Source organism: Pezoporus flaviventris, unplaced genomic scaffold, assembly GCF_033815535.1.
Source record: "Pezoporus flaviventris isolate CSIRO_AGI_PZ_B2104156 unplaced genomic scaffold, CSIRO_AGI_Pfla_v1 ptg000029l, whole genome shotgun sequence".
Taxonomy (NCBI): domain Eukaryota; kingdom Metazoa; phylum Chordata; class Aves; order Psittaciformes; family Psittacidae; genus Pezoporus; species Pezoporus flaviventris.
In genome coordinates this window covers 697,501-798,492 of record NW_026892577.1, presented here as the reverse complement: position 1 = coordinate 798,492, position 100,992 = coordinate 697,501, and the positions used below count along the sequence as shown (strand labels likewise).

The following is a 100,992-nucleotide window of genomic DNA, read 5'->3' as shown; positions in this document are numbered from 1 at the left end:
CTGGTCTGAAGGTCCAACAGACTGCAGACTGTTTCTCCTCCAGCGTACCAAGAGGCTGCATTGCAGCACAAGCCATACTTGCTTAAACATTTCAGTCATTTAGAAACCCAAATGTTTGTTTCCCAACCAACCTTCCCAAGATGAGTGTGCTTGAATGGAAGAAGGAGCTCAGGGTGGCTCATTGCAGTGATGGAGCTATTTCACTGCAAACAGCAGTTTGTGTTGGATTTCAGGCTGGGCAAGGAGGCAGGACAGACATTATACCCGTCCCCACCAGGTTTGCTTCTCAGACTGACTGTGACAGAGGTATTCATTCCATGGGCTGGCAGTGAAAATGACCTCACGTGTAGTCAAACACAACTTACCCAGCAGCAGAATGCTGATTTCCATGGGTTATATCAGTGCCAAGCCAAAATGCATGCTCTTTCAAAGGTGAGAGAGCCCTTACTTCATCATTAACCCTGAAGACTCCAAGGGGGAATAGAACTCCTGCTGGGATATGTGGACAGAGGTGTCCTGTGGCACTGAGCTTTTGCCTCTGTGCAGATACACCCAACATACACATGGTTTCCACCCACCCTCAAGAGCAGTGGAAATACCGCAGGCTGGTTTACCCAAATGCCAAGTTATGGGGTAAACTGCTGTAATGTAGCTGAACTGGGGATGTCGTTATACCAGGCCTAATTACACCTGAATGATGTTGCTTTGCTTTGTCCAGCTATGCTTTGCTCATCCAGGCTGTCTTCTCTTTGACAACCTGGACCAAGACCACAATAGATGGAACACCAGGTATTTATGTCTGGTCACTTTGTGAGCCGTGGTGAGCAGAACAGGAAGGACAGCAGGATCCCCAGCTCAAAACGGTGCCCCCAGGCTGAACTGAGGAATCCGCTGTCAAGCACTCACATTTTCAGTCTCAATATGGGTTTAGTGGACTATTGCCTTCCCAGCAAGGCAATGCTGGATGCCAAAGCTGTTCCCTGCCCAGCTGCATTATCCATTTCCCTGCACAAGCTCTGGGCTTCGCTGCAGGGTTTTCACAGCCATACGAAGTGATTCTCAGGCTATGTTCAGCCAAGGGCTTCCCAATCACCCACATGGCTTCATGTGATGTTGCAAGCAGAGGAGGTTGCTGCTATGGGTCTCAGGGCAAAAATGTGCATTTCAAATGTGGACAACGTTTAATTTCACATTTTCTTTCTCACTGTAGCAGTCTCTACTACTCCTGAACCAGATGTTAACACTTGTAAGTAATACAGCTTTATTCCCGCTTACATGCTTAGTTTCCTGCCTAAATTGTGTTCATGGATTGGCTGGCTCCCTATCGCCACTGTGTGTATAATCTCATGGATTTAACCATTAGCTTCAGGGGTAATCCCAACTGCTCTCCCTTGGCTTTCATACAGAGTAAAATGAGGGAAAGGGGATTGGTACTGGAGAAGGAAAAATCCTTGCACTGATAAAACCCCTCGGGAAGGGGAGCCGCTGGGGAAGACACATTGCACCCACATAAATTGAGATCTGCACTCAATCCTCCCACTGCAAAATAGCCTTCCTGCACTTCCCAAAGCTGCAGCCCCATCACTGCAAAGACCAGGCTGCGATTCCCAGGTGGCAGCTCAGACCTCACCGCTGTCTGTGGGAAACAAAACATTATCTCACCATTCCCCAGCACCCAAACTGCTCCTTATCAAACATCCCCCAGCTTTCCAGGGCCCTTCACGTGGCAGCTCAGAGGCTGCCACAGGCCCTGGCAGAAGCAGCCACCATGGGGATGTGCTTTCCTCCCTCCGAGGATGCTCACGCTCCTGGCAGACTTTGCTCATGCTCACCCTGGGAAGCAGCAGCACTTCCAGTGCTCTGCCTGATCACCACTCGGATGAGGTGGGAGGTCTCCTGCGGTTCGGGTACCTCAAGCCTTTCCAAACGGCTGACCTGCAGCTTTGTTTTCTCCCATGGCTCCCATCAGCTCCTGTAGAAGACATCACTCCTGAAGTAGAAGGTATGGATGGGTTTACCTTTAGTAGAATCCATCTAATGCTTGATCCTGGGAGTAAAGCGCTGATTCCCTCCCCATTAATAGCCCTTGCTTTGCTCACACAACAGTGGAACAGTCACTTTTACTTTCTCTTTGACAGCCCTCATTGGGACCACGAGAGTTGAAAATCCAGGTATTTATTTCTGGTCATTTCTTGAACCGGGGTGAGCAGTTCATTGGCTTTTCTGTGAGCCATGAGTGCATTTAAAACACAGACAGTGTTCCATTTCCTATTTCTCTTCTTGCAGCAACACACTCCCCCAGCCCATTGGGCTCCGTAGATTCTGGAGCGGAGGTCGTTACTACTTGTAAGTAATGCAGCATTACTCCAGTTCACATCCTTAGTTCCCTACCAAAGTGGCGATCTGATGATGTGGGCATGGCTCCCCATCTTCACTATGTGCATAATCCCATGGATCTGGTATTTATAACTTTGGGGGTAACTCCTTTGGCTTCCATACAAATCAAGGGATGGGAAATACTGTTGGTATTGATACGGAATAAATGCCTGCAGTGAGGAAAGCACTAGGGAAGGTGAATCTGCTGGAGCAGACTCACTACACCAATATAAATGGAGATTTGCTCTGGATCATCTCACTCCTAGGAAGTCCACCTCCCTGCTCCTCCAAAGTTGCATCCCCCCAGGAAGTGGAGTCAGTGGGAATCCTTCTGACACATTCCATGCTGTTTGGTTTGAAACTTAGTTTTCTACAACGGGATTTATCTTCTGAAATACGTGAATTGCAAGTTCTGCTCATTAATTGAACATGTTCTGATTCAGATGCTTACTTAGCAGATGAAGGTTGTCTTTTAAAGTCTGGCCCTGCCAGCTACACGGTCACAAAGGGCACTCAGTAAAACACACATACTTGTGTGTGCAGGAAACTGAACTCCAGATGCAAAGCATTTGAGCATGGGACTATCTGCCTACACAAAGGAATAAGCAGTATTAAATCTTGTTCCCATTAATGCTAGTAATACCATCACCTTTAGTAGTCAAGCCTCTACACTTTCTTAATACAGGTCCTTTGCCCATAACAACTCTATTCCTCAGAACTACTAGCTATTAGTAGTATATGCTACTAGCATTTCCTAGTCTTGATGCATTCAGCTGATTACAACATATATTGATTACATAGAAACATAGAATAGTTAGGGTTGGAAAGGACCTTAAGATCAAGTTCCAACCCCCCTGCCATGGGCAGGGACACCTCACACTAAACCATATCACCCAAGGCCTCACCCAACCAAGGATGGAGCATTCACAACCTCCCTGGGCAACCCATTCCAGTGCCTCACCACCCTAAAAGCACACATTTTCCTTATTCACATGAAAGCACATGTTTTCCTTATTCAGTCTCACTTGTTTTGTCTGTTTTCTTTTCTTTTGCCTTAAAAGCCCGCGCAGAAACTGACCCAGCACCTGACAGCCAAGGTAAGGTGTTCTCATTCTTTCTTAATGGCTTCCCTTCCTAAGGGTGGTATATGCTGTGTAAGAGATGTGAGCTGGGAAAGCCTGGCAGCTTAATCACCAAATCCTACAATGGCTTGGGTTGGGAGGGACCTCAAAGCTCACCCAGTTCCAACCACCTGCCATGGGCAGGGACACCTTCCACTGGAGCAGCTTGCTCCAAGCCCCTGTGTCCAACCTGGCCTTGAACACTTCCAAATGGCAGAGGGTATCTGAATGCAGAAGGAAGGGAAGTGGGAGAGGCCGGGAGCAAGCAGAGAGCTGGCGGATGCCACGGCTTACCCAGGGACCACACGCCACTGATGCAGGGGCTGGCAGCTGAACCATCCTTGATGATAAACATCAAGGGGATGAGCCAGCCTATGTTTGACCCATTTATGTAAAAACTATGTTTGAAACATCCTCCTATAGCCTGCCAGGCTGCTAGTCAGTCAGTGCCTGTATGCTCTAGGAGGCTCACAAGCCTTGTTATCAATGGTGAGCTACCCTTTTCCCACGAGAGAATGAACACACAGTACTAACTTGTGTCACCCCAGGGTTAGTTGTAGGATGAAGTAACAAGTTTTTAATGGTACACCATCAAAGGAGAATTTAATTTCCTCTCCACTCAGCTGCTATTTCCAGGTAGGGCAGCAAGGCCCACATTCACATGTGTAAATCATACTAGTATGTAATATGTGCTGCATTTTACCCTACGCTTACATATGGCTTATCAACATTCAATTTCTTCTTCTCCAGCAAACCCTATTTCTCTGCCTCAATACTTGCGGATGGAGCTGCTAGAATTCTTATCCAGCCTATGTGGACCGAGGAGGCCTGGGATGCAAAGTATACAATTACAACAGTAAGTATTTATGTGCACGGGGAGTCCCAGCTAAACTGGGGCACTTCAAATGTGGTTTTACACCGGGTTCTTACACACTTGAAACATTCAGATACAACATGATTTGACTGATCACTCAACCCACACAGAGTAAAACTCTGCAAAACAACTCTATTGGCAGCATTCTTGCTGCCTATTGATCCCTGGAGTCAGCCTTGCTGGAGTTAGTGACCTATGGCACCAGAGGATGCTTGTGAGGGTTTCAGAGACGTGTCAAAGGGGCTGGGATGCTGGGGTTATCTTGGCTATCCAGGGGAAGCTCCAAGCTTCCACAAAGCAAAGTCCTTCTTTCTCCCTTGAAGACCTTCCTCTCCATGTTGCTGTTTTCCCCCTTTGAGCCCTTGAGCTAGTAACTGAACCCAAACCAACAGTAACTGATTTGTCAGTAATTTCACCTCTCTTATCCCTTGTGGCTCTGCAGTCTGTCTCACAACCCAGTGTCCTCAGCTGGGACGTGAGGTTGGGCCCCCTTGGGTGGCCCAGGTTCCTCCCAGCATGGACAACAAGCCCCGTTACCCCTCAGCTCACCTGACTTTCTAAGGAAAAGGTTCCATCCATCCTTTGCAGCTATAAACTCATAGTCCCTCAAGCCATGACCCATTCCAACGCAGTGGGAGGATCCATTGCTGGCACCTTCTACAGCAGAAATGCAAATTCTCTTGCCAAACCTCAACTGCAAAACACACAGGAGTGTTAATGCCTAAATGGTAACCAGTGTTACAGTCTCCACACCAGAGAAACTCCACCTAGATGGTTAAATATCAAGCTTGTCTTTTATGATTCACCATCTTTTGTAAACTCAGTGAAGGCTTCATCATACTGTGTTCTGCACAACCAGGATTTGTTTGTTCCTGCTACCCTCTGCAGCACAGAGCCAAGTCTGATCCTAGTTATGGACACACGTGTGGTCCCTCCAAATCCTCATGACTTCACAGCACTGATATCTGATTTAGTCAAAAGAAAGGAAAATACCTCAATAACCATTTCAGAATTATTCCTTACATGTGACTGGCTTCATATGGACAATAATAAATAGATACACCAAAGATACACACTCCTGAAACACATCTAGGTTGCTCTCTTGCAAGCAGAGCAGGATTTTAAATGAAGCAGCTATCAGAACAAAGCCACACAGTTCTGTTAGTTGGCTTTTGATGTGTAATTCACCACAACATTCTGCTAGGGAAGAAGAAGAGGTATAAACTCTCAGAAGGTATTCCACAAATTATATTTAAAAAGAGAAGGATGAAGCACCTGATTGAAGGGGTTTTGGTTGATCTGGGATATGGAATTGTTCCTTCATAGCTCTTCAGATCAGGTTGAAATAAAAGATAGGTAACTTCAGAAAGTTTAACAGGCTTACACAGTAACTATTTCTCACATATTTATGATTCCACCATGTGCTTTACATGCATCCATTTACATATGTGTGATGTTTCCATATGTTGCATTACACGTTATACCAACACACATATTTAAATTCCATATAGTTCCATCTGTGTGCAGTTCTGTGTTGTGACTTGTGATTAACATCACAGCTAGAAACTTCCGAAGGAAGGTTTCTTGTTAGCAATGAAACAAATGGGCTCAGTGACCATGTCACCGTTTTTGTATATGGGTTATATATGGGTTGTTTCCTCTTTCTTTTCTCAGGTGTGTAATGCTCCCAACCTGTAGGAAATACCATTCACGAGACAAGAGGATCATCAAGTTTGACTTCAGAGGCCCCATACCCTCGAGAGTTTGCCTACACTGCAATGTATTATCCTGCAACAGATACAATTATCCTCCCCAGCACTACCAGGGCCATAGGACAAGAGATGGAGCAAGTGAAAGGGTCATTATTCGCATCATCCCCATATAATAACTGCCCAAATAATGCTTCTTCTAACCAGAACACGTTGATCATTCTATAAGTGATCAGTGTGTTGCACATCTACTACTGCTTTCTAAAACTGCATTTTACTAGGGGGTGTAAATCTAAAGGTATTTTAATCTTAGCTGTACTTGTGTTCTTTGCCTTCTGATCTTTCAGGTCTCTATTCCAGATCTGTAAAACCCCAAGCTTCAGTAAAACACTCTCAGTGACAAAGCTTTGGTGGATCAGCTGGTTTCTTTTTCTCATCAAGACTTTGTTTCCCTCTCACAATTCTTCCATTTTCCATACAACTCCCTGTTGTACCAGGTAACTCATACACTGAGCATTTAAGGAAGGTGAACCTGCCTTACAGATATGCACATCACAGTGCCGTCTTCTGAGCTCACAAAGAGACATAAATCAAAGGATAAGCATCCCTTGTAACCAGTAATGTCAGAGCAACTACCTTAAGTAGAATTTCAAATATATTTGGAAAATATATTGTACATGTACTGAGATACAATCTGCGATATCTATGAGTTATTATAATCATAGAATCATAGTGCAGTTTGGGTTGGAAAGGACCTTAAGATCACCCAGTTCCAACCCCCCTGCCACGGGCAGGGACACCTCACACTAAACCATGTCACCCAAGGCTCTGTCCAACCTGGCCTTGAACACTGTCAGGGATGGAGCATTCACAGCTTCCCTGGGCAACCCATTCCAGTGCCTCACCACCCTTACAGTAAAGAACTTCTTCCTTATAGCTAACCTGAACTTCCCCTATCAGGTTTTATTACTGGAGATTAGAACTACAACAAATTGTACATCTAAATTTACTGCATTATAAGCATTTGCTTCATTCTTTTCCTTACCGTATCTGCTCAAATGATATCACTTTGAGCCCAGAAAGTGTTTCTGCACTTCAACGTTAAACTGGAATGAAAAAGAAAAAAAAAAAAGGAAATTAATGATTTTCAGTTCATAATAGAGAAAAATATCTTGTCGACTGCAGAACTGCACAGCAGCACAGCAGCCAGCTCAGGCAAAGGGGTGGGTTACAGTCAGATAATCTACTGAACTTGGCCCGCTGTGAAAGGCATCTTTAAGGCCAATATTCAGTCTCCATACAGCAAGTATGTGCAGATTACTCAAACCTATAATGAGATACCCTACACTGAGTAAGGATGTCTAAAGGCTGTGCGACGCAACACAAAAACATCTGCTTTTTTCAGCAGCATCTCCTTTTATGCTTCACCCCTTCAAAATAGAGACTACAGCCCTGAAACTCAGCTTCTCCATGAATAACTCAACCAGCTCCAAAATGCCAGGGTCACACCAATATCCCAGGAGGGCTGAGATCTGATCTCTTACTGATGGTTAAGTCTTGGCACTGGTATTGCCAAAGTCCTCACCCTGCAGGACCGTAATGCCCACCCTAAGCCAGGGTGTCTCTTAATCATACTCTGTTCATACAAAACTCCATCACACTCATAACCCTGCTGCTCTGCTTCCAAGAGATAATGATGTAAAGTGCTTGAAATCACATTCTCCCTGCTGTTGCACTGCCGGGTGCAGGCAGTGAGAGAAAATGGCTGTAAATAACAGCAGCACAACAGCAGAATCCTCATTCCTTTGTACTAAAACACACACTAATTTGTTCTGAGCATCTGCTATCACAAAACACCTCCCTACAGTCATCCTCTTCTCATCTTAAAGGACTTTCATGAAGACTTGCTGGCCATTTTCTTTTGAGGTAGGAGATTCAAAGAGGGCCCTTAATATTTCAGCATCACCTGGTACCTGAGCACATCACCTTATCTGAAAACCATCTGAGGACTCAGATTTGTAGCATAATGTGTTGGGCTGATCCTGGCTGGACACCATGTGCCCAACCAAAGCTGCTCTATCACTCCCCTCCTCAACTGGACATGGGAGAGGAAATACAATGAAAGGCTCACGGGTTGGGATAAGGACAGGAAGAAATCACTCACCAGTTACCATCACGGGCAAAAGAGACTCAACTTGGGGAAAAATCAATTTCTTATCAATCAAATCAGAACAGGATAATAAAAAATAAAACCAAACCTTAAAAACACTTCCCCCCCCACCCCTCCCTTCTTCCCAGGCTTCCCAAATTCTCTACTCCCTCCTCCCCAGCAGTGCAGGGGGACAGGGAATGGAGTTTGTCATCAGTTCATTACACATTGTCTCTGCTGCTCCTTCCTCCTCAGAGGAGGGCTCCTCACTCCTCCCTTGCTCCAGCACGAGGTCCCTTCCACAGCAGTGTCCATGGACTTCTCCAATATGAGTCCTTCCCACAGGCTGCAGTTCTTCATGAACTGCTCCAGTGTGGGTCCCTTCCATAAGGTGCATCCTTCAGGAACAGATGGATCCAGCATGGGTCACAAGTCCTGCAGCAAACCCACTGCAGTGTTAGTGGGCTCCTCTCTCCATGGGCCACAGGTCCTGCCAAGGAGCCTGCTTCAGCACAGGCAGGGAGTCACAGCTTCCTTCATGTATCCCCCTGCTCTGACTTGGGGTTCTCCATTGGCTGCAGGTGGATATTTGTTCCACTGTGGATCTCCATGTGCTGCAGGGGCACAACCAACCTCACCATGGTCTGCACCACAGGCTGCAGGGGAATCTCTGCTCTGGCACCTGGAGCACCTCCTCAATCCTTCTGCACTGACCTGGGTGTCTGCAGAGCTGTTTCTATCACACATTCTCACTCCTCTCTCCAGCTGCAGTTACTGTTGTGCAGCAACTTTTCTCCTTCCTTAAATACATTACCCCAGAGATGCTACCACCGCTGCTGATGGGCTCAGCCGTGGCCAGCAGTGGGTCCATCTTGGAGCCAGCTGGCACTGGCTCCATCAGACACAAGGGAAGCTTTGAGCAGCTTCTCACAGAAGCCATCCCTGCAGCCCCCCACTACCAAAACCTTGCCACATGAGCCCAATACATGTGAGCACACAGAGCAGCAGCAGCACAGTTGCTTAGAGACTTGCCTGTGTAGAGAGAGCAGCTGCCAGCCAGCCTCAAGAGTACAGCCTCAGCCCTTAGAAACACTGGGCCACTGCTCAATATCCACCCCAGCGCAAGAAAACTTCCTGATCAGTCATACACAAGTAATTCCAAACAGTTTGACTACCAACCTGTAACTACCACTGTAAACCACCAGGGCATCGCAGCCATGGGCATTTTTACCTTGGTTCCGATGGTCACAGCATTGATTGGCAGGGCTCCACACACCAATTCACACTGGTTAAATGCATACAGAATGGATGCTAGCATTTGAAAACTCCTTGAAAGTATGTGTGTGGGTTTAAGAAATGAAAGGCTATACAGAGTAAATGCAAATTTAGCATTTCCAGAAGCTAAAGGGAATTCAAGTGCTGTGCAATGGCTTTATACATGTATTCAATGCCCCTGTGTTTAAGGGCATTGTGCGCATGTATGTTGGCACAATGAAGAGTGTTGCATTGCAAAATCCTTAAAGTGAGTCAAAATCAGAGAGAATTGTTTCAAGGAGTGAACAGGTCTGAGATTAAAAATGCAGGATTGTTACAGATGCATCATGTTGTGTTTGTTTATAAAAGAAAAGAAGGGGTTTTTACAAACAGAACTGTTTATGAAAGCAGAATACCTGGATGTGTTCCCAGCAGGTCTGCCTTGCAGCTTCACTTTACTAGTGAACCTGGGAGAACAGCTGTTTGCACAGCTGTGGGATACCTGCTCCCGTGTCGATAAGGATCACAGGGACAGGCTCGGTTCACAAATGACACAGGTATCGCGCCAAGGCCAGGGGAATGGCACATCTGTGGCACTCGCACAATCACAGCCTCTGGAAGCTTTAAGATTGGGTATGCGCTGCTGCAGGAAGAAATACTCTGGTTTTCAAGACAGCTTTGGTCCTTATGGAAGACAAAATAGGGTAAATATATTGGAAGAGATATTCACTAGTCTTGTGTTAGAAGGAACTGAGACTCTCAGGACTGTGCTTGTTTCCTTACCTTGACAAGGAAAGGCTGATTCCTTTGGGTTTTGTAGCTTCTACTATGCAACTAAGAAAGTTTTATCTGCAAAGTGGTTGCAGCGCAATCTCCTTTTAACTCTGTGACTGGCCTTGTTCATCCATGAATGTTTCAGCAATAGGAAATCATTACTCATGACAACTCTATTATAATAGTGGCACTTTACAACCCAAGGAATCCTTAGCAATGACAGGGAATGATTTGCCCAGCGTAACCTAAAGGGATAGGTGTCAAAATGAAGTTGGGAAAAAACAAGCTACTGCTGACCATGCTAAGAGCAAACTGCTGGATGTGTTTCCCAAGGGAATCTATCAATCCTTTCCAGAACATCCCTGCTCATGTCAACACACCCAAACAAACACTCAATGACATCAACAGAAAATGTGCTTTGAACCCATGAGAGCCGACAGAAGCACAGGTAAACTTACTCCACATAGTACACACTAAGAAAACAGGTACAGCTGTTACTTTCTCATTTATATCTGTTCAAAAGGAACAGGAACTGAGAGGTTAAGCCCTCCCTCCATGATACCACGTAATACAAGATGATTATGAGATAGCAGGAGGTATAAAAGTTAGAAGAGCCAAAACTCCCCAGCTGCCATCAAAATGCAGGCGCTGAGACAGCTCCTCCTCCTGCCTCTCTTTGCTGCTCTGGCTCTCGCTGAAAACAGCTCAGGTATGGAAATCTAGTCTGGTTGTTGTTTGTTAATCTCTGAAATGTGATGAATTTTTGCACAATAGGTATTTTATAAGCAACTGAAGGGAAATATGTTAAACATCTCTAAAACTCTTATTTTAACCTACTGGTGCACAATAGTAACACCCCAATGTGTCAGAAAGTGTTAAAAAAGGTTAAAAATATTTAAAAAATATATATATATATATATTATTCCCTAGGGCAAATTTTTATCTTAAGAATTTGCTATTGAAGAGATTTTACTCTGGAATCGAAAAATGTATTTATATATTAATATTATATTGAAGTAACATGAATAAAGTGACTTAACTGGGAAACAGTTGCTTCTTAAGAGATTTGTTCATTTTGCCTTTCGTCACTCAGAAGCAATAGTCATTCGTTGCTCAACTTGGGATCACCATTCTGTGCTCTGATCAGTGATTTCACTGATTTATGGTGGGTATCTACTGTGGGATAACAAAGCATTGCTGCAGAGCTGCTCTGCTCGTGCCTGGCTACAGAACAGTGCAGAGGGAGGATAGAGCTGACCTTACAACGCTGTTACAATTGGAGGTTTCATATGTGAAAAGAAATGCCTCTCCTAATCCTTTCTTTTCCCCCTGGAGTTCACCAGAAAGCCTGATCTCTTCATCTGGGACTGTATTTAATAGACTATATAATGCTGGTTCAGACCATTATTTTTAGCTTATTAAACTATAAAGATCTCATGCTCAAACTGGATTATAAACTTTCTCTAAAGTTTCTTATACAATTGCCATTACTGTAACTACTGCATAACTTATTAACATTGTGAGGCCAGTGATGTCAACCATGGTTGGTTTGGGGTTTTTTCCATACAAGAACTGGGGTGAACCCAGATAGCCCTGCATCCTAAACCCAGAAACAGCCAAGAGAGGATGCTGAGGCAAGAACATGGTCACAAGCCTGAAAGGACTTCCCCAAAATACTCTCCCAGTCATCAGCAACTGTAGATCAGGAATTGTGAAACATAGGAAATGCTGGTTTTGTATTTAATATTTTTCAAAGGCTTTTTCTTACATTGATTTGACCTGGTCTATGCTTTACTTTTGCCTCCTACATCACCCTGCAGCAAAGACCCACCTCCTTTTCCTTATTCAAAATCACAACTTCCAGGTTTCATTCCAAGCCACCGAGTTACTGTATTGGAAAATAATACCTCATATTAACCCTCTCCATGAATGTACAGATGTCTAGCACCTTCTTTTCCCCCTAGTTCTCCCTTTCCCAACCTGATTCAGTCATAGAATCACAGATTCTTGTGTTAGAAGGGACCTTACAGCTCATCCAGTTCCACCCCCTGCCATGGGCAGGGACACCTTCCACTAGAGCAGGTTGCTCTAAGCCCCTGTGTGCAGCCTGGCCTTGAACACTGCCAGGGATGTGAATTTACTTATTCCAGGCCATTCACTTGTTCCTTTTCTGGAACCTATTCTAAACTTCTGATCATTGCCTGGGTGTAGGTTCCAAAATGCTTTTAAGTCAAGTGCTGAACCTCAGAACAAGATATAATGATCTTTAGGAACTCAGTGTAGGGGAAGACCAGAGGCTTGAAGTGCTTGTGGTGACAAGGCCTTTCTGAAGAGAGTTGCTGACGTATCCTGTATCACTTGGCATTTCCAGTTTGGCCATTGGTTTCATCTGTGAGATGTGTTCCCCTAACTGCCTTTATCTCTGCTACTAGGAAAATGAGGATAAGAATACTTCTGCTCTTTTACTATTGATTCTTCAGCTTTCATAAACTGAAATTAGAAACAACCTACAACATTTTGCATGTCTGTTCCACGATGGATTGTCCCAGTCTCTGTGTAGTGGAGGATGAAATATTATGGTAAGAGAAAACTTGAGAGATCCTTGCAAGCTGGTTTTTGTTGTTGCTGTTCTTCAATAGGTGTACCTCGCTGCGGTGCTTCATTTCATGACCTCAACAAAACATTTAAGATTGATCTAAATGCAAATGCAAACTGTGTCTGGCAAATTCAGAGGAACGAAAATCAAACAATTAGGCTGATTTTCTCCTATTTTAAGTAAGTATTTATGTACTGTATTTGTGGTTGGTATTGCCCTGACCCAGGTGTAGGACCTTGCACGTGGCCTGTTGAACTTCATGAAGTTGGCACTGGCAACCTCTTAAGCCTGTCCAGGTCCCTCTGGATCCCATCCCTTCCCTCCAGTGTCAATCACACCACACAGCTTGGTGTCATAAGCAAACTGGCTGAGCATGCACCCAATCCCACTGTCAACGTCACCAACAGTGTTGAACAGGATCAGTCCAAATACTGATCCCTGAGGAACACCAATCACCCATGTATTGCTCTTTGAGCCTGTATTATCTATCAGAAAGCTGAGGTAGTTTCAACTGTGCTTTTTCAATAGATTTGCTCCTTCTTCAAGCTGTGAAACAGAAAGTATTAAGGTATATGATGGTCCCTCAACTGATTCACCTCTTCTTGGACGAGTATGTAACAACACTGATGCGGTCCCGGTATTTCAATCATCTTCAGACAGTTTAACTTTTGTCATAACAACAGACTCTGTGGATTTTGCAAGAAACTTCTTTGCCCATTACTATTTTTCAGCAAATACAAGTAAGTCATTAACAAACAGTTGATTTGCACCATTAAAAGAAAGTTTAAGACTATTAACAGAATCTTTAATTAGTGTCACTTAATTAGTTCTTCAGGCCTTAGAGAATGGTGTGGGAGAAAATCAGTGAAAGGAAAGAGGCAGTAAGACAACTGTGCACTTGCAGGGCCTACAAAGTTACTTTACTAAGAAAACATGACTGCAAAGGAGGCATTATAGGACTCTACTTTTACTTATAGGCTTCTACTAAATTTACTCAGTTTGTGAGAGCATTATAGCATTCGCCAGAAAGAGAATATGACTATCTAGTCAGAACTCCTGCAAGCACAGGTCACTGAAGTCAGTAAGGGTTCGCACTAAACAAGCTCCCTATTTTTAGCCTTCCTGAAAAGGTAAAATCAGTCTTAGCTTGGGACCAGTTACTTTGCTTCTGCTCATCTGAGTGGCATGGTATTAAGCTCCTAAAAGCAATTTGACATTGTAGTTACCACATCCTAGTTTATGCTGCTCTAGTGTTAAACGTTGCTGCTGAAAAATCGTGCCCTATTTTAGCCCGCATTTGTCCTTCTGAGGTAAAATCTCTCTCAGACTTGGAAGATTTTGCTCTTCCATATAGATCATGACCAAGGCCTAGGAGATTTCCCTAAAATAAAGTCTCCCAAGGTTTCTTTTGGTTGCTGGAGCATCTTCATTACTGGTTTTTCCAAAATGGCACGTAATTTACCCAAAATATAGGTAAAACTAAATTGCTCATGGTATCCAAGCTAACCCACCTACAGCCAGCTCAGATGTCATCACACTGTGCCTCACGGATATACCATTCAGACAAGAGGCTTCATTTTGTAACATCCGCCTGACCTGAGAAGTTCTACCTCTAATCATTTCCAAAGGAACAGAATCCTACAGAAACAGTCCTGCTACATAACTTTAGATCTTTATGGCTCATTATATAGCTTAGTATGTGACCAATATATCTACTCTTCTTCCAGAAACTGAAAATTGTGGAGGACAATTAACCGGTCCCAATGGGACACTGACCAGCCCCAACTACCCAGCACCTTACCCCGAATTTACATATTGTGTCTGGCACATACAAGCACCAAAAAACTCAAAGATACACTTGGAGTTCCAGGATTTCTTGTGAGTAAATGCCATATTAATACCCTAATAGGCTTTTATTTAGATGATGAGGTGATGATCTCTGCACAGTGTTCTCCCCACTCCTGGCCAGGGTCCCTCTGCTTCACACACTGAAGCATTTCTTTGCCTTTGAGGGTTTTCCATGTTTTATTTGGTCTTAATGATGTCTGTTTATGTATTCTTTTATTCTTCACTCTTCTATTTCAGTTGACTGCAATTCATCAGATGCCTCATCTGCTCTGGATTCTCCTTCCATTGTGAGCAGTTTACTCTATGCTCAGATTTCCCTGTAATTATTTTTCCTCTACCTGCAGCCTGGAACTAGACCTGAACTGCCGATTTGACTTCATAGCAGTCTATGACGGCCTCACCACTGACACTGGCTTGATAGGAAAAGCATGCGGTCGTTCTCAGCCCAAATTTGAATCTTCTTCAAATGTTATGACAGTTGTGCTGTCTACAGACTATGCCAACTCCTACAGAGGTTTTTCTGCTCATTATACCAGTTCTCCCCTTCCGAGCAGTCCTGTGGAGCCCAGCAGTAAGTACAATTGCCTTATGAATAGGATGATGGTTCTTGTTCTCATGTATATCATAGAATCCTGGAACAGTTTGCGTTGGAAAGGACCTTAAAGCTCACCCAGTTCCAACCCCTGCCACAGGCAGGGACCCCTTCCACTAGAGCAGCTTGCTCCAAGCCCCTGTGTCCAACCTGGCCTTGAACACTGCCAGGGATGGGGCAGCCACAGCTTCTCTGGGCACCCTGGGCCAGCGCCTCAGCACCCTCCCAGGGAAGAGCTTCTGCCTAAGAGCTCATCTCAGTCTCCCCTCTGGCACGTTAAAGCCATTCCCCTTGGCCTGTCCCTACAGGCCCTTGTCCCAAGCCCCTCTCCAGATTTTTTGTTGGCCCCTTTAGTTACTGGAAGACTGATTCTTCTCTTGCAAGTATCAAAAGGAACTGATGGCTGATACTAAGGATTTAAACCCTTTTACTGGTAGTCATTAACCCCCTTTACATTCAAAGATCCCACATTAGTCTCACCTACAAAGCAAAAGTTATTACTTGATCCACCTGCAGAAGAAAGCCTGTTCTTTCACTTCTGGGGCCTTTTTCTGGTGAGCACCAATCAAAATCTGCTTTTTCCCCTCTTTTAGACAAAGCAGGATTCTTACCATCCTAGAAACATAGACTCATAGAATAGTTAGGGTTGGAAAGGACCTTAAGATCATCCAGTTCCAACCCCCCTGACATGGGCAGAGACACCTCACACTAAACCATATCACCCAAGGCCTCGTCCAACCTGGTCTTGAACACTGCTAGGGATGGAGCATTCACAACCTCCCTGGGCAACCTATTCCAGTCTGACTGGTTAGTTTCAATGGTTTGGGGGTTTTTACCGGTGAGATACTCAGGAAATGGTCCACACTGGTTAGCCAAACAGGGTTTGAGTGCGTTGTAACTTCCTTTTCCCCAGAGCTGGACCATTTTCCTTATTGGCCCCTTACATTTGCATGCCCATCTTCTCATCAACTGAGGTGGAAAAGGAGCCTGTAAACCCTCAATGTCTGCCATAAATCAATTTCCTCACCCACCATCCTGCACTAGCACTGTGATTCCTTTTTCCTTTTATAAAGGCTGCAATTCATTTTCTGTTACAGGTTTTTAACCAAATTTTCAGCTGAGTTTTACATGGGTTTCCTTATTAAGCATTTTTGAAGTCGAGCATGAAATTTTGTTCCAACTTCTGCATGACCTCAAATGTGCATGAGCAGTTTCAGGCTGCCAAGTCAAGAACCATGCAACAGGTTCCAGGATCTAGACCAACTGAGAAATGACCACAACAGTTTGTGTGACCTGGTTTGTTTTGTTATTTCTCCTTCAATGGCAGCACTGCTCACATGCTCTTCGGATAGCATGAAAATTGTTCTGAACAGGTCTTACCTGGCCTCCCTTGGATATAATGAAACTCACATACAGGTGAATGATCCATCTTGCAGTCCAGTCATCACAGATGATTCAGTGATCTTCTCCTTCCCATTAGCCAGCTGTGGAACAACTAAAAAGGTAAAGCAGGAGATAAGTTATGTGATTAAGCTAAGAATGACTTACAGAATCACAGAATACTTAGGGTTGGAAAGGACCTTAAGATCATCTAGTTCCAACTCCCCTGCTATGGGCAGGGACACCTCACACTAAACCAACTCACCCAAGGCTCTGCCCAACCAGGCTTTGAACACTGCCAGGGATGGAGCAGTCACAACTTCCTTGCACAACCCATTCCAATGCCTCACCACCCTCACAGGAAAGAATTTTTTTCTTAGATCCAATCTAAACTTCCCCTGTTTAAGTTTTAACCCATTACCCCTTTTCCTATCACTACAGTTCCTAATGAAGAGTCCCTTCCCATCCCTATAGGCCCCCTTCAGATACTGGAAGGCTGCTATGACGTCTCCACGCAGCCTTCTCTTCTCCAGGCTGAACAGCCCCAACTTTCTCAGCCTATCTCCATATAGGAGGTGCTCCAGTCCCCTGAGCATCCTCGTGGCCTCCTCTGGACTTGTTCCAACACTTCCATGTCTTTTTTATGTTGAGGACACCAGAACTGCACACAATACTCCAAGTGAGGTCTCACAAGAGCAGAGGGGCAGGATCACCTCCTTTGACCTGCTGGTCACGCTCCTTTTGAATGGTAATGAATGGTAAGAGCTTGTAAAGGCAGTTTCTGAATAGCACATTTTAAAAAGCTGATTTACTTTTACTTAGCTCATCCCGTTGCATGCTCCCAGTCTTGAAGCAGAGACAACACTTTTCCTCTTTAAGAGCCCGACGATGAATGAGCCTTTCAAAGGACATCCAGGAGAATCCACACAAATTAACCACAAATGTTAAATTCCCTCTCGAACCCAGGTTATCAAGAGTAGCACACTGTTAGATATGTAATTTAAACATTCTCTGCAAGTGATAGGGCTGGCACTAACCCTGGGAACAACAAGGGAGCTAACAAGGGAAAGGGAAAAAATTCAACACGTGAAGATTCCCAGGAGCTAGTGCCCGGCACAGCTTTGGTACTTCCCACACTCCACACAGCATTCTTTAACCTTTTTGCCTCATGGGTTGGTTCAGTGTTTTGGAAAAACAAGAGCATTGATAATGGTTTTTCAGTTAGAACTTGGTTTACCTTTTGAAGGTATCTTGAGCCTCTGACAAGGACAGCTGGGGACTTCGTAACTTACAATTGCTTTCAACTGCACTGCTCATATCTCATATAATCCCAACCAAGCACTTGATATGATTCCTTTTACAGGATGACGGTCACAGCATCACTTACACCAACATCATATCTCTCTCTGCAACTGGCAACATCATCACCCGTCAGAAGAGCGTACTGATCATTGTAAAATGCAAACTGGAAAACAATTCAACCTTGGAAGTCGTTTACATAACGGAAGATAACATAATCCAAAACACAACTGCTGTGGGAAGATACAATGTTAGCATGTCATTCTATGATTCAGGTTCATTCTCTGAGCCAATACATCAGTCCCCGTATTACGTAGACTTGAACCAAACTCTTTTTGCTCAAGTCAGTCTTCACTCCACTGACCCGAACCTTCTAGTGTTTATTGATACCTGCGTAGCATCACCAGAGGCTGATTTTGGATCACTAACATATGACTTAATCAGAAGTGGGTAAGTAATTAAAGGGGGCAAGTAATAGATTTTATTACTGCCTCCTAATATGTGAGGAACTAGAATCTAAATGTCAACTGTATTTCCATTATTTTTGTCTCTTACACTGAACTTTTTCACCATACTCTGGCTGGAATATAAGTTTCATGGAAACTTAAAGGCTTTACATCAACAGAGCTGGGAAACACAACCACCACATTGCAGCACATCACTGTATACCCACATGTGAAAACAACACCTTAGTTAAATGCTGTACTTAAGAGTTAACAGTACTTAGAATGATCAGTCTTTGGACTGCTTTAACAGATGTTTAAATTCTGTTGCAGCTGCAACAAAGATGACACTGTGGTAACCTACCCACCAGTGGAACACTATGCGAGATTCAAATTTAATGCCTTCAAGTTCCTGCAGAGCTTTGCATCCGTTTATCTCCAGTGTGACATTCTGATTTGTGACTCCAACAACACCAACACCCGCTGCACCCAAGGCTGCATCTCCAGACAAAAAAGAGACATTTCTTCATACCTGTGGAAAACCAGCACTGTAGCAGGTCCCATCCGCGTGAAGAGAGAGCTCAGGTCTGCCGATCACTCAGGTAAGAGGAATGTGTAAATGAAGAATCTGATTAAGTTATTCTTTGCTGCAAACCCATTACCTTTGTAATGAAATAAGGGGGTTACTCTAGTTCAAAACTAACACAGCATCAGAGCAACTGGTTCAAAGTTTGTGCTTTTTGAGATCACAGAAGTACTTTTCACATGGACAGACTGGTGGCCTTTGGATCAAGGTGTGCTCTTTGGAGCAGCAAAAGCAGCAGCTGCTCCTAGCTACAGGAGTGGTGTGTGTAGGATCTGCATTCAGAAAGAGTTATGAATGGCAAGAGAAGATTTCAGATTACCAAGCATGACATTAGTTGATGAAGCAGACACAGTGACCAGGGCCCCTTGCCCAAGCCAGACCACTTAAAAAGCACATTGTGAATCAGCCTTTTTAGAATCTGTGTATCTTCTAACAATGACTTTTGGTACTGCAGAAAAGCTACACCAGATGCTAAATATAAATGACTTCTTCCACCATAGTTTGAATCCTCACACTATATGTATTGCCTAGTAGAACAAAACTATGACAACGACAGCCGCTCGGGCAGAAATCAAAAGCACCAGGCTTTCAATTAGAGCTGCAAAGCTGTTTATGAGATAGATAAGCTTTAGTGCCCCAATCTGACAAACTCTTCAGCACAATTTGCTGTGGTCAATACGGAAAAGTTATTTTAAACAGCTTGTGTTGTTACTCCCACTATGCTCACTGTTCTCACTTTTATTGAGCCCAAAGCTTCATCTATGAAAAGCACCGTGCGTCACATGCTTTAAGGTGTCACGGCTAAGAAATAATTAATCATGCTCCTAATAGCAATAAAAATATTTTCTTCCTTTTAAATAATTCTTAACTTCTCTCAACTCTAACAGCATTTTAAACATGTTCCCATTTATGTCAATAGTGAAAGATTTTTGCATCCATATGCTAGAAACTGGACACATGTACAATGTGAAAAGGACTCAAATACAAACAGGTCACACTAGAAATCAGAGATTAATTCTCACCATATCCCTCTTGGTTTACAAAAAAAGTGAGTTTTACTGAGGACCAGTTGTAAACCATGAGCAGACACTGGGCAAGAACCACGAGTTTCTTTGGCCCAGCTTTGCTTAAGAACGATGTCTCCATCTGGCCAGTTCTAAAGCTAATGACTCAGCTTGGCAGAAACTTGCGGCAGCATTACCAAAGAATCTGTCACATTGTGATGCTCTTCTGCACTAATGTTTTATTACAGAATTTTACAACTCTTCAGTACTAGAGTCAGAATTTGTAATTTCTGTGGGCCAACTCCTCAGAGCCAAAATAAGTGAGAAAATAGCTTATTTCATTTCCACTGCAATAACATGGTATTCAAGACTGTAACCATCCCACTTTCTTTTTTCCCTACACAGAATCCCTCACTAAAGCAGATGCTGAAGAATCCCCAAACCTCCAATACAGCTTCTACACTCTTTCAGTGGTGGTTTTGATTTCAAATATCATCATTGCAGTAGTGGTGATACTGAAATACCACAAACACCAAGCAGAACACAGCTACCAAAAACTCCAAAGCTCCTATTAACTGCTTCAGGATATGTTGGATTCGTGTCAACTTCTGTTCAGATTTGTCATCCAGAGAGGGGAGAGGGGAAAATCCCAAACCAGCTCAAAATCAATAAACCAACAGCACCGGAACGATGCTTGGAAACACATCTCAACTACTTTTTGTAATTAAAAAACCTCTCAACTGAGTATTCTTCCCTTGAATCACTGAGCTGAAGAATGTGTCAACTTCAGGGTGTTTAGAAAGCATCTGAAAACATAACAGGTATAAAGGGAATGTAAAGTACAAGGTAATTCAGGTCTTTTTCTTAGAACAGCACATTTCTGTCTTTTCAAATCACTATGAAACTGCTGTTGGCACAAGTTAAGCTAAGGGAGAACTGTAGGATACCTGTTCAAAACAAATTATCCTGTCTGCACACTCTACTCCTGGCAAGAGGAGATGCGATAGTCTTTAAAACACATCAGTCTTCCTGGAGAAGAAAATACAAGGTAGACCAGATAAGGATACTGGACTCTGCGTGCCTGTGAAGCCAACACTTGTTTTCCCATCAATAGCTTTTGCTCAAAGCATTTCAAGACACCGAATAAAATCGGTGTCTGTGCACTCAACTCCCAGTAAGTCCCTGTCCAGTCTAAGTCAGATGATGCACTCCAGAATTAAAAAGCAATAAACAGAATGAAGTATGAAGCTTGACATGCCACAAAAGGACTCTGAGTCACATTTCCACCACTCCAAATGACAGAACTGATCCCAGGCAGTTAAAGTAAATATGATGCAACAAGGCAGCTTCACCAGCCTAAGGTTGGTGACATGCAGCAGACCCTACCCAATCCAGCACGTCCTAGGTGGCAATGAAGTCCCCTTGAGAGCAACCATAAATGAAGTAATTATGTTTCTTAGGATAATGAAACATTGATAACTCCAAGTCTGCTGAGTGTACATTCACTCCAGTTATTCCTGCATGGCTCAACTAATGCAGGAGTTAAAAGTTTAGTATCAGTCTGGGTTTAGGCATCACCTGAGGAACAAGAATGTTAACTGAGGTGCCTGCACAGCCAGTGAGGCTTTCAAAAAACCCAGGCTGGAGTTCAGCATAGCCCATCTTTCTAAACCCAACTCCTTCAATAGATCAAGCAAGGCAATGCCAGTACTACCCTACCTCCTACAGATGGAATAGAAAAGATCTTTACGAGAAATGCCACTAAATTAAACCAAAAGCACAAACTACATCCTGTTCTACCCATTACACATCAAGACAACACAACAGTGAAGGGATGACATGTGGGTAGAAAGAAAAGCTGTAACTCAGTTTATTTTGATTACTTCTCCATTGTTAAAACTGAAAATGGGAAACTGGGGGTTTCATACAGCTTTTCGTAATGCTCGTTAAATAAATAAGCCACAAAGGGCATACAAAATTCTCATGTTTAGGAAAAAACACGCATTCTTAAGATCTCTCATAAAACTGTGTGCAACAGCGGATAGAATTACAGTAACAAAATGCAAGTCAACAACACTGAAGATCGGTACAGTTCTAACTCCACAAATACTGAGCTTTGTAAGGTATAACTGCCCTGACAGTCCTTCTCTTGAAGTCCCCCATCTACACACATCTATCTCTCTCCATTAGAGAACCCTCCATTAGAATCATAGTGTGCTTGTGAAATTTTGTTTGGCTGCGAGTTCTGAACCAGGTCCATTAAGAGAACCATTTTATTATCTATATGTGTCTGAAGAGCCTGCATTTGGTGATCAATATAGTCCATTAGTTTTTTCTCCATCAGATCCATATTTTTGGAGATGATCTTTTCCAAATAGGAGCAAATAGGCTGTTGTTCCACTCTGTGGAAAGAGCAAACAGAAAAGTCAGTATAACCTATCTCTTAATGACAAGGGGCATGACAGATACCTTGGCAGCTGAACTACTTCTATATGCAAAATATCGGTGATTAGACACATTAGAAGGTATTAGGGATTTAGCACACAGGAAAACCTTCCTTGCCCGCTGCCACATTTTACATCTCAGAATTCTTCTATAAACACACAGGGTACACAGTCTTCTTCTCTAAACCTCATTTTGTGTTTCAAAGGCTCAGTGACGAATCAAATGTTTAGTTATGTGTTAACAAACCACTCATACACAGAGCTCCCATTCTGTCAGTGTGGCAGACTGCTCTTCTCACCTGAAGTGTTTCAAGAGTTACACAAACTGTGCAATTCTCAATTCCTGCATCTGCATTCTTTAAAAGAACAATGCAGGAGCTGGAGATGGACAGTATCTATGAGAAGAACCCTGATCCCTACATCTCACCATTACCACTGTTGTTCCTCAGGTATCAAACTGGGTGCAGTACCAATTCCACTTAGGTGTCTGCACAGTAAATACCAACAAATGAAGAGGGACAGGAAAGACCAGGAGATGATACACCAGATACAGCAGAAATATCATGGCACAAGGTGTGGGAAAAATTCGATGTAAGAATGTAGGAGGCAGAAGCAGTCAAATGAAACTGTAGCAACAGACAAGAAGCATAAGCCAAATGTATATGGAATTGCAGAAAGGTCACACTTTCTTAAAAGTTGAAATGGAGGCAAAAGACAAACAACTCTGTAACAACAAATGATGTTTTGATTTCTTCTGAAAAAGCCTCCTCTATGCAAGCAACTCATTTGAAAGATTAACTGTAAACATGCTCATTGCCACACTGCCTCTAAACCCATATCTGAAGATTGACTATTGCTGTGAGAATAAAATTCTTTCATTACATATTTTACTTCTTAAACTCGCCAATACAAACTACTACTGTTAAGAAGTGTACCGAACTGCACTTACCCCACACACTGAATGCCCTTCTCCTTAGCCACTGCATGTTTACTAGAGCGCCTGTTGCCATCCTTAAGCCGAAGGTGATTTACTTGAGTGCACAAGTTCTGAAGGAAAGGAAGCAGCACCTGTGGAGTAGCTACATTTGGGGTTCCACTCTCTTGTTCCTGCATATGCAAAGATCCCACCACTTTAAAATCATCTCCGAGGTCAACTGTACTTTGCTGGGTAGTAAGTCTTTCTGAATCAGAAGCATTCTCTCTTTCAGGCACCTGCGTGTTTAGATCATGGCTTATTTTTAAGTCTTCATGTTCTGTGTCACTTGTTAAATGATTTTTAACAGGCAAAGGTTCACTGGCTGATGGATCCAGTGATGGCTGAAGAGCTGCACTGTGCAATCCATCTACTGCACGGTCACCCCCACAGTCTGCATTTTTCCCCAAGACAATCCAATTCAGTTTGTCTCCAAAAGGGGAACTGTTCTGATGGGAAGAGAAACAACAGGATTAATATTGCAGTATTCAAATATACTGGCAATTAGACAACAAGAACAACATACTTTATTAACTCAGCATTCTACTACTATGATAGAAAGATTTTAAAAGTAGCTCTGAATTACAGTCTTAGAGAAAAGCACAGGGAAAGATTTTCCCTGGACATATTATGCGTTAATTCTCTCATCACTCTCCCAGTCACAAAACAGTTTTAATGACTTAGTTTTTACCACACGGCGTCCCCAGGAGTGACCATTATTAACATCAAATGGATTCAGGATTCTGTTGGAATAGCCTCCTTTGCAGGATTAGGATCGACATCAAATGCTTTGTAAGAGCACATTCCCTTTAGTTGAATGTGACGTACTTTTAACAACCACAAATAAGACAAACCAGCCCACCTACCTATACCCCAAACACTACAGGGAACACGCCACTGACAAGCAGCAAGAATGGAACCGAGCAAAAGGGGAATTGGCTGGCAAGGAAGGTTAAAATTAACCAGAGTCCTTCACTCTAGACTTGGTGAACAGACAGCAAATCCCTGAGTACACAGCCTGTATTCATTGCACTCATCTAAGGGCAGCAACAGCTAAACCAGGATTAAAATCCCCCCTCTGGAGCCCTCAACACAGCAGGGACAAGGAGCTGCTGGAGTAAGACCCAAAGAGGGCCACAGAGATGCTGCGAGGACTGAAGCAGCTCTGCTCTGGAGCCAGGCTGAGAGAGATGGGCTGGGTCAGCCTGGAGAAGAGAAGGTTCCTTAAGGGGAGACCTTAGAGCAGGTCCAGCACCTAAAGGGGCTAGAGGAAACCTGGAGAGCGGCTTTAGACAAGGGCCGGTAGGGACAGGACAAGGGGGAATGGCTTTAACCTGCCAGAGGGGAGATTGAGATGAGCTCTTAGACAGAAGCTCTTCCCTGGGAGGGTGCTGAGGCGCTGGCACAGGGTGCCCAGAGAAGCTGTGGCTGCCCCATCCCTGGCAGTGCTCAAGGCCAGGCTGGATGGGGCTTGGAGCAACCTGCTCTAGTGGAAGGTGCGCTGGCACTGGATGAGCTTTAAGGTCCCTTCCAACACAAACCATTCCAGGATACTCTGAAAATGGCAGAAAGTGTGGGGTACAGAAAATAGTAATCATAAAACCTTTACACCAGATCAGTTTAGCACATGCTTAACTGTTACAGAAGGCAAGGTCACATATTAGTAGCGCTTGTGGAAAACATAGCCACTTACCTTCTGCTGACATCGGACCAAGTCCATGAGCTGCTGAGCACCTGGAGACAACTTAGATCCCATTGACTCCATTATAGTTTGCACTCTGCCTAGATCTATGCTCGAGCCTAGTGAAGGAAAATCAGTTGGTAGTTTTGCAGACACCGTTTTCACTTGTACAATTATTTTACTGATGAGTACTCTTTGTTTCTCACCAATGGAAAGCAGCTGGTGCAAGAAGGGAAAGAGATATTTTGGTTAGGAAACAAACAGCTTAATGTTTTCCTTGTGTGTATGGGACAATGCATTCTTTGAGTCTTTGGAAAAACAACACTAGACTCTTTTCAAGGGAAATTATGCCTATTTCTCCTTTGTATTAACTCTTTGGAAAAGTCTGAATGGAACAAAGGTGCCTGCAAGACCAGAGACAAATCAGGCCTTGATCTTCTAAGCATTTAAGATCAGTGGCCATACAAATTTGCATCATCTTAACCACATCAGAGTTAACAGTTTCAATTACAAAGCAACTGTTGATCTGCAGTTTATCTGGTTTATGAAGCTGTTTTCCTCTAAGACTGTATTATCTCTCCCATAAACAGTCTTCATAATGAGAAAACTGTGACACAAATTGAAAAGAACTTTGCTACTACTAGAGCAAAATACAATTTTAACAGATACTCAAGTGGTTTTCTGAAGTGATTACGTGTAGAAACCCCTTAATTTGACTAAGAGTAATGCAATTCAGTCAAGTGATTAAAAAGACAAACAAAAATACAACAGTTCTGTTCAACTCCCTACCTTAATTCTACAGGAAGCTGCAGGGCATTCAAACTTAAGGTACTTTTTGTATAAAGTAATCTCTTCAGTTTCACTAGAAAATAAAATAAAAGAGCTGTGACATCACTTTATAAACTTTTTTTTAGTATAAATACTCTGTATCAGGAAATATTTAAATAAGAAACAAGTGACTGAAATGACAGTGATTCTCATAGGGTTTGGAAGTTTTAAGGCTCATATGCAGCTTGCATTGAATCTCACTGAATATGTATGTAATAAAAGGATTTGGATGTGCACGTACATTATCTTCCAGAGCACATTATTTACACATCTCTGCTGATGTTTTTCGCCCGTTTTTATTTAGCTCATTGAATAGCTGATGTGCCATGTAATGACTTAAAAACAACAGAGAAGCCATTGCTTGAATCCCGCTGGCAAAGCACGGAACAAATTATTGAAGGGAGAAACAAATCCTTCTTTATTTTCTCTTTTATTCCTAAAAGTGTGAGATGACTACGCATCAAAGAGAGGTCCTTTGGTAAAGATCAGCTAAAAGAGACCTGCTGCAAAGAGGAGCAGATCTGATGGCCGGAAAGATTAAAGGACACAGAAGTTACCCCTGTCCTAACCCCTTCTGTCGCCTTGCACAACAGCATTTCACTGTAGCACAACTTACTGAATTATACGTTTCACTAAACAGAAGAGATTAAAGAGGTGACTGGCATAACTGCACGCTTGTATCTTTATCAGAGGCAGCACTTGTGCAAGCCACCGGTGACTGCGAGGTTGTAGCAGGCAACCGCAGACCCTGTGCCCATTCACCAGTTTTGCACAGAGGGACCAAACTGAGTGGCTGCCGTAGTGCAGGCACTGAACACCGTACAGATACACACACAACGGTGCTGTCAGCACGAGAAGGGCCAAACGGTGTCGGGGACCCAGCGCAAACACCCCTACCCCGACACCCACCACCTCCGGCCCATGCCCTCCTCAGTGCCCACTCACCCCGGGGGCCGGGCAGCACCCATGCTCTCGCCCCGGCCGGTGCCGCAGTACTCCTCTCCCACGTACACCTCCATGTTCCGGGCCTCGCTCACGATACCGACGGACACTATCTCCCCGGCGCCGGCCGGCCGGCACTCCAGCTGCAGCACGCAGGGCGCCGCACTCCCGCTGCCCGTCCGCCGCTCCACCACCACGGCCTCGGTGCTGCGGGGGGAAGCGCCACGGCCGCGTTGCCCCGCCAGGCCCGTTCCTGCCCCACCGCCCGCACTCCCACCCAGGCCCCAGCCCGGTACCCCCTCACGCCGCCCGCGTGAGGGGAACCAGCGGGGCTCCACCGCCCTCACCCGGCCTCGCCGCCTCCCGCGTCCCGCCTCAAGCACAGCGCCCGGGCCAGGCCGTCCGGCGGCGCGCAGAGCCAGGAGCACGCCGCCACCACACAGCACGGCTCCCGGGGGCCGCCGCACGGACCGGCCGCCATGGCAGCGCCGCGGAGGAGCCGAGCAGCGGCTGAAGCGGAGCTACAACCGTCACAAGAGACGCCGGCCAGAAAGCGCCTGCGCGTGCTGGCGGGCAGGGCTCGGAGCATGCGCGGTGCGGGCGGTGTCAAGCTGAGTGGCGGGAACCCCTAGGATGCGGTGGGAGCGGGTGTCGTGGGATGAGGGAATGGTTTGAGTTGGAAGGGACCTTAAAGCTCATCCAGCTCCAACCCCTGCCACGGGCAGGGACACCTTCCACTAGAGCAGCTTGCTCCAAGCCCCTGTGTCCAACCTGGCCTTGAACACTGCCAGGGATGGGGCAGCCACAGCTTCTCTGGGCACCCTGTGCCAGCGCCTCAGCACCCTCACAGGGAAAAGCTTCTGCCTAAGAGCTCATCTCAGTCTCCCCTCTGGCAGGTTAAAGCCATTCCCCTTGGCCTGTCCCTACAGGCCCTTGTCAAAAGCCCCTCTCCAGGTTTCCTGTAGCAGTTTGATACCTGGGGAACATCAGTGGAAATGGTGATATGTAGAGATCAGAGTTCTCATAGATACTGTCCATCTCCAGCTCCTGCATTGTTCTTTTAAAGAATGCAGATGCAGGAATTGAGAGTTGCACAGTTTGTGTAAATCTTGAAACTCTTCAGGTGAGAAGAGCAGTCTGCCACACTGACAGAATGGGAGCTCTGTGTATGAGTGGCTTGTTAACACATAACTAAACATCTGATTCGTCACTGAGCCTTTGAAACACAAAATGAGGTTTAGAGAAGAAGACTCTGTACCCTGTGTGTTTATAGAAGAATTCTGAGATGTAAAATGTGGCAGCGGGCAAGGAAGGTTTTCGTGTGTGCTAAATCCCTCATACCTTCTAAAGTTCGTTGTCTAATCACCGATATTTTGCATATAGAAGTAGTTCAGCTGCCAAGGTATCTGTCATGCCCCTTGTCATTAAGAGATAGGTTATACTGACTTTTCTGTTTGCTCTTTCCACAGAGTGGAACAACAGCCTATTTGCTCCTATTTGGAAAAGATCATCTCCAAAAATATGGATCTGATGGAGAAAAAACTAATGGACTATATTGATCACCAAATGCAGGCTCTTCAGACACATATAGATAATAAAATGGTTCTCTTAATGGACCTGGTTCAGAACTCGCAGCCAAACAAAATTTCACAAGCACACTATGATTCTAATGGAGGGTTCTCTAATGGAGAGAGATAGATGTGTGTAGATAGAGGACTTCAAGAGAAGGACTGTCAGGGCAGTTATACCTTACAAAGCTCAGTATTTGTGGAGTTAGAACTGTACCGATCTTCAGTGTTGTTGACTTGCATTTTGTTACTGTAATTCTATCCACTGTTGCACACAGTTTTATGAAAGATCTTAAGAATGGGTTTTTTTTCCTAAACATGAGAATTTTGTATGCCCTTTGTGGCTTATTTGTTTAACGAGCATTACTAAAAGCTGTATGAAACCCCCAGTTTCCCATTTTCAGTTTTAACAATGGAGAAGTAATCAAAATAAACTGAGTTACAGCTTTTCTTTCTACCCACATGTCATCCCTTCACTGTTCTGTTGTCTTGATGTGTAATGGGTGAAACAGGATGTAGTTTCTTTGTGCTTTTGATTTATTTTAGTGGTATTTCTTTTAAAGAGCTTTATTATTCCATCCATTAGAGGAAGTACTGGCAGTGCCTGACTTGAACTGCTTTTATTCAGTGTCTTGAAATGCACTGAGTAAAAGCTGTTGATAGGGAAGCAAGTGTTGGCTTCACAGGTAGCACAGGCATGCAGAGTCCAGTATTTTTATCTGGTCTACCTCATATTTTCATTGCCAGGAAAACCAATGTGTTTTGAAGACTCTCAGATGTTGATGGTGGCAACTCTCAGGAGCAGAGTTTGCGGACAGGATAATTTGATTTGAACAAATATCTCACAGTTCTCCCTTAGCTTAACTTGTGCCAACAGCAGTTTCATAGTGATTTGAAAAGACAGACATGTGCTCTTCTAAGAAAAAGACCTGAATTATCTTGTCCTTTACATTCCCTTTATACCTGTTATGTTTTCAGATGCTTTCTAAACACCCTGAAGTAGACACTTACATTCTTCAGCTCAGTGATTCACAGTTGAGAGGTTTTTTAATTACAAAAAATAGTTGAGATGTGTTTCCAAGCATCATTCCGGTGCTGTTGGTTTATTGATTTTGAGCTGGTTTGGGATTTTCCCCTCTCCCCTCTCTGGATGACAAAACTGAACAGAAGTTGACATGAATCCAACATATCCTGAAGCAGTTAATAGGAGCTCTGGAGTTTTTGGTAGCCGTGTTCTGCTTGGTGTTTGTGGTATTTCAGTATCACCACTACTGCAATGATGATATTTGAAATCAAAACCACCACTGAAAGAGTGTAGAAGCTGTATTGGAGGTTTGGGGATTCTTCAGCATCTGCTTTAGTGAGGGATTCTGTGTAGAGAGAAACATCCCCTTCCTCAACCTGCTGCTCACGCTCTGGGGGTACAGCCCAGCACACTGGGGGGTTCTGGGCTCAAGCACACACTGAAGCCAGGTCATGGGGAGCTCCTCCTCACCCAACACCTGCAAGTCCTTCTCCTCAGGGCTTCTCCATGCAGTCTCTGCCCAGCCTATGTTTGTGCTTGGGATTGCCCTGTCCCAGGTGCAGGACCTTGCACTTGGCCTTGTTGAAGTGCATGAGGTTCACACCATCCTCAGTCCTTTTTCTATTAAAATAAAGTGTTCTTGGAGAGGTGGGAAATCCTTAAAATCATGTCCATGCTACGGGACCTCATAAACTAGCAACATCTGGAGCAATAGAATTCTCTCTTTGAGTTACATGCTAATAGGGCACCACATAGGAGACAGACTATAAATAAAAGATTGGATTCATCTAATTTTCAGTAGGATCCCAGCTTCTGGAGTCAGGGAAAGCTGCTGTGCTACAGACATAAACCCAGGGAACGTGGCTATCGAGTTCTAACTCCTTGTGCTCGGCTGAGGAACATTAGTTACAGATGTAAAAATAGGGAGATGGACTTCAGCAGGCATTGTATAAGCTGACATTACAAACACATCAGCATCTCTTTCTCTTTCACTTAAGTCATTGTTTCATGTGATTTGCTAGCAATGGAAAATATGTTTGCTCTGGTTTAATTAATGAATTCATTAAAATTAATTAATGTAAATGTTTTAGCTTGAAAACTGTGCTGCCTCAGTCTCCTTTTTCAGGTTCTAAATGTGCTTGATGCTTCTGGAATGTGTTTCAAATTTATCCAGTTTTAAAAGCATTTGGTCACTGCTTTTGGTGGCAATGTGGTTGTATGATGCCTCGGAAGATTATTCTGAACCTAGAAGAGGGATGAGCTGCATCAGGTCACAGACCTTTGGTGAGAAGAATTATTTTTAATATAGAAGAGTTGGGTACAACCCTTGTTTTGGGGGTTTCCATGAGTTTGTGGGGTTTCCATGTGTTCATATACACTGTATTTTGGTTATTTTTAAAGTAAAGGTGAAAAAAAAAAAGGAAAAGAACATGTTGAAATTTCTAATTGCTCTATGCTAGTTTTTTCACTGAGCTGACAATCACCATTCTAAACAACCTGTTTTATCCATCGGTAGCGTGTTTCTAATCTCATATGATCTCACTGGGGCAGTAAAGTCCTTTGGAATAAACCAGTTTGATCCTGGCATGGGTTGGTGCTCTTTCTGCAATCAGCATTTAAACCTGTGCTGCTTTTTATTTGCATTAAGCTGTCTAACCAGTTTTTTTTTGAAAGCCTAATGGATTAAATTTTACTTCCCGTTTCCTTAGCAGAGATGAAGCATCCAAGTGCTTTTTCTGCTGTTTACCTTCGGAGCAGACGGTTCTTGTTCTTCTAGTTCTCCTGCATAGAGCCAGGTACACAGTGTCTGCTGGGTTACTGTAGTAGTTTCTCCAGGAAATGTTAAAACACAGCCTATTTTTGTTCACTTTTGGACTAACTTTAACTGGAAAACCTTTTGGGATGAAAGGTAAGATTCATTTCAGTTTTTCTCATGTATTCAGAAAGTTTCTCCTAGTCTTCTCATATTCTCTGGTCCTGATCATAATGTTGCACAGCTTTGAAATCAAGCCCTGGCTCTCCCCAGGCATTAGGCTATTAGCTGACCTGCTAATTGAGAAAATAAAGAAAGAGGTGAAGGGAAAAGAATCCAGGTTGGAAGCTTTTTATAGCTGAGCTCTTTGTGGTTTCTCCTCCAGGATGTAGTAGGTACGTAAATACACCCCCTTCTGCACAGGACACTGATTGTGAGAACTGCGCTTTACTCTCATCAGTAGTAAAGACTGTAGAAAAGGATTTCTTCTCAGTAATGCAAGGGAAATCCCTGCAGTTTTGTTTTAGCTCCTCATTAACTCGTTGCCATTTATGATTTGGCTGCAGATATGAATTTAGATGGATTTTGTGATTTAGTAGTAAAATTGCTGAAGATTAAGAACAAAGAAGTAAATGTCGAGAGACGATCATTCGACCGAGACCCGTTTGCCAATAGCAACTTCCACATTTTAGTTGCAGTGGCAGCCTTTAATGTTAAATATATGCTACCTGCACCTACCTTTTTGAAATCCTGATGTTATCTAATGGGTAGAGATCACCATTACACTGACGAATCCTCCTCTCCACTTTGAATCAGTGATTCTGTGGCTCCTTTGCCATTATAAATTCCTTTCACAGACATGTGGGAGGCTGAGGGTGACTTTGGACTGCCATAAATGAGAAGAAATCTCTTTGTTTCCTTATGCAAGGACAATTTAAGAAGGAAGAAACTGCTTCCATTGTTAAAACCCATGTTATTACTGTTTAAAAGCAATGGGTTTGCCTCTGTTGATCGCACTCAAACCAGACTGATGAGCAGACAGGAAAAGGGAAGATGAATTCAAGTTCACACAGTTATAAATAAAGTCACTAGAGATTGTTTTTGTCTTTATAAACTATTCACCTAAAACCAGATACTCAGCAGCCTTCTTACCTGTAGCTTTCCACATTAGCATGATGTTCTGGAGATAATCCTGATAACAGTGTAAAAGGCCAAAAAGCTTTTGCAAGGGTTTGGCTGTGGTTGGAACAAACAAAATGCAGCAATGTCAGGCAGTGGCTGGAGGCAACGCTGTGAGCCAGGATTATAGACACAGCAAGTGGCAGAATTACATCCAGAGGACAACTCTGAAGTATTCCTCATTTCGGGCAATAGGGAAGGGAATATGAGTAAAGTGATTTAAATGGAAATAGAGGACTGAAAGGAGAGTTTGTTTACTCAAGTAAAGGGCAAAAGGAAGTGGAGACATGAGCAAGAGGGAGAAGTGAACAAGTGCAGGACATAACAGTAACTAGGAGGCAATAGCACAGCAAATAGCTCTGTACACAGTAAAAAAAAATCCACACTTTATTTGGGGGTTGAATATATGCTAATGGAGATACAGTTTTCTCCAATTCTCTATAAATTCTGAAATATCCTGGCAAAGTTGGATCTATCATTCAAAGCAATAGTACTATATGTCTATATAGAACCATGCTATGGATTCACAGATCAGCACAGGCTTCCTGGCACTGACAAAGTGATTTCACAAAGCTTGAAGGAACTTAATTCTATCTGAGATGTTAGCATCCTTTGTACAGGTGGTTTTCACTTCAGAAATTACCGTGAGGGGACAGATGGGTGGACAGAGAGGGTACCTGCATGGGTTTTCTGTGGTACATCAGGTTAGAAGTGCAGATCATGGAAGAAGAAAAACTGTTTCAAAACTGAAAGACAAAGTTAATAATCCAGGATATGTGAGAATGAAGAAAAACTGTGTTTAAATCATTCAATAGTTTCTCTTGAGCTCTCCAGACCTCAGCTGTTTCTTCATCACTATCGAAGTACGCACTGAATACAGGAAAGAATTTTTTATCATTACTCTTTTTTTCTTGTTCATGAGATTCTCTATTAAGTTCCTATCATATCAGTTGAGGGATTTATGTTTTTTTCAGTCAAAAAATAATTTGGTTTGATATTGGCTCTATGAAGGAATGAGAAAAAATGGAGCTAATACCCAGTTTATAATGTAAGTAACTAAGACCAAGAGGTAAAGCTAAGATTGCAGCCAGTTTGGGACACGCTGTTTAAGAAAACTTTTGCTTAAATTCACAGGTTTTAACACTTTACATCAGTTGTGTTTGGAATGCTGCAGTCATTAGCCTTAAATACAGTCAAAACAGCATTGCTATAGGGAATGAGGCCGCATACATCTAGTTTCAACACTCAGAAACCAAGAGTAACTTGGCCATGAATGAAAACATTGATTTCTGTGACTTTCCCAGCATAATCCAAAAGTTCTTTATTTTCAGGTGTATTTTCTGAACAAACATCCAGACTTTCTACATTAGAAATAATTATTCCTCGTCTGACAGGAAGAGAGAAACATCACCCATTTTATCACGAGGTTGGTTATTCTGTTTTTTTCTTCTGATGTTGCTGTTTTGCACAATGCTAGTGTTACACACATAGTGTATGGTGTATATAGATTATTTTTGTGATGGATCGTGCCCTGCACTATGTCTTCAGATTCTTTGTGTTTTCAACTAGTTCTGGGTAAATTTGTTCCCACAAAGGTCTGCAACTGCCCTTTAAGTTAGAGCCTTTCAAACTTCTAGTGCTTTTAACAGCCTTGTCAGATAAAAGGGAGAAGGAATATGAAGAATATTTCCATTTCCCCCAGGTCTGATTAGATCTTGAACTAATGTCCATGCTGTGTGTGTCCTTTTGCTCATTGTATCTGGTCTTTGGATAACCAAAGGATTTCAACCATGTAGCACCTAAGGGGCTGATCCTCGCTTAGTAGAAATGGTGCCACAGAGTTGCAAAGATGAATGAGTTAAAAGAGAATAATCTGAGCCTTTCTTCTTCAGTCTGAGGTCATCTACCTTTGTGCTAGATATCGAGTTCAATTACTGCAGTAACTGGTAATGAAATAGCATTAGTCATCTTCATGCAAAGCTATTAGGGAAGGAAGAATCTGTGAGTCATTTACATAAGGTGTCACGAAACACAATGTGGTAGTTGGGTAAAAGGTGCATTCATGTGCTGTGCCCTTCTGTCTTCTCAATGAAAATGTATAGATTAATAGAATTTAAACTTTCCATAGGGAAAAATATACAGTGTGCTGCTGAGACTGACATATAGAAGGCACAAGGGTTAGGAATCTGTGTTTTGGTAGATACTTCAAATGCACATAGTAGTTGGATGTCTCTTCTCAAAGCTTGGATAAAATAACCAAGTAGAAACTCTCCTAATCAAGTGATATCTTTTGTTCTGTTTTCAGGAGCATTCTGATGACAATGTTTCTTACTCAGTTAAAACCAGAAATGGAACATATCTCCTAAAACTGAAGAGAAACAAGTATGCAGTAGAGTGTTCTAAGGAATCACACCATCTTGGGAGTTAGCTGCATATAGACAAGTATTTTTATACTGAAAAAAATCCAGAAGAAACCATTTAAATGGGAGATTATGCTAATTACAATATGACTGTTAAATAGTGTCTCTGCTATGATCCAAGCTTGCAAATGCAAGGGAATAATATTTTTTCTGTCTGTGAAGAAATGTATTTCAATTAATTATTTATTAGCAGCACAAGATAGTACAATTCAGAAAATCCTTATGGAACATTAGAATTCATCTCAGTATTAGCTTCTTACTAGTGAAGGGAGGGTTGTTAGCCATGTTGTATGTAAGAAATGTGTCTGTTACTGTTGTTCCTCATTCCTGAGCTTGTAATAGCCCAGGCCCTGATGCAATGTAGTCTGCTCAGAGACTTTTCTACAGATACTTTAGTTAAAGGATTTCAAAATAACTTATTTTCCAAGTAATTCAGCTCATTTTCAGGTATTTTGTTTCACATCCATGGATTTTAATATCAATTAGCATGAGTGTGCTGCTAACTGTGTATTTCTTACTAGGGTTCTTGATTTACTTCTTGCTTTCTAGAAGTAAATCTTCTCTGTTAAAAAGAGCAGTAGCTTATTTTTGTTTCCAGAAAGCTTGTTAGCGAAGACTTTATGCTCTACACATACGGGGAAAATGGGAAACTGGAGGCCACACAATCAAAAAATGAGGTATTGTATTAATAACATTCCCCTTTTGTGTCAGAGTTTCTTCAAAATGGGGAAGCCAAGCTTTATGAATTGAAGGAGATATTACCAGTTTAATAGAACTGAGGGCAAGAAGGATGTGTGTGCATCTAAATGTATTGGCAAAGCAAAAGCGAATGCACAACCATTAATTCTGAGTGCCTTCGTATCTCTATAACAGCACAGTGAAAATAGGTTACATTTTTATCAATGAAAGGGAAATAAAAGTGATGCACATAAAAGCATCTACAAAAGGAAAATACATTTGTCTGGAAAGAGGTTTTTGTGAGTCTTCGCATTTGTAGCATTTCTGTTTAATGGTTACCATTGATACAAAACATGAGGTTTGGTGTTTTATGAGGGAGTGGGCTGTTTATGGTGATATACATCACTGTTTTCCAAGGTGTGAAAGGAGATGCCAGGAGATTGTGCCAAGACTGAATTTGAGCTGCCTGATAAGGTCGCCTTTGCATAAGTATGCTATTAAAGATACAACAGCAGCATCAAAGCTTTGTAGTTTTTTGGTGCCAAACAAGCCTTATAAATACTTCTGTATTTCATTTCAACTTTAAACTGTATGTGAACTCAGCAGGACTTCATGGGGTGCTTTGTGGACGGGAGATCTCATATCAGCCTTTGAGAACAGTCTGTTAAAGAACAGGGTGAGCAATGTAGGTGAAAAGATTCTGCTAAAAGATGGTGATGGTTAAACTAAAAAGCTGGTTGTGAGAAGCAAGGGACCTGTTGCAGGTACTCATGTCAAGTCATATTTTACTCCGAGAAGGCTGGGATTACTTCTAGAACAATGAACTCTCTAAATCCGTAACAGCCAGACTTAATGTCATGCAAATACAAAGGTTAGTTAGAAAATGACTTTGCATTTGAAGGCAACAACTTTATTTTGTCATTAATCACATGGTTTTGTTGCATTTCAGACACACTGTTATTACCATGGCACTGTTGAAGGAATTGCTGACTCGGTGCTTGCTCTTAGCACATGCGATGGCCTTAGGTATTAACTTTTGCTTGTTACTTCAGGGTAATTCATTGTGCAGTACCAATGTAAAACAGTAAAATTCATCATACAGCTGAAAAACACCATCCTATCTTGCAAATCTTTTAAAATACTTTCAATATTTCACCTTTTGATGAAGCTGAAGCTCTTTACAGGTTTTATAGTTTCCCTCAGCTACACCTTTTTTCCCTTTTCCCAAAATTCCTTCACAGAGAAAGGATAAAGTGAGAGAGCATAATCTAAACATAAGCAAAACACAGGCATGAGCTGAAGCCTCTATTACGTGATGCAAATGTCTTGACGAGAGACACCTTTGTAGAAGAAAAACAATCTGATGGAGCTTTCACTGAACTTAAGACACTCGATCATACCATAGAATCCCAGGTTGGAAGGGATGTTAGGAATCATCTGGTCCAACATTTCTTGGCATGAGCATGACCTAGACTAGATGTCCCAGCACCCTGTCCAGCTGAATCTTAAGTGTCCAATGTTGGTGAATCCACCACTTCCCTGGGGAGATTATTCCAATGGCTGGTTGTTCTCATGGTGAAGAACTTTGCTCTCTTGTCCAGTCAGAAGCTCCCCCGGAGTAACTTGTGCCCATCACCTCTTGTCTTTTCCATGTGACTTCTTGTAACAAAGGAGTCTCCATCTTTTTTGTAGCCACCCTTTACATACTGGAACATGGTGACAAGGTCTCCCCTGAGGCCTCTTTTCTGGAGGCTGAACAAACCCAGCTCTCTCAGCCTTTCCTCAGTTTGTGTTTCAAAACCAATAAAATTACATTAATTGGAGAAACATACAGGGACCAGATTAATGCATAAAGGGCAATCGTTTCTCCCTGCAGAATCAGTCCACGAGTTGATAAAATGAGATGGCACACACACCACATGGTGCAGATACTCAGAATGTGCTTAGAGTGTGTCCATGCTCCCTGGTGTTCACTGAGCTGGGCTTTTTAGCTGGACTTTGGATATACCTGTTGCATGTAGTAGCCTTGTTCAGTTTGATATCTTTTTGACAAGGAGAAAGAGGAAAACAGGATAAAGATCACCCACATATCTTTCATTGATAATATCACAGTGAGATGCCACTCACAACAAATAATGACACTTCTGGCATTCCTTTAACTGAAGAATAAAATGGCCAACATACTGGTGTTTCAGGTAATGCCGGATCTAAGTAAGCAGAACAGATACTCCATTTTGACTGTTCTGCAAAACTTAATCAGACTCAAATCCTTTGACTACTTCGTACTCACATTTTTGAAGATCTTCTTTCACAAGATATTAACTAGAGAATTCTTGTTCTAAATATAGTTTGAGATTGTGGAAAGCAAGATAATAGGCTCTAAAAGAACAGCAAATGGGCACAGACCGGGTGTTTATGAGCCATGGACAAATGCACTCAGCAGTGCAATACTGCTGTTGCCCTCACAAACACCCTGGTGATTGCTTTTAGCCTCTCTCTGTGTCTTAGAAAATATCTTTTTCTAAAATACTAGGTTACTTTAGCTGCATGGGGCTAGGAGTGAGACTAGAGATAAGGACTAAAAGAGACCCTTTCAGTCGTTTGAACTTACACCCTATATTAAGATAATGTAAGATAATAATTCATTTCAACCAAGTGGTATGAACAGTTCTAGTTTCTAAGTATCCAGCTGTCATTCAATCATCTAGTCATAACCACGAGGGAACACCTGTGGAATAATTATTCATTCTTTTATCATTATTAGAGGAATTCTCTACATTGGTGGTAAATGGTATGGAATGGAGCCACTCAACGCATCCAGCACTTTTGAGCATGTGTTTTACCAGTCAGAAGATATGCAGGATATCCCCTTCCGGTGTGGTGTGCTGAACAGCAGCCTTCATCACGAGGAGTCGTTTGTGAAGCAGGCTGTGAAATACACCTTTGTTTCAAACAGTACCTCTAGCAGGGAGAAGCTTTTGAGGGTAAATACATTTCTGTTTCTCTCTTGAGAGCTTCAGTCCAAGCCACCTCCTCAGTCCATCCCAGCAGCCAAGGGTCTCCAGAGCTCTTGCTTGGGCATGGTGTCACAGCAGGTGGGTTTTGCCTTCATGTTCATGGCCCTCAAACTGGTGGGAGTATCACTAAGGACATCCTGAAACAGAAGAACAGCACAATTTAACACAGCTTGAAGCAATCCTTTAGCAGAAGAGCAGAGGTCTGCCCAAGGCAGTCATGGGTATGACATGAAAGGCATGAAGCTGCCACCCAGCTCATGCATCCCAGTGTCTGACCAGATGTGAATTACTGATATACAGGTATTAGTGTGGAAAAACAGAGCAAATTGACCTTTGAGACCATGTTAAAAAATGCATCACTGCTTTATAAGCACCTGAAAAGAAAATCATGAGAAAGATAAGTAAAGAACCTTGAACTTGTTAATTCTTATATTAACTTCCTGTGCTTTCTAATTTGCAGATGAAGCGAGCTGTCCTGCCACAGAAAAGCTATGTGGAATTATTTGTGGTTGTGGATAACAACAGGGTAATGCTATCATCCAATGCTAAATACATTTTAATACTCTATTAATTTCTTTCTTTGACATTCTTACATGGTATTTTACAGTTTTTGATGAAGAAATCTGACGCTGCTGCAGTGCAAAAGGAAACAGTTGAGCTGATTAACTATGTTGATGGGGTAGGTCAGATACATTGCCTAGATTCAGTAGTTTCTACTACTGATCTGTTCCCAGTTTCTCCTTAAGACAGCTAAGAAAATGAATGAACATCATCTTTCCAACTTCTCCAAATGAGAGGTATGTTAGGTACCTTCATGAAGTAGACTGACTTCAGTCATATGTTATTTAGTTTTATATTATAAACACATATATTTAGTTTATATTTCATAAATATATTTTATAGAATCATGGAACAGTTAGGGTTGGAAAGGACCTTAAGATCATCTAGTTCCAACCCCCCTGCCATGGGCAGGGACACCTCACACTAAACCATGGCACCCACGGCTCTGTCCAAACTGGCCTTGAACACTGCCAAGGATGGTGCATTCACAACCTCCCTGGGCAACCCATTCCAGTGCCTCACCACCCTTACAGTAAAGAACTTCTTCCTTAGATCCAATCTAAACTTCCCCTGTTTAAGTTTTAACCTATTACCCCTTCAGTCCCTAATGAAGAGTCCCTCCCCAGCATCCCTATACCCCCCGTTCAGATACTGGAAGGCTGCTATGAGGTCTCCACGCAGCCTTCTCTTCTCCAGGCTGAACAGCCCCAACTTTCTCAGCCTGTCTTCATACAGGAGGTGCTCCAGTCCCCTGAGCATCCTCATGGCCTCCTCTGGACTTGTTCCAACAGTTCCATGTCCTTTTATGTTGAGGACACCAGAACTGCACACAATACTCCAAGTGAGGTCTCATAAGAGCAGAGTAGAGGGGCAAGATCACCTCCTTCGACCTGCTGGTCACGCTCCTTTTGATGCAGCCCAGGATACAGTTGGTTTTCTGGGCTGCGAGCGCATACTGAAGCCGGCTCATGTTCATTTTCTCATCGACCAACACCCTCAAGTCCTTCTCCTTGGGCTGCTCTGAATCTCTTCTTTGCCCAACCTGTAGCTGTTTTAATTTATAAATACTAATATTTTATATTTAATTTCAAAGAAAGTTATGTCTCATCACTGTGTTGAACTTACTGTTTACTCAGTAGCAGTGATGTAATGTCATAACTCATTTGAAACAGACTGATGTATAGCAATTATCACTGTGTTTTTTCCAGATGTATGCAGCATTAAACATCCAGATTGTTCTGGTTGGATTAGAGATCTGGACAGACACAAACCACATATCTGTGATGGAAGGGTCAGCTGGAGATGTGCTCAGCAGATTTGTCTCTTGGAGACAGAAAGATCTTCTTAAACGATCAAGAAATGATGTTGGCCACCTCATCATGTAAGTTTTCATGCAGTGGAAGAACTACCCACACTGCCAGTGTTGCTGATGTGTATGGTTTAGGGGTTGTGTATGAATGAAAATACAACTGGAGTAAAATTCATTCAGCTTTCAACATTTATAGACAAGAAACTATAATGAATTATTTATAGATAATCAATTTGAGGTGGCTGTACTTAAGCAGGGGGGGAGTTGGACCAAATGACCTCCAGAGGCCCCTTCCAACCTCAACCATTCTGTGGTTCTGTGAACTCAGAAACACTGTCACAGCAGGCTTGGGTGACTTATCATTGTTTTCAAGCTAATTTATTCAGGTATTCATTGTTAATTATAGTGAAACCCTGATATGGTGATGTATTTCTTCTTGACTTCAAGACCAAAATTTGCCTTGCAATTTTTGTTTCAAACTCATCACTGTCTTTTAGTAGAACTTTTAAACATTCAGCCCCTCTTTCAACACCACCTTTAAACTGCTTTTGTTGCAGAGGGAGAAGCTCTTACAGTGGATCCATTGGAATGGCTTTTGTGGGTACCGTCTGCTCACAAGTCCAGGGAGGGTCAATCAGCACTGTAAGTACACAATGTTGTGGTTAATGGAAGAAACTAGCACTGGAGCTGCTAAACCATCACAGATATCCTGCTAGTGGGACACCTGAAGGCTTTCCCCTGTGCATTTACAATACACATGGTTGTAGGTACTGCTATTGGCAGACGTTGTCTCCATAGAAGTACAGCCTAATAAGTAACATGCCCTTTGCTGATCTATTTGATCAAGTCACCCCAGTCTCAGAGACGAGGCTTGGAGTTGTACAGTTCCTTTCATGGGGTTTCTTATGTAAAGACTTGTGCATATTTAAAACTTTTGGCGTATTTCCCAATTTCCCTCATCTCCCTTCATCACATTCCAGTCCATTTGGCTGATTTAGTCCTGAAATAACTTTTTGATCACCTTTTGTAATTCATCTAACTCAAGGTTGCATAAGAAAAAGCCATCCTCATACCATTAAAGTTCATAACCACAGTGTTCTGGGGATGCAGCTACAAAACTGTGTATTTTTCTACTCTTTACATGGATAGAAAGTGAACATAACACACTATATTCTCAAGTGTCAGGATTTCCCCACAGTAAGGCTGTAAATAGGCAAAAATTTTAAAGATGACAAAATTAGTAAGAACGTATTTTTTCCTCCATCACTCTTGCGGCAGAATTGTATCTCCAGAGCTCCCTGTCCTTACAGTATGAACGCCACAATGCCATGGACAATCTCAGAAGCAGATTCTGTTCTTTAACAGAACAGCTGTTCTTTAACAGTACATTTGTCATTGAAGACTCCATTGAAATCAGTGTCATGAGCAATTAACTGTGTTAGAATAGAACAGAATAGAATTATTTCAGTTGGAAACAACTTACAATGATTGCAGAATCACAGAATCCCAGACTGGTTTGTGTTGGATGGGATCTTAAAGCTCACCCAGTTCCAACCCCCTGCCACAGGCAGGGACACCTTCCACTAGAGCAGCTTGCTCCAAGCCCTGTCCAAGCTGGCCTTGAACACTGCCACACACAGGGCATGATCCTCTGGTCCAGCTGCCAACTGTTAATATTCAGAACATGATCCTAATGGAAGGAATACAAAGAGTGGCAGAATTTGGCCCTACCTGAAAATAAAGTGGTAAATTGTTAGTTCTTGCTGCTTCTGCTCTGCAAAACAATTCCGTATTCTGTCTTCACAGCCTCTGAGAGCTCTGGGGCTTGAATAAATCAATAATAACACAGTATTTTCTTTAGTGTCACATTTTTTTTAACACTGATTCTCTCTATTAGTTGAATCATGACAATGTGTTGCGTCATGCTACAGTAGTTGCTCATGAACTGGGACATAATCTTGGAATGAAACATGATGACACAAGGTGTCCTGCATCCTATATTATGCACAGCACAGATAAGTAAGATTTCCAGTTGTTTTATTTCAATAATTGTAATTTATCTGCAGTGACTATGCCTTAGAAGCTGTGAATCTCCCATGGATATTGAAGAACTTTTGTGAATGGGGATTTTGAAAGGTTTAATCACAGAGGTGAATTCACTGAGTTAGGACTTAACCATTTTAACTTTTTGAAACTTTGTATTTTTTTTTTTTTCCAATCCAGTATTTTTTTATTTGTAGCATTCCTAAAAACTGGATTTTCTTTATTATTTATTTTAATGATAGTGTGTTGCTGGTTTTTTTACCCTGCTGAGAACTGAGAAACCTTTATGTATATTCACTGGATTCATGCAAATGTGTATCCTTCACACACATTCTTAACAGTTAATTTAAACCAAACCTCTCAGCTGATGCTTCTTTCAGTTCACTTGTTCTTTGGCTTCCCCTTATGAGAAAAAGATCGTATTATTTTATCTATCATCTTAATTTGTATTAATAAATCAGTAACTGAACACTGGACAAAACTACTACAATAAGATGTATTCATGAGTTCTTAGGGACTCAAAGTAAGGTGGATGCCTTTCTGGAAAGTATTTTTGAATCAAGCATATTCAGACTCATTACACAAAAGGGATTTCTAAGGCCTGTTTTATATAGGGTGCCAGAGTGGATAATCTGATGATCTCTTTGACTTCTGAAAGTACTTCATTTGTGTTATAAATATTATTTTAAACTTTTAGTACTATACTGTATTGCAAAATAGTCAAAATAAACTATCTTGTGCTCTCCCAGCATTATAAAACACGCTATTTATTATAGATGAACAATATTTTAAGGGCTTGAGTTGTATTATTCCCTGTAAGCAAAATGCTTATAATAAAAAAGTAATATTATGCTTTCCAGTGGATCCAGGAATTTCAGCACCTGCAGTGCTGATGATTTTGAGAACCTTATTCTCAGTGGAGGAGGAAACTGCCTTAGAAATCCTCCCAAAACAAGTAATGTTTACAAGGAACCTGTCTGTGGCAATAACGTGGTCGATAGTAATGAAGAATGTGACTGTGGCAAACCAGAGGTAATGAATTAAATTCAATTGGATACTTGCTGTATATTGTGTTATGATATTTGTTGCTATATTTATTGTATAATGCTGGCCTTTCAGTATTTTCATTAATATCTGAGGAGTTTTCCTTGTAATGTTACATCTTGGCAAGCAATATGAAGATAAATGTTAGTAAAAGCCTAAAATCACTGCTAGTGTAGTGGAAAAATAAGACAAGAGAAGGAATGATAAGGAGTAACCCCCATGTGTTCTGCTTCTTTTAGTGTCCATTTAAAGTGTAAACACATCCTATGCCCCTGTGCCACAACACATCAAAACACAGATGTTTTTCTGATGACTTGTAGTAAGAAAATACAGCCAAACTGTGCTGGTTCCTGTTAGAGCAGAAAGCTGTCAAGCTCAGAACACACAAAAGAGACAGTGTGTTTAAAGTCTGGTTTGTCCATGCACTTGGTTTGATCATGTCGTTTCCTAGCTGTAGAGCAAAGTAAAAACGTTGTGTCCCCTTGTCCATGGTTGTTCTTCAGGAATGTACTAACCCTTGCTGTGATGCTGCAACCTGCAAACTCACGCCTGGATCGCAATGCGCTCTAGGACTGTGCTGCAAGAACTGCAAGGTAGACTGTTGTATTAAGCTAAATTAATACTATTTACTAGTGTTTTTTAATGTTCGAAAAGAGCTATCATAGCACTCAGTATACTTTCCCATTATCAAGCTATATTCACCAGTAGGAAGCATGTAAGCAGTGACTTTGTGTCCAACAACTCTCAGGCACTAGCTTAGAAATGGAATATCATCTCTGTGTCACCCCTTGTAGGAGGCAGGAGCAACCAGGTGACTCAGTAGTAGTGATCTCCATTATGCAGCACCAAGGCTCTCCCAAATCTGTGACAGCTGGCTGCTTTTAAATTGATACTTGTGTACATATTTGTATGATCTACCCAAGTCCTGTGTAGGCTCAGCTCATAAACTGTAGCTACAACATATGAAACTGAGGGAAGTTCTGGATATTCGTTAGATAACTGATCCCCAAAACTGCTTTGTCTTCCTTAAAATCCCCAAAGGCTCCCAGTTGTCATTGTTTTGTGTCAGCACTTCTGCTGTTGCAAAATAAAAGTAGGGTGGCATTCCTCTCTGCTTCCAGTTTAAAGTGGCAGGAACAGAGTGCAGATCAAAAATGGACTTCTGTGACCTACCCGAGTACTGCAATGGAAGCGATGCCTACTGCCCAGAGGATGTTTATATCATGAATGGTTACCCATGCAGCAACATGAAGGCTTATTGCTACTATGGAGTATGCCAGAGTTTTGATTCACAATGTGAATCTATATACGGAAAAGGTATGTTGATAATTTAATGTGAAAAGACTTGCAGTCTCCTAATAGATATTCCTAATATCTCTTTTTGTTTCTCCTATTTTTAAGACTAGTAGCTTACTAAGATTCACTGCTTTTTGTACAGGGGCACGAAAAGCACCTGATGCATGCTTTGAAAGAGCAAATATTAAAGGAGACAGGTTTGGAAACTGTGGAATGAAAGGTGGAGTGTACAAGAAATGTCCTGTTCAGTAAGTCACCAACAAATAAAAGCTAACTCTAAAATCTACAATGGAAAAAACATATATTCTGTTACAAACTCCTAAAGCATAAGATTTAAAAGAGGATTTCCTTGAAATGCAAGCTAAAAGGTTTGACTGGATGGTGTATTTGCACTGAAACTGTGAGGTTTTTTCCCTGTTCACCTTGTTTCTGAGTGTCTTTCATTCAATACAGGCATAGTCTGTGTGGCAAGCTCCAGTGCACATCTGTTAGTCTTCAAAACCTTCCTGCCTGGAGCGTTGTCAATAACGCATCTGGGGTTTTATGCTGGTCTTCTGACTTTGACTTAGGATCAGATGTCCCTGATCCTGCTCAAGTTCATGATGGAACAGCCTGTGGAGAAAAGAAGGTAGGATGAATCACAGCAGCATTAAAGAATGTATTTCACCAACTGGGAAGTTCAGAACTTTCAGAATCATTACACAGCTCTCTTATTTGTATGCCATAAGGAAAAAAATCTCCTTTTTGAGATACACACACACAATTAGCTCGTCAAAAACTGGGATGCTACAAACCAAGGAGCTATATTATCAGTTTTCCAAATTACTCATCAAAATGCATCCACAGACTTCTCTGCAACAAATCCAACTATAAAATTGTGAAGTACTGAATGTTCTACCAGCCCTTTTTCTGGACATCTAAGTAAAAGTTGCAGAATTCTAAGCACATACATTTACCTATTTCTAAAAGGACAGGATTTTTTGAAGTTTGGAGTTTGAAAGACACCAATTACTTTTTCCAGGCCTGTTTGGATTTTGAATGTGTTGATGCAAGTAATCTGGGCTATAGCTGTGATGTAAAGCAGAAGTGTAACGACAATGGGGTGAGTAGATGGTGTCTTCATGCCCTGTTTCTAGAAGACAAAGAGAGGTGCAAAATCCCTGCATAAAAGCAATAACCAGACAGATGGCTTTGGGGTTTTCTCACCTGTATTAAAAGTTAAGTCCACCTTTTTATCTGTAATTCATGTGTCAGTACACTGTAAACTGCTTAGCACTGACATTGAAAGGCATTTTTTCTGAATATCCCTAGGGAATTTTCTATTACTAGTGAGCTGTGGAATTATAAAAGGAAAATATTCCTTTGACAAGGACAAGTGATTCCTCACTTACAAATGTTTCCATGAAAGATCAAAATGGAGTCCAAAGGTTTTAAATCTGAGTTCTCTGGACTATAATCTATTGCAGGCAAATAAAACCCCAAAGTTTAATGTCTATAGAGAATTAACTTGCAGTATCAGTATCACTCAGTGTTTTGGGATGGAGGGGGAGAGCTTATTCCTGGTTATTACTTTGTGTATTTCTATACAATATTATGCCATATTTCTTGTTTCCACATGCACTCTTCCATGTGGAACTCCAAATATACACTGGAGATTGAGAGCAGCCACTTCCAAAAGGCATTTGCTTGACTAATCCCTGTTGTATCGACCGTAGGTGTGTAACAACAACGGGAACTGCCACTGCAACTCTGGATGGGCTCCTCCATTCTGTAACCGGTCAGGCTATGGGGGCAGCATTGACAGTGGTCCAGCTCACATAGGTAAGATTGTGAAACTGGCCTTCATTCTGCTCCCCATGGCTGATGATCTACTAATAACAGGGGGCTTCAGTCACTTTTCGACTGTTTTTTTCTACTACATGGAACACTTAATCATGGACTAAGTTGAAGAGCAGATGTTATTACCAGAGCTGTATGTCTGCAGACATCAAGGGAGGTGGTCCAAGGGAGAATCTGAGCTGTTTTGTCTGAGCTAAAAAGCAATACGTTAGTTGCTCAGGATTACTGTTACATTGTTAAGTTGTTAAATATTTAGATATTTACTTAGGTATTTAAAACAGTTCTGATACAATGGATTTAACAGAGGAAGACTATAGCTTGAGCAATAGAAATGGTAAATGCTCCTCCGTGGCAGTGTCCCAAGGCCACGTCGGACAGAGCCTTGGGCAACATGGTCTGGTGTGAGGCATCCCTACCCATAGCAAGGAGCTGGACCTAGATGATCTTAAGGTCCCTTCCAACCCAAATCAGCCTATGATTTATGAAAACATCAGCCTTTATATGTGGAAAGGGTCTCACAGAAATGAGAGGGGTTAAGGAGGTACATGCAGCGAACAGCAGTTGTAAGCAGCTTGTGTAAGAGCCTTTACACTGAGACCACACAAAATGTTTTCCCTCTCTCTGTTTACAAGCTAAGTTCATCATCATCTGTAGCTTTGTGAGGCAAAGAACATTAATATTTTATCAAGCTTTTCTAAATTCATTATTTTAGGAAAGGGAAAAAATGTTTTCTATTTATTAGAGGCTTAGGAAGGCCGAGAAGAGGTGCAGATCAGTTGCTGGTAAGGAAATACAAAATGAGTTTGTTTGCTTTAGAATTCCTGACAAAATATATGGAAAAGAAAAAGGTTTGTGTATTCAAACAATATGGGGTGGGTAAGGCAGAAAGGACTTGTAATAACATAAGGCCAAATCCTATGTTTCTGACCATAGAATCTATACATTTCAGTGAAGTTACTAGTTTTTATCTATGATAATTTGAAGACTGTAGTTTTTACAACAGAAAGGTGGTTTTTAGCAGAAAAAAATTCTCAATATGAGGTTAAATAAGATTACTACCTTACATTATTCCAATTCTTTTTCTCTAGATACATCACTTCGGGATGGTCTCCTTATTTTTTTCCTCCTTGTGCTGCCACTTGTAACTGTCGCTGTAGTAGCAGTCATTAAACGTGACGCAATAAGGAGGAAGTTTTGCAGGAAAAGCCGAAGACAACACAGGTATTTCACTTACTACAAATGCCTATTTCAACACCTGGGAGCATGCTCCAGATTCATTTAGCAAGCTGGGTAGATGCTTGATCTATACAAAGAATTCCAGCCCACCAAAAAGAAAACATCATCCCAGCTAACAGTACGTTGCATAGGAGCCAGTCCTCTGCTACTAGGTAGTTTAATCCAGATACTCCAGTTGTCAGTTCTCAATCATTTTTCTCCCAGATACAGTGCACTTCCCTAGTTATTACTGATAGTTGTATTATATGGACAGAGGGGCACACACATGGAAGTCACCTGTCAAAGCTGGAAAGGGCTGGAGTCGGACATGGAATCCTGATCTCACCACTACAGCCTCATCCCTGAAGGTGGTTAAACCACACGGGGATTTTCCTGATGACATGTTTTTTATTTCAGGGATAACAATGTGGAACAACCAAAGCAAAATAACACACCAAGTCATAACACAAGAAGTAATCAGGTAAGATAGATGCATGCCTGCATTATTTCATGTTTAGTAATCCAAATTATACCATGCCTGTTCTCTAATATAGTTACTGGTGACTTTGTGTCCTTCCGATACACTGAAACCAAGTATTTAAAATCACTTATAAATCATTAGATAAGATTTCAGCTTGGGTAAGCATAAGCTTTATTGTCTGTCTTGTCAATACAGGCTGTGAGTAGTATGGGATGGAACGGGTTGCTACTTAGCAGAGCAGCCAAAGACTGAACTTTGAATTCTGCAGCCACATACTAGAGAAGCTGCTCAGCCAGGCTGTGGATCCAATGCTGATAAAGCAAAATAAAAAGTATCAGACCAAAATGTTGCAAGAGAATATGAAGAATATTACAGAAAATGAAAAACAGTTCTAAAATACCATTAGCTTAATATTCAATATTAGCTACAGTTCAAAATCTGTTTTCTATTAACCTGATTTTCTGCAATATCTTTTCCAGCCTGCCACATCAACTCCTGATTTCTTTACTGTACCACATTTTCCTGTTTCAAGGTTTGTAGTGTTTAAAACCAAGCAAATAGGGATAGTATAAGGGGTAAACTGGCAGAGGGGAGATTTATATTAGATTTTAGAAAAGAATCCTGATGGCTGCCCCATCCCTGGCAGTGTTCAAAGCCAGGTTGGATGGGGCTTGGAGCAAGCTGCTCTAGTGGAAGGTGTCCCTGCCCGCGGCAGGGGGTTGGAACTGGATGAGCGTTAAGGTCCCTTCCAACACAAACCAGTCTGGGGTTTTTAACTTCATGTTTGCTGTGTTTACATTGCTGTATCCTTGTGAAGTTCCTAATGTCTCATATCCTGTTTAGGAGAATTTTCCATGCAGCCTCATATCAGATATAGTAGACTAAATGCTTGTATGGAAAACAGCACAATGGCAACGTAAATGCTACTAGGGAGAGGGGCAGGCAGAGAGATAAAGATATCTATAAATCCTAGCAACTGTTTAAAGATGCTAAAGAAGCAGTTGTCTCAAGTCATGAACTACTTCACAAAATGTGGTTTTGACTTCAGGCAGCCAGTGCAAACCCAGTTTCCAGCAGCTCCTTCAGGACCTCAGCGACCTGCAGTCCCACCTAGACCAGCTGCCTGAAAAGCTCCTTGGGAACCCTCATCCAGTTCTGACAAGGAATTACAGCTGTCCTCCATTCCTCTCCTTGTGCAGCCAAAATGCTTCCTGAAAGCACATACCTCTGGAAAAGACTTGATGCTACCAGGCACTGAACATAGATTTTGTCACATCCATTATTCTCCTAGTCACTGCTGGCTGCATTTGTACCTCTTCTACCTCACTTCCTATTTTTGTTTTAAATCAGAAATCTGAAGTTCAGCTCCTGTTAGATGAAATCTGGAAGAGCATCACAGAACAGGACTCTTCTAAGCACAGCCTTAATTGCCAGGCAAACAGGAGTGAATTCAGTTATTTAGGCATCATTTACACACCTCTAGTCATACACTGCTGTGAAAATTAGAACACAGACGGACCCCATGGGAAGTCTGCAGCCTGTCTACCTCCTGGGTCATCCTCTTGGCTGTACATTGCCAGCGATGCAGCCATTCCCTGTTCTCCACAGGCGAAGCTTTTCCTGTGTGTTGCTCCAAGCTTCAGCTTCCATGCAGTACTATCAGAGCTGGGATCTGTATACCACCTCTCACTACCTGTCACCTGCATACCTTCCACTTCAGTTAGTTGAGCAAGCTGCTCTAGTGGAAGGTGTCCCTGCCTGTGGCAGGGGGTTGGAACTATATGAGCTTTAAGATCCCTTCCAACCCAACTATAAAAGTAACATCACATTGGCCACCAGCAATGGAAAAAACCTCTGTAGATAATGGATCTGAGTCTTGAAGGAATAAGCCATTCCTGTTGTAACAGAAAATGTGGTGTACCAGGGATAACATTATAAACTCAATAGTGGTTTAATGTCTGCTGGTTATCATGGTATGAGATTTGTTCTAGGATCTGACTCCACTACAGAAGCAACAGGTAACTTTCATCACTCTAAAGGGGACAATTGGGAAGTGGTACTTATTCGATATGAACATACACAGGTTGTCAAAATGACAGCTCATGGAAAAGCAGCTGCTCCAAGGAGAAAAAAAATCGCTGGCCAGGAGGAAGCTGTGGATGCCGGTCAGTGTGTACATCAGAGAGCAAACCACACTGACTGCGCTCACCTGTGAGCCCTGGGAATAGGAACCAGCAAAAAGAAGGAATAAATTCCAGGATCACCTCACCAAGGTGGTATTTCCAGCTCCCTTAATGGCCATTTCACTGAAGAACTGGATGGAACAACCCAAAATATGCTGCAGGCACCAACAGCACTGGCAAAGAGGGTCTTCCGAAGAAGTGTCCTTAGCATCTGCAATTGCTATTATTAAACATTATTATCATTTATACCTTCTAACAAGCATATAACGTTATTATGACTTAAATGATCACGCTCAGAACACCCAATGGTATCTTATGATAACAAAAGCCACCGCTGGGTATAGCCGGGACCGCTCATTATCCTCACGCCTCCGGGGTCACTAAACCCTATTATTCAGTTTATTATCAAATTAAAGGTGACTAAAACCGATTCCTCCCGCTCGGGCCCACGCCGACCCCTTCGCCCCGCCCGCCCCGCGCATGCGCGCAGCAGACCCGGGCAGCGGGAGCCGGCGGCTGTGGCGGCGCTGGAGGCGGCAGCGGAGGATGACGATGAGCGGGGCGGCGGCGGCGGCGGCCGGGTGGGCCTGTGCGTGCTCTGCGGGCTGCCGGCGGCCGGTAAATCCAGCCTGGCCCGCGGCCTGCGCCGCCGCCTGCTGCAGCGCCAGGGCTGGGCCTGCGCGCTCCTCACCTACGACGAGCTGATCCCACCGGAGGCCTTCCGCCCACGGGAGCCAGGGGCGGAACCAAACCCCTCGGTCAGTGCCGTGCGCTGCTCTCATTGGCCAGCCGGGAACAGCGTGGCACGGCCATTGGCCAGCTCGAGAGCGTCACTGCCCGCGCGGCGGCCGTTGCCAGGCAACGCGGCGCTTCCTTCATGGCGGGCGGGAGCTCTGTGGTGGTGGCTGTGGTAATGGCGATGATGTGGGGCCGGGGCGAGCTTTCACCCCTGTGCTGCTCCCTCCACAGCTGCCCGACTGGAAGCAGAGCCGGCGGGCGCTGCTGCAGTGCTTGGAGTGCCTCCTGCGGGCGCTGCTCACCGGGGACCCGCTGGCAGCCCCCAGCCCCTCCAGCCAGCCCACCTGGGAGCGCTTCATGGCCTGCTGCCAGCGGCAAGGGCTGCTCCGCTCTATGGAGGGCGGAGGTGGCCGTTACTGCGCGCACACAGCCGAATCCGGGCCGCTCTACATCATCCTGGATGACAACTTCTATTACCAGAGCATGAGATACGAGGTGTTCCAGCTGGCTCGCAAATGTAACTGCTGTTTGTGCCTATGTGTGAGAACGTGTTGTGTAGGAAACTCGATGTGCTTTCAGTGCCTTTCTTTAAGTGCTCTAGCAGAACATGAGTTACTCTTTATTGCTAGATTCCTGCAGTATAGCAAGCAACAGCTTTATTACAGCGTTGTTAGGAATTACTGCATCACTTAAAGCCTTTCGTACGTTGATCTCTAGATGAGCAGCCTTGAAGATAAAATTGTTTTATATCAGCCTCCCAGTACCTAAAAGGGCCAGCAAGAAAGCCAGGGGAGGACTTTGGACAAGGGCCTGTAGGGACAGGACAAGGGGAATGGCTTTAACCTGCCAGAGGGGAGTCTGAGATGAGCTCTTAGGCAGAAGCTCTTCCCTGGGAGGGTGCTGAGGCCCTGGCACAGGGTGCCCAGAGAAGCTGCGGCTGCCCCATCCCTGGCAGTGTTCAAGGCCAAGTTGGACACAGGGGCTTGGAGCAAGTTGCTCTAGTGGAAGGTGTCCCTGCCCGTGGCAGGGGTTGGAACTGGATGAGCTTTAAGGTCCCTTCCAACACAAACCACGCTAGGATTCTGTGATTCTGTTATTTTCAGGCTCAGAACTAGTTGTAGAAGTTCCTCATTCATGTAAAGCCTTTCCTGTGCGTGTTGCTTTTGGAAATCTTTACTTGAACAGTTTAAAGGTAAAATTGTCTATTGATGTTCTTTTAGATTCCTTGAGCTACTGCCAGATATTTTTAGAGTCTTCACTTGAATGCTGCTTGCAGAGAAATCAGCTGAGGAGTCATCCCTTACCTGACCAGACAATACATTTAATGGCAAGCAAAATAGAAATGCCAGATCTGAAGAAAAATGCTTGGGAACAGAACAGCCTCATCCTGCAAAGTTCTGACTGCACTTCAGAGAAGTATGCTCAGTGCAGGGATCCTGCTTTCATAGATGTGTGGGCAGAAGCTTTCTACCGTATCTAAATGGTTTTATGGTGATTTTCCGAAGCCAATCAGTGATGCACAGTACCTGCCAATGGCTCTGACCTCACAGCCATCACTCTTTGTAGAGTTACCTCCAAAACAAACCACAGTTCTAAACTGAGGTTAAAAATATATGTAAATTGTCTGAAACATTCAGCCTGGAAATAATTGGCTGTAGGTTTAATTATAATTGGTTTTCATCTAACTTTCCTTGTAAAGATAATTTCATTGATTGCCTCATACATTTAAACTGAAAACTTGGGGGTTTCTTCCTGTGCTGAGGTGTCATTACAAAATGAAAGAAGAATCTTCAGTGAAACTTTGTTTAATGTGGTTCATCCTTGTTTTCTCAGTGAGCAGATCATCGCTTTGCTGGCTGCTGCCTTGGAAAATCCAGTGAAGCAAAATGAGGAAAACGCTGAGCAAAAGGTAGCGCTGCTTTACTCCGGTCATGGGTCTGCCAGGTGGTGGGGAATGAGTGAGTTATACCTGAATTGTATTCACAATAGAAACTAAGAAATAGCTCTTTGACAGGTTGAGAGAAATGGGCTGGTTCAGCCTGGAGAAGAGAAGGCTCCTTAAGGGAAGACTTTAGAGCAGCTCCAGTGCCTAAACGGGCTACAGAAAACCTGGAGAGGGGCTTTGGACAAGGGCCTGTAGGGACAGGACAAGGGGAATGGCTTTAACCTGCCAGAGGGGAGACTGAGATGAGCTCTTAGGAAGAAGTTCTAGCAGGGGGTTGGAACTGGATGGGCTTTATTGTCCCCTCCAACCCAAACCAGTCTAGGATTCTATTTCTTAAGTACAAAAGCATGCACAGAAAAGTTACTCCCATTTGAAGTGGGTACAGCTGTCACCCTTGCTAAGTTAAACCATTGAAATACCTTGAAGAAAACTGTTAAATGTTCTGTAGTAGCAAAGGGACTTTGGAGCTGTCACACCCTGACGAAAATAATTTTCACTTCTTATGATTCGGAGAAAACTCCAGGAACAAACTTGCCAACAGGGTTTCAAGTTGACAAGCAGGTATTCGCCGGGAGACACGGGGGATAGTTCCTCCTAACGTGTGTCTCCGATTTGCTATACAGGTCATCCTTATATGGTTACTGAGCATATTACATCATTTTCCAAAAGGTTTCCGGCATGCCTACAAAAGTGTGGTGGTCTTTAAGGGTCGTTTACTTTTCCCAGCAAGCTTAATTAACATTACAGACATAGCAGTCATCCTGGCCTTCTACTTATCTTTAACTGCTCTCATCCTGGACATCTGCTAGTCCCAGTTACTCCCCATCCCCAGGTCCTGTCCTTCTATTCTGCTTTTCTCACACCTTTTGTACTGAAGGCCTGAGGGCCTGAAACTATGTCAACTACCTCTAAGCACAGCAGTTATTTTCCATTACAAAGCTATCAAACTTAACATTACTTAGAACTGATTACATTTTGTACTTTTGTGCCTCCTTGTCTCACTTAACATCACACATACCCATCTGTGGTAGTCACCCTGATGCACACACCTGCCCCCAACTCACAGGAGTAGCCTGCACTGCACCAGCCACTGCTAATGCGTTACATGTTTTCCAAGAGAGCTTTAAAAGCTTATGAGTCTGAACCAAACATCATGTGTCTGCACGTGTCCCTCCTTCCTGTGTCACCCCGGCAGGAAGCCGATCGGGCCATCTGTGCAGCCAGTGCTGTCCATCAGGCTGACCAGACCTGCAGACGACTCGTCTCTCAGGCCATGAAGGAGGCCAGAGGTAAGTGCAGTCTGTTCTGGGGGATAGCTCATGAGGTGGGACTCAGCCGGTGACATTCCCTTGGGATAAACCCCAGCCCTGTAGGGGTGATGGAAGCAATCGCATTCAGTTGGCTGGACAGAGTTAGTGAAAGTCGGTAAACCTTCTCTTAAAGCATGAAGTTAAAAGTTTGGCTTTATTTTCTTTCAGATAAAAACATCCAGCCAAGTGAGCTGAAGAGCCTGGCAGAAGAACTCAACAAACTCAAAGCAGAGTTTTTGGAAGACATGAGGCAAGGAAATCATTTGAAAAGCCAGCTTTCTGTACAAAATCAATGTTCTGACCCTGATACATCTGTAATTTCTTTGTTCCAACTAGAGGCAGCCAATATAGTTAATAAATATATTTTAAAATAATGACATAAGGAATAGTGGCATATTTTAGGGGCCCAAAGTGTTTAAAATGCAGTACTGCCTCAGCATTGCAGCTGAAAACATCTGACACAGCTTCCTTCTCTAGAGCATTGTGCTATCTTTAACTCATCTGCCTGTTGGGAGAGCAACACAGCTGTTGTGACCCAAAAGGAGTCATTCAGGACCACCCTTCTTTTGGGACCTATGACCAAGTTCATGGTACCCTTGCGCTGAATTAAGGTGAAATGACACCAGCCAACCAGTTTCATTTCTTAATACAATTCACAAGGCATGTGGTTATATATAACTCAACAATGGTGACTTTAACTGAATCAGCAAGTCCCATTCCATGTGTTTTTGTTTAGATGTAGTCAATATTAAATGAAAGAGTAGAGGAGAAGCATACAGCAACATCTTGGTCCTCTTCACCAAGGGTATCTCACCCTCTGACCTGAGCCCTGCATTTTTGTGTTCACATTGAACATTTTGAGACCCCACTTGGAGCACTGTGTGGAGTTCTGGTGTGCTCTATATAAGAAGGCCATGAACCTGTTGGAGCAAGTCCAGAGGAGGCCACAGATATGCTGTGGAGCTCTGCTCTGGAGCCAGGCTGAGAGAGCTGGGCTGGGTCAGCCTGGAGAAGAGAAGGCTCCTGAAGGGGGGACCTTAGAGCAGCTCCAGGAAACCTGGAGAGGGGCTTTGGACAAGGGCCTGTAGGGACAGGCCAAGGGGAATGGCTTTAACCTGCCAGAGGGGAGACTGAGATGAGCTCTTAGGCAGAAGCTCTTCCCTGGGAGGGTGCTGAGGCACTGGCACAGGGTGCCCAGAGAAGCTGTGGCTGCCCCATCCCTGGCAGTGTTTAAGGCCAGGTTAGATAGAGCCTTGGGTGATATATCTAGTGTGGGGTATCCCTGCCCATGGCAGGAGGTTGGAACTGAATGAGCTTGAAGCTCCTTTCCAACCCAAACCATTTTGTGATTCTATGGGCATAATTAAGTGAGCTCATGAGCAGTTCCAAAGCTGAGGCTCCCCAAGGGTCCCTCTGTCGTCTTTATTCTGGTGTCTGCTCTCTGACTGCACCTAAGAGTCAGCTCATCCTTGAGTCATCCTTTCATATTCCTACGGAGGTTTATCAGCTTCGAACAAGGGGTCAGAACAACCCTACTTTCACGCTATGGAGAGCCAACATCCTTGTTATTTGCTTCATTTATGCTCAAAGCCTCCTGTGGTCAAATGCAAATGGTGCCTAAGACAAGCTTAGTCTCCTGTGTGTGATTTGCACTATGGAATGTAAGAGGTGTTTGAGAAAAGCTCAATGTCCAGGTTCTCACAAGGACTAAAAGAGCAGCCTGGTTTCAGCACCAAAATGAAACACCTTAAGCAAGGAACAGCGCATTTATGCTTCAGCCTGTTCATCTTTTGGGTCAGCTTATCCTCCTTACCACAGCTATTCATAAGCAGCTCACCAGTCCCACCTGCTGAAGCAGACACAAGAATTACCGTAAGATTTAATTAGAAAGTGTTATTTTATTCATATCTTAGAAAAGCAAAGCTTCACAACATGAACTACACCAGATATAGGCAAGTCATTTCCAAATTAACCTCGTCCTCTGAAAACATTCACTACACGAGAAAATTGATTTTACAGTTCTAACAGGTTCCATTTGTTGCAATACAAAATATGCTCGTTACACTGTAATAGGTTATGAACAGAGCTGGGACTCAGAAGCACATACACAAAGATTGCTTGATGAGAACGGCTCCAGCAGGGGATAGGTTTCCTGCAGAACAACATCCATTTGCTGTAGATTTTCAAAGAAGTTTCAAATGAACAGAAAACTTGCCAGTGAAGACTCCTACATTACATTCCTTTCATCAGAAAGAAACAAAGAGCAACATCCCCCCCAAACATTCTGCACTAAACCAAATGGTATCCACTCATTTGGCTGGGAAACACCATTGGAAGGAGTTTTCCAGCACTGAGTTTTATGTTAAAATGCCAAACAATGTCTTATGTCCAAATCCTCTTCCACTGAACGTCTATCTGTGAAAAAACAACTCCTGTCCCTACCAGCAGCATCACAGTTTTAATATTAACCCAGATAATCTACTGAGATGCTTCAGTCTAGTATGTGTGTGTTCATTGGAATACTGGGTCTCACTAAGTCTGTATTAGGCGTATGATAAATAGTGCACATTTAAAAGGTCAACAAATCTATTAAATGATCTATCACAATAAATACAAACCCCCTCAAAGTTCATGTTTTGCACGTACAGGATTTACCAGAGTCAAGCTGTGGAAAAAATTCAGCTCATTCCCAAACTTCCCTGTTAATACAAGCTAAAATGCCAATTGCCACTTTATAATGTAAAGATTTGGGGGTTTAAAACAAAATGAGTTTAGTGCAGAGAAGAACTCAGTATGAAAAGTCCCTCAACCACAGACTTGATCCCACAGTTCCTGACAATTATCCCTCACTGACTCCATATAAGGCCTTCTTGTGCACAGGAATCGTTGGGATCACAGTCTAAAACAATTTTCCAGTACTAATTCTGGTCTTTCAAGGAAACAGTATGTACAAAATGATGAGAAACTGATGTGACAATACACCTTCCAAAGCTACTCGGTGGGCAGAAGGCAGCAGACTCAGTCAGGATCCTGTTTGGCACCACGAACAGGCAGGGTGAGGTTGAAAAATGAAGAGCCCACATGCACAGGGTGGCCCTCCCTCTGTCTGTGAAGGCCATGGCAGGGTCCACACCACATGGATGTGGTTGTAGAATAAAGGGATGGACACTGAAACCTGCCTCTGCCCAAGGTCCCCCCTGCAAACAGGAGCTCATGCAAGGAAAGAAGGAAGAATACTTTATCACTGTTCAACAGTTCAGAGATGTTCAAGCTCCTTGAATCCTGTGTTCAGCTCTGGGTTCCCCACTACAAGAGAGGCATTGAGGTGCTGCAGCGGGGCCAGAGAAGAACAATGAAGCTGGTGCAGGGCCTGGAGCACAAGTGTGATGGGGAATGGCTGAAGGCCCTGGGGGGGTTTAGTATGGAGAAGGTTCAAGGGGACCTTATCACTCCCTACAACTGCCCGACAGGATGGAGCCATGAGGGGGCATGGAGACAGGATGAGGAAACGGCCTCAGGCTGCACCAGGGGAGGTTTAGATGGAGCTGGGGAACAATTCCTTCCCCAGAGGGTGCTCAGGCATTGGAACAGGTTGCCCGGGGCAGTGCTGGAGTCACCATCCCTGCAAGTGTTCACAAACCATGTACACAAGGCCCTTAGTGACATTGTTTAAAGGTGGCCCTTGGCAGTGCTGGGGGAACAGCTGGTCTTAAAAGATCTTTTTCAACCCAGCTGATTCCATGATTGCTAATGTTCTTTCCTTAGGTACTTGAAAGCAGAAGCAATGGTATTAAGTCCGTGCTATTAAAATCCTTCTAAACAATTTGCAAGGTTTGGAGTTGGATTTTTCCCCCCCATACTGAGTTCTATTATTAGGAACTCACCAGAGGATCCCCTCCTAAACAAGGGCCCCTCACTAAGATGATGCCAGGCTCCTCCTACTACCAGCTACCTCTGTTACCATTCTCCTACCTGCAATTCTGCTCAGGAGCATCCTTGTTCAGAAGCTGTTTCTTTAAATCACCAATCATTAGCCAACACAATAAGAAGTATCTAATATCTTTACACTGCCAACATCATTCCCAATGGATCACAAATAGCTCAAACAGAATGGAAGGATGGAATCCCAAACATTTGTGCAGAGCTGATCTCCCTACTGATACCAAGAGGGAGAAGTGCTGGAGAGGCAAACCAAGGACAACTGGGCTGTTGACATCAGCACCATTCAGTACTGGAAGGAGCTCCTCAGAGCATCATGGAAAAGGAATGGAAACACCATTTCGGAAGTTTCCTTGGAGTTCTAGAGCTTAGGAAGAGAAGTTTGCATCCAAAAGCAAGGAAAACAACCTCTATAAATTACTAATTGTAATGGCCTTCATCAGTAAGGTCTGGTGTTTTAGTATTATAGCCAAATTTAGGTTTTAGAAGGCACACTAAGGGCTTTTAGTAGTTTTGCTGGGATGTTCTACGTAGGTTTACATTAAAGTGCCTGTCCATTAGCCTGGGTGTTTCTAAAGTAAGATGTGCAGTATAAAAACCCCAACAAAATAAACATGTGGCATGGACTTCATATCCACCTTTAGTCACCATTTGCTACCTACAGTTATTAATCCCAATGACTTCAGCCGCAGGATGATGTATTCCTCTGCCTACTACAGGAACAGCTCAGAAAACCCAGAAACCTTTCTCCTTATTCCCAGTACACAGAAAGGACAACAAATTCAGGAGAGGGACAAGACAAACTGACTTAAAAGCGAGCTGAAATTTGCAATGAACTACATCATAGAGCTTTCAAACCTACCAGTCATAGCTTGGCCCGAGATAACACTGAACACGATTCTCTTCCCCATTTGTAAACCTCTTGTTTCTTTCTGTTAGAACTTCCATCAGCCAGACAGAAGTTTAACTGTGCAAATCTTAAATATCTGTACACATTAAGTTTAAGGCAGTTAAAAATCTCTGAATATATATTAGATCTACAAGCTCTTTAATATGACTGTGGAAAAACTACCTCCTTTTCAAAGGAGCCACACATAAAAGTTTGTTTAGTATAAATAAGGTCTCCTTTTTCTTTAGTATAACTCATGAATGACAAGCTTTTAACTTTTTTCCTATCAGAACTTCATTCCCAATAACCTGTCACCTTCTACTTTCAGGATGAGTTTTAAAACTAAAAGTTAAATTAGTGTTTGTGCTCTAGAATGAAGAGTTTAGACCACACTAAGGAAAAACTTACTATTAACCTTCACTAGATAAAAGCAAGTTTGACATCAAATTGAACTTGTATGTGAAAGTTGCTTCTGTTTGGTTTTCCAGTTTGGAATAGCTAAGTTTTTAAGGATAAATATGTCTCCAAAGAAACAAGATATGTCATTGCAATAACCTTGTGTCTCTTACAGTTAATACATTTTGTCTTGCCCCGTAAATAGCCTGATGTTTCAGAACACAAGCTCTGCTTCAACATACGTACAGTGTTTATTGGGATGAAGTACAAGCAACTCAAATATAGCAGCCAAAGCATGGAAACACATTCCAATTCCTATTCCAGCCGAATATAAAACAACCACCCCATCCTATACAAAATTTCCCTGGCAAGTTTTGTGACAACACAGAAAGAAATTTGCCTCCTTGGTCAAATTGCTTCATGTGAAGATTCCTTATGCAACGTGCAAGCTTTTCCTTCAGCAAGTATGAAAAATAGACTGTAATATGTTAAAAAACTAAATGAAAGCACGTTCTCAGTCAATGCTGATTATGTTGGCCTCTTGCAAAATGGCAAGCAAAGTCATACTTATTCTTACACTTACAGCCACATATGTTGCACTGAAAAGGATTTTCAAATCCATGACATCCCATGTGAATAGTATAAAGGATATTGTCCGCAAAGTACATGTCACAGTGTTGGCAGTGATGCAGGAGCTGAGGGTCCTGAACTGGAAGGGTTGGTGCTGGAGTACTCGGTTGACTATTACTTATGCTGGGAGTACTGGTATGGGCGCTGCGATCACTGCTGGGACCCGCCACGGGGCTGTAGTTCCTTTGATTGTGTGTAGGCCGAGGATCTGGGCTAGCTGGAGATGAGCTTTGAGGAATATTTGCTGACACAGCTGAAACTACTGCAGGTGCAGTAGGCTGCTGTATCATGAAAGGCTTCTCATCTTGACAGGAAACTTCATCAGGCGAGCCTGGGTTTTGGTTTTCGGGTGGCAAACTGGATAACTGTCCTGCTAAAGTAGAGAGCTGGTTTAAAGGATTATCTACCATAAGGTCCTGTGGATCTCTTGGCAACCCACTGCTCTGGGTTGGTTTTGTCATGCTCTCATACGCTTCCGTCTGGATATTTGGAATTTCATGAGTGAAATCATTAAGGTAGTCTGGTTTCTGCACCACCATGGAAGGTGGACTCAAATTAATTAATGCTCTTCTGCTGTAGCCCAAATTGCTGGTTTTCTTCTGCAAAACCCCCCATATCTTCTTGCTGCTTAGGGAGGACCTTGTACCCTTGATAGGCACCATTTTATGCTTGCGCCTGCGGTGGTGGGATAAGTTGCTCCTGTCGCTGCAGCGGAAGGAACACAACTCACATTTGTATGGTTTCTCACCTGTGTGTGAGCGCATGTGAGCTTCCAGGTGACGTTCATAAGCTGATGCAAAGGGACACAAGTGGCATCTGTGCGGCTTCTCACCTGGAAAATTCAGAGAGATCATACTAGAGCATCTCTGAGTCCTTGAAAAAGGCTTTTCATGGAACAGAAAGTAGCTAACAGGGAGCTTCAGTCACTGCTAGTCTTGAGTTTAGCTGTGTATTTGGTGGAAAAGCAAATGTAGACATCTCTGCCTCAACGAAGTGATAATAATCCCAGGAATAAACTGTGAACACAATGAGCATAACATAACCTGACCAGGAACTGCAGCACGATGCCAAGGGTTGAACGCAATGGTGTCTGGATTCAGTTAAGAGCATCACACAAACCGTACCTCAGCTATAAAGCACATAAGCAGTGTACCACCACCATGTAACCATTCTTACTGATAACTGGGTTGAAACACTGAGGGAGGGTATCCTTCCAGCATCTTCCAGACGTTCCTACCTTTAAACATCGTGGAACTGTTCTCTAAATAACACATGCATTCAAGAACTGAATGCTGAAAAAGGATCCTATGGTTAAAGAGGTATTAAAGAAAATAAAATCCCTGGGGAGCTGTGTGCTCTCAGACATGACAATCAGGTATTCTCCTTCCAGAGAGATACAACTTTGCTCTTCTACTAAATGATACTGAAGAGATATTCACATTAACACTTCAGAAAGTACTTAGAAAGCTGTCAAACGTAAATACAAGCCAACACATTGGTAACATCATACTTCGGGACTTAATTTTCCTTTCAGACTGATCCTCTAGGAGATTTTAGATCCAGATCTGCAACGTTAGAAAAGCCCAGAGGATTAGGTTCATGTTCAAGTGCCGAAATGAAACATCATCTTATCTTCCTATCTAGGACACCAGGTCAATTTCCAAATCTCAGTTGTGCAACTGTCTTGCCACACAGCACATCAGGCTCCAGAAAACTGGGAGTCAGCGCCTGCTCTTCAGCATTCACAGGGGTTTTTAGAAGCATTTTCTACTATTTTACATACACATTTGATTTCTGGCTTTTAAAATCCATCTAGAACAACTGTAAAAGCCAGACGTCTGAACACAGAGAGGGCCACTAATACACTGCAAGCACTCTACAGGTCCTCAAAGATGTAATGTGACTGACAAGAGAAAGCCCTTCCCATATTCAGCATCCCACAGTCTGGAATCACAACCTGGGATGCTAAACAGAAGATTTTTTTCGTTCCTCCCTATGTCACTGTCTCTTCAAGAGGGTAAAAAAGAAAAAGCCATTTTTGTGCTACCTCTAAGTACTTTATTCACAACAACTGAAACCAGTTTCTTCATAAGCATATATATGTATTTTCAAATATACATATATATACACACACACATAACGATGTGGAGATGTGGTACACAGATGGATGGAAGAAGACTGACAAGCTTCCTGCATTCACAAAGAACTTGTCAGTCTCAATGGTCTTCTTTCATTCCAAACTGGTTACACAGAGATGATTTGCATCGCACATTGCACACCCTTAACACAACACAGCTGCTGAGCTACTAATTACACTGCCGCCAGACTCAGCATGGAGTAATCCTGTGGTAAGTTGCACTTAATGATTGTTGCCTGATGGTGTCTGGGTCCTAATTACTCTGGCAGATCCCTTGCTGCACTTGCATGTTACCCAGAACACAGCATCTGTTTACTTGCAGTGCTCTAAGGCTACAGAGTAAGCTCTCACTTCTCTATTTTAATGCTGATTCAGTCACTCAGTCTTCACAGTCCATGCAATCCATCTCTGGGCCTTTTGCCACGCTTCTGAGCAAAACAACACTCAGGCCTTGGATCTCCTTGCTCTTGCATGGAAAAAATAAACCCAGGAAAGCAAACCAAATAAAACACTCCTTCCTTATTCTGGAGTCCTTCTGTACAAAGAAACAAAGCAGGGCTCTATGAAGAGCCACTGAGGTAATGGCAAAATGGTGCTACCATCAGGACATCAGGCAATGCTGTATTAAAATTAGGGATGTGAAATATATTGCAAAAAGGTGAAGGGGAAACTATAAAGAGAAAGAAAAATATTCTTGTCTATGGTATAAAAACTGGTTGGAGTGGTATAGGGAAATGGGCTTACCATTGTACAGTTACTGGTATTACATTAGCATCAGATGTGTCAGATCCAGTAACGTGCCATCCCACAGGCAAAGCTCCATTTCTGAGGTGTAATACTAACAATATCATGTACTACAACCACAAGCAACAACTCAAAATATTAGCTAAAGGACAAACACCAAGTATTAAGCTTTGCCCTAAGTAATGAATTGCTGTGGCTCTTGGGGTATTTCCTTCCAAGTAATGACCACTGAGTCAGATTTATGAGGACATTTCTCAGCATCTCAGTTCTTGGTTGGAATCTTTCTTGCTTTTGCATGTATTACGCTGCAACTATGCTGAAATAATCATGACCTGCAGCAGGTATTGTCCTACTACTTCTAGCCACACAGTGACACCTACTCCCTTGAAGTAGCAGAAGGGTAAGAAAGCATTCTGAAAACACAAAATCATAGAATGGCTTGGGTTGGAGGGACCTTAAAGCTCACCCAGTTCCAACCCCTGCCATGGGCAGGGACATCTTCCACTGGAGCAGCTTGCTCCAAGCCCCTGTGTCCAACCTGGCCTTGAACACTGCCAGGGATGGGGCAGCCACAGCTTCTCTGGGCACCCTGTGCCAGTGCCTCAGCACCCTCCCAGGGAAGAGCTTCTGCCTAAGAGCTCATCTCAGTCTCCCCTCTGGCAGGTTAAAGCCATTCCCCTTGGCCTGTCCCTACAGGCCCTTGTAAAAAGTCTCTCTCCAGCTTTCCTGCAGCCCCTTTAGGCACTGGAGCTGCTCTCAGGTCTCCCCTTCAGGAGCCTTCTCTTCTCCAGGCTGCCCCAGCCCAGCTCTCTCAGCCTGGCTCCAGGGCAGAGCTGCTCCAGCTCTCGCAACATCTCTGTTACCTCCTCTGGACTCACTCCAAGAGCTCCACATCCCTTTTGTGTTGGGGGCCCCCACACTGGACACAGGACTGCAGAGAATGTCCCACAGAAACAGAGTAGAGGGGGAGAATCCCCTCCTTCAACAAAAGGACTGTTAGCCTAATATCTGCAAGCATAAAAAAGGGTAGACATTTTCCTAGAGTATGAGAAGGAATGCTTACAGTATACCAATACCCACATTTTGATACCTAAAGAAGGAAGATTTGATTTTTTTTGCTAATATGGCTAAAATTGATATTAAGTAACACCATATTATTTCAGTCATTCTGTTTGAGAAACCCCATGCACACCAAGGCCATCAAAAACATCTCAAGAACCAGCAAACACACAACAGCAACATCTTCTAGCAGCCATTTATGTCTCCATCACAGCTCTAGCAGTCCATCTGCTCATGTTGATAACTGAGCTGTACTAACTGTGGGCTTGAGGATGCAAGATTTTAGATGGGAATAGCTATATGTCACCAAAAAGACATGAAACTTTAAGGTTGATGTTACCCCTGCACCTTTAAGCACTATTTAAAAAACAAACTGCTAAGTCTGCAGTAGTTTCTCCCACTACATGACCCTTCTTTCACAAGCTCAGAAATAGCACTGCACAGAGTAAAGCTGCTAGATTTCTCCTTATCCACATACCATAAGGGGCAAATGGTAAGTGAAGATGTAGCTGTTTTATGAAAAACTAGATGGAAAAAGTGCTCCAGAACTCAGTGCTGCTCTGCAGGTCTGCAGCAAGCCATGGCATCAACACTGTGTAAAATGCAGGTACAGAAGCCATGGTATTCTATCCGCTATTGGATAATACACAAAATTTCCACTGGGAATCTGAAAACAGCAACAGCTACAGACAGAGGTAGCTCACAGTAGCACAAGAGGAGAATTTAGATGATGTTTAGAGTCTGAACCTCAGAACTTTGATTTCTAGCCGGCTGCCATTTTCCATCCCATTATGCCTTGTTAAAATAAGCCAACACTGCAAGACCAGCACAAGGAGCACTGACTTGCCAAAATACATCCTCTAAATGACTGTGTAGACACAGTGGTTCACAGCAAAGTGAGAATCTGACTAACAATAACCATACCTAAAGAGAGCTACGATTACACCCAAGTGACAACAAAACATTTCCTTCGAAGAGAATCCCCAAATGCCACCTACCCAAGACCACTGAAGTGAGACACGTAAGTTTTTACAGGTTTCAAGTCTGGTTCCAAAACTTGTACATTTTTTCCAGAATACTTCTTTTATTTTAATTATTACTTTAGTGACAAGCCATAAAGTCTTCTGAATTGGTAACTGTATTCTGTAATAACTGGGCAGGCACCAAAGTCAGACTTCACAAGGAGCTTTTGTGTGTTTCCTCTCACTTGCCAGAAGGTCAGAGCTGACTTCACAGTTTAGGATATTCTAACCTAACTCAAGAGATTTGCATTTCAGCTTTATAAACCCAACAGTGGGAAATGCCACAGAAAATACTTTTTTTTCATTACTATTATTAGTAATGATCACTTTTTGATGCCATGTGGTCACATTTGAATAAAGCTTTATTCTTATTACTGTGTTTTGTACTTCCACATCTAGAATGTGGCATGAAACAGGAATATCTTCATAGCTAATTAAGAGAGGAAAAAAAGCCCCTATAACCTCCAAGGAAAGAGCTATGTTACCTTTAGGGCCTTCCAATTTACACTGATGCTTTCACACTAAACTTTACTCCCATATATCAAATTCAGTAGCCTGCTATAATAAATCTAATTGCTGAGTAACTCTAGAACAAACATCTTCAAGCAGTGTGATAACTCCCCATGTGCAAGTCATACCACTGAGTTCAAGGCACAGTGTTTAATGTACAGGAAAGCACAGCAGAGTATTTCATACCTGTATGAATTCGGATGTGCTCTATGAGCCGTGCTGTGCCTTTGCTGGCGTAGTTGCAGTACCGACACTTTAACTTCCCATCAAACGTCCGTTCAAAGCCATCCACCAACATTCCTGAGTTTTCATCCAGTGAAACTTCAACTGAAGGATGATCCAGTCCATTCTGATCACCTTCTGTCCCAGCTGTAAATCATACAACACAGATGTCAATCAAGAATCGGTGGGATACTACTGAGAACATGCTACACATCTTTAGCTTCCCTATGCCCTTGGTCTTTCTATTTAAAGCACCGTAAGAACATCCCCTTATCGTAACAAGGGTACAGCCACATCTTTTCTGATGAGAAAAAAAAACTATCAGAAATACTTCTGTATGGTTATAGGCCTCTGCTTAATTATCTGGAACATCAACAGCGCAGTCATTGTCTAAGAGACTAAAATTTGATAGCACTGCAATTTGCTTACCTCCCTGGAGAGTCTCTGCTTCCTTGTCTCCACAAACTGATCCAGAAATCATATTTACATGGTGAGTCTGCTGTGTAAGATATTCCTGAAAATCCTTTACAAAGTCCAAAGTTTCTGGCTTCTTCTCACCCATATTCAGTCTTTTAAGTTTACAACCTCTTGTGCCTAGAAGGAAAAATATTGTCATAGAAATCACAGAACTGTTTGGGTTGGAGAAGACCTTTCAAAATCATCAGTGCAACTGTTAATTCAGCACAGCCAAGGCCACCACTAAACCATGCCCCTAAGTTCCACATTTACAGGTATTTTAAATACCTTCAGGGACAGCAACTGCACCACTTCCCTGGGCAGCCTATTCAGTGCTTGACAACCCCTTTAGGGAAAAATGTTTCCCAATATCCAATCTAAACCTCCCCTGGTACAACACGATGATGTTTCTTCTTGTCCTGTTGTTACCTGGGAGTAAACCAGCCACCACCTGGCTCCATCCTCCTTTCAGGTAGTTAAGAGTGATAAGGATCCCCCCTGAACTGAACACGGGATTCAAGGTGTGGCCTCACCAGTGTTGAGTAGAGGAGGACCATCACTGACTGCCCTGGCCCTGCTGGCCACACCAGTACTGGCTCAGACCAGGATGCTCTTGGCTTCCTTGGCTGCTGGGGCACACAGGCATTTTTTTTTTTTACCCAGCAAAGAGTACACCCATCCAAGCCCTGAACAGCAGTTTCTCCAAAGAGAATGCTGTGGGCATTAAAGGCTTTACTGAGGTCCAGGTCAACAACATCCAACATCTAGTAAGTGCTTCATCTTGTCATAGAACATGAGGTAACTCAAGCAGGATCTGCATTTCATAAAGCCATGCTGACCGGGCCTGATCTACTCCATCACCTTCCCTGCCACCAAGGTCAGGCTGACAGACCTGTAGTTCTCTGGATCCTCCTTCCAGCCCTTCTTGTAGATGGGTGTCACACTTGCTAACCTCCAGTCAAACTGAGACCTCACCAGTGAGCGAAGACTGCTGGTAAATGGTGGGAAATGGCTTGGTGAGCACTTCAGCTAGCTCCCTCAGTAGCCTTGGGTGGATCCCATCTGGCCACATAGACTTGTGTGTGTCTAAGTGATATAGCATATTGCTGACCAGTTCCACTTGGATTACATGGGCTCCATTCTGCTCCCTGTCCCCGTCTCACAGTTCAGTTTCAAAATGCAAATGTCACTGAATTTGAATGCATTCATACAAACAAGTTTAGGTTTGGATTTCTTTTTAAGCAAAGGATTGCTTTTATCATACAGCATGACTCAATGCAAAGTGACAACCATACAAATATTTTTTTTTAGAGCTTTTAACTCATTAAAAACTCATCACCAAATATATATTACTTGGGAAACTGGGTTTTAGCAACAATATAAAAATGAATAAAATGAAGTAATAATCAAAATCAACTAACTCTTTTTAATTGATCATACCTGAATTTTAGTTCCCTGCTAAGCAGCAAACATGGTCCCAGAGGTACTCTCAACAGGTTAGATATAAAGCACAGGGCACAGCTTCTCCACTTTCCCTGGAAGAAAAACAAGGAAATGTAAGTGCATTATTCTCCTCAAGAGTCGTAAGAAAGGAACTTGAAAAGACAGCTGTTTTGAAAGCCAGGCTCTAACACTGTACTGCTGTTAGTTTTAGAGAAACAATTCCACTTCCAGCAGAAACTTCTCAAAGACTGCATCCACTCCTACATACATCCCACTGAAAGACACTTCTATCCCACTGATTATCTGAAGAGTTTCCCTGGTGAAGACATAGCTCCAGAAAATCCCAGAGGTGGGTAAATTCGTTATAGCAACTGTGATGCTGGGAAACCAACTGGATGTCACTGATTAGCAAGAAAGAACAGAAAGCAGTGTTTCACACTGTCCTGGGTTCAGCTGTAGCAGTTATTTTTCTCCTTCCTAGTAGCTCGTGCAGTGCTGGCTGGGCTTAAACCACAACACAGACTTCTTCCGTAATTCCAGTTTCCTACCCTGCATAACAGCCATAATCCAGTTCATTATTTCACATTGAAATAGTAACAGTATTCACTAGAAGTCACTGGTCATGCTCTTTTCTGGAGCATGACAAACCCCTAGAGTCTCCATTTGCAATGTATTTATGAGGACAGAATTTAGGATTCAATTGGGAAGAGGGTGGTGAGTCAGTCATATTATTATTCCTACAGATTATAATCACAAGTAATTTAGAATGCTACAGTTTCACTAAGAATATCTTTTTGCTTTCCAACAGCTACTAAACAAAGAATCAGTGACCTACAAAAACTCAAGTATTGAGTTCAAGACCACATTTAACCACATTCTCCTGTATTTTCAAAGTTATTTACAAGCATTAGTTCTTTTCTGGCAAGCAGATGAGTATGGTCTTCACACACAGTTGAGTGTGCTCAACTACCATGGCTATTCTCACCATTAAGCTAATCCTGAACACAACTTTACGTATCAATTTTGCCTACCCTCCTTCAGGTGTTACCCGGCTTCCGTAGGCTGAAGTTAATTTATGTTCTTTTTGTTGGTGTCTCCTGTAATAAAACAAAGATATCAGGATATGAATTAAAGGTATGGAAGAGAAAAAAGCAGGATGAGTCCTGACCAACTCTCACCAGATTAGAATAGTAAGAAATAACCATTTAAAGTTAAATCATCATTTTAAATGTGGAATGTTTCAACATGAAACAATGTTAAAGGTCTTTCACAAAAAGACTATATATCCCTTCGTACTGGGGGCAAAAAACACACTTTAATACAATTAACTGTATCCTTACACTGAATTTTAGAAGAAAATTACACAAAGAAAAAAAAACTGATTGAGGAAAAGACTTATTTTGGTTATCAACTCCATTAAACTTCCTTTCTTCACCTCATCAATTTAATTTGAAAACATTCATCCTTTTTTCTTACATCAACGTAGGTAAATTGCTGCCATTCAGCACCGCCTCAAACCTCTATACACATGCACAAAAGAACCCTTTGTGATTTTAGGTGGTATTTCTTATGGCTATCCAACCAGCAGTTCTCCTTTTCAGGAATGAATGATACAGATCAGACACTCGCTCTGCCACTACTGCAACCTAATAAATGCAATTCTCACTATCAGCAACCTGAGCACACCAGCTCGTGTTTCACGCACTCCAACAGGGCTGATCATGCCACGTGCTCCTCAGGTCCTGCTAACACAGAACATCATCTTCGCAGACAAAACTGAACCTTCTCCAGCTTTACACACTGACGGGTGGCACACCAGTTACTCACCGTCCACTCAGGTACTAGTCTAACACTAGTTACAGTGATGATCTGTACTAAGATTATTGGCTCCGAAGCACCAGAAGGATGAAAGGTGGTGTAAGTATTTTGCCTGAAGAATTCTGCTAAAGAAAATAACTCAGACGCATAAAACCAGTGGTTTAACACACACAGCAAGAACTCATACTGCGTAATTACGAGACTAAAATAATATGACTATGAGCACATGCATCCTGGTTTCCTTTATGGAATTAAGGGGGGGGGATTCTCTACCTCAGCCTCATCTCTTCCAGAGTAAATGATTTAAAACTAAAGGAGATAAGCTCCCAGGCTCTCTCCAAGCCCTCCCTGCTCCTATACCAGTGTAACTATAAGAGAATCAAATGACTATGAGAACATGTACCCTGTTTTCTTGAAAGGAATTAAGGGGGAATTCTCTGCCTCAGCCTCATCTTTTCCAGAGGAAAAGATTTAGAGCTAAAATAAGGAAGGGGGAAGGATCCCAGCCTCTCTCCAAGCCCTCTCTTCTCCTTCTGAAGGACTTTTACGCGTGGGAAGGAGAATCACAGAAAGCTTTGGGTTGGAAAGTACTTTAAGATCACCTATTTCCACCCCCATCGCAGCGCCGGCCGAGCCCCGCCACCCGCCACAGTAGCCGCCGCAGACAGCGGCTCGCTCCGCCGCCCCCGATCCACACCTCACGGTGCAACAGCAACTCTGCGCGTCCTCCACCCTCCTCCGACCCACAGTCGCCTCCACACTGGGGCAGGAAGCGACACGGCCACGGGAGTCCTCCACTTAAACCCAGCTCCCACACAAGGGAGACGCTGAGGGGCTACACCGGTGGACCTCGGCCCCCGCTCCCAATGGACGAGCACAGCTCTGCCTGTCTGCTTGCTTGCTTGCCCGCTCCACACAGCGAGCGGAGAGCAGCCGCATCCCCTCCACCCGGCCTCAAAGCTGGACGACAACGAGGGGACCCCGAGCATGAGGAGAAGAGATGAAAGCTACTCACCACCGCGACCGCCGCCATGTTTGTTGTGCCTTCGGCAGCTGTGCCCGGCCCACCGTAACCTCGCGAGACCTTGTCGGGGGGGGGGCGTGGCCCGCCGGGCTGCGCGCGCACGTGGGGAGGTGGGGAGGGGGGGCGGGTCGGTGGTCGTGGTGTGGTTGGGGGCGGGCGGGAGGCGGAAACAATATGGCGGCGGCGGCGGCGGGAGGTTGGCTGAGGGGATGCGCGAAGGTGAAGCGGGTGTTTGAGGGCAGCGGGGGTGTGACGGGACCGGGGAAGGGGAGCTGCGTTAGCCTGCAGGCCGCTAAGGGTGAGAGTGGCTCCGGGAGCTGTGCAGGGGTGAGGGTGCGTGTGTAAAGCGCTTTTCTCCCTGTCTTGCCCTGGACAGGGGCTGTGGGGTAACTCTGCGTTAAGAAAAGGCCTCGTGAAATGGTGTGGTGGGGGGAGCAGCCCGCGGCTGGGGTGTCTGTGAGGTGACAGCAGAGGTGCTTTGGTGTCCCCTGATCTAAACAGGGTTGTGGTACTGCAGGGGTAATCTAAGGCAAAGGGAACAAGAAAAAAACGCTGGGTCTGCCCTTTTACTGTGCAGAGGGAAGGAACGTGCTGGAGAGCTGTATTTCAGGCCATATGGCAGAGTGTTGTGGTGTTGTGATGACTGAAATACAGAAAACTGACCCATAAATGAGAGCAGGCAAGTTTGCTGTGGTGCGACTTCTCTGCTGAGGAATAAGGGCTGTCAGGAAGCGAGATAGAGGAATGAAAGTCATCAAAGAAAGAAGGCCAGGTTGGACAGGGCTTGGAGCAAGCTGCTCCAGTGGAAGGTGTCCCTGCCCGTGGCAGGGGTTGGAACTGGATGAGCTTTAAGGTCCCTTCCAACCCAAACCAGTCTGTGAATATTCTATGAATTGTAGGAATAAAAGTGTAAAGAATAATAAAATCTAAATTAAAATTTAAATCTAAATGTTGAAATCACCATTTCTGTGCTATGCTGTAACTCTGGCATACGCATGGGTTGCTGCTCTATGTGGGAGTGGTGGTGGTGTTGTGGTCTGCAAGGTTTGTACTTCTAACTTTGCCTGGAGCAGAGTCCTCTGCATTGATCTAGTGATGTGTTCACCCACGATAATCCCACATCTTAGTGTCAGGTGCCATCAAACAGAAGTAGAGGTAATCCCAGTTTACTGCCAGTTGTTGCTTCAACAGTACTGGCTTGTTGCCTGCTGAGCTCACCTCCTCACAGCTTTCCAAATAGGTTTGTATTCTCAAGAAGGCATTTTCCCTACAGCTCTTGGTCAGTGCTGGTGAAATATTCTCAGTGAGGTGTCTTTGGTTATGCCATCATGAAGGAAAAATGTTCTTTTCTTTGTGTTTGGAAATAAAGGAGTGGAAGAAGCAGGATGTATGTGAGATTTGTAGTCCTCTACGACTTAAACAGGTGAATGTTTGCACTCCTAGGTGTTGAGTGACCCTATGTCACTACCCAAAAGGAGTAGTTTAGGATGACCTCCCTCCCCTTGGGACCAACAACCAAGTTCGTGATACACTTGCACTGAATTAAGGTGAAATAACACCAGCCAATCAGTTTTATGATGTATTAATACAAAATACAAGGCATGTGGTTAGATATAACTCACCAATGATTATTTTAACTGGATCAGAGAGTCCCATGCCATGTGTTTTTACTTTGATCTAGTCAATATTAAATGAAAAAGAGAGAAGAGGAGAAGAAAAGAAGGAGAAAGGGAGAGGGAGAAGCATCACCACCCATGGATCCAGCAACATCTCATTGGTCCTCTTCACCCAGGGTATTGTTGCTGGTGGGAGCTCTGACCTGAGCCCTGCACTTTCATGTTCACGTTCTTCTGGGTGCAAAGCAGCATAGAGAGCTGTTACTATGATAATGATGGGCATAGTTTAGTGAGCACATGCCTGATTCCACAGCTGGGTTTCCTTAAGGTCATCCAGGTGGTCAGTGTCCCTCTGTTGTCCCTGTTACCCTGGTGTCTGCTTTTTGACTTCATCCTCTAAGTCAGCTCATCCTTGAGTCATCCTTTCATATTTCTGTGGAGGCTTATCAGCTTCGAACAAAAGGATCAGAACAATCCTAGCTGTTATTCCGTATTGAGAGTATTGACAGCTAACATCCTTGTTATTTGCTTAATTTATGCTTAAGGCCTCTCATGGTCAAATGCATGGACGTGGAGCTGTTGGAGTGAGCCCAGAGGAGGCCACAGAGATGCTGCGAGGGCTGGAGCAGCTCTGCTCTGGAGCCAGGCTGAGAGAGCTGGGCTGGGTCAGCCTGGAGAAGAGAAGGCTCCTGAAGGGGAGACCTGAGAGCAGCTCCAGTGCCTAAAGGGGCTGCAGGAAACCTGGAGAGGGGCTTTGGACAAGGGCCTGTAGGGACAGGCCAAGGGGAATGGCTTGAACCTGCCAGAGGGGAGACTGAGATGAGCTCTTAGGCAGAAGCTCTTCCCTGTGAGGGTGCTGAGGCGCTGGCACAGGGTGCCCAGAGAAGCTGTGGCTGCCCCATCCCTGGCAGTGTTCACGGCAAGGCTGGACGGGGCTTGGAGCAGCCTGTTCTAATGGAAGGTGTTCCTGCCTGTGGCAGGGCTTGGAACTGGATGAGCTTTAAGGTCCCTTCCAACACAAATGATTCTAGGATTCTAAATAATCCACTCCTGACTGACAACTTCTGGAACACAGTTGCTTTGAATTTCATTTCTATCAAGTCAACTCTTTGTTTTCTGCGAAGACCTAACTCCAATAACAGAATCTTAATATGAAAGTGTTGCAGCTCTTGCTGATCATCCAAACTTTGTATTCGTGAATCAGCCCCACTAGTCAGTATATGTGACATGGGGTGTTGAATGTGAACAAACATTGAATGTTCACAGAAATATTTGTTTTCTGTATTACCACTTCTTGCTGGTTTTAGTTGTCAAGCATGACTAGTTGGAGTTTCCTTACTATAATAGACTTACACATCAGACAGGAGTCTGTAGATCTGCTTTGCATCAGTTCTTCAGCCAGGGAGATGACAAGCGTTGAAAGCCAACATAAAAGAGAGTGAATTATTAGAAGGATCAAAGGAATTTTTACTTCCTGACCCCAAAGTTTCTGCTGGTTTTTGAGGAATGCTGCTATCAGTGTGCATTGTGATATTGTCTTGCGATCAGAGAGCTGAATAGCAGTCTGGTTACAGCACACTCTGTCGGTCTGCTCACTGTGGGGTTAAGAATGTGTGCTGGCAAAAATGTGTGTTAGCAGGCATATGTTCACATATACATTATTTTTATGGCACAGCTATGTCTCTACTGGGAGTTTCTGTCAGCAGTTGTCTTGGGAAGACATTAATATATCCACACTTTAGACTGACATAGCAGAAGTGACAGAAGTCTGTGGCGAAGATCTGATCTGTAGATGCTAGCCACAGCATAAATGGGGTTTGGGGACCTATGAGAGTAAAGCCATGTTTCTGTCATGCCCCCTTTGAGATCAAAAGCTCAGTTTATCATTAAAGTTGACTGGCCTTCTGTAAAAACCATTTGTAAGTCTATTTCACATTTACTCTTACCCTGTTTATTAATGAAGATACTAAATCTATCAAAACATACACTTAGTACTATGAATATTGCAACAGACTTGGAAAATCATCTATAAAAATAAATACTATTATCAGTGTGCTTGTATATATACAGTATATTGACTAAAATTAATGTTTGTAAATCCGTTGTAGAATAGGATTATGTTAGCAAACTTCCACGAAGAAAACTGTTTGAGGTTAAAAGGAGAGTAATTAAAGGATATTTTCTCTTAGGGCACTGGGAGTGGGGAGGTTTGTATCATCTCAAAAACTTTCAAACTAGACATTGAATGTAAATGATAGTTCCTCATCATTTACTGAATCAAAACACTGAATAAAATGGTGTATTGCTGTGTGTACACAAATACAAGTTCTAGTAACTGTTTGCATGTTCTGTGTTTATTGTCAACAGCTGAAAAGAAATATGCCAGTGTATTTGGCTCCTTGGAGGGCTTCTCCATGTGCCTTTCGATCCTCCAGATCTGAACCCATGCCAAATCTAGCCAGTGATGGAGTTGTCTGTGCTCCACTTCAGACATTCACTCAAGAGGAGACAATGCTGAAAAATATGGGTACCTATTGTCTGTGCAGTTAAAATTCAGAGATGTCTTAATTAGAAGGGGAATCTTAGCTTTAAAAATTCATTGTTTAATTCTAGGTAAATATTGAGATTGGGGGGGGGGGGAGGGGGTTGTGCTTAATTTTATAAGTGATTTAGCTCACAAGAGAGAAGTGTAGTGTTCTTTTTCCATGTTACCATAGCACAGTTCCATGTACCACAGTGAGGTTACATAAATAAATAAATAGTAAGTGGTTAAAACTGTTGCTGTCACAAAAGTGAAGTTGCCTGGCTCTGACTCATGCTGCTTCTGAAATGTTTAGGTCAGCTATAGGTAACTGCTCCAGTTGGTTTTCAGACCTTTCCAGTATATCCAGAATGGTGATGGATGTGATGTGTCTATAATGCAGCCAGTCCTGCACGAAGATGATAGTGTTTCAGAAGGGATCCTCAAAGCAAACGTGAAAGGATAAGAACCTGCACATCCAAGAGGGAGCTTGTAAAAGGCTCCAGTTAAACAGAAATAGTCTCGCAGGATTTTGTGCACACATAATAACACACGTTAAAGCCTGAGACCATCTTCCTAAACTGCAGGTTTAATTTATAAAGAAATAGGATACGGCTAACCAAGTAAGGGATGTATTTGAATTATTTTCTGTATTTTTTTTCAGTGACCCAGTGTTGCATAAATGTTGCTGAGATGCTTTCAAAGTTCTTGGATTTATAGGATGTTTCCGTTTAGAGAGTTGTAGCTTAGCACAGAAAACAGTTATAATTGAACCTTATAGCACATCACCTTGTTTCAGTTGGGCGACTTTCTGTCCTTTTATTCACTTGTCTGGAAGAGTCAGGGGATATATGCATAACCTGCCCAAAGTACCACGTTACTGTGATACTGATCTTTAAGGAGACTGTTGGAATACTTACATGCTTGCTTTATTCTCTTCATTACAGTGACAAAGTTTGCTCAGGAACGAGTTGCACCTTTGGTACAGAAAATGGATGAGAATTCAAAAATGGAAGACTCTGTAATACAAGGATTGTTTGAACAAGGGGTCTGCATGCTTTTACTTAATCCTTTATTCAGAAGGTGGTGATTTTAGGAATCTCTAGCTGTGCACTTGTCAGATTTTTAGATTAAAAGTTTGAGAGATATAATTCAAATTAACCAGTGCATCATTAAAAATTCTAGATTTATCAACAGCAATGCAACTTTCTCTCAATTTTTAAGCACTCTCCATCTTTTACTGTAGTGTTCTTTCCATGCCTCCCTCTCCCACACCATTGTTTGCCTTACCTTTTAGTTCCTTGTTTCCCCCCCCCGTGCCTTTTTGTTTTGTTTTGTTTTTTCAGTTGGATAAACATAATTGTGTAGAGTGCTTGAACTGCCATGACTCTGATAAGTTTTGCTGGAGTATCAGGAGTCCTCCATGCCTTTACTGGCCAACCACAAGGATTTGTGTTGCAGAAACCTTGGTGTTCGTTCCTGGATCCAATTTTAGCTTTTTCTGCCATCCGGCCTCTCACTGCAAGAGAGATATTGAGGTGCTAAAGCAAGTCCATAGAAGGGCAGTGGAGCTGGTGAAGGGTCTGGAGCACAAGTGTGATGGGGAATGACTGAGGGACCTGGGGGGTCCAGTCTGGAGAAGAGAAGGCTCAGGGGGGACCTCCTTGTTCTCTGCAGCTACCTGCAAGGAGGTTGTAGTGAGGTGGGGTCTGTCTCTTCTCCCAAGTAATGAGCAATAGAACAAGAGAAAACAGCCTCAAGTTGCACAAAGGAAGGTTGAGACTGGATATTAGGAAACATTTCTTTCCTCAAAGGGTTGACAAGCACTGGAACAGGCTGCCCAGGGAAGTGGTTGAGTCACTGTGGCTGGAGGTGTTTAAAAGATGTGTAGATGTGGCACTTAGGGACATGGTTTAGTGGTGGACTCGGCCATGCTGAGTTAACAGTTGAACTCGATGATCTTAAAGGTCTTTTCCAGCCTAAATGGTTCTATGATTCTGTGAGGAATTGTTAGTTTGTTAAGGGTATTGAAGGAAAACAGTTATCTGGAGAAAGATCTGGAAATACATTCTGTGTCTGTTATTTTAATACATTAAGTATCAGGTTGGACTAACAAGTTGCTGACAGGAACTAAGATTAATTTATTTGCATCTTTTCTATTTTAGCTGATGAGTATTGAGCTTGGGGAAGAATATGGAGGAACTGGAGCTTCATTTTTTTCCATCATATTGGTGGTGGAAGAATTAGCCAAAGTCGACCCAGCTGTATCTCTTCTATGTGAACTCCAAAATACACTAACAAATAAGTTGTTTACCACATATGGAACAGAAGAACAAAAAAGAACTTACTTGCCCAGAGTGGCTAAAGATACGGTGAGTCAAAGTCTCACTTTACTGAACTGGAATATGGTTCTTGACAGGGATATTAGTGGGGCTTTTTCTTTCAGTGACAGCAGCATTGGAAAATAATCTTTATGTGTGAGCTTTGAAGCACTGGGTAGAACTGAGATCTGTGGTGCTATAGATACATCCTGTCACCAGTAGCTGAGAGGTAAAAGTGGAAAGGCAGTTACTAGTTTCATTAAAATTTAATTTACTGTGGAAAAGAATGTTAAAGCAGTTGACTTTGAGAGATGTGTAATTACATAGCGTTTCTATTCTTAATCTCCATATCTGAAACTTAATTACTTTGATGCAGTAGGTTAAAATGTTTGAATTTAAGAGACTTGTGCTTGTTCATAACTATTTTAATTGCAGACATGTACCTATATGTTCAGTAAAAACTAAGACTACTTTTTCCCTTGACAGATAGGCAGTTTCTGCCTTTCGGAGGCTGGATCTGGCAGTGATGCTTTCTCTTTGAAGACTCGGGCTGAAAAGAGAGGAGACTACTACGTCATCAATGGCTCAAAGATGTGGATTAGTTTAGCAGAACATGCAGGAGTTTTCTTCGTGATGGCAAATACAGATCCATCCTTAGTAAGTTGCTAAAGAATAGTCACATTTCGGTGACAGCTCATGATATATGAAACTAGGGATTTGATATTAATAATCCGATGGTAAAGGTTAATATTCCTTGCACCTTTTGCTGGCTGACAGCAAACCTTTAAAAATGTTTTCCAACAAAACTTGAAAACTTGCTGAGCAATTTAATAAATTCGTCCCACCAGGGAAAATAAAAATGTCAGGAACATAATTGCTTAGATGAAGAGCACAGCGTGCATTGGGATTATTCTGAGTAAGGGGAGAACAACAGATAGTCTGTGTCTTTCCAGTGCTTCTGACTTAACTGACAAAGTTGCTGTTATTAAAAGGCAAAAGAGAGCTTAGGCTACATGCACTGGAAACCTAACAAGGATATACTACAGAAAGGAGTGTTCAGGTAAAAAAAACAAAGCTGAATATACACATTTCAAGTTCTGCCACCAATTTGGATGTAGGTTGTAGATTCAGAAAAGTCAACTACTGAACTATACCAGTAGAGTAGAGTAATAATAAAATATAAATCTAAGTTATTTAAAACTTTTAGTTATTATTTAACTTCTTTCAGTATCTCTTTCTTAAAATTTTAACTTAAATATATTTATTTTTTATATTAAATTTCCTGTTTTGACTAAGTAAGAAGAAGGGTCTTTCTTTCATTGTACTGAACACAAGAGGGACATGGAGCTGTTGGAGCAAGTCCAAAGGAGGCCATGGAGATGCTGCAAGGGCTGGAGCAGCTCTGCTCTGGAGCCAGGCTGAGAGAGCTGGGCTGGGGCAGCCTGGAGAAGAGAAGGCTCCTGAAGGGGAGACCTGAGAGCAGCTCCAGTGCCTAAAGGGGCTGCAGGAAACCTGGAGAGGGGCTTGGGACAAGGGATGTAGGGACAGGCCAAGGGGAATGGCTTTAACCTGCCAGAGGGGAGACTGAGATGAGCTCTTAGGCAGAAGCTTTTCCCTGGGAGGGTGCTGAGGCGCTGGCACAGGGTGCCCAGAGAAGCTGTGGCTGCCCCATCCCTGGCAGTGTTCAAGGGCAGGTTGGACACAGGGGCTTGGAGCAAGCTGCTCTAGTGGAAGGTGTCCCTGCCTCTGGCAGGGGTTGGAACTGAGTGAGCTTTAAGGTCCCTTCCGACACAAACCATTCTAGGATTCTATGGGTTTAGAGCCATTATTTGATTGACCACTTCACAGTAAAGATACCCAATGTCTTCTTACAACCCACTGTTTGTGACATATGTTCTGATGGCAAGGACTGACTTCACTGCACAGCAATAACTTGCTTTCCCAGTGATTTCCAGTATAGACAGACATCAGAGTCCTATTTGTTTCATTTACATAAAACCAGTTCCTTCTATCCTCAAGAGAACTTACGAGGTTCTTCTGATCATGTTTTCCACATGGAATATTTTAATAGAAAGGCATCCCTGGCCTATGTAAACCATAGTTAGCAGACATAGAGGGATCAAATGATGGTACCAGTGTTTTATTTGGTAATATAGTATTAAGCATGTGTAAAATTTCCGTATTGGAATGAGATGTTTTGATACCATTTGGTGATATTAGTGTCACAGTTTAACCTACTAAGCACCACACAACCAAAACCAGCACAATTAGTATAAAAAGAAAGCAGTTCTTAATTACTTTTTAATTCATCCTAGGGATACAGGGGAATTACATGCTTCATAGTAGATCGTGACACAGAGGGGCTACATGTGGGGAAGAAGGAGGACAAGCTTGGAATCAGAGCGTCTTCTACCTGTCCAGTAACGTTTGAAAACGTTAAGGTATTGTAGGTTGTTTAGCTATTGCAGCATAATTTGCATGTAATTGGAACTTGACCACATACAAGGATGTTAACTAAGTCCCCTAATTATATTTTTTCCTCAGACATACTGGTTAATTGGCATATTTTAACTTTTTCCTCCCTGTTCTTTCACAGAAGTCTTGAGGGAGGTTGGTTTACTTAAGTTTTAATACAGTTTTTCTCAAACACCGGTTTATAATTGCTAAAAAAAGTGGTAAATGCCCCATCCCTGGCAGTGTTTAAAGCTGTGTTGGACAGTCTTGGGCAGTATGGTCTGTGGTGAGGTGTCCCTGCCTATGGCAGGAGGGTTGGGACTAGATGATCTTAAGGTCCTTTCCAACCCTAACTGTTCTGTGATTCGATGATAACCACATGAGGAAACGTTCTAATCAGATATTCTAGAATCAAATGACTAATTTAGAATCATAGAATAGTTAGGGGTTTATAGTTAATGTTTTATGTTTCACTGGGGAGGACTATTAAATAAACCTTGTAGACTGATTCACCTCTGAACCTTTCTACTAGAAGCTGCAAAGCAGAATAGAACAGGAATAACGGTGGTATTTTATTTTTTTAGGTTCCTGAGACCAATATCCTGGGGCAGGTTGGACAAGGCTATAAGTATGCAATTGGAATGCTAAACACTGGCAGAATAGGTATTGCTGCACAGGTGGGTAATTCTGTTTAATACTGAATACAGCCAGTACAGAACTGGATTGAGATTTACAAAATACCTAAAGCTAACAAGAAGAAACTATTTAGAAAATACTATATTAAAACCTCAGTTGCCAGTAGATGTCACTGTTCCTGTAGCTAAGTTACAGTCAAATACTGAAACAACTGTAAATGGTAAAATTCTCCTTTGGTGACATAAGCAATAGATTTAGAAAACATTAAATAGCAATTAGTTTGTCTTTGAGGGTTAACGTATTGCTTCTGAGGTAGAGCAACATCTTTCATTATGCAAATCTATTTTACAAAGAAAACTCCCATTAGAAAATATTACTCACTGAGATGTGTAATATTAATGCTTCCAACTGGGCTTATGTAGGATTACCAAATGTGACTTTATTCTATATGATGTTTTCCCAACAACTTCTTTTTAAAAGTCTACTTATTTTTAAAATAAATACTTTTCTTTATAGCAGAGGTATCCTAGTTCATTGTATTTGAAACTTGCACATTATGGCATCTTAGGGGGAAATATTTACTGACCTTGGAGTTTAAAATGTTTTTTGTTGTAAACTCAGTTTCGGTCTCAGATTACTGCTGATTTCCATGGAAATCAGGTTCAGCCCTATAATAAAATGACATAGGACAAGTATTTATGTTTTTAGCTTACTTCTGAAAGTAATGCTTTCTCTGTTTCTACTGTGTTGTGGATGTAGTTGTGTTGTATAGGATATAATATGTCTGTGCTACCAGTCTCCCTTATCTTTTGCCCTAGTTTACAGACAGACCAGGAGTGTTCCTCATGAAATTTAGACTTTCCACGTGGGAGTATACTATGCTGCTAAATGGGTTGGCTTTTCCATCATTTATAAAGCTTATCTGTGATTAAACTTAGTTTGATACGGCATTTAAAAACCAGGGGTATAAATAATATAAAGGTTCTGGCAGTAAAATAAATGGCCTTATTTTACGCTTAATTACTCCAAGTTACATTTACAACCTAACTAAAAGTTAAGGTCAGGTAGTTGTTATATCTTAAGTTACTACTTTCTTGGCACCTCTCAAATTAAGAGAAGTACACTTGAACGGACAAGAACAGCAGTTCTAAAGCCCTGTAGAATTGAATATAGTTTGGCAGTAGAAATAGTTTTAGAAGGTAATTAACATCTTATAAAATGTAATTGTGGCTGTGAAAAGGTGAATGCGAGGTAACTCCATACATTGTTACAGCTACTGAGGTGGATATACTTGGTTCATCTATATGAGTTTATAGCAGAAGGCAGCAAATCTGGTGATACAGTAACATTGCTTTATGTTCTTTTCCCAGATCCCCATTTTCCTATATATTGTGGGTTTTTTTCTAGAACCTTAAATGATGAAGGTGTAGATGTCTGAACCCAGGCAAGGCCATGGTTTTATCTTCTTGGGGCCTTGGCTTTCAGCTTAATATGTGGGTCTATCCAAAAATACCCGTACAGTATTGTACATCACTGAAAGTAGTTTGACTAAGCTCCTGAGTGTGGCAGCTGACTGCCACATTATAATACCCTGTCTTGAAGTAGAAAAGTTTTATGAGATTCCAATTTTACTATATCCCTCACTTTTTGATAGTTCTTCATGCCCTTAATTTCCCTCTTTTTTTAACTTTTTTCCCTTTGTTTGATGCTTCCCCTAATCTGATTTCCTATCTTTGTTTTTTTCTAGGAATAAAACTAGGTAGACAGAATGCACTCAGACGGATAGTAGTTACATAATAAAACCAACTGATCTTATTTACTAATAGCTATATATCCCAAGATATATGAAAAGCAGGATCCTTTCTTTACTATCTTTTTTGGAATGGAGAACACTTCTCAAAATCTGATAGTTAAAAAACCATAAAACTAGTTTACTTTCATAATGTTTCTTCAGGCTAACAAATCAGACACTAGGAGACTCCAGTGACAGTGATGGGTTCAAACTGAAACAGGGGAAATTCAGATTATGAAGACAGGCTGAGAAAGTTGGGGCTGTTCAGCCTGGAGAAGAGAAGGCTGCATGGAGACCTCAGAGCAGCTTCCAGTGTCTGAAGGGGGCCTACAAAGATGATGGAGAGGGACTCTTCATAAGGGACTGGAGTGATAGGGATGATGGGTTCAGTCTGAAGCAGGGGAAGTTCAGGCTGGATATAAGGAAGTTCTTCCCTGTGAGGGTGGTGAGGCACTGGAATGGGTTGCCCAGGGAAGTTGTGAATGCTCCATCCCTGGCAGTGTTCAAGGCCAGGTTGAACAGAGCCTTGGGTGACATGGTGTAGTGTGAGGCATCCCTGCCCATGGCAGGGGGTTGAAACTGGATGAGCTTTAAGGTCCTTTCCAACCCAAACCATTCTATGGTGAGAGTTACTTCCTTATGAATGTTGGTGTGTAGTTTTCCCAGATGTTATTCTCCAAGGTACCACTTGTGTTTTGTTGTCTTCCCTGCTGAGTGAACAAGGTGTGAACAGACAGTGGGTCTTCTAAAACTGTTCTCTGAGGTTGTTTTTTTCCTAGAAAATGCTGGAAGAAATGTTCTCTCTCCTTCCACTACCTTGATATTCTAACTTCTGAAATAAATAGCTAATTCTGACAGTCCGGTGTCTTCTGTAAAATGAGAAATTATTTTGATGATGCAGATAGCTTTGAATAATGTTTCACATTATTTTTCCTTTAATGTTGTAATGTAGATCTATAGAACTTTAGTTAGTCATTTTCCTGTGTAATTAAGAATTTTCCAAGAAACACTTAATATTTGTGCAACCACAGTTTTGTTCAAAAAGTAGAGATAATGTTTTCACAAATCTTTTCCTATAGTAAGAAAGTTTCTTTCAGGAATGGAGTAGTGTGGAGTAGGCTTAACTCCTCAGACTTTATTTTTTGTCATAACTCACCGCAGTAGGTCTAACAGCTGTAAAATTCTGGCTCTTGAGATTCTATACAGAACCTTCATTATGTTTTGGCTTTGTGGAAGTTGTAGCAATCCCTAGGTATGAAGAATACTTTTCTCCTGAGTACTAAGCTTTTTACAGAGGTAAAGTGCCTGACCAGAAGAACATCAAATGTTATCACCTGAATTAGGTAAAATCAGTTAACCAGTCTTTCCTGAACATATGCTTTATTTCTTACAGATGTTAGGACTGGCACAGGGCTGTTTTGACCACACAATTCCCTATACAAAGGAGAGAGTCCAGTTTGGGAAAAGTGTATTCGACTTCCAGGTACTTGTTAATGAGCACATGGGAAGTGTCCTCCAAGAGAGTAGTTGTTAACACAGTAGTTGAAGTCAGTAAAATGAGTAATCTGTTTTGTGTAAGTTGTGCTCCACCTCGTGTCATGTCTCCCCTTAATATTTGAGAAGAATTTCAGCTGAGCCACATAAAGTGTGTCAGTTCAGTGCTAAGTGCCTTTGCAAGTGCCATGTAAATACTTTAAAACTTCAAAGCATTGTTGGCATAAGTCCTTGTGCTTGATAGCATATTGACAGCCTTGGAAAATAATACACATGGAGCAGCTTTCTCTTCTGATTTTAATATCACAGTATGTTGAATGCGTGCCTAGTTTTGATACCCTTTCAGGAGGTGTAGGGGAAGGCCTTTTTCTGGACACTAGAAATAATAAAAAGATGAGGAAACTGATTGAATTATTAGATTTCCTGTGTTATATAAAGGCATTTTCATGATAATACCTGTGTCTTAAAACGAAAAGAACTCTTCGTTGCAAAAATGATGTATAGTTTAATAAGAAAGATATATAATTGTAATTACTATAGTAATTTTCTTGTTAAAAGAAACCTACATCTTGGCTGAAGGAACATTAGTACTACTCACAATTCATACAGGTTTTAGGAAGCGCCCACAGAGATCTAGGAAATGATCAGAACTGCGTCTTTTGAATGGAAAATGGAATTTCTAATTGCCAAATCATTTTGTTATTTTGACCTGCATATATATTTTTGCAGATTTTAGGGTGCAGTGTTAATGTTCTAATAAGATGAAAGATTTCATTGTGTTTTGGGTAAAAGTTAGACTAGTAAATGTTCGTTTTCAATCATAATAGTGTTAGGGGCCTCTTAAATAAACCCATTTTTCTGTAATACCTACTATTTAGATGTGAGCTCCATCACCTTTTTCCTTTCCTTCAAATCCATTCATTGGTCATGTCCTCTTTATGCTGCTCCTAACTCTTTGTCTCATGGCTATGGGACATGGGAAGAAGTATTTATCAGCCTGCTGGTTCTCGACTTTATTTGAGAGGTATTTGTTTTCACATCATCAGGGATCTAGGCTTATTAATGTATGAATGTGCTCATAGAGAGCTGCAAAATGAAAATACAGCTTTCACCTACCCATGTCTCTGCAGTGCTGAGGACAACATTGAGATTTGGCTGAAGCTTTCCCTGATATTCATGGGTGCAAACAGGTAATGCTCCTGCCCAGCCAGTCAGGCAGGGAATTCCCCAGTACTTCTGAATACAACAAAATACAACAAAAAGGAGAAAATGAGAGTGCAGTTCCTAAAAAGACTTTGGTGGCCAAGAGGTTTTCCCAACTTCAGTATCAATAGATGCAGAGGAATTTGGAATTACCAGTCCATTTGGATCTTGTATTTCTGTATTAAGAGTATAGGTATGTTCCTTGGTGAAAAGAATGGCTCTTGGTAGAAATCCCAGTTGAGTACTAGATCCTGGTTCTGTCTGACTTGTGGTGTCTTTATTACAGGGGATGCAACACCAGATAGCTCAGGTGGCCACACAGTTGGAGGCAGCCAGGTTGCTGACCTACAACGCAGCCCGTCTTGCAGAAACAGGAAGGCCATTCATAAAGGAGGCAAGCATGGCCAAGTACTACGCTGCTGAGGTGACTTGCAGTTTCTTTCTTCTGTGGCTTTATTTCCCCGCTGTTTAAAAGCTTAAGCTGTTGATGAATCATAGATGTGTAACTTCTAATTCATATTTGCAGTGCAATCTGTGGATGTACTTTTTATCTTGCTTCTCATTCCCAGTCCATGTACGGAATGTAAAGTAGACCACCTGTGAATAAACTGCTCACACCCCTAGATTTTGACAAGCAAGCAACAACATTAAAAGAGAAAATGAATTATTATCTTCACTCATCTAGAAAGATTGCACTTTGCCAGAATTCTCTTTTTGTGGATGGAGAAATGGCATTATGAGACTTCACTTGTGGCCATTTCAACTCTGCTGGTCACAACTGCAAGTCTTCATATGACTTAAAACTGGATTGCTTCTGCCTCTTTGTAATTGCTGCCTTGCATGCTGCTGCTGCTAGTCTTTTTCATAGTGCAGCATACGAACTATTGCACTAGTGGTTAGGGAGTTCTTGATGTCCTCTGATGCAGAAAAATGTCATTTTTATTCTAATTTGGCTTTATTCTAATTTGGCTCTTCCCTGTAAAGCGACTGCTTTAATTGCTGGTTTGTTTCTACTTTAAATAACTACAAAGGATAAAATTTACTGCCACCTGCATGAGGTTGGATCCTGAAATTATAACTCTGAAACTATATTCATAGGTTGCAACACTGACAACTAGTAAATGTATTGAATGGATGGGTGGCATTGGCTTCACAAAAAATTATCCAATAGAAAAGTATTACCGTGACTGCAAGATAGGTGAGTGATAGTTTCTTAAACAAGTGTTTCTTGCATCATTAGTAGTACTCAACTTGGAGGATGAATGACTGGCTATTCTTTGTAAGGTATTTCTTCCTTGAGTCTGTAATCGACACTGATTCAAAGGCTCAGATATAAGAAGGTAAAAGTTTAGGTATAAATAAATATGTATGTACGTAAGGCTAAAATGTTTCATTAGACACCAGTAAAATACAGGCACACACATTGTGTCCTATTCTATTAAGAAAATTACAGTTCAGAAAATATGACAACTTCTTTGGCTTTAAGCCCTGAATCTATGTGGAGTTTTATTTTCAAGACTTCCTTGTTTACCAGTATAATCCTGGGACCTAACACTTTGCCATTTCTAACTATATTACCCTTTGGTTTTATTGCTGATAGCATTTGTAAATACTTAATTTTGTTGGTTGTTTAGGAATTGCTTTTCAGGAAAATGTCTTGTTATTATGTGGTACCAGCAGAAGAGTACTTTAATTGCTGCATATAATAAAAGCAGGTTGCCCAGAGAAGCTGTGGCTGCCCCATCCCTGGCAGTGTTCAAGGCCAGGTTGGACAGGGCTTGGAGCAACCTGATCTAGTGGAAGGTGTCCCTAGTGGAACTAGATGAGCTTTAAGGTCCCTTTCAACCCAAATAATTCTATGATTTATATATTAGAATATAAATAATTATTGTTTTAAAAATTGTATTATAAATATACAATATAATTATAATTTTGTTTCTAGAACTTGCTCAGTAAATCTTTACTTTGTAATTGTAAATGTTTTAAATGAACTGTTAGAATAATATCTGGGTCTCTCTTTCATATACTCACTGTGGTTTTATAGTCTTCTAATATATTTTCTTCTGATTTCAGGTACAATATATGAAGGAACTTCAAATATCCAGTTGAGCACCATTGCAAAAAGCTTAGCAAAGGAGTACTGAAACCAGAAGGACTCAGGACTACTAGCGGAGTTGTTTCTCTGAACATTCATTGTGAATTACACATTTGTTTGTAATCATAAAAATCATTAATAACATCATAAATAGGAATACCTGATCACAGATGAAATCGTAAGGAAAACCATGAACCCATTTCAGAGCAGCGAGTGTGTAATTCATCTGGAATCGTGAATTCCACATTCAAATCCAAATCGTGGGTTAAAAAGTATTTCTTTCTGCCTGAGGGACTTCTAAGCTAACACACTGGCTGGTTGCCTTAGGTTATGCCTGCAGTGTATCTTCACTTTGAGACTTCAAAGTGAAAACAAAAGACGCCAAACCCTTGGCTTGCCTGGTATGAAAGATTCTGTTAAGCCATCTGGGAGACAAGACACTACACACGCAGCAGAACTGTTGCAGGGTATGAAGCTGCTGTTTGTTCATGATGCCCTTTATTAGCATGGAGAAGAGAGAGAAATAGAAGTGATAGTTTCCTCTCTCCCAGGTGGAGTGATGTCTGTGGAGCTGCTGTAATTGGAGTAATTTTTATAGTAGCCCTCAGTGTGTTCTTAAGTATATCTTGGTAATTAAGCCCTTCCAGCCCCAATTTGTAGTACTGAAAGGTAGATAATATCTACCTCTCTTTCCAGCTTTCTCAGCTGTTAAGGGTTTTAATCTAAGAGGCTATTTATAGTTTTCCTTTCAGAAAAGGTTGAGTTGAAATCTTTGTGAAATTGGGTAAAAAAAGCTCTAGTAGTTCTGCAAAAAGACAGATATAAGCTAGGTAATGGGAGCGCTATGATACTACCTCACAGTGGCCTTTCCATGTTCAATGTATTTTACAAACTTTAACCCTCAGAGCCCTTCTGGGGGTTAGGGAGGGACTGTTAATTTGCAGCCTAGAAAACTCGCTCATGGAAGTTAGTGGTTCACTGGCAAAGTTTTTCTCCTTTTGAGAGAAAGAGAGTGGGATTTGGGGAAGTATTTGCTTTTCTCTCTGTTTATTTTATAATCAGACATTTTATTTACAGTAGAAACCTCTCCAGTGCTGGAGATCTCATTAAGAATCAAGAGATAGAAAGCTTAATATATGAAAAATCATTATAATTGCTGTAATTGGCAATTTGCCTCACGTGTTTTGGGGAGGGAAGGATTGGTTTTGTGGTTTTGGCTGACTTAGGAGAATCTCAGTCACTGATGATTCACTTGGAGTGGAGTTTACAGTGTTACAGGCTGAGAGTCCCGAAGGATTTTTGAGCAAAACTGGGGTAAATGACACTTAACAAGTGTGGTTTTGTAAAACAAGCAGATGGCAGTGCCTTATACAAAGAAACAAGCAAAGAGGAACAGCGCTATTACAGACTTTCCTTACTTTCTGTCAGCTTCAAAGGTGTCCCTGCCCATGGCAAGGGGGTTGGAACTGGATGATCTTAAGGTCATTTCCAACCCTAACTATTCTGTGATTCTAAATGCCTGCTTTAGTGAATTAATCCCCCTGCATGGGCTCTTTGCCTGTTGATAGGCAGAAGGGCTTAATTACCAAGATATACTTAAGAACACACTGAGGGCTACTATAAAAATTACTCCAATTACAGCAGCTCCACAGACATCACTCCACCTGGGAGAGAGGAAACTATCACTTCTATTTCTCTCTCTTCTCCATGCTAATAAAGGGCATCATGAACAAACAGCAGCTTCATACCCTGCAACAGTTCTGCTGCGTGTGTAGTGTCTTGTCTCCCAGATGGCTTAACAGAATCTTTCATACCAGGCAAGCCAAGGGTTTGGCGTCTTTTGTTTTCACTTTGAAGTCTCAAAGTGAAGATACACTGCAGGCATAACCTAAGGCAACCAGCCAGTGTGTTAGCTTAGAAGTCCCTCAGGCAGAAAGAAATACTTTTTAACCCACGATTTGGATTTGAATGTGGAATTCACGATTCCAGATGAATTACACACTCGCTGCTCTGAAATGGTATTCTGCTTTGGGATAAAGGTCTGAGGCAGATTTCCACAGAAACGTTTAATCACTACTTGGGAAGTGCTGAAATACAACATTTCATATGATGTTTTCTGTGCTGTTATTCTTTCTTCCACATTTGCTTTTCCCCATGTAAAGATTGTGTTAGAAAAGGTTTATGTGAAATATAAAGTAATTGTTCATTGGGAGCCCTTTGCTATGTAAAGAATTTTCTAATTAACATGTTATTGCAGTTCCATTTGGAAATCTTTTGGTGAGAGGCACATTTCAAGCTCTTAAAAATACTCTGTTCATGTGCAATAACAAATACATTTGGAACTTAGATGATCCTAAGGCTCCCTTCCAACCCTAACCATTCTATGATTCTGTGATTAGGTAACTACAACTTACCAGTGTGTTCCCTAATAGCTTCTTTCATAGATAAGAGCATTCACACATTGATTTGTATTGGTATATTAATGTTCAGAAGAATGTGCAATGTACAATGTAACTTTTCTGATAAACTCTTTTAAAATATAAATCAAAACTATGTATGGTCTCAATGGGCAGTAATAGCTTTTATATATATTCTGTCTTTGAAGATCATTTGAATTTATATCATTCTGAAACTCTTCTTCCTTTCTGTGTCTTAGTAGCTGTAGAGCTACTAATACTGGAGAACTGTACGTAGAAAACAACCTCAAGGTGACTTCACTAAAGATCCTAAAGACAGAGCACTCTCGACCTGACAGAAAACAGTGTCTCAACAGCCAAGTAGCCATCACTTTCAGAACTGGATTTATTTAATCCATACAATGAGGACTTCTGAACATGCAGGAGATTATGTTCATCAGACATTTTGCAGGGATCTCTGAAGAAAGAAAAGCTCTTCCATAAAAGAAAGAAAGAATCAAATAGCAGCGGGAAAATCTAAAATACAGCAATAAATCCCCAACTTCCACATTGCTGGTTTGTGTATTTGGGGGTCTCCTAGCCAGGAAATAAGCATATATGGACTGAAACCATCAGGTCTAACCATCAGTTTGGAGTGTTACACAACCCATTGTCACAGTTTGTGAGTTTTAAAAACCTCTGTTGTAAATGGCCAGATGAAGCAGGGCTTGAGTGCTTTGGGTGTGTTGAACAGGGGAGAGAAGGCAACTTGCAGACACGAGCAGGACTGACAATGAGCTTTGGTTCATCCGTAACGGTGGCTGGAGGGTCACAGTGGGAAGGCACTGAAGAGCTGAAATGGAACATTACTGTTTGTTTAGAGACAAATGCAAGTGGGCAGATCAAGAAATGTCTTGATGTTTTCCAGCAGTGAGATGACTTTCCCAGTGTAGAGAGAACAAAGGAGCTGCAGTACAATGGGTTCATGTTGAATTTGCATCCGCTGCCTCTCTGTCCCTTAAGTTTGGTGGATTCAGTTCTGGAAAGTTCCCATTTTGGAGCCTGCAGAAAGACTCTGGTTGGGTCTCCACTTCATAGGACACAAGAAGCTCTGATACAGACTTCCAAAGCTGGTGTTCTGCTTGAGGGGTTGTTCCCTGCCTTCTCTTCTGGACATTCAGCCAAGACTTCTAAACTACGACCCACCCATCAGAGGAACAGAGTAATTTTCTATCATCCTTGCCATCACATTCTTTGCTCCAAGTGTCTTGAATATTTTTGGCCTGATTCATTTTCTAGGACATGCTGCAAGATTTTTCTGTTCACTAATTTGCATCCTAAAGATGCAGATTAAATGCTAATTGTTCAATGTAACCAGAGCAGTCCTCCAGCTTTAATTTGATACTGGGTCACTGAGGTTTTCTGCCTTTGTTTAGGTGGTACCCAAAGAGGTGATAATTACATTTTAGACATTAGTTTGGATATTTTTTGTTTCCCTGTATGGATACAAAAAGTAGAGATTGTGAAAGGTAAATAGAGTCCCAGAGGCTGCAAATGTTATTTATGCTAGAAAGTATTAGCTAATAGAACTTTGGTGATGCATTGTGCATCCAGCATTGACTAAAGGACCAGCTGAAGCGATAAAGCCACCTTTGAAATGATGCTGAGTTTGTAGGCACAGTGTTTTACTTTGTGTGTGTGTGTTTTATCTCATAGGGAACAGCTTTGTATCAACTCTGCTAAACTGACCCAAAACCAACCAAGAAATAATTCAGAAAGTGTAAAGTTAAGGTTCTGGCAATGTGGTTAAATTCTGAAAAGCTCCATAGAACCATGGTTTATTAATGGAGCTGTTGAAGACAGAGTTGGTATGGAGCAAATGCAGTTTAGTGCAAACTACTGCATTAGACACGCTATTCTGAGGGGGAGGCTTTCACACATGCAGCATTGCTCCAGTTGCTCCCATAACAATTGAGGCAAAGCACTTTTTTCAGTGTAGGTACTTTTTGAACTTTGGAAACGTTTTGTGACTCCCTGTTACGTCCTAGAACATGGTTACAAGATACAAAGTCTCTGCCCGTGTTCATAGTCTTTGTTTCCCCATGGTCTGAGAGAAATCCCTTACATTCCACTGTGGGATTTTTACCAACCCCAAACTGTTCCTCTCCCTTCCTAAACACCAAATCACTGAGGTCTGTCCAACCAAGCTTTAAAAAGAACCATTTTCTCAGTTTAATTGTAGCAATGGCTACATTTGTTTGATGTGGCAAGGTTATTTTGATGGTTGCTTGAATAATAAAAGCTAGGTTCTACAAGCTATTTATCATAAAACGTATTTGGCTGCCATGCAGGATTCAGTTCCCAAAGTCCATGGTAAGGTGCAGCAATAGGTCTTCCATTTTATGCTAGAAGTATTTTAGCTCTACTCTACTTTGACTTCAGTGGTTCAGTTGCAGAGATAAACAACTCTCTAGAGGTAATATAACTTATCATCACTTAAGAGTTATTCAAAATATACCTTGTTATCCTTGTGTAAGGATCTGGGTCACAAGAGGGTTGTGGCTGTCCTCTGATTCTTGAGGGGGCTGACACAGCACTGGGTTAAAGCACCCGATGACCTGGTGTCTCAGACTGTTGCCAACCCTCTCTACATTGCTGCTTCTGTGTAGAAGTGTCCAACCCCCTTTTTTTTCCCCTTAACTGTAAAAGCCTTCTGGCACTGAATTACATCTATTTCTTGACTGAAACATATCTGCTCTATGCTAACCTCATTATCCAGGAATGATTTCTAGAAGAGGAAGTGAAGAATAATTAAATCATTCCTAACTGAAGGAAATGCTTCACAGAACTATGCAAATTCCAATTTGGCCAAGATGCTGTGGTTTCATGTTCTATTTCTGGGAAGGGCAGAGGGAGGAACAGCTATTTTTGGAGTGGTGGATAGCCACGTTCTGACTTCGCTTTTCTCTCTTGCTTTGAGATCATGTTGTGACAACCCTGGTGAGAAGGGAGCACAGTACCTGTCATCGCCGGCTTCTCCATACCTGCCCGCTTGCTGCAAGTCTCATCTGCCGTGGTTCCTGTCTCCTGAGATCACAGAATCCCAGACTGGTTTGGGTTGGAAGGGACCTTACAGCTCCAACCCCTGCCACGGGCAGGGACACCTTCCACTAGAGCAGGTTGTTCCTGTGTCCAACCTGGCCTTGAACACTGCCAGGGATGGGGCAGCCACAGCTTCTCTGGGCACCCTGTGCCAGTGCCTCCCTGAAATGGGGTATTTTGCCCGTGTGCACAATCAGGGCTCAGCCCCCGTCCAAAGCAGTGATTTCTCTCTGCAGTGCTGTGCTGCCTTGGCTGTCCACACAGAGCAGAGGTACAAGGGGATGGTCCCACTTTCCCCCTGCTTCTCAGCCTGGATGCGGTGCCTGGAAAAAAACCCAGCAGGATTACATTTGGGAGTTAAAAAACGAGATTCCTGTGTGTGCGTTCAGCAGGAGTGCTTGGGGGAGCCTGTGGGCTGGGCACAGCCCTCCCGGGGCTCATGTCTGTAGATTTTTCCATCTGCAAACCTCACTCTTGGAAGGCTTAAGGCAAAAAGAGAGGGGGAAAAAAAACTTACCCCAAAAGCCAACTACAACTAGCTATTCTTACGTGGGGATGTTTGCAAATACGTTAGTGATGTGTAACTGAATTATTAACTGGCAAAACCATAATGAGAGCGCTAGAAGAATGGCTTTTCAGTGCTCCACAACTTTTGTCTTTCAAGGAATCAGATTGCTAAAATGAGTTCTGCACTCATGAAACCCGTTTAGAATTAACAGCATCTGTCCTGCTTTTCCAGCTTGCCTTTAAAAGTTACCTCTTACAGTCATGAAGTGTAAATAGCCAACTCCAGCGCTTTGCACAAGGTACCAGCCTCGTGTCTCTTCCTAAACGGGTTGATTTATGTGCTGTTTGCTGGTTTTGAGCACACAAAACAATTAATTTATGTGTGAAAAGAACAGTGAATTAATCCTAGAGAGCCCTGGAGCCTTTAAAGACCTGAATCATATGTTGAGCTCGTTTAAAACTTGCATAAGAAATTAATGTAGAATAAAGCCCTTTAATTTGAAAGGTGCATCTATAGTAGGTGTCCCTAGGATATCTCCTGGATCATTATTCAGAAAGGTTAAGGAGGACTTTATTTTTCCCCTTTCTTTCCTTTTTTTCCCCCTTATATTCAGTCTGTATTTTCCAGTTTGCAGCTCAACGTGGTGCATTTCGACTTCTAAAGGGACAGAGGGTTTAAAAAGGAACGGGGGAGCTTTTTATTCACCTTCCACTTAATTTCCTTGCTGCCTTGCCAGTCCCAGCTTAATGAATGTAATTGCTACCTTTGATGAAAATACTATTATCAAGATCACACATTACATTGGAAAACAGTTTTTCTTTAAACACAGCTACTGCAGTCTCTAATTATGCATGTAACAAGTGGCTCCCGAACAAAAGAGCATGTTGTCTACAATTGCTAGGAATTGGAGCAAGGCAAATTTCAACAAAGAACAGATTAGATTTGCTCCATGCTCCACAAAGCCCATTCCCCTGATTAATTTCCTGCAAAAACTAAAACAATTCTCTCTTAAAAGAAACTAACCCTCATCCCCAGAATGATCCATATGCCATTTGTGTCAATCTATATGATGATAATGGCCACAGATTTAAATTATTAACTATTTGATGTAGTAAAATAGGAAAGCTCTTTTATAAACTTACCTTTTCATATGTAAATAAGCAGTACAAGGATTTAAGGAACAAAAAAAATGACTTTTCTGTGGAAACCAGGAGCAAGAAAGCACCCAGTTACTGAAAGTCTGTTTTGTGCATGTATAATCCAGTTATTTTGTCAGTTTACCCTGTGCTCCGTGCTCTGCACAGGCGATGCAGCAGGAGTGTCAGGTCTCCAAACAGTGTGTTGGGTTTTCCAGGAGTGACATATCTGAGGGCTATTTCCCATGCGTGCACTTTGAGGAGAGTTCTTCTGAGAAGGAGTTAGTTTAATTCTTAAAACAAAGGATTTTGGCAACAGGAAGAGTCAAAATCAGTGATTTTGGAATACATCTTGCTATTTGCTATGCATATTTGCTATACATTTGAATTGGAAATATATTTTGCTATTATTCCATGGAAAAGCAGGCAGAAACTGGTAAAATTCTGAATTGGTACTTTGCTGTTGATAGAATCCTGCAAGAGGAATTTAATTGCTTTTCTGTATTTCCAATACAAGGAATTAGTCCTAGCAATTTAGAATGTAGTGTTAATTTTCATTCTTACTTGTATTGATCTAGGATCCCTAGCCCAGTGTACCAGATCTATATAAACCACATTTACCTGGGTGAAAGCAGAAAAGAAAGAGTTCTACATCAGAGTGTTTACAAACCGGATTAGGATAGGATGTGGAGTCCTGTGTCCAGCTCTGGGGCAACAGCACAAGAGGGATGCGGAGCTGTTGGAGCAAGGCCAGAGGAGGCCACGGAGATGCTTTGAGGGCTGGAGCAGCTCTGCTCTGGAGCCAGGCTGAGAGAGCTGGGCTGGGTGAGCCTGGAGAAGAGAAGGCTCCTGAAGGGGAGACCTGAGAGCAGCTCCAGTGCCTGAAGGGGCTGCAGGAAAGCTGGAGAGGGGCTTGGGACAAGGGCCTGTAGGGACAGGGTTAATTGCTACCTGGGGAAGCTATAGAGCAAAATGAACATATTTAGAATTACTTGTGGTTTAGTTCCTTGTCTTGTCCCAGACATGTTGGAAGTAACCCCCTGAGTTTGGGGAAACACATCTGTGTGCTATTCTGAAGAAGTGTTAGGCTGCGAGGTTTTCTCCTTTTGGAAACAAACCCGTTGTTCCCTGCAGTGGGTGTTAGGCCCTGGGTTTACAGCAGCATTTAATGCAGCACACTGTAAAAAGGCTGGCTGGAAAGAAGACGTGGCAGTTGGACAGCGAGAATATTTATCCCTTCATCACACCATCCCCACTTGGGTCTCACATCAGCCAGACTCACAACTATAGCACAATTGCTAGCGTAACCCCCAGATCCGTAAGCATTCTTCCAGGTGTGGTGTGGCACCTAATAATGGATGGTTTTTAGCACAGACGTTGTCTGGAATAAGCATTAATTTACAAACACCCTCATAGCCACCAGTGCAGTAGTTGTGTGGGGATGAAGGAGGGATTTCTCAAGGGGAATGACATGTGCTGATTACTACAGGAAGCTCAGGATCACTTATTTTCTATAGGCAGATCCAAGCGGGAACTGAAACCTCGAGCCCCAAAGCTCGCACAAGCACAGGCTGGGCAGAGACTGGATGGAGCGGCCCTGAGGAGAAGGACCTGGGGGTGTTGGGTGATGAGAAGCTCCCCATGACCCAGCTTCAGTGTGTGCTTGAGCCCAGAACCCCCCCGTGTGCTGCTGCACCCCCAGAGCATGAGCAGCAGCTCAGGGAGGGGATCCTGCCCCTCTGCTGTGCTCTGGGGACACCCCCCCTGCAGTCCTGATCCAGCTCTGGGGCAGCAGCACAAGAGGGACCTGGAGTTGTTGGAGTGAGTCCAGAGGAGGCCTTGGAGATGCTGCGAGGGCTGGAGCAGCTCTGCTCTGGAGCCAGGCTGAGAGAGCTGGGCTGGGTCAGCCTGGAGAAGAGAAGGCTCCTGAAGGGGAGACCTGAGAGCAGTTTAGCCTGTTCTCTGGGCAGCCTCTTGTTTCTGTACAGAGTCCTCCTCAGGCAAAAGGTAGCTCTGCTCCCTGCCCTTGCATGGGCACAGGTAGCAGCAGGACATCTGTGATGACCACAAACTGGGATCTAACTATTATAGTTATTTAGATCTATAGATCTAACTAGAGATTATAGAGCCAGCAGTGGGGCTGGGTGGGAGGCTTGGGGTTTCCTTTCGAGGGGGAGGCACTTGCAGATAGTGGACCAAAGAGGATTGTATAGGATAACAAGAAGGAGGCATCCAGAAAGCTTGTATCCAGCTCAGTCTCCTTCCCTCCTCCACCAAGTTCTTAATGCAGAGGAAGGGTCAGCTCTTACATCTGCATTTAAATAATATCAGTGCAAATAATCTCTTTGCTTTTAAATAACCCCAGTGCAAATGTAAAAGGGAAAGAGGAGCCGGTGCAAGAGGCCACAAAGCCACAGTGATGGATGGAGCTGAGAACAGGCCAGCTCAGTGCACCTCTGCTTGCACGCGCCGGCCGTTTATTTCACGCTCTTCTCTATCCAGATGTATGAGCCAGAAAGAAGGAAAAAGGAGTCGAGGTTTAAACTCTTATCACTAAAGTGAGACTCCCTCTACATTAAAAAACTATCCAGACATTGTAACAGGAATGGGTTCAGTTCTTATGTCATAAATTTGTGTGTGTAGAAAAAAGACTTATTGGTGAATTTAGCAGTATTTTTCGTTGAACTGGCAGTTGCTAACCATTACACCAGTATTTATTTGATTCTTAAAGAGCACAAAAGCATGGACTACAAATAAAGAAGATGGAGTAATAGCTTTTGACTGGACCACTAGCTTTAAACTTGAAATGAAGTGTCCAGTTTTGAGTTACTGTGTCCAAATGCCATTTGTACAGTTTGAAAAGTGGGGGCATTTTTCCAGCTTGTCACTGTTAGCTGTAGTTCATTCCAGTGAATGATATCACTGAAGGAGCAGTTGTTCTGCTATAAGTACTTCACTCATGACTGGAATGTATTAAATGTATTAATCTGTGCCTCAGAGTGTAATTTAGGGAAGCCCTACATTTGACACATTCTTGTACATCCTTATTTTATTGCCTTATCCTGCAGGTAACAATGGCTCAAAAGCAAAGAGACTGGATGAAGTTAAAATTACATGTCACCAAATATTATATGCGCTTTTTTGGCGCTCATTTCCCTGTCAGAATTACAGATTTCCGACAACATTAGTTTAAATATGTTTATGGCTTGATTTACACCCCCGATGTCAAAATACAATCCCAGGCAGGAATCCAGGGCTCCTAATGAGCTGGGAGGTGAGATGAAGCCATGAGGGGAATGTCCCCAGCCTCACAGCGACATCCTTCACGGCAAAACCCCTGTCGCAAATGGCACCTAAGCCAACCAGAGATAAAAACGTGAGGGCTGAGTTATCCTGCAGAGGATTTGTCAAACCTGCTTTAAGTCAGCAGAATAAAAATGTATTTTTTGAGGCAAGGTTAAACCTTATGTCAACCAAGTGAACCTGTAAAGCATTTATAGCCACCGCGTGACTCCTGCCTACCATAAATTTGAAACTCTTAATCCAGAGCTGTGTTAATTTTGAGCTACTTAGCAATACTCTCACCACCTTCTATTTTCAACCTAGCAATCACCCGCGTTGCTGTTGGCAATTAAATAAGGACATGATTAGTCACTAGAAGTGGCACTTTCCAAGCCACATTATGAGTTATGCACCTGCAAAATGAAAGGCGTCAGTTGATGCCCCAAAACCAGGTTTAGGCATCAAAGCCATGGCTGGTGCAGGGAAATAAAGACAGAAATAAATGCTGCAGGGAAATAAATACAGAGGTGGTTGCAGTGTTGTGATTATCAGCCCTGAATTCCTGGCAATTAAGTAGCTGGTTTGAAAGTACAGTGCTAGTGACTGTGTGCTGAAAACTCACCTCTCATTCCTTCATCTGATGTGGAAAGCGTTTAATGACCAGAGCATCCCTCATTTATGTTTAATCAGAATTTCTCTGGAAGAGCACCTTTCCATGGTGCTAGTGCTGCCCTAGGAACCAGCGCTATTTACTCTAAGCGCACAGGGTTGCTTTTCCCACATCGACATCCGTGTCTTCCCTCGTACACATTCCAAAATGAATAATCCCGAGCTCCCTACAGCTTTTCCTATGGGGCAGGAAAAGCCTTCACCACGGAGCAAGGCAATTCATAAACGTAGCCAAGTGCCCCCGCTCCACCTGCAGGCATCGTTAGCTGGCGGTGATGGGGATGATAGAGGAGATGGGACCAGTGACTGAACTCCGACCTTATCGATCCAGCCACCTCCGCCCAGCTGAGTTGCTGCGGTCCAGTCAGCTGAAAAGGAATTTAAAGGGCAGTCGTCTTCCCTGCGCAGCCCCGCTGTCATTAATAACGTTTTCATCCCTGACAGTGATAAACACGCGGTACTTGAGGGGAGTTTATTAAGGTCAGTCTATAAATAAAAATTAAAATTTAAAAAAATGGGTTTACACAGATGAACAGATGGATGAATAAAGTGATTGGTGAAACAATAAATATGAAAATAGACAGACGGATGAAGTACCTGGCAGCAACCCTCCAAAAGCCTCAAATGCTGACAACGTTCTACCAGGCCCTTCTCTCCCCTCGGATAAAAAACAGATTTAATGAAGCTGCTGCAGAACTTACAGGTTCCGTGGATCTATGGCCTGACTAATATTTTGTCATTTAATGCCTATTCTCCAGCCTGATAAAAAGGATTGCAGCCATTTCTCTCTGTCAGGTATATAACTGAGTGCTACTAAAATTTAAATGTCTCATCTGTCCTTGGATTTAAATACAGATGGCCTTAACCCCCCGAGTTTTTCTTAATGCAAGATGGTATACGATACCCTGTCTGACTTCCTTTATCATTCTCAAAGAGACAGAGATTTGTATCTCGGTGGAATTCAGGCTTCCAGCAAGCAAGTATTCTTCACTTCCAAAATCTGAATATCATTGAGAAGAATAAAGCCAAAAATCCCAGTATTGTTTCAGCCCCCATCAGCTGAGGAATGCTTTATGCTGTATAAAACAAGTCCACTCAATCCAAAACCTCCTTGGGAACCGTTTAATGACTTGCTATCATGTGGGTTAAATTGTAAATCTGATGCTTAGTTTAGCGGTGTTTAAAAGTGATGAGAAGCTGGCAAAGGAGGAAAGTTCCTTGCAATTTCCCATGGATTTGGAAGCATTTCTTTCTGTGCTGGGGCTGTAGCTGAGCTTGAACTGGAGGAGACATCATTTAGGGAAACTTGTGCAATCATGAAGGGCAAACACTTGACTTGGATTCAAGACCACAGGCTTTAAGTTTGCAGCATCTAAAAGAACCTTAATTGTTGCCTTCTGATTAAACGTTTCAAACCCCTTACTTAGAGCACTGTGATTCTTGACCCTTTATTACGCCTTTGTTCCTTGATGCTCATGCAGACATTAGCCTCTGTTAAGCAGAGTCACATGTGTCATTGTTTGCTGCAAATGAAGATTTTGAAGGCAGAATCTGGACGTTAGCTCCGGACTCATCCAGCCCGAGCGTGCCATCAATTTCCATTGAAAGCAGCTGCCTAAGTGAAATGGATGAGAAGAGAAGGTGCCCGGTGCCACGCAGAAACCGCAAGACTCTGCATGATTCGGTCCATAGGAAGCAATTCAGTCTCCTAATCAAGAGGTGATGGGGCACATAACTACTGTTAGTTAAATTCAGGTTTAAATGGAATAAACCAAGAGTATTGCAGGTCCCTAATGAACAATCAAAAAGGTGGTTAGAATTGCACAGAGCAGCTGTATTACTTAAAAACAAGCAACAGTTTGGGGAGTAATGGCTTTCAGCCAGTTGTCGGGTAGATCTGAATGGCAGACTGGAGAGGAGGCAGAAATCATTCCATCCAGCCCAGGACTGAGCTGCCTATAACCCATGACAGGGGATCCCTGTGTGGTGGTTCTGTACCCTGTAGGATCACCATGCCACCAGCGTATCTCCTGCTCCTTAGGGGGAACAGAAGGCAGACCAATGTTCCAGCCACCAAACCCAGGAACTAGAGCATCTCTGCTGGCACCAAGCCTCCAAATTTGCTGCCAGGTAGGGGAGAACAAGTCAAGAGGCAATTTAACCATCCCTGGGGGTTTTAAAACATTTGTTTAAGCAGGAGGCTGTGTTGTTTTGAGGCTGGGATTATGTTCAGCAAAGCTGGAGTTGAAGCTATAGGAATTATAAGGGGAAAAAACCCATATGGATGCTTTTGAGGCTCTCTCTTGTGGCATGCCTTCAGTTCCCTTTAAGACTCCTGGAATATTTTAGGAAGACTCCTCCAGAACTGTGACTGAGAACTTGCAGATTTCCTGCATGCTGCCACTGCCTTGATGAACCTGGTACAGAACAGGTGAGTAGGACTGAGCAGTGGGAAAGGCACAATATCAGATGGGTTTGATTTCTTTTTGAAAGTTAGCATAACAGTCAAGGTTTCATACATCAGGAATGTTATCTTGGTGTGCAATGCCCTGGAAAATGCCCTTTCTTCAGTGTTTGCCTTCCTTCTTCATTTCAAGAAGCATGGGATTCAAGGCAGAAGCTGTGACCTTTTAGGCAGGAAGCTGGCAGTGCTGTGAGCTGAGTTTTCCTCTGAAAACAGGACTGGGACCACATGTCCCAGTAGCACTTCATCCTATTACCTGCATCATTGTGGTCCTCTGCAGGTAACTCTTGCACTCTTCTTGCTGCCTTCCTGTCCCTGGATCTGGCTGAGGATGACTGCTACTCACCTTTGGTAACTATTTGCTGCTGACCATCAGTCCCTCCAGTAACTGAGCACTCTTACAGAATCACAGAATCACAGAATAGCTTAATAGAATAATTCTTGGGTGAAAGAAGGAATTCATGGATGTTTCCTTTAGAGCTGTTTCAGGAATAACCCCATGAATGTAAGACAAGGTCTAGCCTTTGCTTCTCACCCA

The 100,992-nt window shown here is 42.6% G+C and overlaps 6 protein-coding genes and 1 long non-coding RNA gene across 10 annotated transcripts; 4 read left to right on the top strand and 3 right to left on the bottom strand.

Annotated features, from left to right (window-relative positions):
• The first annotated feature begins 10,808 nt into the window (after positions 1-10,808).
• LOC133272012 (CUB and zona pellucida-like domain-containing protein 1) lies at positions 10,809-20,749 on the top strand. The gene is made up of 9 exons (XM_061458560.1): positions 10,809-10,966; positions 12,897-13,032; positions 13,382-13,593; positions 14,581-14,731; positions 15,046-15,272; positions 16,621-16,796; positions 18,037-18,422; positions 18,749-19,017; positions 20,411-20,749. Exons 1-9 carry the CDS (start codon positions 10,897-10,899, stop codon positions 20,578-20,580), a joined length of 1,797 nt encoding a protein of 598 aa, XP_061314544.1. The 5' UTR covers positions 10,809-10,896; the 3' UTR covers positions 20,581-20,749.
• A 1,102-nt stretch (positions 20,750-21,851) lies between these two features.
• CUNH10orf88 (chromosome unknown C10orf88 homolog) lies at positions 21,852-27,462 on the bottom strand. The gene is made up of 6 exons (XM_061459548.1): positions 27,221-27,462; positions 26,877-27,080; positions 25,893-25,965; positions 25,116-25,322; positions 23,399-23,871; positions 21,852-22,407 (listed from the first exon to the last, which is right to left on the bottom strand). Exons 1-6 carry the CDS (start codon positions 27,460-27,462, stop codon positions 22,179-22,181), a joined length of 1,428 nt encoding a protein of 475 aa, XP_061315532.1. The 3' UTR covers positions 21,852-22,178.
• Positions 27,463-30,588: 3,126 nt separating this feature from the next.
• On the top strand, positions 30,589-49,925 carry LOC133272008 (disintegrin and metalloproteinase domain-containing protein 9-like). 2 transcript variants are annotated; one of them, XM_061458554.1, is made up of 23 exons: positions 30,589-30,749; positions 31,178-31,374; positions 33,729-33,823; positions 34,703-34,779; positions 35,416-35,494; positions 36,445-36,521; positions 38,260-38,479; positions 38,973-39,038; positions 39,120-39,191; positions 40,282-40,454; positions 40,940-41,024; positions 42,280-42,401; positions 43,286-43,457; positions 43,973-44,062; positions 44,591-44,786; positions 44,908-45,013; positions 45,219-45,393; positions 45,787-45,867; positions 46,481-46,586; positions 47,693-47,825; positions 48,237-48,300; positions 48,780-48,832; positions 49,349-49,925. In XM_061458554.1, the coding sequence occupies exons 2-23, from the start codon at positions 31,305-31,307 to the stop codon at positions 49,425-49,427; spliced, it is 2,391 nt and encodes a 796-aa protein (XP_061314538.1). In that variant the 5' UTR covers positions 30,589-30,749; positions 31,178-31,304; the 3' UTR covers positions 49,428-49,925. The 2 variants fall into 2 exon arrangements, with proteins under 2 accessions (XP_061314538.1, XP_061314539.1); XM_061458555.1 differs by lacking the exon at positions 30,589-30,749 and having other exon boundaries at positions 31,152-31,374.
• LOC133272011 (uncharacterized) lies at positions 35,750-50,690 on the bottom strand. Of its 2 annotated transcripts, none has more exons than XR_009744324.1 (3): positions 50,565-50,690; positions 45,188-45,377; positions 35,750-38,649 (listed from the first exon to the last, which is right to left on the bottom strand). It is a non-coding gene; the product is annotated as an uncharacterized LOC133272011 (long non-coding RNA). The 2 variants fall into 2 exon arrangements; XR_009744323.1 differs by having other exon boundaries at positions 50,570-50,690.
• A 98-nt stretch (positions 50,691-50,788) lies between these two features.
• On the top strand, positions 50,789-54,872 carry PSTK (phosphoseryl-tRNA kinase). The gene is made up of 7 exons (XM_061459547.1): positions 50,789-50,821; positions 50,900-51,241; positions 51,453-51,738; positions 52,442-52,637; positions 53,055-53,130; positions 54,362-54,455; positions 54,645-54,872. Exons 1-7 carry the CDS (start codon positions 50,789-50,791, stop codon positions 54,848-54,850), a joined length of 1,233 nt encoding a protein of 410 aa, XP_061315531.1. The 3' UTR covers positions 54,851-54,872.
• Positions 54,873-59,927: 5,055 nt separating this feature from the next.
• On the bottom strand, positions 59,928-69,051 carry IKZF5 (IKAROS family zinc finger 5). Its single transcript, XM_061458559.1, has 5 exons — positions 68,955-69,051; positions 67,921-68,015; positions 66,454-66,618; positions 65,989-66,171; positions 59,928-61,162 (listed from the first exon to the last, which is right to left on the bottom strand). Exons 3-5 carry the CDS (start codon positions 66,584-66,586, stop codon positions 60,219-60,221), a joined length of 1,260 nt encoding a protein of 419 aa, XP_061314543.1. The 5' UTR covers positions 66,587-66,618; positions 67,921-68,015; positions 68,955-69,051; the 3' UTR covers positions 59,928-60,218.
• Positions 69,052-70,917: 1,866 nt separating this feature from the next.
• On the top strand, positions 70,918-87,494 carry ACADSB (acyl-CoA dehydrogenase short/branched chain). 2 transcript variants are annotated; one of them, XM_061458552.1, is made up of 11 exons: positions 70,918-70,984; positions 74,749-74,908; positions 75,850-75,950; positions 77,068-77,274; positions 77,710-77,880; positions 79,539-79,664; positions 80,262-80,354; positions 83,499-83,588; positions 85,089-85,226; positions 85,901-86,000; positions 86,876-87,494. In XM_061458552.1, the coding sequence occupies exons 1-11, from the start codon at positions 70,940-70,942 to the stop codon at positions 86,944-86,946; spliced, it is 1,302 nt and encodes a 433-aa protein (XP_061314536.1). In that variant the 5' UTR covers positions 70,918-70,939; the 3' UTR covers positions 86,947-87,494. The 2 variants fall into 2 exon arrangements, with proteins under 2 accessions (XP_061314536.1, XP_061314537.1); XM_061458553.1 differs by lacking the exons at positions 70,918-70,984; positions 75,850-75,950 and having other exon boundaries at positions 74,775-74,908.
• Positions 87,495-100,992: the final 13,498 nt, after the last annotated feature.

What these genes read in the sequence shown, in the direction of transcription:
- IKZF5 (XM_061458559.1), bottom strand. Translation starts at nt 66,586, where the DNA reads ATGGGTGAGAAGAAGCCAGAAACTTTGGACTTTGTAAAGGATTTTCAG. An exon ending in AGCAGAGACTCTCCAGGGAG is followed by an intron (nt 66,172 to 66,453) that starts GTAAGCAAATTG and finishes TATGATTTACAG; the next exon opens with CTGGGACAGAAGGTGATCAG. An exon ending in GCACATCCGAATTCATACAG is followed by an intron (nt 61,163 to 65,988) that starts GTATGAAATACT and finishes TGAATTTTCCAG; the next exon opens with GTGAGAAGCCGCACAGATGC.
- ACADSB (XM_061458552.1), top strand. Translation starts at nt 70,940, where the DNA reads ATGGCGGCGGCGGCGGCGGGAGGTTGGCTGAGGGGATGCGCGAAG. An exon ending in CAAATACAGATCCATCCTTA is followed by an intron (nt 77,881 to 79,538) that starts GTAAGTTGCTAA and finishes AATTCATCCTAG; the next exon opens with GGATACAGGGGAATTACATG. An exon ending in CCAAGTACTACGCTGCTGAG is followed by an intron (nt 85,227 to 85,900) that starts GTGACTTGCAGT and finishes CTATATTCATAG; the next exon opens with GTTGCAACACTGACAACTAG.
- PSTK (XM_061459547.1), top strand. Translation starts at nt 50,789, where the DNA reads ATGGTATCTTATGATAACAAAAGCCACCGCTGG. An exon ending in GGGCGGAACCAAACCCCTCG is followed by an intron (nt 51,242 to 51,452) that starts GTCAGTGCCGTG and finishes CTCCCTCCACAG; the next exon opens with CTGCCCGACTGGAAGCAGAG. An exon ending in AGGAAAACGCTGAGCAAAAG is followed by an intron (nt 53,131 to 54,361) that starts GTAGCGCTGCTT and finishes TCACCCCGGCAG; the next exon opens with GAAGCCGATCGGGCCATCTG.
- LOC133272012 (XM_061458560.1), top strand. Translation starts at nt 10,897, where the DNA reads ATGCAGGCGCTGAGACAGCTCCTCCTCCTGCCTCTCTTTGCTGCTCTG. An exon ending in CTATTTTTCAGCAAATACAA is followed by an intron (nt 13,594 to 14,580) that starts GTAAGTCATTAA and finishes CTCTTCTTCCAG; the next exon opens with AAACTGAAAATTGTGGAGGA. An exon ending in TTGGAGTTCCAGGATTTCTT is followed by an intron (nt 14,732 to 15,045) that starts GTGAGTAAATGC and finishes CTCTACCTGCAG; the next exon opens with CCTGGAACTAGACCTGAACT.
- CUNH10orf88 (XM_061459548.1), bottom strand. Translation starts at nt 27,462, where the DNA reads ATGCTCCGAGCCCTGCCCGCCAGCACGCGCAGGCGCTTTCTGGCCGGC. An exon ending in GCGGGAGGCGGCGAGGCCGG is followed by an intron (nt 27,081 to 27,220) that starts GTGAGGGCGGTG and finishes TTCCCCCCGCAG; the next exon opens with CACCGAGGCCGTGGTGGTGG. An exon ending in AAGGGCATTCAGTGTGTGGG is followed by an intron (nt 22,408 to 23,398) that starts GTAAGTGCAGTT and finishes CTCTTTCCACAG; the next exon opens with AGTGGAACAACAGCCTATTT.
- LOC133272008 (XM_061458554.1), top strand. Translation starts at nt 31,305, where the DNA reads ATGTTAAAACACAGCCTATTTTTGTTCACTTTTGGACTAACTTTAACT. An exon ending in CAGCCTGTGGAGAAAAGAAG is followed by an intron (nt 45,394 to 45,786) that starts GTAGGATGAATC and finishes TACTTTTTCCAG; the next exon opens with GCCTGTTTGGATTTTGAATG. An exon ending in ATAACACAAGAAGTAATCAG is followed by an intron (nt 48,301 to 48,779) that starts GTAAGATAGATG and finishes TATCTTTTCCAG; the next exon opens with CCTGCCACATCAACTCCTGA.